This window comes from Spea bombifrons, chromosome 1, assembly GCF_027358695.1.
Source record: "Spea bombifrons isolate aSpeBom1 chromosome 1, aSpeBom1.2.pri, whole genome shotgun sequence".
Classification (NCBI taxonomy): Eukaryota; Metazoa; Chordata; class Amphibia; order Anura; family Pelobatidae; genus Spea; species Spea bombifrons.
The window spans coordinates 121032835-121177013 of record NC_071087.1 but is presented as its reverse complement, the minus strand read 5'-3'; the positions used below and the strand labels follow the sequence as shown (position 1 = coordinate 121177013).

General features: G+C 38.6%; 1 protein-coding gene and 1 pseudogene across 1 annotated transcript; both read right to left on the bottom strand.

Moving 5' to 3' along the window:
• Positions 1-44449: 44449 nt before the first annotated feature.
• Positions 44450-46685, bottom strand: LOC128471578 (uncharacterized; annotated as a pseudogene).
• Positions 46686-57897: 11212 nt separating this feature from the next.
• On the bottom strand, positions 57898-143837 carry GALNT9 (polypeptide N-acetylgalactosaminyltransferase 9). Its single transcript, XM_053471510.1, has 11 exons — positions 143096-143837; positions 126024-126204; positions 106633-106799; positions 105421-105595; positions 100366-100563; positions 95886-96003; positions 68682-68867; positions 68181-68318; positions 64076-64171; positions 59472-59639; positions 57898-58495 (listed from the first exon to the last, which is right to left on the bottom strand). Exons 1-11 carry the CDS (start codon positions 143334-143336, stop codon positions 58349-58351), a joined length of 1815 nt encoding a protein of 604 aa, XP_053327485.1. The 5' UTR covers positions 143337-143837; the 3' UTR covers positions 57898-58348.
• Positions 143838-144179: the final 342 nt, after the last annotated feature.

Genomic DNA, 144179 nt, shown 5'->3' with positions numbered 1-144179 from the left:
ATGCCTCCTGATCGAGGCATTCCAGCGACACCATTTAAGTTTAGGAGGCGATCGTTGATCGCCTCCTAAACGCTTTTAAAACGGGCGTCCGCCGCCATACAATGTATGGCGGCTGTTGACGCCCCGGGGAGGGGCCAGACATGGCCCCCGATGCCGATCTCGGCCTTGCTGAATGCCTCGACATCGAGGCATTGCAGCAAGGCCGTTTAAGCGAAGAAAGTGATCCTTGATCACTTTCTAAGCTTATTTAACTTTTTGACGGTTCAGGACCGTCAAAGGTCATTTAGTGACCTTCTTGTCATGACGGTCCTGAACCGGCAAAGGTCGCGAAGGGGTTAAAATGCCAGATTCTTGTGATGTTAAAGAATGAGACAAATATAAATCATGTCAGAACTTTTCCCACCTTTAATGTGACCTATAATGTGGACAATTCAATTGCAAACAAACTGAAATCTTTGAGGGGAAAAAAACAAAACAAAAAACCTCACAATAACCTGGTGTCATGACCTGGGTCCATACAGGCGACTAATGACCCAGAGCACCCAAAGATTGTGTTCAGGAGTTATTGCGCAGTAGCGGAGTCAGACAGGGCCTGGTGCAGGGCGACTGCACTCTCCCAAGTGGGCATCTAGGGTTGAGCAGCCACATACCAGCACCCTGACATAGCAGCGGATGTTGTCCAGAACAAAACAAAGAGATGTCCTGCAGGCACCCTGGAGCAGGCATGAGACATAGCACTAGAATCATGTACAGGAAGCTGCAGGCTGGGAGTACGGAAGGCTAAGCAGAGTACATAGCGGAAACATATCAAGCAAGGAGGACAGAGCAAGGAACAGGGAGACCGAGCAAGGAGCATAGGAAGACCGGACATACCTGGTATAACAAAGGACAGGGAACAAGGCAAGGAGCCAGAATCCTCGGAAGCTTCTCCTTTAAGCAAGGATAGGACATCTTAACTGGGACATGGGGAGAGGAGAGAGGAACCGAAATCCTCAGATGATTCAGGGAAGGAGGGTAAAGGCACATAAGAGACAGACAAACATGAATACAGGAACTAGCCTAAGATAACAATTGGAGATTCCGTCACATCATATGGCCATAGTATGCTTAGCCCACCACTACGCCAAAGTACTCCAATATTTGGTGGGTCCTAACGCTAAACCCTGCCTACTGAATCACTAATAAGCTGAAACCAAACATTGAATCTTAACACAAAACCAAGGACATACCTTTAGACTGCAGACTGAGGCAAACATAACAAACGGGTGGGACACACCTTATAAAGGAAACAGAGCTAAAGCAAAGAGCATAACTAGAATCCAGGAATCAGAGGTTCAGGACAGAACATATGGAAATGCAGGAACGGATCACAACAAACCATGGGAACTGAGGCAAGGCAGGGAAAAACAGAGTCCTGGATGGACGCTGACACCTGGTTGCATAAGTGTGCACACCCTTAAACTAATACTTTGTTGAAGCACCTTTTTGATTTTATTACAACAATCTGTCTTTTGGGTAGGAGTCTATTAGCATGGCACATCTTGACATGGCAATATATGCCCTCTCTTCTTTGCAAAAGCGCTCCAAGTCAGATTGCGAGGCCATCTCCTGTGCACAGCCTTCTTCAGATCACCCAACAGATGTTCAATTGGATTCAGGTCTGGGCTCTGGCTGGGCCATTCCAAAACATTAATCTTCTTCTGGTGAAGCTATGCTTTTGTGGATTTAGATGTGTGCTTTGGGTCGTTGTCGTGCTGAAAGGTGAACTTCCTCTTCATCTTCAACTTCCTAATTTGGAACTGTTCACAATTCCCTTCACCCTGACTAAGGCCCTGGTTCCAGCTAAAGAAAAACAGCCCCAAAGCATGATGCCACAACCACCATGCTTCACTGTGGGTATGGTGTTCTTTTGGTGATGTGCAGTGTTGTTTTTGCGCCAAACATACCTTTTGCAATTATGGCCAAAAAGTTCAACCTTTGTTTCATCAGACCATAACGCATTTTCCCACGTGCTTTTGGGGGACTTAATGTTTGTTTTTGCACACTTCAGCTGTGCTTGGATGTTTTTCTTTGTAAGAAAAGGCTTCCGTCTTGCCACCCTACCCCATTAATATGAAGAATACGGGAGATTGTTGTCACATGTAGCACATGTTGCAGTAGGCTTCTCGTAAGCCTCCCTGACCAGTTTTCTTCTTGTCTTTTCATCAATTTTGGAGGCACATCCAGTTCTTGGTAATGTCTCTGTTGTGCCATAATTTCTTCACTTGATGATGACTGTCTTCACTGTGTTCCATGGTATATTTAATGCTTTGGAAATTCTTTTGTACTATTCTCCTGACTGATAACTTTTAACAATGAGATCCCTCTGATGCTTTGGAAGCTCCTTGCGGACCATGGCTTTTGCTCTGAGATGCAACTAAGCAAATGTCAGGTAAATCGTACTAGAACAGCTGAACTTTATTTATGATTAATCAGAGGCAGTTTAAATGATGGCAGGTGTGTAATAACTTCTATTTAACATGAGTTTGAATGTGGTTGGTTAATTCTGAACACAGTCCCAGCCCCAGTTATAAGAGGATGTGCACACTTATGTAACCAGGTTATTGTGAGTCCCCCCCACTCAAAGCATTCAGTTTGTTTTGCAATTGAATTGTTCATGTTATAGGTCACATTAAAGGTGGAAAAAGTTCTGACACAATTTATCTTTGTCTCATTCTTTAACATCACAAGAACTTGGCATTTTAAGAGGGCCGTGTAGACTTTTTATATCCACTGTATGTATATAAGAGTCCTCTTTATAAAAAAAGAGTTTGCATTACACGGAATGGTTGGGCAATAAAAAAACACATTTGCAACCCAGACTTGTTTATAATGGATTAGGTTGGTCTGGTCTTCAAATTATTCCTCTGTGTCAAATCCAATGTGCTTTGCTTCAGTGGTGTATCTTCTATTTGGCCAGGATTCAGAGGCCACCTCCAGGGGTCGACTATGTAGTAGGTAAACCTGGAAACGGATATAAATGTTCGTTTAACAGGTTATATAAAAAATTTTCTTGGTTTCCATGGGAGAGATTTTATTACAGGCTATCCTGACGCGGGGAGCTTTAGGGTGAATTGTACTAGCTTCAATTTATCTGCAGTTCTGGTGGTTCCTGCAGATAAGACAATTAATCAGTAAAATAGGACAAATGGAAATACCCAGGCTCTCGTCAATTGCTCCCTTTTGAGGAGGCATAGCACTCGGCTTTCTGGGTCAACTACTCTTTGTAAATTTGGGGATATTGCCTGTATCATGTATTGTACTGGTCTATCGCATTTCATGTGTCAACCGCAAATACAACAATTACTAAAAAGTTTATTTTAAAAAAGTGTACATACTTTAAGGGGCATCTCATGCACTTATAATCTAATGTTTCTTTGTTGAGCTTTCCCAGTTCCTTGCAAATACTGTTTAATCCCTTAAGGACCAAGCTGTTTTTTTTATTTTTTGTACCCTTCATGACCAAGGCTGTTTTTTTCCCAATCTGGTCATTCTGCCCCCATGTACTATTTGGGACAACTTTGAAGCCGGCCAATGCAATTTACCCCATCAAGCCATATGTGTTTTAAAACTAGACATCCCAAGGTATTTCAAATGCTGGTATTTTAACCCTTTCCATATACTATTTCTACTGCAACCCTTTGTCAAACTTTGTGGTAGCAATTTATTTTGTGTTTTTTTATCACACAAATTGTATGTCAGGTATGAATTTACAGCTCCTGGTAAATGTCACTGCCAAACAATACCTCATTATGTGTTTAGCAACATCTCCTGAGTACAATGATACCACCCATCCATGGGTTTGTCAGATTATTTGGAGGCTAAAAGCCCACGTTTGGGACATGCGCAATTCAGTTTTTCAACTTGGAATTTTGACATCTGGTCCTTCTGCCACCATGTCCTATTTGGGCCATCTTTGTAGCCGGCTTATTCAATTTACCCCATCAAATCATATATTTTTCAAACTAGATAGCCTAAGGTATTTCAAATGCTGATATTTTAATCCTTTCTCTACACAAATTCTACATCTAGCCTTTGCCTAAGTTTGTGGCAGTATTCATTTTTCTTTTTACACAAAATGTACTTCAGGTATGAATATTTGTTTAGCAACATTCCCTGGGTTGAGTGATAACATCCATGCATGGGTTTGTTGAGTTGTTTGGGAGGTAAAACACCACATTTGAGAAGTGCGCATTTTTCAACTTGGAACATTAACATTTGGTCTTTCATCCTCCATGTCTAATTTGGGACATCTTTAAAGCCAGCTAACTCAATTAACCCCAATCATTTCATATTTTTGAAAAACTAAACACCTCAGGGTATTTCAAATGCTGGTATTTTAAGACTTTTCTTGCAAGAATTGTACCACCAGTTTTTGCCAAAGTTTGTGATAGTAATATTTTGGTATTTTTTCACACAACTTGTGTGAAATCAGGTACGAATTTATAGCTCCTGGTATATGTCACTGTTAAGCAACATCCCAATATGTATCCTGCAGTGATACCACCCATGCATGGTTTTGTCGGGTTGTTTGGGAGGTAAACCGCCACATTTGGGAGATACGCATTTTTCCACTTGGAACTTTGCAATCTGGTTCTTCAAACCCCTTGTCCTATTTGAGACACCTTTGAAGCCAGCTAATTAAATTTACCCCATCAAACCATATTTTTTGGAAACAATTTTTTTCCATACAAATTGTACTTTAGGTATGAATTTACAGCTCTTGGTTTAAGTCACGGCCAAACAACACCCCAATATGTGTTCTGCAACATCTCTGTGATACAGAGTGATACCACCCATTCATGGGCTTGTCGAGTTGATAGGGGGCTAAAAGGACACACTTGGGATGTGGGCTTTTTGCATGTTGACATCTGGTCAGTCTGCGCCTATGCCCTATTTGGGACATATTTGATGTTCAATTTACTCCATCAAACCATACATTTTTCTTAAGTAGACACCACTTGGGTATTTGAAATGCTAGTATTTAACTCTTTCCAAGTCAGGATTTTTGCTAAGATACAGCACTAATTTTAGTACTTGTTCATAAAAAATAAACATTTTTCATTTCATTGCACCTTCCAGCATATACCAAACCCTCCCTCTCATTCTGTTCCTTTGAGGTACACAATGAACAAGTCTTTTCTCTCCACTCTCTCTTCAAATTGCAGTTATACATCGCCCTCTAGGTCCTACCTCACAGTTATTTGACCTCTTTTCTGCCTGGCTCCCTTTCTTCCTACAAGTGTACCATCTTAGTTGCTAAATCTTCCGTGTCACTGATACAACTACCACACTTCCTCTAACTTTTCTCTGTTCCTTATGTTTGTCCTCAGCCCATTCCCAGATTGCGAACAGGGCTCTCTCCACCTAATGTATCGGTTTGTCTTAGTTTGTCAATTCTAGTGTAGTCATACCTCTTGAATATATGTATTGTAAGAAGCGCTGTGTAAATTGTTGGTGCTATATAAAGAAAAGATAACAATAATAATAATAATGCCTCGAGCTATAAGACATCTGATTGTGTTTCGTTCCACATCTGTGTGTGAGCTGAAAATAATTAATCACATGACAAAACCAGATGGAACACAAAATGATAAATACACATTCTCGAGCATATCTACTATCACTCATGCTATTTGTCTGTTAACAGCTATTTACAATTGCTTAAGTGGTGAACCACAAATGCCTCTAAGATATTACATTATTTGAGATATTTTCTAATAATAATGTCCTGTAGCCATTCATGTAAAATGCCATCTGCTCTGACTGTTGATTGCTGTAGTCTAAGTAACTACAGTATTAGCGTAATGGGACCTAGCCCTGTCCAAATGTATCTTGGAACAGCACAAAGTAATTTGTTAATTAGTGATTATTTGACTCTTAACTGAATAGTCTAATGTCCCTGACACACCTACTATAGATAAATGCATATTAAACGCTATGAGCAATGTTCCCTCTAAGCTTGTGTCAGGACTCGGGTAAGCAGGTCAGGTAGGAGTCCAGTTCAGGCGATACCTGGGGCTCTGTCTGTACCCCACAATACCAGAGGGGAAGGTACAAATAGTCTAAGAGAAAACACACACGGCTGGATGTTTAGGAAACAGATTATATTGGAGTGTGCTGGCTGGTTGGGTAATACAAGCAGTACTTGTTTAAATAGAAGGTTCGAACAGGATACAGGCTGGCTGTAGATAATACATGGGTACAGGACCAGGATACAGAGCCACAGCAGGAGACTGGAGGGCAGAGCAGGTATTTAAAGGCAACAAGTAACAACATAACACCCTGGCTCAGCTGTCCAGAATAAATAGTAATGGGTGTTCCTGGGAAGGGTGGCCACTAGTGGCTGTAGATAGGCATAACAGTAAGTCTAGATATCACTTAGTCCAGGCTGGCAGGGTGGAATTCTGTCAGTACTCCCTCCTCAAGGAGCAGCCTCTGGGCACTCCTAGGACTTTTGAGAGGCAGTATCCAGATATGAGTACTCTTAACCCTAACACTTCTTCAAATACCTATAGGTCAACTTTACGTACAATAGTCCCATAAGAAGCCACCACACAATCTGGTAGCAGAGCATCTATAGCGCTGGCATGAGGTTCATCAAAACTAGATACTAGATGAACTGACAAGGACCCAGAAGTAAGTGCATTTTCCTTCTTTACTGTACCCGCACAAGGGACTATGAAGGTGCCAAGGACACAGTTCAATGTACAGTTGAGAAGTGTATCAGGAAATGGAATGTGTCAAAACTAGAGTGGAAGAAGGCAGAACTGACCTCTGATCCCAAAGATGTTGCTACTATTGTTTGAGCTCTTTTTCTGTCAATGTCTGTCCCATCAGATGCTAGAGAGGTTTTTGCGCTTTGGAGGCTACTTTTTTACTCAATTGCTTTTTCTTCATGTGTTGCTAAACACACTCACTGGCCACAGGGTAAACCTGTTCAATTGCTTGGGGGACATTTTCACGGCACATTTTTTGCCCCTTGTACCGATTCAGCATTGTTTAAATGTGACAGCCTAACTGAGTATTGTTGCTGACCACATCCATCCCTTTATAACCACAGTGTACCCATCTTCTGATGGCTACTTCCAGCAGGATAATGCAGCATGTCACAAAGCTCACATCATCTCAAACTGGTTTCTTGAACATGACAATGAGTTCACTGTACTCCAATGGCCTCCACAGTCACCAGATCTCAATCCAATAGAGCACCTTTGCTCTCATAATTGTTGTAATACTTCTACACTGCTTTGATAAGTGTTTAGTTAATAATTATTGGTGTTTTAATTAGAGCATTGGAGTTGAATGTATTGGGGTTTATTAATCATTAGTACCTTTGCTAGTATTCGGGTGTAGATCGTTAATTTGTGTATTGGTTGTTAGGATATGCTGTATCTCTTCCCAACTAGCTGTACATTTGGTTCCAGTAGCTCTGCTTTTGTCTTTTTCCTTTAGCTAGTTTTTGTCAGTTTAAGCAAGCAATACTGTAAGCATTTTTATCTGGTGAGTGCTTTGAGTGTAATTGAGTTGTGTATTTAGCTCCCAAGCAGATGGTGATGCCATTTTGGATAAAAAGCACACTCAGCAGCCATTTTGAATGGTCAGTGAACACAGCTTGATAGGTTTACAGTTATATCTCTTACTCTCTCTTACTGACGCTTTTTGTGTATTTTATATTTGCTGTTTGTGCTTGCCATTTTTAAACACAGCAGTTATTGTGAAACCTGTTGCGCCAATTCTTGTGCAAAGAATTTATAATTTATTCAAAACCACAACAACTGTGAGTTATTGCAAACTATCTAATTTAACCTTAGCCTTTTCACCAGTGGCTACAAAGCACTATACTGTAACCGAGTGGAATGGCGGTATTACTTTAGCAGGTGACTGGCTAGTTATAGTAGTTCAAATCTCTTAAGTTAAAGTACAATAATTTAATCACACATATTTGTATGGTAATGTGATTATTGTATAGTATTGTGGGTTGGTAAAAAAAGTAAAAACATAAATGTTATAGGTATGATGTATGACTACTTTGGAAGGAAAATACTCCATAACATATGTATCCTTCATGGCTATGAATGTTTCATATGTGATGAACTATTTTAGTACCAGTAGCCATACATCATACCGTTAACATTTACATTTTAACTTTAACAACCAACAATATTGTACAATAATCAAATTACTGATCAAATCAGACCCATGGATCAGGCCCCTATAATCCTCTACAATTTGGTTGAAATTTAGAAATATTTCCACAATGCAATTAATACACAAACATCTAACACATATCAGGTTTCTTTGTAACATGGTCCAGAGTTTGCAAATACAAATATGTTTAAATAAATTAAAAGTGGTTTTCGTGCCTGCCTGGAAATATTACTGCTGATGTCCATGGCTAAATGTTGGGCCTTCCAGGACTTGCTACACAACTGTACACATTGTCCATTCATCTCAGATAATTTAAGCATTATCAATATCTCCTGCAGTCAACATAGCACAACAAATTTGAGATATTGTCCAATTTTAGTTATTAGATGTAAACTGTCACTTTCAAAATTATGGTCAAATTAATTTGCAGCAGACCTATCAAACTGGAAAGTGTAATCAATTTATTTACAATCAATTTTATTTTATAAAAGTTAAAATGGTGCCATATTGATAGATGAAAGAAAAATGAGTAATGACATTGGACCAGTATTAGATACACTTTTCATTAATTTAAAAGTGTCACCAACTATGCTGAATGTAAAACTTTCAACACTTAATATAGCGTTAGGGTAATAACCAGTAACCAGTATATGCCAGGGCTTGACAAATTTGTTGGGAATCTAGGCGCCAGGTAAAAAAGTTAGGAGCCAGGATTTTTTTTAACTAACAGTTGGTCAGGAGTGATCTGATCATCATCAGCCCACTTACTAAACTCACAGCATTTGACCTGGAAGCACCCTGGACTTTCAGGTCAGTGCTGTTATTTATTTATTTTTTTTAACTCTTTTGATGCTGATGTTCCATTGGAGCATAGCATATTTAGTCCACACATAACCCCTGCAATGCCACGAATGTGTCACACATGTCACACATTGAAGGGGTTAACGCTGCACTGTCGCTCTCAGGGAGCGATCAGGCAGCAGGGGGGTGTTGAGGCTGCTCTCCACACTCATGTGGAGACCGAAGAAGCCTCTCCCCTGTCCCTGAAGCTGCCTCTGGCAGCTGGGACACAATTGCTGGTCTATAGACCAGCCATTGCAGGGAGGGGAGTTTTTGATGACTGCTGTAGGCTTCCATGCCTACAGGAATCATCCAAGGGCTTGTGGGGGCTTGTTTTTGCTGTTGCTGGTCTGCCTGGGCTTCCAGGCAGACCACCAGCAGCAGAGCCCCTTACAAAACGGGAATTAACCCCTAAATGCCGCGATCGCGGCATTGAAGGGGTTAACGCTGCACTGTCGCTCTCATGGAGCGATCAGGCAGCTGGGGGGTGTTGGGTCAGGTCCCCACACTTGTGTGGGGACCCAATAAACACACAACCCACTTCCCTGAAGCTGCCTGTGGCAGCTGAAAACACGATTGCTGGTTTTGCAGCAGCCGCGTTTTCAGCCTACAGGCTCACTCCGTGGGAGTGATCTCAGGCTCAGGGGCGGGCTCTGAGTGGCTGTGCTGTCTGCCCAGACTCCTGGACAGACAGCAGCAACAGCGCCCCCGTGTGGCGACTCAGCCTCTTACATCCACAATTTTACCTGGATGTAAGAGGCTGACAAAACCTAGGCGCCAGGACAAGATTCTCTGTCGCCATGGCGACCTGGCGCCTGGGATTTGTCGAGCCCTGGTATATGCAATGTATATCTTTGTCCTTTGTATTCTTTTTTTGCTTCTCATTTACCAGAACAGGCTTATTGTAGCCCATCATCATGTGACACAAATAAAAAAGAATGATAGACTACTTGCCATGTCTGTGAAGGATTTTAAAAGTTTGTACTCTTTTTGTATGTAATATTTGTTCTTGTAATTCCTTAAGTGGTCTATATTTTTTTTTCTATAAATTGATTTTAAATAGGTAGCACACTAAGAGAACTTGAAATGGATGTTCCCAAACGTCCATGTCTCAGGAGCGCATTAAAGGGGAGTGCCGCAGGTCCATGGCACCAAGGCACATGATAAACGTGCCTCCTGGTGGAGTTATGTAACGTTACGTGACCCCGTATTAGTAGGGCAGTTATTGCACGGGTTCAAGGTATCACACAAGGTAATGCAGAGGAGGAGGGGGTGGGAGAACTGCTAAGCTATACAAATGATGGGAGTGGGAGAGAATGACTGTGTGTAAGTGCATGGTGTTAAACAGTGTGTGTGTCTTTGTAAGTGTATGGTGTTAGAGTGTGTGTATGTATGTTTATGTGTGTATAGTGTTAGAATGTGTATGCTGCTCTATGGCAGTAGAGTGTTCAAGTGTTAGTATATGGTGCAAGCATGTGCTGTTAGCATGTATGTGTGAGTATTACTGTATGGTGTTAGCATGAGTGTGTGTCAACATACAGTGTTAAAGCGTACGTGTGTGTCAGATATGAGGCTAGAGTGTCATGTATGAGGCTATAGTTAATGACATGAAGGAAAAGAAAAAGAGGGATAATGTGTGTATGTATGTTTATGGGATAGAGTGAGTGGGTGTTAGAGCAAGTTTATGTGTTAGTATGTGTGCGTGTTTTAGTGACAGAGGGTGGGGTGAAGAAATCCTGAAACAAGCAGCTATTGACCCTTGCCTCACTCCTTCTTTTGCTCATCCCTCACTCTTTTCAAGTGTATATTCTTTAATAGTCCATGGAAAAAAATAACGGTGATAATTTTGCTTTAGTAAAGTACAATTGTTTGACCCTGTTGCAAAAATATATTATGAAGTGAAGCCTGCTAAATATAACAGCATTTTATAAGATTTTTATTTTTGGGAGCCCTTTTTTTATGTTTTACAATATTCTGTCATGTGATTAAAACACTAGGCTCCAAACACTGGCTTCTTTGTCATTCACCATTTTAAAAAGTATTTAAAAACAAGCAAATAAAACATTTTTTTTCTTAAAACGAAAAGAGCTGTATTTCCCAGTCATGTATAATATTAAAAAAAGCTGCCATAGCATTTTAGTCCCAGGACATTATATTTCATTCTTCTTTTATCAAGAGATCATACCGAACTTGATGAAAAAAAATGATGATTGCTTTGCCGGAAGAAAAGCACATTTTTAATTTATTTCTTGCTGGGAACAAATGTAACAGATGCATTGCATTAAAATGCTTGGAGCTCTGCAGGGGACTAAGGAGGCAACATGACTGTTCAGATGTATTGTGAGATAATGAATCAATTCATCATATCCCTCATAAACATGTACATAAAAAATGAACAGGACAAGGCTGATTTACAGTAAAGATCTCTAGACTCTTGCTGCCGCCTTCACAGGATGTTGATATCCATAATACTAAACTTGATTGAACTGTCAATGTCCCTAGTAGAGCTGGACATAGTTTCACCCATCTTCGAAAATGAGTGAAAAGTAGACTTGTGCATTCAGAATCATATGAATTGCAAATTTAACAAAATTTGACGATTTTGTCAATTCATGCAAATTTCTGAAAGCCAGGCCAGAGCCCAAGAAATGGAAGAAAATTAAGCAAAAAGCTCAGTATTTTTGTCCAAAATCCCCATGCTCTTTCACTCCCACTCTCTTACACTCTCTAAATGTCTCCCTACCTTCTCTGCCAACTACTTACACATCTCTCAGGCCCACTTTCGCATCTTGCATCTTCCTTTTCTTCTTGTTCTTCTCTGTCTTCTCTTCCTTCTTCATCAGCATCTCCACAGATATGATATCCTGGTGAACTTCAGCCAAAATGGTGGAGCATCTGGTGATGCCCTCTCCCCCAATTTGAGGGTCGGGGTAGAGGACGAGACTGAAAGCTCCACCAGTTTGACCTAAGATAACCCTGTGAGTGTTGGCCAAAATGGCAAAGTTTCCGGTGACAACCTCTCCCCTTCATTGGAGGATCAGGGTAGAGGATGGCACCCAATAGCGCCACCATTTTGCCCTAAGATTACCTTGTATGACCTTCCGCCAAAATGGTGAAGCTTCTGGTGATATCCTCTGCCCTGATTGGAGGGTAGGGGTTAGAGGACATCACCGAAAGCGCTGTCATTTTGGCGGGAGGTTATGTCCGCAGAAATGCAGACGTGGAAAGAAGAGACAAAAAAAACAAGAGAGAAAAGTGAAGATAGAACAGAGGAGAAACAAGAAGATGCGAGGCATGGAAGTGGAGCTGCAAGACACAGAAGTAGTCGGCAGAGACCATGAGAGAGAGTGATGCCACAACATTTTGGGAATGTCAATTTCAAGTATGCATCTAAGTTAGGGACCCTCTATTACACTTTCAGACAAACTGTGTAACAATTACTGTGGTGTCCCCAAAGAATGAACATTTTTAAATATTATTTGCTGGATTTGCTACTTAGAAAAAAGCAGACAAATAGGAAAGTGACACTGATGTTTTCTAAACTGTGATGTTGATATTAGGAAATTAATCCTCATCCATAGAGAGTACACTATGTGCACAATTATTAGGCAAGTGAGTATTTTTACCATATCATAATTTTTATGCATATTTTCCAACTCCAAGCTGGATAAATTTGAATGTTTATTTTGATTTAAGCATATCAGGAGATCTGTATTTTTGTAATGAAGACACCCTATGACAAGGTGTGCATATTTATTAGGCAGCTTCATTTTCTCTGGTAAAATGGGCAGAAAAAGAGACTTAGCTGACACTGAAAAATCAAACATTTTAAAATGTCTTAAAGAGGGATACAACACTCTTGAAATTGCTAAGGTATTGGAGTGTGATCACAGACCCATCAAACATTTCTTGCAAATAGTCAACAGGGTTGCAAGAAACGTTTTGAGAATAAAAGATACAAATTAACTGCTAGAGATTTGAAAATTAAACATGAAGATACCAGGAACTTATTATCCGCCAGTGCTGTCATATTCCAGAACGGCAACCAACCTGGAGTGTCCAGAAGTACAAGGTATTCAGTGCTCAGAAACATAGCCACGCTACGGAAGGCTGAGACCCGACCACCACTTAACAAGACACATAAGTTGAAACGTCAAGACAGGGCCAAGAAATATCTGAAGACAAATTTTTCAAAGGTGTTATGGACTGATCAGATGAGAGTGACTCTTGACGGTCCAGATGAATAGTCCCGTGGCTGGTTTAGTAACGGGCACAATGCTCCACTTCAACTCAGGCGCCAGCAAGGTGGAGGAGGGGTACCGGTATTATCAAAGATGAGCTAGTTTGACCTTTTCGTGTTGAAGATGGACTTAGCTCCCAAACCTACTGCCAGTTTTTAGAAGACTCTTTCTTCAAGCAGAGGTACAGGAAGAAGTTTGCATGTTTCAAGAAGACCATGATTTTTATGCACGACAATGCTCCATCGCATGGATTGTAGTACTTGAGAATGGCAGGTTTACGCTGAAGGAAAACAGTACACCTCTCTGAACATGTCACAAATGTTTTTTTCTGTGGAAATTTTGAGTTTGTTTAGTATTCTCACTTTAATAGATGGACATAAAAGATGGGAAAATAATACTTATTTCAAACCAATGAATACCTTCCACCCTCCTTGGTATGGAAGCAATTGATACAATGATATCTTAAAATCAGTTACATTCAGTTCTATAATATTTGCAGCATAAGGTAAGAATCGTTTATAGATTATTTTGGGACAAGTCTGATTTCAAGTATGCATAATGCTAAAATTGTATATACCATAAGGCAAGATACTTTTCAGAATGCAACAGTCTGCTACATGCAGATACTCTTTATGGCACAAGGGAAGAAGAAACAAATTTGTACACTTTATGAAAAATCAGGTCAAGTACGTTCATATGTACATTGTACGTACCTTTCTTTAAAAACAGAAACTGAGTGATTATTACTTTTACCATTTTTACTATTAAATTTAGTCCAGCTGCCCCAACCACTTCTGATTCCAGAAGTGTTAGTATTAGGCATTTGTCAGCAGAAAGCATCTTGGGACAAATGAGTTAATTTTTTTTTAGAGCAAATCAATATTATATGCTTTTATGAAAGAAATTACCAAAATCAGTCTTGCTCAGAGGCTGGTAGTTAAAGTAACATGAGCCAAGAGGCTGGAGCAAGAACCAGTCTAAAAAGTTGTCCCTTATCCAAAGTTTGATGAAATACAGGGAAAACAATGCAGAATTTCCCCCTTTTTACTTGTATATGTATTTGAAAACAGTCGCCATGACTTCCAAGGATGAATTGCTCAACGTCCATTAATTGTCTAGGGTCTACACTAAAGTGGGAGTCATAGAGAGCTCTGGCTTCAACTCACTGACTTCATTGTTCATTATAAAAGTGCATGCATGGTAGCTTTCTTCTGTAAGAAGTGTTGAACTGGCCCTAAATATAATGCATATGGAGGGAAGTTTCAAGAATTGCCACCAAATAAGCTATGAATTATACAGGCCAGACGTATTGCAGAAGAACTGCTCTGGGTTGGACCTTCTAATGTATATGTCACGGACCGGGTACACAGGTAGGGAAGGAGCCCAGGTGCAGGGGATACTAAAGACGAGCGGAAAGAAACGAACCACAGACTGATTATGATAATATGGATTGTATTGCAGAAGATAGTATAAACATATACAGATAGTAAGTCTCTTGGTTAGAAGCCCGCTCTTGGGGCACACGGATAGTAGCCGTCTGGATGGGGCACACACGGCAGGAAGCCCTCTGGATGGGGCACACACGGCAGGAAGCCCTCTGGATGGGGGACACACACACACACACGACTAGAAGCCCTCTGGATGGGGCACACACACACGGCTAGAAGCCCTCTGGATGGGGCACACACACGGCTAGAAGCCCTCTGGATGGGGCACACACAACAGGTAAGCCCACTTGCAGGGCAATCAGCTGTGGAGTCCACTTGTGGGTTGCTGGCCGTAACTCAGGAACAGATCAGGAACCAAACAGGAGCGGATCAGGAACCAAACAGGAGCAGATCAGGAACCAAACAGGAGCAGATCAGGAACCAAACAGGAGCAGATCAGGAACCAAACAGGAGCAGATCAGGAACCAAACAGGAGCAGATCAGGAACCAAACAGGAGCAGATCAGGAACCAAACAGGAGCAGATCAGGAACCAAACAGGCAGTCCTAAAACATCAATGTCAAGGCCGAAACTGAAGGGCTGGGCAGGTTTATAAAGGGTGTGTTATCCAGGAAATAAGGTGCACCTGGACATGTCAATCAGGTCTGAGTGTTGCAGAGTGACAAGGGCGGCCACTAGTGGTTGGCAAAGAAAGTGAGCAGCACAGAGTTTGAAGAATTCCAGACAGTGAAGAGTTAAACGTTACAGTATAATGATGTTGCCCAGGGATCCACATCTCTACTGCAAACTATCCTGTCAATTCCCACTTTAGTGAAGAAATTTCCTATATGAGATTATCTTGCTTACAAGGAGGGCAAAAATGAGAGCAATCGTGATACACTATATGGACATAAGTATTGGGACACACCTCTTAATTGCTGAATTCAGGGGAAGTCAGTTCATGAAATTTCATCCCTGCTAGATATTCCATGGTCAACTGTAAGTGGTATTATTGGAAAGTGGAATTTTTTAGGAACAGCAGTAACTGAAGAGTTCCAAACTTACGCTGACACTAATATCAGCACAAAAACTGTGCTGTGGGAGCTTCGTGAAATGGGTTTCTATGCCTGATCAGCCAAGTAAAATGCCCAGTGTTGGATTGATTGGTGTAAAGCATGCTCCTCTGGACTCTGTTCTGTGGAGTGATGAATCACACTTCTTTGTTTGGCAAGTCTCGGTTTGGTGGCTGTCAAGAGAACGTTGTCTGTCTGACTGCCTTGTGCCGACTGTAAAGTTTGGAAGAGGGATAATGGTATGGGGCTGTTTTTCAGGGCTCCTTACTTCCAGTTTGGTGTGGAAGAACTTGACTGGGCAGCACAGAGCCCTCACCTTAACCCCATCCAACACCTTTGAGATTAACTTCTCGTGCAACATCGGTGCCTGACCTCACAGATGCTCTACTGCATAAATGGGCAAAATCCCCACAGAAAAATCCAAAATCTTGTGAAAAGCCTCCCCAGATGAGTGGACGCTGCAAGGGGGGGGGGACTACATATTATTATGTAATTAGGATGCAATGTTATGAAATTATCTGTTGGTGTTATGGTCAGGTGTCCTAATACTTTTGTCCATGTAGTATATATGAGGCTATGGCTTTCGAAGTAGCGAACAACCAAAACTAATTTCCAAATCCTAGCACCTCATTACATTACATTTTATTTGTGCCAGCAGGTTTCCCAACAACTGAGATATGAAGAGTGAAAATTAACAATAATATTTAAACTGACAATATACAAAATTGATAACATAAACACAAAGTACGATATTTGGGTACAGGGGTAACTGTTGCTGTTGCAAGCTTATAATGTGTCAGGAGGTTAAGGGGGAGCATGAAACAGAAGGAGAGGAACTAATTGCATGAGAATGAAAGTGGATTCAAGGCAGCCATCCCTGGACTTTTAGATTCTTCCCTTTCTTAAATGAACCTGGCCAAAACATCTGGCAGACCCTTGCACTTGCTAAGCCTGCAAGCACTGTGCCAGCAAACCCAAGGCACGTTGTCATTGGTGGGAAAAAGATTATTATAGAATAAATGGTGTGTAAGAAAATTTTAATTAAATTTAAGGGAAATAGTTTAAATAATTAGCTTTACTTACAGTTCTCAGGAAATAGGGTCTTAGTTATAATTATGATTTTCTTTACAGACATTTTTCTATAGGATATTTTAGTATTTCGCTGGATTATTTCAGGTGTCTGAGAGTGTTAAGGAATCCATTTTCTCTTGTTTGAGGGATATATGGAACAACTGCATATGAGACACTCCAATTACCCAGCACTCCTGTTGAGCAATGAATGCAATTACCCACTTCATGGTAGAGAGACAAGGAACGTAGTACGCTAGTGGATTTATCCATCACTGCAGGGGTTTTGCAATGCAGTAGGGCATCTCTGTAACAAGTATCCCTGAATAAGTCTAAATATCCAAAAAACTTTCATCAGTATTTCTGACAGTAATCCAGGCTAAGCATGTGGTTGTTTACTGGCACTCAGGGAGTTAATGGACCACAGAATTTAGAACAAAACCAGTCCATGTTCCGATTTTTCACAACCAGCACTAATTTTAACAACTCTACTTCAATTTATCTCTCAACAAAATCAATACACCAAACTCTCCCATGCGCTTGTCTTAAAAATTGCTCTCGCCCGTGACCGGAATTAATTGGGGTGATTGTTACATTCCAAGCCTTTTTTCTCGGACATGGTACAGCACACTGAAAGGTTTTGTTCAGAGTCAGGTTATGGGTCACCCATTATAAAAGATGCAGTTTCATTTGTGTTTATTGACATCAACATTTACACTTCTGTTGGAGGAATCTCTGACAGTTCTAACAGGACAGGAGCCTTGGAATCCAAAATGTAAATGAGAACACTGAATGTCTTTCTTTCTTAAAATGAAACAAATAATCCACTGTGTCTCATGGTATCTAGAAGCTTAAGGCACTTACTAAAACATTGATTTTTTTTTCATTCTTATCCAGTAGCCGATGGAAATTACTTTAGGAATTTCAATGGAGATATTTCGCAGAGTCTCCCCTCTTTCCTCTGTTGGACTGTTAATGTCTACACAGGGTGATCCGAGCATTGTCCTTTGAAATAGGATTTCTTGGCTGACTGTTCAGCTCCCTTATGATTAGAGTAATGAGTGGCTTTATGGGAAGGAGTGCTTTCTACAAAAGGTCAGTGGGCATCAGATATCCAGTATTGTCATGGATTAAATATATGATAAGTTACAAGCAAAATATTTCATGCAGCTTTTGGGAATTAAGTCACACAGAGACACACTCTAAGTGTATTTAAGGCTTTCCGCCTGCAGTTATTCTGTATCAAAAATAATTTTACTAAGACCACTGCTGCCGTAGACCTTTTTTCGAAGCAGAGATTGACAAGCTTTTTCACTCCAATTGTTTCAGGCTGTTTCTTCTTTCATCTACAGTTTGCCAAAAAGCCATCCTATGCACAAATATATCTGATGCAACAGGTGAAGACACCTTGACTGCAAGACAATTTTAAAAATAATTCAATAATCTTCCATATTCCACACATGTTTTAACAAAACCAACACTTGTCACACACATACTGTACACCCTATGTACACTCAACACAAGCAGTGTAAAATCTTAACACATTCTATACACACATCACTCACACTCCATGTAAGTGGCCAGGAGATGTCCACCTATTACTGTTGTAAAAAACTGAGAGGATAATTGTGTTTTCTATCACAAGCAATTTTATAATCACTAGACTTCAGTGTCATTGCTTTTCTTTAGGACACTGTACAGTCACCATTACAGTAATATTCTGAACTGTCAAGAGTTTAGATTTAAAAAACAGACATTTTACTCGTGTTGATTAATCCTTATCCATTTTATATTCTAATTCTCTTATTTTACATTCTGGAATAACTTCTTTGGTATTAACATTTAAATCATTTTTCATCAATCTGTGTTTACAGTAATGCTCTGGTGTTTGACTATTACTGAGTTCTTCTTCATCACCATCATCATTATTATTATTATTAAATGATCTCAGCCTTTGTATTAAACCAAAATAATCTTCAGCATCGGATTTCTGAATCAGCACCATCTCTGGTGGTTTGTTGCTTTCTTCAGTTGCTTTGTCATTTTTCAATTTTGGCTTTATTATAGCTTGATGCAACTGTAATATTTTCATTCCCTGCTTTGAATTGAATGTTGTTCACTAATAGCAGCAAATTCATGTGTGGTTCTCTCTTTGGTCACCATTTTCTGGTTTCATTTTGTAGAAAGGGTTCAGTTCAAATAAGTATATATTCATAACTTGCCTCTAAATGAAGGCAGTCAAGCTAGCAGTAGACCTTCTGATTGGTGCTCAGTTGTGAATTGTGGGTTGTTTTTGGTTTTATATATGAACTCTTCTGTTTCAATATCTTTTTGTATCTATTAAGAACAAAATGTAATATTTTCTCTGTTGCTGGATGACCCATATCTTCATGCAGGAACAATTTTTTTCTGTGCTTTTCTGGTAGGACCAATTGTTCTTTTGCTACATATTTTCTATATCAAAAACTGTCTTCAATAAATAAATAATTTATTTGTAGCGCTAATTAAATGCTGTTACGCCTTCACAAGCTATATCTTGTTGTTCAAGTCTCAGTTCCTCATAACTTATATTGGCCATAATGCTATTCTTTCCATTTTCATACTCTGCTTAGCACATTTAGTACATTAACCAATTTTCGTCATTTTGATATCTGCTCTCCTTCCTGTAATTCCAGTAACTATGTCTTTTAGAATTTAGTTTATTCCATTCTCACTACATTTATCAATATCAAATGGCAATCTTGACAGGGCACCAGAATTGTTATTTATTTTAAAAGGTCTGTATTTACTATCAAAGGGAAAATCTGCTAACCTTCCCACCTTGCATATACGACATATTATGAGAAGATTGTTGTAAAGACAGTAAAATTAGATGTGTGATACAGGTAAATAGCAAGATTTATCTCTTACAACCCACTAAATTTTTATTTTCTTTAATGTAATGATAACCTTTTTCAGCTATGACCAGGGTACTTCATCTTTAAACAGTAACAGTTAGTTTTCCTTCCTGTTTTTGGTATTAAACCACACAACATCACATCAAGAGAGGCATCTATGTGTAGGATAAATGGTGATCTGAAGTGAGGATAAGACGATGCAGGTGCACTTGTTAGAATTGCGATGTGACCTACTATATCTTGATGCTGTTGAGTGTAATGAATATGAGGATTCAATAGTAATTAGTTTTGGCTTACTGATGTATCATGGATTGCAAGCTTTTGAGACTATCTTGGTCTCTTCTTCATATGCCTAAGGATTTCCATCTCCAACAGCCTTAAGGTAATTAGCATTCATTTTGATACAAGTTTACAACTGGTATTAAAAAGTGCAAAAAGTTTCAGGAACTTACTCCTGAAATGTTTTCAGAACCATAAGACATCATCAACATAGGGTGAGGAACAGTCATCATAATATCCTTCTAAAATCTCTTTCATAAACTCTTGGAATGAAGCAGAGGCATTTACACCCATTAATTTAAACTCCAAGCTGTAATAAAAGCAGCTTGGAGTTCCTATAAATGTCGTGTGATATACTTTTTCATAGACTTGCGCACGACAAGCAAATTCGATTCATACTAAATTTTTGTTTCGTTTTTTTGTTTTCTGGGCAACAAAGTTTTGTTTACTGGCCTTTAGCTTTGATGAAATTCTGGAGCATTTTTTATTCAGGAATGACATTTGAGGGGTGTTCCCAAAGAGGAAGGTCCCTGACACCTTCTGGAATCACCTTTCCACTGGTTTTCCACTGCTGGACCACCAGAAACAGCAGCACTGCATCAATACACACATACACACATCCAGCAGCATGCTATGGGACTGAATTTCTCCATAAATTGGACCACTTTGATTAATTGACCTCTCAGAGTAAGGATGGTGACATGACAGCAGCAGCAGTAGTAGTAACAGGGCATTGGGAGTAGATAGGCACTGGCACAAATCAAGCCCCACTATACAGGACCCAACAGAGACAGAGAATGGTACAGCACAGGCACTGGCAGAAAGACCGACCCCCCTCTTATATTAGAAAGAAGAATTGGTCCACCAAGTAAGGAAGGGTATTGAGGTACAGGACATGGCACAAGCTAGGCCAGGTACTGGCAGACAGACACATTCAGCCACAAAACTGACCCCCCATGTTAGAAAAAAAATAAGAATTGATTCTCCAGAGTAAGGAAGGTGGGAGAGGAGCAGCCGCAGCAGTAGTAGGACACTGAATCTGGGCAGGCAGACAGGCACTAGTAGATGATGTAGCCCCTTGGAGCATGACTAAATTTCCCCAATATTGGACTAAGCATTTAACTAAGTTTGTACTTCTTTGTGTTATTTGTGGTTTGTGTTACTTAGTCCTCATCGTATATTTGAGTACGATGTCAAATTTAATGTTACAGGCTACTTTTTAGATAAAAGGCAAACTGCTTAATTTACCATGATCCTTTAAAAAAGAGAGATCTGCAAAACACCAGCAGGCTAGATAACAGTGAGATTGTTTTGGTTTTGAACTCAGTTGTGTTTTTATAAAAAGAGCTGCATAAAAAAGGACAGCCATCTATAATGAGCGCTGCTAAACCATTTTTACATGAACAAAACCAATAACTTTAAAGTAGCTGTCAATAGTTGGATGCCCCTTGCCACCAGCTTGGGAAAACCTAAAAACACAAGTCAAATGTTGTGAAGATCACACACAACAAAGTCACAGACATTTGAACTGAAGCTGTGCAATCTACAAAATACAGCATGCCACATCAGTCATGGATTCTGTGTCCCTGGCAGAAGAAAACACCAGCATGTCACTGAACACAAACCTTTCATATGCTCCAGGCAAGTTTCAGACATCCTGTTCAGAAGAGTCAAACATCATAAGGTCTGATTATTCATCTTGTAACAATGAAGTTCTCGCTGAGTCCCATCCAGATCAAATTAGAACTGGTGTTGAGCATTGCAGATACATACAGACACATATAAATATAGATAGATTGCCGCTGGCTTTTCTCATCCACCTACTATTAAAATATTAAAAAATGATCATTTATACTTCATGAACTTGGTAGTAAGTAAAAGTTTAGAACTAAGCCTTAGATTTAGTGAATCTTATGCTTCAGTAGCTGTAGGGAAAGAAAAGTATTTTATTTGCATTAATGCCGTTTACAATTGTGTGGCTCCATGCTACTTTGCATTGAAGTGATTACATTAATGAGATTCTGCCATTTTGTCTCTCCCTCCATTCTTAAGTGATCATTTTACGAAAAACAACATAAAAAATTAGCAGTTATGGGTTTATAATAGCAGTGATAAATATCACCAAGAGGACAATATATGGTAACCTAATTCAATTTAAGCAGCAAAAATACACACTGTGCCATAGGCCTATCTACAGATACACAGCCGGCCGTTGTAGTTGGAGAGAGCCGGGTTCCGTAGCAGAAGAGGTCAGAAGATGCATCTGACCTGTGGCATCGGCAGGTGGATGACCCTGGCGGCAGAGTGGGTAAAAATTATATATTGTTTACTATATAAATAAAGTATGTTTTCATATTGTGTGTTGTTTACTTCCTGGCTCATATGATATAAATGTTTCAGATTAACAGACATTATTTAATACGCAGGAATTAGGGGATTTTAAAAATTAGGCCCTTTGGTTTGAAGAAAATAGCTACTCTTGGGGATATTCCCACTTGGAATACCTTGATTACCAATGATTTCTCAAAGAGCAGCTTATTTTCCCCAAATAAGCTCCTTAATTACTATGCAGTAATAGCTCTGATGCTTGAAAATATTATGTTGAGTTAAATGTTTCCTATTCATACATTTTCTAAATATGGCTGTAGTACTGAAACTTAGTCCCCTTCCCTGTTCAATCGCTATTTGACACAGGCAAGGGAAAAGGAGACAAGAATAACCAAATCAACAGGACTCTAAGACTATATATATCACAAGTTATATTCATGGCTAGAAAATAATGCATCCAGAAATATATAAAAGCACTGGCAGCTATATGGCAGCTATGTAACAATTGATTGATCATGCCACATCAAATACCATACAACAACTACATGTTATGGGTAGCATAGTCTCGTTGTTGATCCATTTAGCCGTCCAGGGATCTGTAGTAGATCGTTTTTCCCCAAGCATTGCTGGAAACACATTTGTGTAGAGAAATTAATTCCTGTAAGCAAAGGTTCAGTCATGTACATTTTTCAGGGAACACTTAAACCGACTAGGTTTATATCCATGCAATCTAGGTATTGTTTCAGTGTGACACATTTCGTGTTCACTTGGTGATTGAATGTTCACATCTGTCAGTCAGCAACAAAGAGTATACCTGCACTTTCAGCATGTGTAAGCATTGGGTGTGCGCAATTACATGTTTCCTTTGAATTGTACCTCAGTACCATCTATGTCAAAGAAGCATATTAAGTTGGTTAGATTGCTGAGGTCAAAAGGGACAGCATAGGTAGTCCAGGGTGGCTTCACTATATTTAAGATGGAAACTTAACACACAAACCAATGGATTGGCTGATCCTTTTATTTATGTAGCTATTGAATATTTCCAGTTCTCCTTCATCAGATCTGGACCGGAAAAACAAATCATTGCATCCTACCAGATTGAAAGAGGCTAACTCTTTACTCCTTGACTAGTTGAACCACTAAAGCCTGCAAGATAATTTCCATAATTACAGTGGGCTGCAATGTATTAAAATAAACAAGGGGACAAACGATGCTATGGATACATCATCAGTTAGCCAAACTTATCTTTTTATCCATGATCCCAGGATTCTGCAGTGATTGAAACAGAAAAAAACTAAATCTCACGTGGTGAAGTAAATGTAAAATAAATGTAAATGAGTAAAATACTCCCCAGATGTCTGCTGCTTCCTCAGGGTGTGAACACCAAACAACGAACCATGGAGCGCATGTACATAAGGGAGGAAAAAACAAAACTATAATGGTGCAAACACTATACTAGTTCATATTGCACCATTATTGTTTTTTTCTTTCTTATGTACATGCGCTCCATGGTTCGTTGTTCTGCAGTGATTGTCAGATGCCCCAAATATAAACAACTTTCTATTTCTTGTACTGTCAGCTTAGGGCAATTGGACGTGTTTTACAACTTTCTATAGTTCTAAAAAAGTGCGTTGCCATGACAATGATTCCAAGAATTCTAGACAAAGAGAGGTTGTCCCTTATTGGCGAAAAACTGCTTTTCTCTGAGATGTAGCTATTTAACAAAATATATTATTGAGACCTTAAAGCACCTTTGGCCTTCAGGTTCATGAGCAATTATGTTCCAGATTGTGCTAAATTCCTATTCTAAAAATTATATATTTTTGAACTTGTCTAAGAACTGAGACACTTGTTAAAAGTAAACTGCTATTGTAAGCAAATCTTACAGTTTGTTAAGATGAGCACAATTATTATTTGCCTTTTATATCTTTAAACCGTGAGCCTTTTAGCTGGATAAGCAGAGCCACATTATTAAAATTTTTTTGAGCTTGTCAAATTCATAGCATACATATGTCTAGTATGTAGTACCATTTACTTTAGAAATAAATTGAATTTAATAAGTCACTGAAAATCGATAGGTTTTTTTTTGCCTTGTAGCTGAAACTGCATTCAATTATTAGCCATCAATCAAAGAAGAAGAAATGACTAATATAGATCCTAGCTAGTTAAGCACAATTTTTATAAAAATAAAATAGCTACATTTTATTAACAACATTCCATGAGTTTGTTTAAAATCAGTGTCAGAGAAAATTAGTGTGTGTAGAATGTTTCTGACTGCTGTGCCAGCTTTTTTTCATTCAGGGGTACCCTCTATAACCCACTCACCTTTGGCTAGAGGAAGGAGGAGGACAGCAATGGGGTGGAGCAGGGGTGCCCAGGGGTCATTCCCTGGGGGGTAAAGGGGTTCCAGGGGGGGCAGCAGGGTGTGTCTTTTCCCATTACGGTTGTCAGGGGAACATAAGGGCGATGGGGTCTTCTGGGGGGTCTAGCCCCTAATCCTGAGTGGACATGCAAGGAGGTGATCTGGGTGGCTGTTCATGGAGAGCCAATGCAGGTGGGAGCCTCATGCAAGTTCAAGCATGAGTATTCTGGTTGTGGGAGAGCCCACAGCTTATCAAAATGATTAAAGCTTGCCAAGACAGTCTGCCTCAGGACAGTCTTGGTCTAAAGGGAACGTATAGATGGCCATGTAATGGTGGGCTGAGGTCATCCAAGGCGGATGTGTCCGTTTTTTTGGGGTTAGGAGGAGGAGTCTGTCTTTTCTGGTCCACAGGTGTTGTTGCCAGTTTTCACTGGTTATTCATTTAGGTTTGGGAAAGCTGGGGGTGGAGATGGTGCAGTTTGGTACACATTTGTTTTATATAGAGGCCGCCAAAGAAGAGGCGAGGCTGAGATTGGGTGACAAGGCAATTCAGCGGATCAGGTGGTGGGAACCAGCATGTTTTAGGAGGCTTGTTAGACCTCATAGGTTGTTGCATTAAATTGCCTATGGGTAGTTGGGGTGTTTCAGGGCTAATTGATGGTTGACTTGTGTTACTCCCTCCATTGCTAGTCTCCCTTTTCTTCTGTTTCAGGGCCGCGCTTTCGTAGTAGTTTGGCTTATCATTCTCATGTGTACTGTGCTTGATGGCTAACCCCAGTTGTCTGCAGCTGGGCTTCTCTATGGACCTAGCCCACATGAAATGGTTCGGGGTGTGGGGAATGTTGTAGAAAGGTGTGTTGTCAACAGTTACGAGGTACATTCGTTTGGGTGTAGCGCCTGCTATGTTGGTTGTTCTGCTGGGGGCAACAACATAAGGATCATACCTGAGCATGAGCTAGTCTGGAGGCCGAGGCAGGATGTTAGTCAGTTCTTGGAGTTGGTTTCCAGGGTGAAGTTAATTTGGTCAGGTATCTAGAGGGTTGATGCTGTGGTGAGACCATTGATGTTTAAAATTGGTGGGAGGTTCCTTGCAGGTGTGGAGTTTGAAACATTCGGTCTGGGTTGGACATCTGGTATGTCCTTACTGAAGTTGGTGTGTGATGTAGTATCTGGATAGCTTGGCAAGCTGTGTGTTATTTACATTTAGTAGTCATTCTACCTGTTAACGCACCTATGTTTATAATTACAGGTTTTGCAGAACAATGACTTAAATAACTTGGCTGTGGCCATTTCAACCCCAAAACCGCTTGTTGAGTCCTTTTTGTTATTTTAATCCAGCGGACGGGCCTAGTAAAATCCAGCCTACATCTGTGATGACATTACTGTCTAAAACACTAAGCCTGCATTGTGCACTCAACCTAGGTGTAGATGCTGCTCACATAAACACTCAGCATTCTCCCATCTTTTTAAAGGTGCTCCCTTTTAAGTTACATTAAGCTATAGAAAATAGTGCTGTTAATAAATATGTGCTTGTGATCCAGTGGCAAGAAAAAGTAAGTGAACCCTTTGGACCTTTGTTTCTACATTAATTTGTCATAAATGTGATCTGATCTACATCATAAGTCATAAAACAAACACAATGTGCTTAAGCTAATAACACACAAATAGCGATAATCTTTCTTGTCTTTATTGAACGCACTCATTAAACATTCAAAGTGCTGGTGGAAAAAGTAAGTGAACCTTCTTTGGGAGCAATAACCTCAAAAAGGCCATTCTGGTAGCTGCAGATCAGACCTGCATAGCATTCAGGAGTAATTTTATAGCATTCTTCCTCACAGAACTGCATAAGCTCAGCCGCATTCCTTGGATGTCTGATGTGAACGGCTCTCGAGAGGTCTTTCTACAGCATCTTTAATGGGTCATCTGCTGTGACTGGGACACTCCAAAAGGTGGATTTACTTTTATTGAAACCATTCCGTAGTAGATTTACTTTGATGGAGTAATATTTCAGCTGCATAATACAACTTCTACTGAGCTTCAGGAGTTGGACAGCCACCCTGACATTGTCCTATATGATACTTTGAGCTGGGAAAAGAGTAGCCACAGTACTAATTTTCTTCATTTATAAACAATTTGTCTAACTAAACTTTGTATGATTACTTTGTAGCCCTTTACAGCTTTATGCAAATCAACAGCTATTGATTATAGATCGTCTGAGATTTATTTTTTGTCAGGCATGGCTCATATGCAGAGCTGGTTCTAAATGTGTTTTTTTATGTCAAAGTAGCTCTCAAACACACCTTTAATCCCATTTCATTGATTGGACTCCAGGTTTGCTAACTCCTGACTCCAATTAGCCTTTGTTAAATTGAGTAACCTACTTTTTCAAACACATACTGTGATTGTATGAATGATTGAATATGGGCAGGAAAAGTACAAAAATGTGTGTGTTATTAACAATAACAATAGAAATAAATTAGAAAGGCTAATGTTTATGTCTCTTGGGTTCTGCTTAATTAATAACCGTTATTTTATGTGGGGCCACAATAACTTATTAGGGAAAGATCAGACACCCTACAAACTAATAGGTGACATTTATACACAAATGTTAAATTAAAGTGTTTTAATTAGTCAGTATTCAGTGATCAGTTTTTGATGCACCTAAATGTATTTACTGTCTAATAAATGGTGCATTCAACCTTTAAGTTGTACTCTAAGGTAGGAAGATAGTCAGACTGAATCAAGAATGAGCTCATCTAGATAGCAAGGTGACATTCACTGCAGTACTGTACTTGAATGTCCAAACAACTGCAGAAACAGAACAACACATAAATCATGAATCCTTACCTCTGACAGCACATTACTTAGTACAATGTTCAACCAATATTTTCTTATAGACATAGATTTAGTAATAAACTAGTGAAGAAGACAGATCCCTTTCACAGCTATGCTTTCAGCACAGTAATAAGACCACCTGGCTATTTTTTAGTTCACAGAACGTATCAGATTTCATCCTTTTTGTTTTGTGCTGTTTTCCAGGGCTCAGGTGTGTCATCAATCTCTGCATGAGGTAGCAGCATTTTGTCATACTCATTCCTCACCCAGGTCTGTCCCACTTCCACTCAAGTTGTGCACACTCCACTCCCTTCACCCCTTAAGCAGAGTGACATCATGATACCACCCACAAAATTTCCAAACTTGGGACATTTAAAGTTGATAAGTAGGCTGACTTTTTCAGCCCACTCTGATTCTTGTGATATTCTAACGGTGAGCACCTTGGTACTGCTCAATATTGAATTCTATATGGAAAGGCCTGAGGGAGAAACCTAACCAAGTTATTGGGATGCAAGTGTCTTCTGAATAACATTGTTGAGTAGCTTCTTAACCAGAACCAAAGACCACCAACATTTCACGTTTTATTTATATACTTTATATACTTAGTGGAATAGTATTCCAAATATCTAAGAACTGTTAACGGTTCTTGATGACTTGTATTTTTGCTGATACCTCTTTTTTAATTTAACTGCACTTGCCTGGATTACTACACAACCTTCATAAAATCCAATATTTTTCTACTGCTAAATGGGAAAGATGTGGAGGTTCACCTGTCTGGAAAGTTCAAACAGTAAAGATTTTTAAGCGAAGGTCAATCAAAAGATCGGCCCTGTGTGCATTTTGCAACACTAGATAAGGTAAGAATGCATATGTAAACTATGTACAGTTTCCCTTTAGAGATTGGCTTTCAGATTTAAGAAAGTACCTGCTAAATGGTTTAGTGCATTAATGAGATGAAGGTAGTGATGCCGAAACATCTGTAGGTAAGATATCGACTTAAGTTCTACTGCCCACACGAAAACACTTGATGTCCTGTTTTTATGCGTGTCGTTCTCACTCATAAGTGAATGATCATGGTATCAAAATTACAAAAATGGAGAACTGGTGTAAATATTGAATGTTGTTAAAACTTGCGATCCTAGGGTTGGTACAGTAAAATGCATCTTAATATAGAGTTTAGTCAAGATACCAAGTCATAAAAATCCAGGAATACACATCCAAAATTGACAGTGGGATACTGGGCCAGTGCCATTTTTTTTTGTTGAGCCAATACCTATAATTAATCCATACCTCCAATAATGTGGTTCACTGCTAAAGTGTTCATGATTTTGCAATCTGCCTTACCCCACAGTGTTAACACAGTCTACTGGCCAGTTTTAGACAGCATAAGTAATTTCTCATCAGATTTTATAAATATTAATTTTCTTACCGCCTTGTTCCATGGCAACCAAGCACTGAAGCCCACCATTTCATGTCAGAGGTTTTATTTCGTTCCATGAGCTACCAGAGCGAGCGTGGCATGCTTTGATGACTCGAGCTTTCAACTTGTAATTCACAGTTTATTATGAAAAGCATTAAATACATTCACTACAGATTGTACTGAAAAATATCATGACATTTTTGTTTCTATTTGCCCTATATTTGATATCACACTAAAAAAAATATATATTTTTTGATCCTTGCTTGAATCTCCTGGGATCAGAGTAGATCTTGAAATGTCTTTTACGTTGATGTGACATCCTGTGTGGATTGCAATGTGTTTTTAAGGAGCCTTCAGGACAAAGTGACATTAAAAGGACTCCTTTGTATTTTCACTTCAGAGGTTGGGAGACAGCTGAGAGATATCCTGCCAGACATGGGTTTAAATATTTAGTCTAGACTTTAAAATGTGAGTTTAAAAAAAACGAACCCTGCAAACAGCTACATAACATACCACCTACCATTTCAAATGGCCAGAGGGGCAGTTAGTGAAAACAGATGTACCTTTGTTCATACATTTATGCCAATCATTGCGATATTTTTATTTTAAGCGTATCGAAGCTGGAGATGTGCTGGAACAGATAATTACGCTATTATTAGTAAGGAAATATTAAAGGATAAGAAAAGTACAACTGATTTTAATTGTTTAAACAAAACCCCTTTTTGAAGAAAGATATAGAACTCAGTTTGTGGAAAAAGGTAATTTAATGAAAATTCATCCCTCAGTTTTATGCAGAGCATCACCATTGTCAGTGGGCTTATTCAACTACTTTTTGAGAAAAAAAAGACATAAAAAAAAGTTGTCAAGACAACAAGTGGGTAGTTCATATATGAGAATGGAAAGGGCCACTAGTAAGCTGCTGCTTCTTTGCCAATGCGTGACCCTGGATATAGCCACACATCTGGGCAGCCATATGGAAAATCATGTCTTGATTAAAGGTTCGTTTTAACCATACTGTAAAATATTGATCTAATATCCTTTGGTACATACTGTTATATTTGCAATCGCAAGGAAACTCTGGCACTACAAGGCCAGCGAGATAGAAACACCTGGCCACCTGCTACACTTATATGTTTATGTAGGACCTGTCATACCGCTGGGATGGTAGATCAGGTGAGTACGGGTTGCCGGTGGTTAGCTGCCTTCCAGGCATTTGCCCAGTGTGCCAGATGGCCAGTCTGGGCCTGTTGCCCAATATTTTACTGTAGATCTGTTAAATGGCATATATTATATCATCAATTCCTGTTAAAATACTATACACACAGTTAAAAAAAGAATAAGTTATTTCTAAATTGTCATAATACATTTCAAGACTGAACTGGTAGCTGCTCCGTTTATTGTGACATATTGTGGTCCATACAGCACTCGAGCCCACATAAGCATGAGGGCAAATGTTTTTATACGTATTTATAGGTCATGAAGCAGTGAACTTCTAGTCAAAACGCTTTTATTTAATGATGTGACTTTGTGTTCTGTTGATAGCTATTAAAATAACTGTGTAAGACATTACAAGAAGAATATATTTTTTTTTTGCACAAGTATCATTAAATACATTTTCGTTAAATATAACTTACTGTGACTTATGGGGTTCTAGAACACTGTCATACACCATGACCATTAATATACCCACCAAGCTGATCTTCTAGAAATGAGGGACATCAGGGAATGCAACTGTTAAAATTATTCTTTTCATTCGGGTCAAACAAAATACCATGTTGATTATTGGTAGTGCGTCAACCATTTAAAATTCAGCAGCAATAAAGAATAATGTACAATCTCTTTTCAAACAGCATTTTTAAATGAAAAAAAATCATAATTAATTTTCTAAGTATGTACCTGTACCTGCCTTTCCACTGATGAGGCAATGATCACCCATGTATTGTCTCACATAAATCTCATGTTTAATAGAAATATTATTTTAGGACATTTAGAGAAGGGGCGCGTTTTATACACGGATAGAAAATATCTTGACTTCTATACAGAGGTTTCCTGGAAATTATATCCTTGGTTTATAAGGTACACACTGTCTTAATAGGCATTTATTCTTATAAGAGGGGGCTAAAACTCATTCAGACTTATGGTTCCCAACTGAATTTCACTTTATGTTTTAAAGGGACACTTCAGCTATAATATGCTTTTTAATGTATATGACAACTGAGAGGTAACCCTTGACAATTAAAAAACATACAAACACATCATGCACTGAGGGAAAAAGAGAGGGAAACTCCCCCATTCATTTCAATTGTGATTCTCCAGTGAATATGAGAACATATTATTTCAAGTCCATATGAGACACGTTTCCCTGGCCACTCATAGGTCATAATTTCAATACTCAGAATGTATAGTTCAGAAATAGCACCATATGTGACTTATTAATAATAGGATATATTGTCTTGGAAGACTACTTGCTTCGCTCCTGTCAGTAAATCACCTATGCAATCTAAGTGTATCCGTAAAGCGCTGGCGCTCTCTGAAGGAAGGCTTTATTTATGACCCAAAATCCCACATCTCATAGCAAAAGAAGAGGAGTAGTCAATACTTAGCAGAAATGTTATTGTGGCAGAACAGACCTTGTCCCCTCTTCTCATCTCATAAACTTTCCTTGTCCTCTTCATGTCATTATATTACCTCCTCCCCGATCTTAATGAAGGACAAGCATTTGATGCAAACCATTTTTGTCCAGCCACCTATAAAACTGCTCAGTCACTTAACCTTTTGATACACCAGTATCCTCATAAAAATAATGATGCACTCTTTATTGTCCCATTAAAAAAATATTTTCACAGCTCATGGTGTTGAAGGAGGTTTGCTATTCAAATAGTACATCCTATTTTGCTGTGTTATATATTTTGGGTTCAATTAAATACCCAGGGACACCAGGACAACGTTTTGTCAAGTCAGACCAAGTCAGCATGGCATGCAGAAGGGCTAAAATACATCTGGCTCAGATAGATGTCCAAACATATAATCAACATAAAAGTCTACAGACAAAGAAACAATGCTAGAAGATAAACTGCCTGGCATGCTGGATTTTATTCTAGGGGCACATGTGATACTGTAATAAAAAATACCTAGCGGCCTAAATCTTCAAATCTGAGGTCATTACACTACAACTGATTTGTGAAATTAATTTAAAATAACATACTGCCACCTCCGTGTTTAATTGCCTTCTCAGTGGTTTGTTAATTCTTGATGTAGCTGTACAAAAATTGATGACCACATGTTGAGTTAGGCAACATGAAACGTATTGTTTTCTCACCCTGAAGATTATAAGACTAACTATACTGTTGCAGCTTGAGATTCCAGTTCTGCTTATTCATAAAGCTGATACACTTTCAGACAAGCTGTTTAACTCCTACATACGAAATGTCTTTGTATCAACCATCTGAGCAAGGGGAAATATTTCATTTTTTACCTTTAAGTTTAACATTTACAGTTGTGTGAAAAAGAACTCTTTGAATTGTATGATTTTTACAATCACCACATTAGCAGGTCTCAAATTGGGTAAATACAACCTCAGAAGAGCAACAATTAACATATTTAACTTTGTCAAGATTTATTGAACAAAAATAAAGCCAAAATGGAGAAGCTATGTGTGAAAAACTAAGTACACCCTTATTGTTTCCATAGGAAATAAGATTCTAACTAGCAGACAGGTGCTACTAATCAAAAGCTCTTGATGAAATGATCATCAGCAAGTGTGGCCACCTCAATAAAAGCCAACATTTTTGGCAGTTTGCTGGTGTGGAGCATTCAGGTGTGTGTTAACACAATGCCAAGAAGGAAATACATTAGCAATGATCTTAGAGAAGCAATTGTTGCTGCCCATCAATCTGGGAAAGGGTTATAAGGCAATTTCCAAACAATTTAAAGTCCATCATTCTACAGTGAGAGAGATTATTCAAAAGCGGAAAACATTCAAGACAGTTGCCAATCTTCCCACTAGTGGACACCCCAGCAAATTCATGCCAAACCCAGACCATTCGATGCTCAGAGAAACTGCAAAAAACCCAAGAGTTACATCTCAGACAGAAAGTTCATGACAGTACAATTGGAAAAAGACTGAACACGTATGGTTTGTTTGGAAGGGTTGCCAGGAGAAAGCTTCTTCTTAAAAAAAAAAATATGAGAATATGGCAAAACGGATTACGTTTGCAAAGTTGCATCTGAACAAACCATGCGGAATAATGTACTTTGTACAGATGAGACCATAGTTTTAGATATCTGGCGATAATGCAAAGCACAATTTTTTAGCGCTATGACACTGTGTAATATGTCAGGTGTTGTTCATTTGAGGACGTATTTACCTGATTTTTAGAAACTACTAAGGAACAGATGATTGCTAATATGCCCTGATATGTAAAACCATATAATTCAAAGCGGGTGTACTTTCTATTTCACACAACTGTAGATACAGAATGCTTGTGAATATGCTTTACTTTTTATTGCGTTATGCCAGACTTTTCTTGTATCTCTATCTTGCTAAACTGTGAAATGTTAATTTACACGGTCTGTGCCTAGCCTTCTTGTGATTAGTCTTTGTGCTCCTGTTCATCTCTCTTTACGTTTATTCTGCCAAGTCTGTCATATCATCCGCCAAATAGTCTCCCTAGTTGGTCCAACTAATGTGTAAACAATGGCTCTTTGCCCGAAAATGGTACTATTAGAATGTGCATTCACATTAGATACTGGTGTGTGGCAGAGTATTGGATATTGGTATGTAAAGCACTTTTGCTTGCTCCTGTTGCAAAGCATAAGATTCCAGATGTAGTGTTACAATTGTTATTCTCTAGATTTATTTGTACTCACTCTTCCTTAAATGTAATAATATCTCAGGGGCTTTCTAACTGTTTCTCAGGAGTAACCTATCAAGGTACTTGTTCCTCACCTTTATGTAGAACAACATTATTTTGAACCTATAATCATTCAGCAGCTAGGAGAATCCCATCCTCGTGGTTTACTTATTCTACACCGTTTTATCGTCTTCTAGAAGATGATTTTCTGTCTAACTCCCTCTCTCTAACTACCCTCTATATCCATCCAGGGACAGTAGATACAAGGCAGAACAAAAGTGCAATTACTTTAAAAGTCTTGTTTTAGAATACATTTAGGTATATTAAACAGCAACAAGAATTATGCAAATCTGGGTACACACAACACTGTAAATGTTGCTTCTTAAATGGCAGATGACGCTTACCATTATATTAACTGGTATCTCCAAAGTGCTTCTCTTCAGGAATATAGTTCTATGTCCCACTTTTTGCTTTTAGGAACTCAGAATGGTTGGTAAACATATAGCTACAGCACTAAAATTGAAAATGACTTGTATAGAAACATAAGATATCTTTAGTGGCACAAGTGCATTCTGGACCAAGCTAACGTATCCTAGTTGCCCTAATCTTCAGCCTCTTCTAGTTGTCTTGTGGGTTGCTATAACATAAGTTTTTTATGGTAGTGCCTTAATAAAACTTTCTCTCAAGCAGTTCTTTGCTGTTTTTTTTTACCTGATGGCGGATCAGTTAATGGAATCATGTTCAGGTAGAAACCTAGATGGTCAAAAAGATGAATTTATAATTATTGGCTCATTGGATTGGTAATTATTGAATCATTATTGAATTATTGAAGTACATCAATTAGAAAAAAACACAAACTATTTATTGCCTGGAATAAATTGTGCTTGACATATACCCATCAAACCTAATGCATAGCTAGGAAATACTTATAGTACTGTCACAAGTTTTAGGTAGGTGTGAAAATGTGCTGTAAAAATAGACATGTTAATTGTTTATTTTTATCTTTAACAAAATGCAAAGTGAGTGAACAGAAGAAATATCAAAATCAAATCAATATTTGGAGAGACCACCCTTTGCCTTAAAAATCTAGTATAATAACTACTAACATGCCTATTTTTGAAAACATTCTTATGTTACAGCATTTTTTTCACACCTGCCTAAAACTCTTGCACAGTACTATATATATATATATATATAACTAGTTTTGCAAATGCTCTGAAAAATACCCCTCGTCTTATATTCGAGGTCGTCTAATAATCAGACCTCAAATAGAGGTCTCACTACAAGACTAAGATCAAGATCCCCCGCAGTGCTGCAGGGGACCTGGATCCTCCTCTCTGGCAGTCGGTGCAATGCGTGCCGGTGCGATGCTGCTGGGGCTTCTATGACGGAGCCTCGGTGTGACATGACCTTCCAGTGTACCACATCGCACAGATGGATCCCCCTCAGTGCTGCAGGAGAGCTGGATCCTCCTCTCTGGCAGCCAGTAAACGTCTGCGCGATGCGCTTAGACAACCTCCGCTGCTACCCGACACTTCCGCCGGGGCTTCTATGACTGAGCACCGGTGTGACAGCGCCGACTGCCTTCCCTAGACACCAGGGAGTCTGGCGCACGGGAGACAAGGCTAGGGATGCATCGGTAAGTTTGGGGGGGGGCATATCTGGGGAGTGGCAAATAGGGGGTAAAGAGAATGTCAGGGGGTGGAGTGGCATATAGGGAGCAAAGTGGCATATAGCGGGAATAAGGCATATCTGGGGGCAGAGTAGCAAGCTGTGGGGCGGATGTGCACAACTGGAGGGCAGGTTGGCAAATAAAAGGAAATAAAAACAAAAAAAGATTTTTTGCAATCATAGTTTTTATTAAAACTGAAAAAATAGTTTACATGTGAATTAATATTTAATATTAAAACTTTTTTCCTATAGGGTAGTCTTATATTCAGGCTTTTTTTTCTAAATTCTAATTTTGGGGGGTCACCTTTGTGGTTTAAAAATATAATGGGAAAGAAAAGTAATTATCAGCTAATATGTATATTGTAATTATTAGTTAACAGAGTATGCAGTATTGCACAAGCAAGGCTATACATAAAATCACATATTTAAAAAAAACCTAGATAGAAGGTGTGGATGACCCTGTTTCCAAGATATAACAATAATATCATGATTAATTGTGGGTTTTCATTATGTAAGAAATCTTGTACAAACATGTCTAAGCTTTCTCATTCATAGATGTCCTTATCATTGTTTTATTTAAAGCTGTGGTCATCACTTGAAAGCACTTATGATATATTAGGAGTGGATTTTAGTGCCCTTGTATCCATTAATCCTATTTTATATTCATTTATTTTCCATTTGATTAGGAACTCCAATGACATTAATTTCATTTAGTGCTCATGTTCCTGTGAAGAGAGACAAAAATGGGGAACAAAAATACAACATTTTTGGCACTTTTACAAAATGAGGATTTTTTTACACTTGGTAAGTCCCACTTTGCTGCATTCTGTCTTGGAGACAGTGATGAATTGAGAGTCTTAAGCGGAAAAGATGCTAATGGTGTGGGTAGGAAAGCTGTGTTAGACACAAGTTAAATTAATGTTGTGGTCCATGAAAGATGCTGCTTCTAACCCCTGCAGTTCCAGATGGCATCACTTTGTTTAATTCCTTACGCACTTGGTTTGTGAAAGGAGGAGAGGACTTCTTAAAACCCTGGATTACAGAAATATAATATAGAATTAAGACCAGAGTCGAAAGGTTCCGACCCTAGAGAAAAGCAAGATGACACTTAGATGACAAGATCACTTAGATAACATTTAGGCAACATGTACTTCTGTACATATCTTGGACTAAAATTCAGCTGTGTTTTGCCTAAGGACGATGGAATTTGTAGCCTAACAACAGCTGGAGATCCACACCCTTTGTAATAGTTACCAGCAGCCCATAGATCATGCTATATAACCCACTGATAACTTTCAAGCATTTCAAAAAAGAGATCCATTAAGTTGTGCTTGATTTATTTGCATGTATCCTGCAATGCAGCTCTATTTTACATATGCACTAGAACATTCAGATTTCCTACAGAGAGAGTCATGAGCTCAACAAAGAGGGGCAGTTTGTTTCTCAAACAGGGTCTTTCCTACTAAAGAGGGACATTTCTGAGGAATGCCTGCAAAACAGAGATTGGGAGACATATGAGTCTTGCCCACTAATAATCAGGAATAATCGGGGAAAAGCTTCAGAAAAAAAGCTTGCAAGTAGCCTTTAAGACTCACTGTTTTACTTTCATTGCAACCAAAGGTATTAAAGCCATCAATCATCTCCTTCCCCCACGCCAAAACGAAATTGGGTTATTATAAAAATGTTGACACCCGTCTCTGCTTTTTCTTCATGGATGTGATTAAAAATACAATCCATTAAGCAGGCATTATTCCTAGGACAAACTTAAAATATATTGGGATTTCTTCTCTGTCTAGTTTCTATAAGACATTTTTGTAACGTTTAAAGCATTCATATTGTGGAGGTTGTATTGTATCATACAGCAATGGAGTCATTCCTAATTTAGCTATGATTTATAAATGCCCAATGAGAGTGACATGTGAAATACCTGTATACACCCATGGGCCTCTGTTAACTTTTGCCAACTTTGCGTTGTTCGTAAGCTTACAATGTAGAGGATGTAAATGATAGCATTTTTTGCATGCAGGTGTATAGGAGTCCATTCTATAGGGTTTCTCTTTCCCTGCCCCAAGCTATTTGCCTGTGCAGTAGTGCCCATGTGTGCACCCATTGCCAGCAGCTCCATTGCTGGCTGACACAGGACTTCCAGGGATTCTGAGGAGGCCCCTCAGAAATGGGAGCACTTTACTGGCAGTGATTGCTTGAAGCAGAAAAAAATTATTTGACTTAAACACATAAACACATTTTCTGCCATTTACACATGTTTCACACTTTATATGCGCAAAACATTCTCAGATTCTAGTAGGACATCAGGGGAAGAAAGTGATACAAAGGCATGTGAGCCCAAAGAAGGACCCTGCCTCTTAAGGAGGGACACCTGGGATTGTGTACTGGTTACCATAAATGGGAACTTCCCAGAGTGGGCTACCCAGGACTCTCCCTATTCTGGAAGAGTGATTTCATGTGGAGGCGGAGCTATCTGCACGATAGGTTGAGCTAGCCACACATGGAGGGAGAGCAAGCTGAGCAACGGATAGGGTTGGAAACACATGGAGGTATGGCTAGACCCAGATAGCCTTAAGTTACCTGAGAGTAGGGGAAATGGGCAGGAAAGTAGGTGTGAGGACAACTACCAATCGTCTGCCCAGAGAAAGATGAAAGTACTTCACCTGGAGACTCCTTTTCAAACGCGGAGAGTTCCCAAGTATTTTCATAACAGCTCGTGGTCGCTTACTTTAATTACATTGGAGCACCACAAATATCACTGCCTTTATGGATAATGGACTTGGTGTATGTCTATTAAAGTAGCACAGATGAATTTGTTCTCTTTATCCAAGTGGAGTGGTTACAGGCATTAATGCAAGCCTGTACTGGCCATCTGGCACACTGGGCAAATGCGCGGTGTGATGCTGGCCATAATCACGACATACTCACCAGGTCTGCCGATCCAGCTGGATATGCCCGACCACACACACACATGTTCAGCTGTCAGCCACAATGACGTCATCAGGTGGCCGCCAACCTTAAAATTCCACCACCAGTCCAGCCCTGCAATCGTTTATAAGGCCCTGCATATTATAGCGTGTAACTGATAGCCTTTATGGGAACATTTGTAACGACACCATAACATTATAGATTAGCTTTGTTATTAATACTTGGAAAGGCTCCCACAGGAAAATGAGGTTCTCTAGAATAATATCCTGAAATGTCCTGAAAATTATAGCTAATATAAACTTGTAGATTAGTATATTATTGCTTCTTTTGATTGGCAGATCATTGTAATTTTTATGTGGTAAAGTAACATTCTGCAAATGTACACAGAGCATCTGTCTGAGAGGCTCATGACTATATTCAGAAATATTAAGCCTACTCATCCAAATCCTAACACTACCAGATGTGTCTAAGTAGACGCCGAGGCTCTGGGGAATCTCTGTAAATTCCAAAACTAAAAGTGACACACCTAGATGAATTCATTTGCACATCATTAAACGGAACCCTTATCAGCTGTTTAACCATTGTAAAACATGTGACAATGAGGTGAATGGAGTGTGGTGAGAGGCCTGTATAAAAACACCCTGTCTGGCGTAAAACCTGGCTGCCATATGGTATCTTCTCTTAGATCTGCTCTTATGACTTTACTGTTGTGGACAACAAACCATAACGTGTGTGAACTCTTTGGTGTGAACACTCTATATTGATGTAATTTATCAAAAGAAATGTGATATAATGTGTTTGTTTACAGCAAAGGTGAAAGGGCCGGTTCTGTAGCTAAGAGCAGTTGTAAAATCAATACTGTATCAGCTGGGATGGCGGGATCGCTGGCAGCAAAAGCTGTTAGGCAATTATTACTTAGAAAAACAGAGCTTTCTGATCCATAGAATCTAAACTAATGAATGAAATCATACCAGGTGGCAAGGAAAAGGTTAATTTGCAGCTTAAAGCCATGTTTCAGTATTGGCACCCGCTCTCCCAATAAAACAAATAAAGATCAGTGGGTTGGATGACATAATCCAGTATGTTTGATAGTAAATCAAATTAGTGACCTTCAGTTCTCATGCTACAGTAATTGGTTCCCAAGCTATCCATACTCTCAACTGTGTATTCACAGTGATTTGAATTCTACTGCTCTAATAATTCCATTGAACATGCTCTCCTGTTCCATTGACTGAGTCTTTGAATACATTAATGTATTCAAACACACAATGTTTTGATTGAATATTTGACCTCTATAAATGTCATTGGCTAGTCTAAACGGCTTCGATAGGTCCTATGAGGATTTTCTTCAATTTTTTACATTCGCACACGTACAATCATAGATGTGAGTGTTCTGGCACCTAAAACCGTAGATTTGCCTGCAATACAGTCCTTCTTTGACCTTAGAATCCAAGATGGCTGCCTTCTTTCTATCGGTGCGAAGAACATTTAAGGCATAGCTGAAATTTTAATTGTTATCGTACTTGTTTCTAAGCAGGTGTGCGCATTTCAAAAGATAACTGTCCGTGTTTTGGTTGCTTCAGCAGCTGAGGATTAAGCTCTAAGCATCAGATCTTACTCTCAGAATTCTAAGGACATCTTGTCTCAGATAGATTGCTTATCTGACCGTCAGATATCTGTGGCACTTAACTGGTCTCCTAGACTTGAGAGAATGCTTGTAAATACGTATCAGAGCTCTTGAATTTTGGTGAAAGGGGTGTACAACAGAAGTAAAGATAATTAGGTATTGATTTTACAAGAGAGCAAAGAAGAGGAAGGAGGGGCCTGCTATACAGTTACATTATGGCAGCTGGATGAAGGGCACGTAGTGTGCCTCCTTTAAGCTTAGAAAAGGTCACTGCGTGTTGGTACGTTTCCAGATCACTCTCATCATCTGGAGATTCACAGAATGTCACTTCTTTTCAATTAATTCCGACAGTCAGCTATCTAAAGTCTGAATAAATGGAACACTTCTCTTCTTAACCCCTGCTCTACTAGAAAAACCTGCTTCGTACTGTGTTGTTAAGCACTAGTTCAATGTTTACAGAGGTAAATATTTGAGTTGAGTAAATGTGCTCATGTTATTGTCACCTATGTGTGTCTGCAGGTTATGAACTGCTCTGTGAGCCTTATAGTGGCCTGCCCTTAAAGGTCATGTTCACAACTGTTAAAAATGAGCAATCCTAGTAATGAATTTGGTGCTGTCATTGGGATCATGCAGTTGGTTTATGTGTTGAGATACCCAAATGTATCACTTTGCATTGGAATTGGTCCTTTTTTGGCTTTCTATATGGGAACCCCATTAAAAGCACACTGAACACCTTTGTGAAAATGTTTAGTATTTCCAAATCCTAAAAAGCTATATATGGATTTTCATAATCAGTTCCCTCGAGTCACCCTCAAAACTTGGTATATCAGCTTGAGTTGTGTTAGCATGTGTTGAGTGTGTAGGTGTGTGCAAATGTGAGTGTTTGTAAAAATGTATGCACACTGCGTATGTAAATTACTAGGGGAGAGGCAAGGGAAAGATGGGGAAACTATGCCAAATATAATAATAAATGAGAGTAGAGATAGGGAGAAAGGAAAGAAATAATTAAATGGAGGTGATATGGGGACAAAGGGGGGAGATAAAGAAGATAAATTGAGATGAAGAGGTAGTAAAAGATGAAAGATGAGGAGAAAGGAGAAAGATGGGGATAAAGGGGCAAAATAATAAGAAGTAGTATAACATATTTCCTCTGACACTTAATAAGAACGGAAAATACCGTATTTGCTCGATTATAAGACAACCCCCCAAAATCTAAATATTAATTTAGGAAAAAAACAAAAAGCCTGAATATAAGACTACCCTATAGGAAAAAAAGTTTTACTAGTAAATATTAATTCATGTAAACAATTTTTCATATTTAATAAAAGCTATGATTGAGAAAAATATATATTTTTTTATTTCCTTTTATTTGCCAACCTGCCCCCCCAGTTATGCACATCTACCCCCAGGGTTGCCACTCTGCCCCCAGAAATGCCTTATACCCCCTATTTGCCAGTCTGCCCCATGATGTGCCTTTTAACCCTCTATATGCCACTCTGCCTCCAGAAATGTCTTATACCCTCCTATATGCCACTCTGCCCCATGATATGCCTTTTAACCCCCTATATGCCAGAGTGGCATATAGGGGGTTAAAAGGCATATCATGGGGCAGAGCGGCATATAGGGGTTAAAAGGCATTCCTGGAGGTATATATATATATATATAACTTCTAACAGCAATCACACTCCTATCAAGCCAAGGCAGCCAGTACATGCTGGAACCTGGGGATGATAGGAGTGTGAGTACAGCCTCCCTATGCCATGCTACCACCCCCCCCTTACACATCCATGTTATCACACACTCATTCACAAACATTTAAATACTCATTCATTCCATTTATCACACATACTTGCTCAAAAACCCTCCCCCACCCCTTACCTGAACTGCAGATCTCTCACTCTAAGACTTCTGCAGGGGCCCGGCTGTGCAAGCAACTTCTCTGGCCCCGCCCCCAGAGGAAGGGGGGGAGGCAGAGTTATGTGACACTCTTCTAGCTTCCTGTTCTCCTGCCGCTGGTAGAAGAGAAGCTGCTCGAGACCAAAGCACCGGTAAGCAGCCTGGCCCCAGCGGAGGTCTGATTAGATGACGACCTCGATTATAAGACAAGGGGTATTTTTCAGAGCATTTGCTCTGAAAAAAACCTCGTCTTATAATCGAGCAAATACGGTAGATGGATGAATGATCAATGTACTAAACTTGATGGGTTTTTTCCGCTTCCTGAATTGTGTCAATTGGTACATGAGATCATATGTAATGTCCTTCTTTTGTTATAAAATTTAAAAAAGAGAGATATAATAGGAATGGTGGATTAAAAGAAAGGGGGAGAGTTAAAGAGAAAAGGGAGAGGTAGGGAGAAAAGGAAGAGAGAAAGAGGAGAGATAGAAAGGAGCGATAAAGAGAAAAGGGAGATATAGTGAGAAAGGGGATTAAAAAGAAGGGGAGAGATATAAAAAGGGGAGAGGAAGAGAAATGCGAACGATATAGAGATAGAGAGATAAATGGAAAGAGGATAGCTCAAGAGCAAAGGGAGAGCTGAGATAAAGAGAAATGGAAGAAAAAATGGGAGGATCAAGAGAAGACTGAGACTCTGCGAGGAGACCACTGTGGGTGCAATCTGGGGAGCCTTTAGTAAAGAGTTGCAGTACTGTCTATTTTATACAGTGAAACCTCAGCTCTCATATAACCTCAGTTATGTAAGATGAATCCTAAGAATGCATTAAGAAAGAATCACAAGATTAACAATTGCTTAAAATTGTCTGAAAATTAATAAGAGATCACAACGATTTTCTGCATTGGAACATTATTGGAACGGATAATCTTACACTGATATCAGTGACGTACTGATAATGAAGAGCAATATTACTTTTTAGTGTGAAAAATACAGGCCTTTCAATACATTGCAATCATAAAATTACATATATTTTTTAAACATTGAATTACTGTTTTTCTGCAGACAACCTGGCCCTTTTGAGGGTTACAGTTGAAGGACATTGCTGTTATTTTGCTACATTGTGTGATGTCCTAAAATCTATTGATTGATTTTTGTAGCCATGAATATGATCATTACTAGCAATTTTTTTAGTAACCCCCACAACTGATGCTCATCTGATGAAGGATGAGAAAGCACACTGTGTAGACACATTAAACACAAACAAATCTAGAGAGAAAATCCTTGCCACCTACAACAATCTAGCATTTTCCATTCTCAATATTTTTTACCGGTTGTGTCTGTGCTCTGAATGCATATAGTGCATCCTGATTGTCTGCAGTCTGTAGATTATTTAGATGAGCTGTTTAATTTTCATAGAACGGGATTTTGTATTCCAATTTATAGAATTCTAAAACAAAAATATCTGTGTTAAATGGGAACATACATGTTTGTGCTATGCCTCAAGCAAAATCAGAAGACATTTCAAATTAATAGTTAACCATTCCCTTTTCTGTTTCACTGTCTGCCTCTAGTTCTGTAGTTCTTTCTCTTCACTTGTTTTGTTCTCAATCTGCAAACCACTTGCTTTTCCGCAAGCAAACAAATCAGTGGTTTCCAATTTGGAATGAATTCCCCTGAGGTGTCAGAGACTACACTCAGCAAAGGGACAACCAGCTCCTTGTATAATCCATGAATCATCGTCGATCTGTGTCTCATAGCTTCCGTCTTACAAGCGTGTTTTAGAATGCCGCTGATGGCTGTTGGAAATAATTCTGCTTGGCACACAATGACATACCTTTCTTCAGCCAATATGTTTTGCCTGGCATCCGATGGCGCTGTTGTGAGAATATAATTACTAGACGCGAGCTCCTGTGCGTATGATATTATTTTCATTTATGGAAGGATGCTAGAAGGTACAGTTTAGAGGAAATTTTGATTATTATTGTCACCACACTATATAGTTAGGAATAATGTAATGTACACAGAGCTTTTTTTATCATTATTATTTTTAATAGGAGCCCTATGGTGTAAGGGAAAGGCAAGTTATTTAAAAATCCTTTGTATCTATGCCCTGATCTATTTAAAAAGCCTGTCTCCATAGCCCTGTGGGCAACAACTTGCTTACTTATGCTCGTCATCCCCACCATGTTATGGCCGCCAACCACAAATCTCCAGGGTTCTCTGTACTAGGGCATTCTCTCTAGCAGTTATCTCCAAAAGATTGGTGGTGGTGCTGATGATGTCTGACCAGTGGATCTGGAGAATCCTTCTGAGACAGCTGATTATGAAGGTCTGTACCTTCCTGATGGTTGTTTTTGTTATCCTTCAGGTTTAAGGTCCATACAGTAGGATTGACTTCACACTGGAATTGGGCAATCAAATCTTTGTTGCCAGAGACAGCTCTCTGGAGCTTCAGATTTTCTTGAGCTGTAAGAAGGTTATCTTGCTTTGCCAATCTTTGCCTGGACATCTACATCAGTGCCACCCAACTGCTTGATGATGCTGACCAGGTAGATGAAGGACTGCACTTTTTCCAGTGTGACTGGGTCTTGGCTGATAGATCTGCTGTTTGCTGTATGAAAGGAGTACAAAGTCATCGACAAAGTCCAGGTAATTGAGCTTGGTCCACAACATCCACTTCTGTGCTCACTGATGGATGTCTTCATAATCCAATCAATGGCTTGTCTGACTGGTTTGCACCTGGAAGCTGTCTGTGAGCTGTCCTTCATTGATCACTCTGCAGAACATTCCATCATATGAATTCTTGATCTGGGTGACCAGCTTGGCTGGGATGCCGTAGTTTAGTAGGAACTTCCAGAGGGTCTCTCGATCAATGCTGTCAAAAGCTGTCTCGATGTACAATGAAGAATTCCACTCCAAGGACTTCTCAACTATGATGTGGATCATTGCTATCTGGTCCATGCATGATCTGTTCTGCTAGAAGCCTGCCTGCTCATCTCATAGTTGTGGATTGAGGGCATCCTTCATTCCTGGTACTGACAGGAGTGTGATTCCTCTGTAGCTGGCATTGTGGCTGAGGTCCCCTTTCTTAGGAATCTTGATCAGGTACCTCTTCCTCAGGTCTTCCAGAATTTCTTCTTAAAGAGGGGTAGAGCATCTTCACTGAAGCATTTAGGTCTGCATTCAGGGCCTCTGCTGAAATGTCATGAGGTCCAGCCTCCTTCTCTTTCTTCCTCAGGGTGATGATCCTCTTGATCTCATCTCTGGTTGGCTTGCCACAGTTGCACGGGAGGTTCCTCATTGGCTGGATCTATGTCTGATAGATTTGGTGGTGCTGGCTTGTTCAGGAGTTCCTCAAAGTGTTCCGCCCATCCGTTCACCTTTTCTTCTATTCCTGTGGTGGTTTTTCCCTGCATGTCTTTGGTGGAGTCATTCTGGTTTGCTGATCTTTGCAGACAGTCACTTGGTGGTGTTGTACAGCTGTTTCATGTTGCTGCTGTTTCCTGCATGCTCTGCCAGTTCATTCACATAGTCTCTCTTGTGCTTCCTGATGTTCCACTTCACTACTCTGTGGGCTTCAGCATACTCTTTTTTTTTAGCCTTAGCCTAGAGACCAAAATGCAGGTAAGCATTCATGTTTGCTAACCTCTTCAAATACATACTTTAGTAGAAGGAAATGGCATTGCAAAATGTCTACCTACATTTACATCAGTTATATTGATCAGCCAATCCAACCGTCGCCTTGAAAGTAATAAAATATAATTATAATCATGATAATCATAAAATTAAGAAAAATTCATAAATTATCCCACTGTACCACAGGAGCCTCACCCACCTGAGCCTGGCAATTTGCCACTGAAAGAAACACAACTTAACAGTGTGGCCAGCAGTCCCTGAAGCTTTTTGCTTTGTCTTTGTGCTGTAAATAAATGGGTGCTGGTGTCATTATATGCCCAAATTAATTGCCGTGTAGTGCCTGGTTTCTGACGCTTTGTGTAATTTTCCTTTCTGGCACTTAAACGACTGGCCATCCTAACTACATTCTAATTATTCTGGACAACATAAGTAACAGAAACACAGTAAACATGACACATTTATAGTTTTTTCTTCTTAACTACCACATAATTATGTATTTTGTGAACAGTGAAAGTAGGGTAGGAGATGTTTCCATGACAATTCTACATATTTGTATTTTCTCTATGTCCATAAGAGAAATGTTATGGAATTTGTCCTGTGGATGCATGTTATTAGGGTGACCATATGGCTTCTTTTAACTGGGGAAACATTAGAAAACATTTAGTTCTGCAATAAAATCAGCCCTGCCATTTTTATAGACATTCCTGATTAAAGAATCCATCTGGTCACCCTGTACTGTATATTATAAACTCTTTGGCACACTAACTACCATGAGGCATGAAACAGTGATTTAAAGGCAAAATATGTACAACACTCAATTTTGTTGTAAATAGACACAGTTCTGAAGTCATCTGATTAGTTCTAATATCAGTAAATTCATGGGTCTAGATTAGTGATAGGGACCAAACATTCTGATAATAGATTGCCAAGCGGATACAGATAATAGTGTACTGTAGTTAAAAGAAACTTTGCAATAAATGGCAGGTGTGGATCTTTTTTTCCCTACCCATTCACCATTCAACCTCTTTTCCCGGCAAAGTTAACCGTCTTCCCCCATCTCTCTTACCTTAACACTTTCACGAGCACGACTCTTTGCCCATCTGGCTCCCAGCATCACATAACAGGCTCAGTACCAGGAGTGATACTGAAAGAAGTCAACTGGTTCAATGAGTTCTCTTATAAATCCTGGGCAGATGAAGTAAGCCATGTCTCTGGCTTTCCCGTTCCTGCAGCAGGTACATGCTTTCTAAGATGGCAGAGCATAATTGGAGTCCATTACCTACCAGCTGAACAGCTGCTTGAAAAAAAGGCATGTCTGTATATTTGTAATCATGTTTTTGCCCCTTACACTGTTCCTTCTCAGACCCTAAAACAGATCTTCTATGTTTTCTATGTTTATTTTGCCCTCTATTCCCTTATCAAGTGGAATTCAAAGGCCAGGCACCACATCCTGTGCACCTCACTTAATTTTACCTCTGCCAAACACATTGCCCATGTCAGTGCCATTCTTTGTTTCATGCAGTAAACTGCCTCTCTTGACTTCAGGTCAAATGTCTTTGTATTGTCTTTTTGCAGGGTAGACATTCCTGCTAGAATTTTCACCTATTGTTGACCTTATTTGCATGCGCCTACCCAGAATCCCTTTGTGGTTGTGGCAGCACCATGAGATTTCTGCGGGAAAAACAAGCCTTCTGGCTTGTCTGGTATCTGTAGATGAGTGTTTAATAATACTTCTACTACCCCCTTAATTTTAGTGGAAGGGTTTTCCATCACCTTTACCCACCATAACTTATGTAATGGTATTCCAAATGGATCACAATTAGAATGGTCAAGAGTATGGCAGCAGTTTAGTGTTAATAAATGTGACACAAAGGCAAAATATAATATGGGGCACTGTGTTGTCAGCAACAGAAGAGATAGACTTCTGAGCGTAATTATTTCCAAGGATGTAAAAGTAAGCAAATAAGTGAACAAAGCATCAGGAAAAAAGCAAGTACTGGGTTCTATAATTTGAAGTATTAGTAGCAGAAAAATGGAGGTGGTTGGGCTACTTTTCAGCTGCCCAGCTGTTAATACCACTAATATTCCTCTGCCTATGCCCCTTCCTTTGGGAACTGCTAATATTTTACCCCCAAGGAAAAAATGTCAATGTATTCTTTGATATCCAAGGCAATTTCCAATGATTTCTTAGTAATGACTCCGTTGGAATCAGTACAAACTGGTAATCCATTTCTTGAGCTCTACTTGCATTGTATAGCAACTAGCTATAGAGAGTATTTATATTTAACTGTGTAGTTCCTCTGTGAGGCTATGACAAAAAGGTAAGACTAGTTTAAAACACCATGTGGCCCAAAAATTTAGCAACAAATACAAGCAGCCCAGGGAGCAATTACCCCCCCCCCATCATCCCATCCCTGCAAATCCCATACAGAGCATTAAAGAAAATAGCAGAGGGCATTTGTGAAAGGGGAGAAAACATGATGCGGTCTATATGTAAGGATTGGCAACTGGAATCATTTATAAAAGTCCCCACTTAAACAATGTCCTGTGTTAGGTGGTCTCATATAATTCGTTTTTGGGTTGGACCCCTTAAAGTCTAGCTGCTTCCCATCCACTTGCAATACAAGGAGTCTGGAACATCTGGTCTACCCCTTGCATTAACACATGCTTTAGAATATGATAGGTCAGTTGTTCATCAAACCCGTTTCTATTTCTAACAGAACATCTCCCTGTTGTCAAAGTAACACTGTCTGCAGCTGTCTTATTGTGCCAATAAATGGGAAACCGGAAGATTATTAGGCATAAGGTTTGTAAACATCTTCCTCTGGCTTTTTCATTTCCAACTGCAGACACCAGTCTTTTTTACTCATCTGATTATATTTTTTTCTTTACAATTCAGATAGGGGAATGAGATATAAAGAATGTGCATGGAATGAGTAGTGGAATGTAACACTGCTGTGAATACTAAACCTCATAATAATGAGAAGTGTATAGCAGTATGGGGGGAAAAAAATCGAGCCATAAAATCAGGCTAGATAAGCAGCATTCTAAGCAGCATCTGCTGTCCTCTGAAAATGATGGCTCATAGGGTCTTCAGGTGCTAAATATAAATAATACTGATAAATGATATAAGGACTATGTCCTGTCATCTTAACAGTAAGCATTCTAACAAAGTAGTGTTATTTCCTGTAAATGTGATACAATAGTGTACAGTATGTGAAGGAAATGTAAATGAGATCTGGGCATAGCCAGGATGTGAATTTATAGGATTATGGCATTCTGAGGGATCTAGGTTATGTACAGTTTTCCCAAAAGGAAAAACACCATAAACTTGCTATTAACTAATGAATGTATTAGATGCTGCATTAGAACAGTTGAGAAGTATTTTATGCCCTGAGGGACCCTGAAAATGCTGGAGGAGATTCTTTAATGTTGGTTACTGCCAATGGGCTCCTGCTAGGCAGACCAGCACTCCTGGTGCCTGAATGCATCACACCCGCCCTGACACAGCCCAGAATACCAGCCCCAGGGGATGAAGTCCACTGGGAAATCCCCCAGTAGGCCAGTCTGTCTCTAGCACCGCACGCTCTGCTTTGTGTGCCCAGGGCAGTCTCACCGCTCATCCCCCTATAGATACGCTACTGGTTACTCTAGTAACCTGTGCAAAGATCAAGTTAACAGCAGTTTTCAGGCATGATCAGGGCCGGCCCTACAATGGAGCCGACTGGGGCAATTGCCCCAGGCGGCACTTTAGAAGGGGCGGCACTTTGCCACCCCAAGCGTTTTTTTTTTGAAGCGGAGGAGAGAGAGGGGCGCCGAGTGGTTTTCACTTACCCGCTCGGCGCCCCTCTCTCTCTCCTCTGCGGCGAGTCTCCCTGTTCGGTCTCAGTGCCGGCTTGTAATTCAGAGCGCCGGAAGTGACGTGGCAGAGCAGGGAGACTCGCCGCAGGACTGTTTAAAGGTAAGTACCGGGGGTAGATAAGGCGGTTGGCGAAATTTAAAATGCCGCCCCCCCCCCGGCGTTCGCGGGGGGGTAGATAAGGCGGTCGGCAAAATTTAAAATGCCGCCTGTGACAAACCCTGTCTGATCTTCACTGTTATTATTATTATTATATTTATGTGTACCCTGTTTGAATGTGGCTGCAGCTCCAGCCTTCAAAGAGACGATCCTATAATCTGGCTGGGGCTCTTAATCAGCCAGCACAGCCCTGTCTGCCCAGACGGCACCCACACTACAGGGGGGATAACACAGGTGGGGGAACCCATTGTATCCCTTAATCCCCTCACCTGATACATCCCCTGTATACTGATGGGATTTGTGAGGGGATGTGGCTGATAGGATTGGGGGTTGGGTTTGGTGCACAGTGAATGGAGATTGTATATAAATTCTGTGTGTTTGTAATAAAGAGAGTTCTGTTTTAACCTCAAAGCATGAAGTTCTGTCTCATGATTGAGGGAAGTGCTGGTCTGTGACTGCTTTCTTCGGACAGCCACAGCGTGTCCGCTGACTGGGAGAGGGAAGGAGCTGACGGGCGGATGTGTCCAGTCTGGGGCACAGGACGATCCGTCACATTGGTGGCAAGCTGTGGGATCTACTCCTTCCAGACCAGAGCGGACCAAAGCAACTAGCCGCAGAACAAAGTTATACCCTGGCGAGGAAGAGCCAAACGGATCCACAGATGGAGTGGATTGAACAGTCACCGGGATGCGGGGTGACTTGGAGGGGAGTCGAGACCCTCGAATCGGAGACTCCAGTATGGGAGTTTGAGAGACGGACCCGAGCCCGGCTCGTGAGATGGAGAGCGGCCCTAGAAAAGTGGAGCGCCCACCAAGGTACACATCTGCCCACCCTAGAACAACGAATCAGGGACCAGGTGAATGGGAGGCTCTACTTGTTCGGGGGACCTGCGTCTCCAGGTGAGGTTGCAGAGCTAGAGAGGCTGGTCCGACAGGAGATTGGGCTCGAAGAGGAGTACCGAGCCATATACTGGGAAGCCCGAGGCCCGCAGCGAAAATCCAGAAAGCCCCATTCTCCGGAAGGGATGGATGTTGGCGGGCCTGGCCTGTTGTGGGAGGCATTCGAGGAAAGGGGTGTCTTTGGCAATGGCAACATGGACCGATGGTGGGACATTAGTGACAAGCGCCGGAGAGCCCTGCCGCCCACTGCAACAAGTGAACTCAGCCAAGACCTTGAGAGACTAGTAGACAGAGAATGGTGCCTCGAGGCAGAATACTTGGCGCTGTTCGAGGGGAGCTACGCCCTGCAGTGTGAGCCGACAGATGTCACAGAGCGAGCTCCGGAGGCCGCTCACTGTAATTGGCAAGCCTCCGGACTTGAAGGTTCAGCCACTCTACCCCTGGTATTGCAGCCAGAGCCCGAAGAGGTGAAAGTGGGCAATCACTTTTGGGAGGAAGTCTTCCGGGCGATTATGGACCGCATGCAGTCGCCGGAATTTGAGGCAGCGGTCTATGGGTTTCCACTAGAGGCGGCAGAAGCGCCGACAACAGGGCATAGAGAAGCTGTTCTCTGCCCAGCACCATGCGCCCCTCCTACTCCGGCTGAAGCGCCGGCAGCGGGGCAGAGTGCCACTGGCCTCTGCCCGCCCCACAGTGAAATGTCTCTGCCTGCTAGCAGGGACCCACCAGGGCAGTGCGACGCGATCCTCTGCCCAGCACCGCAAAATGCCAGACCGGCAGAAGAGCCGGCCACGGGGCAGAGTGCTGCTGGCCTCTGCTCACCCCCCAGCACAGTGTTTCCGCCGGCTAACGAGGACCAACCAGAAGTGCTGGCACCAGGAGAGAGAGTCGCTGACCTCTGTCCTGCACCAGCAATCCTCGCTCTGGCTGAAACGCCGGCAACAGGGCAGAGGGACGCTGTTCTCTGCCCAGCACCATGCGCCCCTCCTACTCCGGCTGAAGCGCCGGCACCGGGGCAGAGTGCCGCTGGCCTCTGCTCGTCCCACAGTGAAAGGTCCCTGCCTGCTAGCAGGGACCCACCAGGGCAGTGCGACGCGATCCTCTGCCCAGCACCGCAAAATGACAGACCGGCAGAAGAGCCGGCCATGGGGCAGAGTACTGCTGGCCTCTGCTCATCCCCCAGCACAGTGTTCCCGCCGGCTAATGAGGACCAACCAGAAGTGCTGGCACCCGGAGAGAGAGTCGCTGACCTCTGTCCTGTACCAGCAATCCTCGCTCTGGCTGAAACGCTGGCAACAGGGCAGAGTGCTGCTGGCCTCTGCCCGCCCCACAGCGAAGGGTCCCCACCTGCTAGCAGGGAACCACCAGCGGAAGAGCTGGCCACAGGGCAGAGTGACGCTGTTCTCTGCCCAGCACCGTTCCCTGCACCAGCAGAAGCACTGGCAACTGGGCAGAGAGTCGCTGACCTCTGCCCTCCACAGCTTACACCCCCATTATCTGGCTCTCCCCAGCACGAGCATCTGGGAGGGGGCACAGGCGGCGACCCTCCCCAGCGGCTGTCACCAAGTATGGGAGGAAGGGCAACCGGCACTCCTCCCAAGCGGCATGGTCCAGTGGGCAAAACGAGCCCCAGCTCGGAGAGCCAGGTAGGGGTAAGTGAAACTGCTGCTGCTTTGGAGTGGGCTCTTGTTGTTTGGGTGGGGGAATGTGGAGCTGACTCGGGACAAGCCCGTAGTCAGGGTAACCATGGGAGGGTTCCATCAGGTTGGGAGGGAGCCGAGTCTGGGCTGAGGGCCCAGAGGGGAAAGGAAGCCCTGGAGAAAGGTCTCCCATGCCTGCAGAGGAGACTAAAGAGGGCTGCCCACTGGAGAGGCTTCTGGGCTGGCCTCTTACCCTTTGACTACGGGCCAGGCCTAGGAGCCTGGGTGACTGACATGGGGCTGCCAGGGTGCCCCAGAGGCCGCACGCCCGCTCTCCCTACCCCGCAGGACTAGAGACAGTAGAGGCCCGGTCATCCCCAAGCCGATCCGTTAGGGATCTGGCTGTGTCTGCCGGACGTTTGCACAAGAGGGGAGTAATGTGACAAACCCTGTCTGATCTTCACTGTTATTATTATTATTATATTTATGTGTACCCTGTTTGAATGTGGCTGCAGCTCCAGCCTTCAAAGAGACGATCCTATAATCTGGCTGGGGCTCTTAATCAGCCAGCACAGCCCTGTCTGCCCAGACGGCACCCACACTACAGGGGGGATAACACAGGTGGGGGAACCCATTGTATCCCTTAATCCCCTCACCTGATACATCCCCTGTATACTGATGGGATTTGTGAGGGGATGTGGCTGATAGGATTGGGGGTTGGGTTTGGTGCACAGTGAATGGAGATTGTATATAAATTCTGTGTGTTTGTAATAAAGAGAGTTCTGTTTTAACCTCAAAGCATGAAGTTCTGTCTCATGATTGAGGGAAGTGCTGGTCTGTGACTGCTTTCTTCGGACAGCCACAGCGTGTCCGCTGACTGGGAGAGGGAAGGAGCTGACGGGCGGATGTGTCCAGTCTGGGGCACAGGACGATCCGTCACACCGCCCCCCCCGGCGTTCGCGGGGGGGGGGCGGCGGCATTTTAAACTTCGCCCCAGGCGGCGTTAAGTCTTCAGCCGGCCCTGGGCATGATAATACAACTACAAAACACTTTACAGATACCCTGTGCCATGACTACAGATCCAGGTTTTACATTTTAGATTTAATAAAGATTTAATAAAGGTTGATACTTTCCAAATATTTTCTTGGAATACAGGTTTTTGTAACAGAGGTGGGATTAACAAATGGTAACCTAGTGTTGACATCAACCCAGTAATTAACCTTTTATGTGTAGACTTGTGTTTTTGGATTTGTACAAATTGCAAACTTAACAAAATTTGCTGATTTTGTCAATTTGTGCATATCTCTAAAAACTAGGCCTGAACTCCCACGACACTGACGAAAACAAAGCAAAAAAAAACTACAAATTTTCCCCACAGGCTCTTTCACTCCTGCTTTATCACACTCTGAATGTCTTACATCTTCTTGTTCTTTTTTCTTTGTATGCATCTCCACCAACATAACCTCCCTGGAAAACCTCCACCAAAATAGCAGAGCTTCCTGTAGGATCGGGGAGAGGACATCACCAAAAGCGCCGTCATTTTGCTCTACGATAACCTTGTGTGAACTTCCATCAAAATGGCAGAGCTTCTGGTGACGTCCTGTACCCCAATTAGAGGATTGGGGGGGGAAGACGTCATCGGATGCTCTGACATTTTGACGGAACTTTGCTGGGAAGTTATGTCTGCAGAGATGTAGACAAAGAAAGAGAAGAAAGGAGAGAAAATAGAACAGACGAGAAAGTAAAACAAGAAGATGGAGTAACTGTGGGTGCCGGACAACGAATTTCATTCTCAAATTTAAAATGACCCCGATGTACAAATGGACAGGTAACAGAATTTGTGCCCATTTGCACATGTCTAGTTTGGTAAATATGCTTCTGGTTAGTTTCCTTCACCGTTTCAACTTGCCAGCATCTAATGTTATGGAAGACCTATTAGATTCTTATTACAGCTAGCTAGGGATAGTGTGACGATTTCGAATGGGTATTAGGCTATGGAGTTGCAAAAAATGGCAATTTCTCAATATGGGTAGCAAATCTGGGGAAACGTTAACGTTGCGCTGATTTACTTCTTAATTACCTTAACACCACCTGTTTTTTTAAAAGTACATCACTCCTGATTGCTTTACCCAAATGCCCTAAAGGTTAATTATTGACAGGAGGGCAAGTGCACCCTCTTATCCCCAGCCTGCAGATGCCTATGTCACCCAGATATTGCCAGCTACAAGTATACCTAGAATTAGCACTTGTCATCTACAAGGCTGTGTGATACATCAGTAAATCATATATATATGACATGGTACAGTGTGATTAGTTAGAACTGTAATTATTGCGTGATCAACTCCCATTATCCTCAGATGACTGTGGACTGAGAGAGACAGATGTTGCAAATTTACTTAAGTTCACTGTCCTTTGATTTTGTTTGTGCCAACTTATAATGGTGTTGTAATGTGCAATTATACCCAAATGATGGAAGACTAGCTTAGATAAACAGCCCTTGTGTAATGAAAGTAATGAACTAATATTTATTATGAACTTGGTTATGGCCCTCTGCAGTTCTGTTATTTGTCGAGCTGATATATGAACAAACGAAAGATGATGCATGAGGGTTTATTTATTGACTTCCCACACTGACAGTATAATGTATCAAAAAAAGTTTAACTATAAAACTGCTGCTGATAGCAATTACAAACACGGAATATATATATATATATGATCTAACAGAGAAACATCCAAGACTGCATTGGTTTGAAGACAATTATAAAAGTACTTAAGGTTGGCTCACTCCTCTAATCTGTTCCTAAAATGTATTATTTTATTTCTAACATTATTCTAAAACAGTTTTGAATTACTTGATTAAATTTGTATATAACATGTGAGGAAAGGTTTTTTTCATGACTACTAAAATTGTCATTAAAATGATAATTTCTGTATTAACCCTGCTGAGATTAGTGTAGAGTTCACTCTTGCCAATTAAAAATTGAGCATTTGTGATTTGATAAATTCACTTAAGGTGGCTTGGTGGGTATCTTTCTTTAAACTTTTGGCAAAACTGTTAGAACGACAATAGTTTCAGATATCTAAGGAGAACTTGATGGGGTCAATTTAGCCCACAGAGATCGACACTACTTATAATCAGGCTTGTAGCATATTGATAAATACATATTTTTTTCCACCCTTTATACATTTTCTCTTGTGGGTGTCATAATGTGACTTATTGCAAAAATAATTATACAATGGCACACTCACTTTCCCCCCCATATTGGCGCCTTCATAAATCCGTCCAATATCTGTAACCGGCAGGGAATAGGCAGAACCGGCAGCTGGGGAGCCACAATGCAGAGCCTAGACACGAACCAGGATAGGTGGACACAGACACAGGTAGAGTAGTCAAAAACGAGACCGAGGTCAAGGGCAGGAGCAGGCAGGATAACCGAGAAGCTGAGCCAAGGTCAAGGACAGAAGCAGGCAGGGTAAACTGGAACAAGCCAAGGTCAAAACTGTAGAGTCACAAATAACAGAGTACTAACAAAGAAACTCTTTGACAGACAATGAGTGGTCAGCTAAGGTGTCTTTAAATAGCCCCAGGTAATTGCTGGGGTATGGAGAAAATAGGTTAGTATCTCTTTAATTTGCAGGCTGCGCATGCGCAGTTTGCACCAGGTTGTAATGTGGCGTGTACTTGCTGGTGCCCATCTTGGGGATGGCTCGGCAAGACACGGATCCTCTTCGGCGACGACGGTGGGTAGTAGGAGAAACTGCTACGTCCGTAGCAGATGCAGGTAAGTTGGTTACAATATCTTTATGTAGACAGCATGAGGTGGTCACTCAGATATGAAGTGTTGAACCCTCATGTATTGGTATGTCATATGTTTTTGTAAACTACTTCAAAGTAGAATTGTAGGTGTTTAGTAAATTCACATGGTTAGTAATAATAGTAGCAAGTAGTAGGGGAACAGGCAGCTCCTTTTTTAGCGGTGGGCTGCCAACTCAACTTAAACCTGATGGCTGACACTTTATTCATGGGTGTGACTAATAAAAATCACGAATCCACCAGATCACTGAACTAACATGGCTACTGATGGAATTACAAGATTTTGTTGTGCCCTCTGTGGTTGGCTATAACAAATTGCTTAGTGTACTCATTACAAGACTGCACATTCCCATATGCCTTAAAAAGACCAGACAACTTTCCATAGAATTTAAGGGCTATATAAACGCCTTCAGAAAGCATTTGGAATTTTTTAGGAACCATAAGGGAATTCATCTATAGAGAGCAATATAAAATCACACAGAAAGTTAGGAGCTAGCAGTAAAACTTTAAGAGCCATGGCTACATGGCTCCTGGGATTTGTCCAGCACTGGTTAACACTGACATTCTAGCACCTTTTTATCGCAAAATGCTGCAGCTTTGTCGGACTGGCTTATTTATTATTACCGATAAAATACAACAGCAGACACAAACAATGGGAGACATTTTATTATTGTGAAGTGTTTCAGGAATGGAAATTGTGATTTAAGTAATTTTCTCCTTGTAAAACATCATTTCCAGCAGGTTTCATGTATGTCCAAAACACAAGCAACCAAGCTGGTGCACTGGCGTTATACCCCTCTGCCCGGATAATGAAGAATATGCTTTTTCTGATGAAAGAGAGGGTACAATAATCTCCATTGGACAGGTGCTTAAAGGCAAGTGACATTCTAAAGTAAAAGAAGATGTTAAAGGGTGTATAAATGTAGCCACAGAAAAAGTTAATATTCATGAAGCTAAAAGAACCATGAATTCTAGAAACATAAAATCATTTTGAATCATTGTTTCAAAGATGGTGCATAACCAGAGGCAATAAGAAACATTCTTTCAAGGATCAGAAAATTGGTATATCTGTTGGGACAGACTGCAATGCACTTCTTAAAATACTGTAAAGTATAGTTGTTTAAAGCTGTAAAGCCATTTGATAAGAAGCTAGCAATGTGAAACTCTCTATTCTGTTGTTTATGCATCTACGGAGATTTTCTTTAAACCTTACAAGTTTGATATATCTTAAGACTGTGTCACTTCGGGTGTTTTGGAGCTAGTGTGCTGCTATTATTGAGTAAAGTAATGGAATCCATTCTTTTGGAAGGTGTTATTAACGATTGGGTTGTTTGATCACTTACGACATAACATGCCATGCTGGTGGCAATGGCTAGTAACCAAGCAGCAGTAAAAGTATAGTAGATGCTTAAGACCATTGGAAATTCAGGGCTTACAACTTCTACATGTTGTATTTAGGGAAGAGGTACACATTTTCATTTTTGGAACTTTTTGTGTCAGAAGGATCAGTTTCAGAGATGTCATTTTCTATCAATCAGTTTGAAGGTGTACAATAAAGTAACACTGATGCATATTAAAACTGATTGACCAATGATCTTACAAAATATTAAATCCGGACTTTAAACACTTTGCATTTATAATTAATTCTAAATACAGGGGGGCAAGCCTAGTATGCATGACCCTTTGTTTCCAATGGATCCAATTACAGGGAATCAAATCCATAGCCTAGGTTGCCTTTTGGTTCGTCATCTAATGGTGGAACGCTAATTAAGTACTTAACGCACAATTATGTACTTAACGCACAATAAATATTCTCCCACCAGTGGTTTGCATCAAAAATAGTTGGTAAGTCCCCAATCTGTAATGCTGGCTACTTGTTGAATTCACACTTACAGTGAAAATAAATAACTTATTTTATACAAAGGCTCATGTAACACTTTATGCAAAAAAACAAAAAAAACAATGTAGAGTATTAGCTTTTGCCTAGCCCATTGGTGATTATTGCTAATTTACATCTGCATTATATTTACATATTAATTAGCACAAATAATCATACATGCTGATGGGAGGGATGCTTTGTTTTCTTGTATAGGAAGTACAATAAAAAGGCACATGATAATTCATTGTAGGAGTTGTGCACCAGTCTGTAACATGAAGTGTACCAGCAGAAAAGTAATTATTTCACCCATGTCATTCTTTAAACTTATAATACACTTCAATGTTTTCGAAACCTTCAGTATTTTTGATAGACTTTCCATAGAAGATCCATTGCAACCAGCGTACTTGGTGAAGGGTCCATTATCATGCTTTGTCCAGAGGTCCGCAAATACTATATGTCCTCTATTGCCACACTGATCCAAGAAGGCATCACTTTTTGTATATGTTGTGTCTAAGTGGGAATAAGCATCAATTTCGACCATGTTTTATCCAGTTTCTTATTATCCATTTCTGCCCTGAGCATCTTTGCACTACCAGCCGTAGTCCAAAATTAGCATCCTTGGACATCTCTACTTCCAGGCAGCGACCAGTGTCTCGGCTTACAATGGGGCTGTTCTGTATTATAGACAAAAACAGATGAAAACCCTTAATAATAAACCCTTAGCAGGCCAATTATAAAAAAGGTTGTCTGTTTTCAGTATGTCAAGATTTTGAAAGCATACAAGGTGGTGGTCTGCTTAATTCTCCCATAACCAAATACACCAATACAAAACGTGTTCTGAATTATGATAGATTTAGATATGTCCTAATTACCTTTTACTAAATACTATTTCCATCTGAAGAAGAGACCCCTGAAGACCCAAAAGCTTATATAACTTTACAGCTTTTTTCAATGTTGACCCAATAAAAGCAAAATCCATTCTTCTTATCCCAATTATTGGGGCAATTTAGTTTTTCTTAGTATCCAAAGGCCCATTTAAGCTTTTACCATATCAAATTTTAGTAACTCCTGAACTCTCTTTTTTTTTCAGGGACAAGTCTTCTTTGAATCCACTGATTTTTTTATCCTGTGGTTTTTGTTTTCAAAACTGAGAGCGAGTAGCATGTGTTGGAGGGAATCACACTGCTCTTCAAAAATCATACCACAATTATAAATAACAATGAAGGTAAAAATAAAGAGTTCCTTAAAATAGAACCTTTTCTGGGAACACACTAGATAAGCAAAATTGAAACAATGAGCTCAACACATAAAGCAGTTAGTGTACAATTTGCAAAGTAATAATTTCACCATTAATCATTGTGCATGTAAGAAAATACAATACTTCAAAGTACATGTACATGAAATGTAGCCTACCTTTATAAATAGCCACCAATTTTGTGCTATATATATATATATATATATATATATAGTTTCACTGCAGATTGCCATGGCAAAATCTCACTGCATTTTAGATTTACCACATACAGGGAGGGGGTCTGATATATTTATTCATCAGGACCACATATTTTATAGGCTTGTAATGGCAATATTGATTGGGAGATTAGATTGATAATAGAATGGCTGAACAATTCTAATTAAAAGGTTTCTTACCTGTGTGAAATCCCAGAGCTTCTGAGTAGGCCTTGGAATGTCATCGCACTTCCTTAGGGTTGGAGTTCTTCCTTTGCCATCGTCAATCAGACACTTTGTATCAGGTAAAAAGGCTGTGGAACCCAGGGGGCCAAGTTGCAGCAGGCCTTCCATGCTATAACGTACCAGCTGCTCAAAAGCAAGCAGAAAAAGAACATAAGTGCCTGGTGGCAGCAATGGATATATTTCAATGTCATAACTGTACCACTCAACATGCTGGATGACTACCAACGTCTTCTTTCAGCTGTTTTTTTTTATTGATGTACCATATATAACCAAGGTTTCGAGCACAATGATGTATCTGTATGATAATTTCTGTCCATTCCTGGCACCCACTGTGAATTTCTGATCTCCCTGGTGGGGAGGTTGTACAGTAAGGTGATACCCCCTGCCAGTTTCATTTAAAGCATTTATGCAGAATCACTAAGAGTTTGGGAGAAAAAAGATAAGGGTGCTAATTGCAGTGGGACATTACAAAAAGGAATTGTTAAAGGGGCACCTAGGCCCTATATAAAACATGTACTCGGATGAAAGCACTTAACAGAATAATTTTATGAAAATGGATCATAGATTGGATTGGTTAACCCAGCTCACAGATGAACCCATGTCAGTTTAAGAATGTTAAGCATAATTTGTTAAATAATTTATTTTCAAAATTAAATTGAGATATCATCTTTTTATAGCTTGAGTTATGTTGAGGATGATTTTTAATTTAATTATGTTTAAAGAAGATTGTGTGTGATAGTATTGTATATTTTGATTATTGGATTCTTGAAATTAAATTCTATGCTTATAATTCTCTTATGTTGTCAGCATATCCTGCCTTCAGTAATCATCAAGAAAAGTGTCCCAAACAGAAATATACAACAAAGGCACTGTATACTTGCCACTTCTAAAGTGATACCCACAGGCATTTTTAGAAATAAAATGATCAGATGGCACTCAGAAGTCTCCTGCCACCATGAATTTCAGAGACAGACGTCTTCCTGAGAGGACAGTATGGCCACAAAGCATCTTTGGAGGGGGATTTAAATAAATTAAGGATAGGAATGCCATTAACATAGACAGGAATTACCATAGGAACATTTCATGACCGTTATAAGGTGTAGGCCAGAGACGAAAGAAACCAACATGTACCCTATGGAGCTCTATGATGGCTGAGTTGCAGCATTGAGCATTTCAGCATGGAAACAGCTGAAAAAGTACTTGTTGGATATGCATGATGCAGGTCTGTTCCAAGCCCCTGTTATTCCATTGACAAGCCGGGTTATAATATTTACAGTGTTCACTGCTAAGAGGCAGAATGAATGTGTTATGTGATACATTATTAAGATAACAATAGTATGGAAGCTATCTAAAGCAAGCAATGAATTACATCTTGATATTATTACATAATATCAAATACAATCAGAGAATAGATGAATATTTTGCTACTTTTATTCACATTGGACTTAAAAGTGTAGCCCCACTTAGACAAAATATTAATTCCACCCAAGTATGTTAAGCAAATAAACCTTAGCAAATCCATCATGTTATTCTCTCTCTTTTTAATCACTTAAAAGCACAAACTTTAAAGATTTTCTTTCATCTTCTATAACCTATTAATGGTTGCTTTTGTGCCACATAACAATTAGGTGTTCCCAGGCAAACTTTAACATGATTAAATAATGATTTTTAGTTTGAACATTTATTAGTTCTGCAAATGCCGTTTCTAATGTTGCATGTTAAGTTCATGGTAGGGGAAACACCTCTCTTTAGGGACTCAAGTGAAAACCCTACGAGAATAAATTGGGTCAGATATATGATTTAAAGCACAGGAGTACCCAGTATTCACCAATCCTATAGAACCTCAATTCTGAGCCGGGCAGAGAATAAAATCATTTTCACCTTAAAGCCAATTGGTTTCACAAAATTTTCCATTGAAATACATATTACTGTATTAGATCTTAATAAAAATATTTTTACAAATTCCCAACAGGACATTAACCAAATTGAAGTGGATTCTCTTTTCTAAAATCTAATTATATAATTTATGGAAATGTTGACATGTAGTGTTGTGCTAACAAAGTAAAAGTGAACAAACTTATTTGGGACAAAAAGATTTATTCAGTGCAAGCAGTGAACTCAAAAGAAAGAGTGAAGGATGAAAGTAAAATCCAATTACAGAAAATGTCTCCCCACGCAAGTCTGTCAGAGAAGTGAGCCTGTCATTGTCTGCCTTTCGGTAATCAGAATCTTGACTCCTACGCATACACTTCAGTGTGTCACTAGTGCCAGCCACTTAAAGCAAACTCTAGAGCATTGTAATTGATCTGTCCAAGGCTCTAGAGGTTTTGCTGGGCAGTTCTAGCAAAGCAATGTGATTGACCTCGTTTACCAAAATCAATTCTTTCTAACAGTTTATTCAGACTTTATATTTCCATGAACCAGTGCAGTAATACCACCTATGCACCCAACCCTATTTGGGGCGGGCAGAGGAGCAGCCCCTCACTGGCCAGTAGACGTTAGGGTCACATACTTACTGATACTGCAACTCCAGCTGGTCTACAGGCTAGATATGTGCCAATATATGCTGCATCAGTATAAAAACGTAATGTGCGGCTGTGTATAACCAGCCAGTAATTTCACATACGCCATTTGTCAGCCACTGGTCCTGCCAGTGCTGCGTAGACATTCCCAGTCAGGCGCTGGGGGCAGGTACCTTTCAGCCCTTGGGGCAAACCTAGCCATGTTACCCAGTAATTCGGTGGGATTTGAAACACAATAATCAATCATCCTTATTTGTATTTCATTACCTTAGAAATCCCTTGTAACATCAGTTTAAATGTTAGATGCTATTACACAGTTCACTTTGTTCCCTTTATAGTAAATTAGCCGTCTTAGCACCAGGCTTTCCCAGCAGCTGCCTGGGACACATGAATTATAACAGTGACAGATAATGGAGTATTCTTCTTTGGGAGACAAATGTGAAGTAGGGGCAGTCCTCGCTTCACTATGGCAAATCTCCCTATTGGGACCAAAATCCCTGTGCTCCTTTTTCCTCTCCTAAGGTTCCTCCTTTCCAAAATGTTGTGTATGACCCCTTCAGCATACCAAGACATTTTGGACAGTGCTATGCTTCCAATTTAGTGGGAACAGTTTGGGGAAGGCCCTCTTCTATTCCAGAATGATTGTGACCAGTGCACAAAGCAATGTCCATAAAGAGATGGTTGGATGAGTTTGGTGTGAAAGACTGGCCCAGACAGAGCCCTGACCTTAACCCCATCCAACACCTTTTGGGATGAACTGGAATGAAGATTGCAAGCCAGGCTTTCTCGTCTAACATTAGTGCCTGACCTCACAAATGCTCTACTGGATTAATGGGCAACAATTCCTACAAAAACACTTCCAAATCTTGTGGAAAGCCTTCCAGAAGAGTATAAGCTGATATAGCTGCAAAGAGGCCACCAACTGCATATTAATGTCTATGTATTTAGAATGCAATGTCAGGTGTCCCAATACTTTTGTCCATACAGTGTATTTGACCTTTGGCATTAGCCTTTGAAGGGCCAGAAGAAGCATAGTTCTTTAACAATATTTTCCATTGTGTATACCGGTATTTATTGGCTGTGATCTTTAAGAAGAAATACTGTTGCAGAGAAGAAGGCATTCACATATAGCTATTATGAAAACAAAGTGTTTAGCTGAGCGTTATCTTAAATTTATAGGGCAGCGCTGCTGTTGGTAATAGGAAAATTTATGCTTAGTTAAATATACCTATACAGACAGGAAATGCTATTAAGATATGCCTGAACAATAAACAAGGGAAAAAGAGTATTTTTTACTGTCGCAAGAAAGCCCAAGTCAATGTTTTTCATACTTTAATTACATAAATATATGTATTTTTTCATTACTTCTGGCATAAAATATAATCTTTTTTATTAAGTAGTGAACCTGCACTTTAAGTCTTTATAAAGACAAACATGTACAAGGCAAATGAGGACATGTTTAATTAAAGGACGTTAACTTACTCCTTGCCAACTGGGACAAATCATTATTATTATCTTTTATTTATATAGAGCCAAGAATTTACGCAGCACGTCTTACAATACATATATTCAAGGGGTATGACAAGACTGTCATGGTGGGAATCTGAAATGCAAACGACTCTGGCAGCTAACTTGTTAAATGAATGTGGAAAATAGTTTCTGAAATTTGAAAGTCATACCAAAAAAAAATACTTGAACTTGGGCACTATAAAGCCATAAAAACTAGTGATGTTGCAATATTTCTAGCCCCCCCCCCCGAAATTGCTACATGCAAAGTGTTAGGTGCAAAGTAGGTGTAGGCATTGTGCCTATTATGCTCTTTGCAACGTATTTACCTTTCACGCAGCCCTTGACCTAATGTAAGTATAGACCTATTGAGCAGCGGGACAACGGGGTGCTGACCCCCTCCGGTTTTGCCGCCTCTCTTGACCTGCCACCCTCGGCTGCCAAGGTAGAATATGTCACCGCTCTTGGGTACCTTTATAATTCACCCTAAAAAGAGCCCCAACCTCATTACATCAGCTGTGACATGCTTACCTGTGAGGACATGCCGTGACAGGGGTACAGAATGGCTTTGTTGTCATCTTCTGATCCTTGATCTAAACAGTAACCAGTTGCTTTGCTGTTTCGAAGCTGGAAATAAAACAACAGATCAGCTATAATATGCTCTTATTGGATCTACAAGACTAGCACTTGTGCACCAAGTAGCACCTGTTCTCACAGCACACTTGAAATACAAGTGTGTAGATTCTGCTTTTACATTATACAAGTCATATAAATATGAAACACACATAAACATAGGTTATTTTCCGTCATTGCTTTTTATATATATATATATATATATATTAAGCTTATTTCATTTGAGCATTATTGCTCTTAACACAAATCCAGTAATTCCTCAGGTTCTGATGAAGAAATTCCGATAAAAACTGCCTCTCTGGCGCTAACAGGGTTGTGAGTACAAAAGCTAGAAGGCTAATTTGTCATGGTATGTTTTAATTCAGGAATGTGAGTTAATCTTTTGACAGATGTGAGGTTCAATTACTTTAGTTTGCTCCGTCCTCTAAATCCCATTTTCTTTTATGCGGAGAGGTGTGAATTGGTCAGAAACTGATGAATGATCATCCAAAAAATTGCAAATCAAGCAGATTTACGTCCATTAAACTAAATGCAATAATGTTATATGGATTAATTTAGTTTTGTTCTTAAATCCCCTATGATGGATATTGCACATTAACCATCCCACAATTATTAGTTATATTCTATGTCCATAGGACACCTACCGATTGTGTTTACAGGCACACAAGCCATCTAATGGATTACAGTCTGAGTTTGTGTTTTCCCAGCAAATCCAAATTATCTGAAGTAAATGGTCAGTGTATCCAATGACTGCTTGAGCTCCTGATTGAAATGGTGTGAAACGTTTTTAGATGAGGAAGACCTTACTTAAAAGTACGTTTTGCAGAACTATTTCCTAAAAAGAGAAGAAACAATTATTAACTTACCTGCTGATGTGTTTTTTGGGCTACTCACTCTTTACATAAGAGAAGGCCTTCTTTCTTCTCAAGTTTTAAGAAAATAATTCTGCAAACTTTACATTTAATAAGTAAGGCCTGTTTATTTTTTTTTAAAGGGACAGTCTAATGTCCCATGCAACCTCACCAACAAAGAATACATATCAAAGTATGGTTTGCATTCTCCAACCAGTTAAAAATAAGGAGTTCAACCTTATGAGTTGGACTCGCTGTGGCCCAGTTTTCATGCCACTGATTGGCTCCCTTGCAGGAAAGTACTCTGTCTGAAATTAATGTGAGTACTTTCAGTGCATGGAGGTCTGTCTGGAGCTAAATCCACTAGGCAGCAGCCTGGACAGATTAGAGATCTAGGTTTTAGATACATTACACTACTTAAAGTTATAGGCAATTACAGGCAGCAGCACCAGGGGACAAGTATCTTTTTTCAATGACAAGGTCTTCAGAGTAGACCGCCAGTGCCTGCTGCACATAATGTCCTTTCACAGCCTGGAGACAGGCACAGAGAGAGGGCTGATCATATCATGTAGCAAAGTAAAATTACATAATAAAGATCCTTATACTACATGAGAAATCTAACTGACAGGCCTTCTCTGAGCCTTTAACTACATGATAACCCCTAACCTGCAGAACAGACAAGCCCTGGATAATAAGAGAAAGGGCTGCATGACTGGGCCTATATTTAACTAGAAGCGTGCTGGCCAGGTTTTAAGGGTCATGTAAGGGACATCCTATGGGGTCCCATATCCTCTTAGGGGTGGGGTTTTTTGGTGGCTATTTAGGGGACCCTTTTTCCCGCCACTGATCAGAAATTCTGTTAATCAGAGTGACAAACCAAAGTATTTCCCGCCCTCCCTCCCAAATTTTCTGTTCTAACTGTATGTGGTGTACGGCAGTATTTTGAGATAGGTATGCTGAATTTACGATTGGTTGTTATGCCAACATTCATGTTTAAATGGTTTTCTCCACGGGTTCAGTCCCTGGGGGAGCTTTCGAAGGGTAGGGTGTTCCGACCCAACGGTCTCCGTTTGGAATTTGGCGGGATATCCCTACAAGATGTTGTTTGGTTATGGTTTTATACATGTTATTAATGCATAACCTATCTCTTGTTTTATTAATATTTAATATATTTTCTTGAACTTGTCACAGTTAATAAAGCACTGTGGCCTTACACTTTTTCCAACGACCTCATGTCTCTTGTGTTTTTATTTCATGTCGTTTCCGCTGTATGTTAACATATATAGTGCCCGAGTCAAGCACCAGATTGCAGATAATAAGCTAAGGTAATTAGTTGGTAATTAGAGGTCCATCATATCTTAAATCCTAGCACTTACAAAACAGGCTTTGATCTTCCAAGCTATGTTTAAAAATCATTTAGCGCTCCTTTAAAAAAGTACCCGTTACAGCATCAACAGACTATAAATGTGCATGCAGAAGACCAACTTTGCTGTGTTGTTTGTGCAACAGTGCTGTGGAATTCACAAACATATCTGAGTATATTTGTGTTTAAGACCTATTAGGACCAATCAGGGAAAACCAGCCTCTGCTCAGTACAGCTTCTGAGGAATACAGCTCGAGTCCTGTTCTGTTACAGAGACATGTTAGACATGATTATGGGAGATTTTATCCAATGACAACGAGTCAATGCGGTTGTCTTAATTGGATTCTATGAAGATGTGAGCATAAATATGGACCAGAATACTCTACTGGACAAAGTTCAGAGAGTTGTTGGTAATTGTCCTGCTAAACAAAAGTGGAGTTCCTTAGGGGTTTTCCATTGGTCCATTGATATTCAGTGCCTTTATTAATGTTCTTGCTGTGTATATTGTGTGTTTGCAGGCAACACAAAAATATGCAAGGTAATACAATCTGAACAAGGAGATTTGATCAAATTGGAAGACTGGCAACCAAATGGCAGATGATATTTAATGTTGACAAATGTAAAGTTATGCATTTTGGGAAAATAAATAAATGTGTTAATTCTACCTTAAATGGGGTTGTGTTAGGGAAACCCTTAAATGAAAAAGACTTGGAAATAACTGTAGACAATATACTCTACAGTGTTCAGTGATAAGATATGGTGATAGTATATTGTCATGTATAAAAAGTGTTTTTCCTCTTTATAAGTCTATGGTAAGACAGCACCTTGCATATGCAGTGCAAATCCAAACACCTGCTCTTAATAAGGACATTATGGAATTTGAAAAAGTGCAGAAGCTGGCTATAAATTTAAGAGAAATGGGACACAATGGTTATTAAAAAAGGCTACAGAAGCTGGATTTGTTTTTATTAGAATAAATGAGTCCTTAAGGGGATGTGATAGCATTTTACAAATAGATACAGGGACAATAACAGGCACTCTCTGATGACCTGATCATTAATAGGACTGTGAATGAATAAGAAGCCATCCATTCCATTCATTGTGCTATCAAATGTAATAGATGCCTATCTATTAGCAAAAAATATAAAGTATGTAATTGGTCATAAGGAAAGGATGGTTATAGCTTCTTGATCCAGTGAGAAATACTTTAAGGAGTTAAGAAGCAATTAGAAATTGCTTTAATATATTTTTTGCCTCCTTCTGTATCAACGACAAAGTCTTTTTCAACCTAAGTTGCTATGTTACCAAGACTTCCTTCTGAAATTCAACAAAGACCATGTTTAATGGCATGGGTGTCTAAGAGCAACAACTATGCCAATCATGGGGCTTAATGATGATCCTTACACATTTTCTCTACTAAAGTTGCTGACTTTATTCTTTTGTGGGATCTTGAACATCAAGCTGCTGTCCACCATCTTACTACATTCTAGAAATATGTATCTACATATTATCAAATAGCAGAACTAACCACTTGAATAGCTCAGTGGTTCCCAATTCAGTTCATGAGGAATGCCAACACTCCTGGTTTCATATATATTTCCCTAATGGAATAGAATATTAGAATATTGTAATTACTAAATCCTGTCCTGAGTGCCTTGCAGACTGGTTTGGGAACCGCTGTTTTAGCATGTCTTACATTTTTGGCTTATAATATAGATTTACTAAATGAAGGATTAAACAAAGTTTAACATTGAAGGTTAAACACTTAAAGTTCTAAAAAATCTCCCACCTCTCCATAGGTTATTGTGTTATTGTACACTCTCATCTCTGGATACACATTCTCCAAGTACCATTTAAAGCTACGACATTGTAGTTTTTGTCGAAGAGCCAACCTTTCTGAGACATCACCAAAGTCCACTCCAGGGTTCTGTGAGAGTAAAGAATTAAGATCAGATTATACTATAAAAAAAAATACACAAAAAAAACAAGTGCACGTTTAGCATACTTTGCTGGTTGACAGGGATACTATCTTATTTTTGCAATGTGATAACACATGATATCAGGTCAAATTAACAGTAGTGCACAAGGAACATTAATAAGCTGAGTTCACTGGGGCAAATATGAGCAAATATGAGCTTTGTGATTCTAAATTGACTGAAATGATGTCAACTGGTTTTTAATTTTCAATTATTCAAATTTTTCACAATACTGCTGCCCTGAATTTGTGTAGTCCTCCTGTGCAGCATGTGGAATGGGTAGCACACAAACTTGTCAAACTTGTGTTACTCACTGTCATGGGTATATTCCATGCCATGTAGACGTGGGACTTGAACTCATCCATCCACACCTCAGCGGCTCGCAGGGCATTGCGTTTTGCATAGTAGTCAATGTCATTATTATAAGGCTTCTTTGTGCGTTCAATGTGGGCAACTCGGGAGCAAGGTAAGACTTCCATGCTTCCACCACACTGCCATACCTAGTTGATAAATAGACAATTACCTGAGTTTGTACGTAAAGAAATCTGAGAATACGTCAGGATATAATGGAATAAAATGCCCTATAGTATGAAAAAGAACCTATTTATACAAGACTTCCCAAGGTTCCCTAACCAATGTCCCTTAACCCCATTATCCTAAACCCACCACCTCACCCAGTCAAGGCCCCTTCCACTTAGCTACACTGGTTCCATGGGCTACAGAAAGAACACACAAACTTACACAAACTAGTGAAAGTTCTGCATGTGGGCTTTATATCACATAAACCATAAGTGTATTTATAGATGGGATTTAGAGGTGGTGACCCAAAAACAAAATTCCATCTGACACTTTAACGCAAATGACTTGTCCAGCACTAGCTTGCAGAGACGTTAGGGGAATTTCAAGTGCGATATAAACATATGTGTGAAGTGGTATGTAATCTTCTTTCGCGCTATAAAAAATGTAATCTAATGTGCAAAATGTTGTGGTGTCAGACCTGCTAGTGGAGAAGCCCTGGAGAGCTTAAATCCGTCCTAATCCACAGCAGGTTTAATGATGTAATTTAGATGCTGGCACCTCAGCAGACATGTATGTTTATGGGAGTTTTCTAAATGAGATGACCCCAAGACATTTCAGAATATTATCCTGAAAATAGGCAAACAGGTTCTGTATCATACCTAGTCTGTATAGTAACCTAGGGTTCTAAAACTGATCTTATTGTTAACCTTGACTAGTGACATCAGCCATGTCTAGACCACATGCAAAGTAAAATAGTTTATCTTGTGGTGGTATAGGCTTATATATGATAAGTTGCTTCCAGAAACAGATCAAATTCTACAATCATCTGGTTTCAGCTTTCTGCATCTCACAAATATTGACTCCAGTGATATCTAAAGATCATGTGTGCATTGCCTATTATTTATATACATGTTCCAGACTGAAAATGCAATCTAACCTCAGACAGGAAATAAAGTGCCTCTGTCCAAGTGAAAGACAATTTTCTTAGCAAATGTGAATGCTTCCACATTCTGTGGACTGTGTCACCTTCCTCTTGCCAATATGTTAAGTGTGCTCAAGCCCCAGATAGTTCTGCAATTCCCTCTGCGTATCGCAGTAACAGAACATTGAGGCAGGAGATATACAGCTCTACTGCCTAACATGAGCTTCGTCGAAAACAGATCAATCTACCAGAAGTGCAAATAGAGCAGATGTCTGCAGAGTTTATGAATGAGGTGGGGGGTTTTATGAAGTAGTAGTAGCGATGCCTTGAGCTGTAACTAAAGTTATCATCAAAAGAGCATTCAGCATATCCACCTGCAGCCTCGTCTGGCTTCTCTGTTGGAGACCTGCAGTGTATGGCAATTAATTCCAGGCCTCTCTTGCAACATAGAGAGATCAACACAAACTTGTTAAATTGATACATCAACATCAAAAGCAACACAATATTATAGGAGATCTAAACGTTTATTTGGGGGGACCATTTGGGTACATTGCACCTTGGTCTGAATGTTGCCAGCAAAGCCCCCTCTTGCACAATATATATTATCCACACGTGTCCACAGCAGGTGTCTTACATATGGTCGCCTTCCATGATCTTCCAGGTTAGGCAATGCATCTACAAGTGGAAATCTACAATCAATTTCACAGCTGGTCTTTAGGCCATGTAACAGGGTGTCTTGGATAAGCAGACAAATCAGTTTGTCTATCAAACCCACCTATGCTACTACAAATGACAACATGTAGGCCAGAAGCTTGGAAACCATACGGAATGTTGATGTCTACCTCTGCTCATTTTAGGAGACCCAGAACACATGCACCAAGGTCCGACTTTGAGAACCTATCCCAAAAGCTAAGCATCACTTTATTACAAAATGAATGGATTTCAGTACACGAACATTGAACTGCTTCACATGGAAAGCAGAATCGCTTCTTAATAAAATACTGAATATTCATCAATTCTTAATGAAATGCAGTGTGTCACTGTCGTCAAACTGGCTTTAAGCAGTAACTTGCAGACTGGGCTCAGCGTCCTTCATTTAGAAACCGTCGCTTATTGAATAAGAAATCAAGCCGGCAGCTACACAAGAGTCAGTAGTCAGACCGCACACCAAATGAGGCACTTGTGCATTAAATTGCTGCTTGGTAACACTTATGTCCGCAAATATCCCTGCACCAAAGAGAGGCTTTTAACATCCATTCACACACCTACACAGTCCCACAGGGCTGAGACGGAGATGACAGGTTGTAATGGGAGCTGGCATGGAATTCTGATTTAATTTGTCTAAAAATATTCATGACAAGAGCCACTCACCCTGCGTGCATGATATTAAGAGGCAGTTTAGCAGAGAGCTTATTACAATGACTATTTCTGGCAAGAGCTTGGTTCACTTAAGATATTCAGCTCAGACAACCAAGTGACATTAACCCCTCACATTCCCTAATTATACAATAGCTATGGACACAGCATTGGAAAAAAAAAGGAACGTAATCATATTGTAGCTACTAACACAGCATTAAAAATGTTGAACCAAAACAAACTTTATATAGTTAATGACCATCCCTTTTATTATTATTATTACCTTTTATTTATTAAACGCCAACAAATTACACAGCTCTGTACAATTTAATTTAACACGTACATAACACATATACATTAATGTATACAGACACATCAGAAACGTGAGCTTGCCATCTAGAGTTAAGGTCCCTTTACAAAAATGTCCTGTCAGCAATGGTAGGCTTACAATCTAAAGTACAAATATGGGTAACTGAAACAATCGTCCCCTGTATGATATTTTTATTTTGTAGAATTAAATTAGCCCTTTCGGTCCTTACTTAATTATTCCTTATGCTGTATTTATATGATTCCAACAAATCCAACTAGTAAGCAAGTGACAGAAATTTTACACTGTATTTTATATAATAAATACATACATTTTTAATATGTTTTGCATCCATAATAAAGGAAGTATTATAAGAAATAAACATGTTATGTCTGAAATATAAACATAATCTGTAACACATTAACATTGCTAATGGTATTTTTAAGGGTAGTATTAAATAAAATAAGTGGGCTTATTGAAATTTGTATACTGTCATTGACTAGGGAAAACACCTTTAACGTTATTTAAAGGGGAAAAATTTGCAATATAATTACCTTTACACATAAGAGAGTTTTATAAGACAATGACTAGGACAAACATATACCAGAGACCGACGTCTTTATCAAAGGACTGTCCCCTGAAAGCATTGGCATATGGCCACCTTAGATTATAGTTTGTAAAGTAGGTGATCACCAAAAGCTAGCTTTGTAGCCGTTGTGAGACTACAACTCTCATAAACCTTAGCTAGCATATAGCCTGCATACCGCTCTTCGGTTATGATATATCCTTGAGTACTTTCCTGCCGATGATCCTCTGGTATGCATGAAGCCTGTCCTCACAATCTGGAAGCCTCCACTGCACAGATTATGTTACAAGCAACATAATGTGTCATGTAATCACATAAAAGCAATTAACGCCACAATTGGCGTCCGATGCCCCATACTGAAGCCATTTGGTTGACATGCGGAGTGTCTGGCAACAAGGCAAGCTAGCCGCTGGGAAAGTGGCCTCAATGGCAGGATTTCCTGCACTCTCTGCACACCAGAGCTAAGGACAACCACACAAAACTTTGGGGAAGTTTTCATGCTCTTCTGCTGAAACTTATCACTATATAGTCAGCACATATTAATTAGGTACCCTATTTACAAACAATACATGGCATCATTTCAAAAGTGGCTGATCATTTCAGTAAATATGGAACCCATTATGGATACCCTGTGGATAACATTGAGAATTGTCTTCGCAGTTTTGTGTTGAGCCAGACTGCGTATCAGATACATTAAGCTCTTTTGCTACTGTGTGATGTGTGATATAGTGTCCCAAAATCAGCAATGAAGACTAGAATAAAGGGGTCTTTTCACCATAGCAACCAACTTTGCACCAGATTTTTTCTTATACATTTTTAAACTTTTCTTATACATATCCCTCACTCCCCTCACTTAATCACTTACAGTTTCTTTTTTCAGTGATTATAAATACTCCCAGTATTATAAACTTACTAGAGAAATACACATTTGCTGGGAAAAAAATGAACATGAATCTTTAATATTCACAGTTAAAAAAATAAAATAAAATGCACAGTTATACATTGGAAGGTTGCCATCCTACGGCAATGTTTACACACTTCCTCTGTGTTGAGTACTGAAAAGCCCTTAATTGTAATTGGCAGTTGAAAATTTCTGGTTTGGTTGGAAGAAAAGAGGAAAATTTAAGGAAGTATTTGATGAAGAATTATTATTTAAAACGGAAATCTTAATCAGGTTACAAATACACCAGATTTATGAGACCTTAGTATTGCAAATATACTAGGTTGTCATTGATTAGCACATGGATCAATCAAAGGATAGCCGTTGGAACTGTCTAGCGTTTAAGGCTGTTATCCCTATTATGATAGAACGGAGCTGCATCAGACAAATTGGTCCATTCACTTCCCAGGAAGAAGTGATTGGAAACACAGGACTGCAGTCTAGGATATTTGATGCAGAAAGCCCTGAGTTATGAAAGTTATTTATCACGCATCAATGCCCAATAACCCATAAGTGGCCCAGGGCTATGTGAGTTATAGCAGCCCAGTGTACAACTACAGTTTCCCGTTATACATTGACTGTGATGTGGTCTAACAATTTGTTTCACTATATAGCATTAGAGTGTATTCTCTTTCCAGAGCAGCACTGAATCATTTTACAGAGCAGGAGTCTTTGGGCTTCCCCAGACATGCTGTGAAGGTCTATACTCAACTTATTCCCAAAACATGTGTCTATACATTTCAGAGTTGTTAAAATACAAGTACAGATAAATTGGATCATTAAATGAAAGTAATACGAATCTCTGAATTCAGATATGACTTAAGATCTCAAATGGTATGATTCCATCACAAAGGACAGGGAGAGACTTCCACTGGCCTGGTGGCCCAGGTGTCTGGATTCCCACCAAGAACACACTGGCACGGTAGATAAGAGTGGCCGTTACTTTTCCGAGTGGAGGGGAGAATTAGCCTTCCAGAGTCCCATATCCTAACAGTTGTGTTATTGTCCAGTTATGGATATTTTATTCTTGAGCACCATTTAACGGTTGTTCAATGTATTTTTCATAGTTAAAAGAAAAGGTTTAAGCAGATCAATTATTTCACATTTACACAGCATGCGCACATCCTTTTTATAGCCTGTAAAGTCTTTATGGTTGCTTTCCAGTCATTGATCTTATACTGCTTCCTCGGTGTCGAGCAGATTAAAATAAAAGCTTGTGCGTCCTGACACAAACAGTTTTACACTGTTTCCTCTCAAATAATGAGTAATATAATGTATCAGTATCGTGTCTGCTTTACGAGTGTCAAAAGGAAATCATAAAATGGAAAGAAAATGTAAGACTGGGCCCATGAAAACCTGCATCAGAATTGTTATACTGTAATCTAAATAAATATATATACAAATAAATGCATACTACCTGCCCATTAAATATTGACTAGTGAGCAATTATTATACACAAGAGCCAAAGATGTTGCCAATAAGAATCTGTGTCTTAGTCCATATAGGGCCCCTAGGCACATGACCTTAAACCTCTCCCCTGCAAAAATAAACATACAAACGTTTGCACACACTTACTCACACTTACTCACACTTACTTCAGCTTACTTGTCAAGATCATTTAAATTGGGGGCCCTTAGACACTTGCTATCACTAGACAAGCTGCCTACATGAGAAACCAACACTGTTAAGGTAAGCCCTGTCTAGAGTAAGGAGACGCTAAAGAATATAAATGATGTCGCAAAGTGGAGACAGCTGCATTGGTTGTGTATTATGGTTAAACAGACATATATTTTTAAACATTTCCGGTACCCTACACACAGCTGTGCTTTTAAATTACAGTATTTATTGCAATTCTAATCTAGTCGACCATTACTTACATGTAACTATGGATGTTTTATTTGTATCAAAGGGTTGATATTTCAATAAGCAGAAATATCTCCCTGCAACAGATAACCAACATTATTAACCTTCTGACCTATTCAATTTTCATGGAAACACTATAAAAATCACTCTCCTCCAGTGTGAAAGATAGTGTCTACATAAAAAGGTCACATGATCAGTGTTAGGCTTCTCTCTCAATAATATTATATAGTACATTAACTGGTATTTATATAACTCAAAGGTTCATAGTATTTTGGGAGAATGTACATGTCCATCACATTAAATTATGCAATACAAATTTTGTGTTTGATTGAGAAATCATCATAAAAATAGCTTCCAGTCTTGGATATAGGTGCATGGGTGAACATTAAGGAATAAAAAGACACGTGTATGGGATGTGGTAGCCACTTTGGGAATAACATGTATAGATTAAATAATTTTCTTATTTAAATTCTGCCACCTTACATCTGCAAATGCCTTCTGCACTGCTGTGAAATCCCATGGAAATGCTATTCAGCAGGAAAGAAAGCCTGAGATTAAAATGTAGTCGGATCTATTCTTTTGCTAGTACAATGTGTAGGTCACAATATATTAGCCATGCTAACAGACATTCCCAACTGCATATCTGTGGGGAGAGAAACATTACAAAAAGAAAATTATAACTCTAAAAAGACAGATGTCTAATGTGATGGAATTCCTTTTTCTAGAAATATACATGCAACAAATGTTGTATGATGGACACAAAATGAGGAAGAAAACTACTGCGGAAGACTGCACCCCCTCCACCCCCCCGGGTTAAGCCCCTGGTTACACTGCGGCAACTGATATTTGAGTTTTAAATCAAGGTCCCAAAGGAGAAGACCAAATCGTAACCTAAAACTAGCCAAGAGGGTTGGAGGTGGTGGCGTAGTAGCAAAAGTCAAAACAAAGCCAATGTCTGATACACAAAAATCGAGCCTCTACAAATTCCCTTTACACTAAATCTGCATCTTAACGGCATCACTTTTAAGAATGTGAGCTTGTTTATTTGCTGTAGGTGAAACATACTTCCCCCGTCCCTTTATGAACCTGTTGGAGTTGGAGAACGGACAGCCCGATTAAATTAATCTTACCAATTCCACTATAATTTAAATATCATGGATTTGGTAATTCTACCATAGTATTCCAACATTTCCCCTTGATGGTTAGATGATATGTACATATTTAATTATAAAATTTAATAGTATCTAGTAAATGCAGCCACATGCCCTTTGTACATATTTATGTGTGATAGTGAAAACTATTAATATGAGTATGGTGCACAAATCTATGCAGGTTATAAGAATGGGAGCAAGCTTGTAGACAGGCATAGAGAATGAATGACATCACACCTGCTGTTCCTCTGTGTCCCCACTGGTAACATGTCACACTGGCTAAGGCTAAGGGATGACATATTATAATAATAGGAATGAAGTTTTAGACAGCAGCTAACCATGAATAACATAATGCCTGCTGGGCTGCTCTGCCTGTGATGGCATCGTGTCTCTTATGACTGTCACTGATATTGCAATGCAAATGACTAACGCATCAAAATCTCACTGGAATGACAATATTTTTCATGTACGGAGGTGAGTATTAACAAGACTTTATGTTAAAGTGTAGCTGTCTTGGAAGAGCACATAATTGCACTTAAATAAGTTAGATATTTCATGTATGTAGTATGATAGCTAGATTGCCTGCAGTTGTTCAAAGTTTTGGCACTAAAATAATTGTTTGATTTTAGTATTTTTCTGCATATTGGAGTCCATTTTCCATACATGCAATTTGCAGTAAAATGATATTCTGCATTTACTCTTTAGCATGGCTGCCTCTACAAAAAAAAAATAGGAGAAAGCAGGAAACCTACTTAAAATACACTTCCTACACATGCTTTGTAGCACTCCCATTCAAGTCAGGGAGTTGTGGCAGCCAATAACATGTATGGAAGATGAACATCTATGTTTAGCTATGATATATGGTAGTGATGATGCTACCTACAAAAAGCTGGAAGATACAGTGGACAGCATAAAAGCTGCCATCGAGAGCCATTTTGAATTCTCAATAACCACGTGGTTTAGTTTCTAAATTAGTTGGCTTTCTAATTTATATAGCATAATATAATATGGTTGGCAGTAAAGTCTGATATTTTTCATCTTAAACATTCATCCTAGAAAGTACTTCAGATCCTCACTTATGTAGGATACGCTTCCTGGTGACCTATTTTGACCAACATTAGTTAAACCCATCAGAATTAGCAGGTTAACATCTGTGATCCATAACACTGCTGGGTAGGTGTACAAGCATGTAATAAATTATTGCCTAATATGAAACACCAACACTGATGCCTGATAAACCTGGTGAGATTAGAACTTGGTGAATTGGTGAATAGTTCTGATAAGTGGGAGTACATAAGTAGTTGTAAATGTTTGAGCAGGGCCCTCCTCACCTGTTGTTTCAGTAAGTCAAATTATGTTATATACTACTTGGTTTGTCCTGTCTACCCACTGTACAGTGCTATGAAATTTGATGGTGAGATATAAAATAATAAATCATAATAAACTGTATAATAATGTGTTGTCCCAATAGGCTGGACTTTTCAGACACTAGAGGGTATAAAGATGCACAATGACCCAAACCGCTCTTGTGACATAATAGCAGCCTTAATACAAACGTGTGTGACTTACGGTGCTGCCACTTTTGTGCCCTTTTACGCACATTTTATTGCCTTTACAATGCCTTTACATTGCCCACCCCCCAGGTATCCGGGGATAGAAATCCTTATATGTAGACGTTTCCTGCTACACCGTGTACTTTCATACAATAGGAGCCTATTATGTGTGTGTTCTTTCAACCATTTATTTTAATTGATGAAATTAGATTGCATTGGACTATGCAAGAGTATTCTTTACTTTTGAAGCACGTTCAAAATAGAAACACTGGTTCTTTGGCTGACATTTAATTGCATGGATCATAATTTATTTTCACACACTTCTGGATCTGGATTTGTTTGTGGTCCGCAAGCCTTTTATTTAATGTAGTGTATGTTCGCAGACGGATCTCTATTTGTGTGCCCCTGTCTGCTTAATATTTTACAGCCCTTATTTACTGTAAAAGTGGGAAAGACATTGTTGCCCCAAGCAACACGTGTTACACGTAATATTCATTTTATATATTACTGAATTCCTGATTTACACTATTTTTTAGCTATTGTATGCTTTCATCTCTGTATTTTTGTGAATAACAAAGATGGTTATTGACATTTTATCCTAAGTGAAAATGGCATTGAAGTCTAAATCTTTTATTGGGCCAATATAGAATAAGATGTAGAGTTCCACAGGAATTTGGGATCTCTTCTCAGTTCTCTTCTTTAGATGAAATGTCAAACTAAGGAGTGAGGAGTCTTAAGTGTACACAATGTAAATAGAAATATATAGTGGTATAGATAATTAACATACGTTAATAACCCATAGTTAAATGTTGACCCATGAACAGAGGGAGACATTAGTGGATCCAGGAAAGATGCAAGCAGATAAAGGGTGTGAAAAGGACATAGTGTGACATGAAACCATGAATCTTGGTTTAATCCTCCTCTGCAGGAGTTGAAGATGGTTTTTACGATTGTGTGTATTAATATGAGGTTGCCCTTAATTATTATCACAGCTAGGTCTTATATAGTGTGTCAATGTGACTCATGACCAACAGTGTTCTATCCTGGTCAGCTATAGAGTGTCTTATGGTTAAGTGTCTTGTGCAGAGGTTGCTGGCTTTCACCCTAGTATTTTATATTGGAACATTGATTGAGTTGTATGAGATATACCATGTTGTTACAGTCGCAGGTGATGAATGATCCAATAATACTGTTTTGGCAATTTATACTATTTTTTTCCCACTTTCATGAATCCAAAATACGCTTATTTCTTGCACAGGGTTTCAATATACACTGTTATATAAATAAAGTGCTGCTTTATTACAGCAGAGGTTTGCTTAATGAGTCCTTGAATGCAACCCAGGATTTATGTTTGACTCAGATGAGCACAGGTGGCTGTTTAATTAGGACTGACACTGATTGATCCACCTGTGCTCATCAGAGAAGATCCTGAAAACAAGCACTGATGGGGATACTTTAGGATAGAAACTGCCTTGAGAGCACCGGATATGGATATGGATATGGATATGGATATGGATATGGATATGGATATGGATATGGATATGGATATGGATATGGATATGGATATGTTTACGTTTACGTTTACGTTTACTCATGCCTTCCTACTGGTAAGAAATGTTTTCACTTTGAGTTGTTTCCATGATTTAAAGTTGCTGGTTTTATTTATTAGTTTTATGGTTGCCAGAAACATCAGCTTGTGTACCAATGGAAGTTCACAAACCACAGCATATCATTCTCTATACAATAGCATAACGGAAACCCTCTTTACCAGCTCTTCCAATCCCTGAGCTGGGCATTACTGTGTGTAAGTATGCTAATGTGTATGTGTATGCTGCGGGATGTATGTGTAAGTATGTTAGCGTGCGTGAATATATGTTACTGTATGTGTGAAGGTATGTTAGTTTGTTACTGTGTGTTAATACATATTTTGTCTTCTTTTTAGTAACATACTTTTATAGGGTGGTTTTAATATGTGTGACTGGTATTGAAGTTAGAGTCCAACAATACTAGATTTGAAAAAAAAAGTTAAAATTTCAGTTGAACTATTGGAATTATAATATTTTCCCTATATCAAACAAGATGTCCAAATCGGGACAATTTAATATATTTTAGGTATTTTTACCATTGGCTCTAACCGTGTACAATTTCTATATGTATAAAACAGTTTTTTTCATATCAAATAATGTCTTACATTTATAAATATGGACTCAAAAGAAAGCACTACATGTATTAAAAAAACGATATATAATTTGTGTGAGTACATTAATGGAGTAAGAGGGACATTATGGGCGAACCAAGACATAGTAAAACACAAAAATGCTCTGGTCCTGTAGGGATAGGGGTGTGGGTCTATGTTTGATTATTTTGTCAATAACCTCAGCCAGATGTATATACTTAAGGATATCACACCAATCTAGGTTAACATGTATATAGAAACATAGAAACATAGAAACATAGAAAGTGACGGCAGATAAGAGCCAGAAGGCCCATCCAGTCTGCCCAACCTCTGAGTACTCTCCTTTAGTACTTGCCCTTATCCTATATCTAGCTTGGCATTATGCCTATCCCATGCTTGCTTAAATGACTTTACTGTATTAACATCTACCACTTCCACTGGGAGGCTATTCCATGCGTCCACTACCCTTTCCGTAAAGTAATATTTTCTGATGTTACCATTAAACCTTTGCCCCTCTAGTTTATGCTTGTGTCCTCTTGTTGTGGTTTTATTTCTCCTTTTAAATAAACTTTCTTCCTTTACTTTGTTGATTCCCTTTAAGTATTTAAATGTTTCTATCATATCCCCCCTGTCCCGTCTTTTTTCCAGGCTATATAGGTTAAGATCCTTTAACCTGTCCGGGTAAGGTTTATTTTGTAATTCATAAACCATTTTAGTAGCCCTTCTCTGCACTTTCTCCAACATATCTATATCCTTCTGGAGATATGGTCTCCAGTACTGTACACAATACTCCAAGTGAGGTCTCACCAGTGATCTGTACAGCGGCATGAGCACTTCCCTCTTTCTACTGCTAATACCTCTCGCTATACAACCAAGCATTCTGCTAGCATTACCTGCTGCTCTACTGCATTGTCTACCTACCTTTAAATCCTCAGAAATAATTACCCCTAAATCCCTTTCCTCACACGTTGAGGTTAGGACAGTACCAAATAGTCTATACTCTGCCCTTGGGTTTTTATGCCCCAGGTGCATTACTTTGCATTTATCCACGTTAAATGCCAATTGCCACAGCTCTGACCATTTTTCCAGCTTACCTAGATCGTTTGCCATTTGGCTTCTTCCTCCAGGAACATCAACCCTGTTGCAAATTTTTGTGTCGTCGGCAAATAAACATACCTTTCCATCAACACCATCTGCAATATCACTAATGAAAATATTAAAGAGAATGGGTCCAAGTACAGATCCCTGAGGTATCCCACTGGTAACAAGACCTTGTTCTGAATATACGCCATTGACTACAACCCTCTGTTTTCTGTCACTCAGCCACTCCTTAATCCATTCAACAACATTGGGATCTAAACCCAGAGATTGCAGTTTATTTATAAGTCTTCTATGTGGGACAGTGTCAAAGGCCTTACTGAAATCCAGATACGCAATGTCTACTGCACCACCTTGATCAATTACTTTAGTCACCCAATCAAAAAAATCAATAAGATTTGTTTGGCAAGATCTTCCTGAGGAAAACCCATGTTGTTTTTGATCTTGAAAGCCATGTGACTTCAGATGTTTAATCAGGTTTCATATAGCTGCCCAGACACAGAGCTATTTCTAGGGGCACTGTGACTGGTAAAGGAGGGGGTTAAAGGGTGTCCCTGCCCATTCCCACGTATGTCCCATCCAATCACTGTCACTTTTTTTTGGTTTTATAGTATTTGTAGGTCATATAGAATTTAAATTCTGCTTTGCCATCAATCGCATGCTAGCCAATTGATGTTGTACCACAATATAAACAATGAGGGAAAACGCATTTCAATGCATATTACTACTCAAGCTCATCAGTCCCGATGGTGTATCCCTTACGAAAAATTACTGCAGTTTTTCTGAAGTAATACTGCAGTTTTTTGGACATGAAAAAACTGCAATACTGCACTTTTACTGCAGTATTACTGCACATTTACTGCAGTTTTACTGCATTTGTACTTCACTGTACTGCAGTTTTACTGCACATTTACCGCACTTTTTTTTTATATTGCAAACCTACAGTTGTACTTCAATGCACTGCAGCTTTATTGCATTTGTACTTCCGTACAAAAATAACTGCAGTACAGTGAAGTACAAATGCAGTAAATGTGCAGTAATACTGCAGTAAAAGTGCAGTATTGCAGTTTTTTCATGTCCAAAAAATAGCAGTATTACTTCAGAAAAACTGCAGTAATTTTTTTGTAAGGGATGTAAGTGCAGTATTTGCAAATACCGTAAAAAAAGGTAAATAAGCCTGGTGTGGATAATTAGCTACAGCTGACCTGTAGCTAGCTAGGAGATTGGCAGACAAGATGTATTCCAAATCCAGCAAAAGATGCATGTGTTTAGTATAGATACAATAATATGTTCATCACATTCCTTAGAAGCTGTCTCTCCCGTGTTCTGTACTTCCTCTGTGTACTGTACCTGCACAAAACCCACAAATTGTAATTGAAAGTTAATTGTCGTTACCAGCTGAGATGCAACACATTCTGTTTAATTTCCAATTAGCCGGTTTGTGAAAAGATTTCCTTCTGCATACCGATTCGTTCTACCCCCATTTCCCATTTTCAATGCTGATTTTTAGCCAGCAACAATTTAATTAGCATATTTTAATTAAGTCTCTTAGATGCGGTGCAAATTGAGTAATCTGACTGGGGGAAAAAAAACTTTCATTTATTTGGATTTGCTGGTGGAGTGAGTTGATATTACTCGCATGCTACAGAAATGAGCTGCCACACTTACTTAGGACCTATTGCATTGTCATTTTAATTTTTCTTTAGTGCCTTTTAGTGCTCATAAAGGAACATTGAGAGCAGTGTGAAATGCAAACTATGATTTATTTATTCATATACAGTGTAGGTAATCACAGCACGTGTCCCAATGTAGTAATATAACTTCCCAAATACATTTCATCTGAGATACTTCAGAACTAAGGACTATGAGTGAATGAGCTGTGAAGAGGTTTCTTTTTACCATGACATTATTATTTTACAACCTACCTATAGACTGGAACTATCTGGCACATGTGCCACACTGGACCACAACCCTCTTGCCTAGGCAGGGAAAGTAATGGTGGCCAATCTTACAGAGTAAAGTTCCTCTTAGGAAATATAGTAATATCCTGCAGACCTTCTTCAAAATCATTGCTGCCCTGCTATCACTCAGAGTAACGCAGTTGTGCATATTCAAGTAGGACAGGATAGTCTTGTAGATCAGAGTGATTTACATTTCCATATAGCAGGCAGTAGATGAAAAATACATTTATCCTTTTTTTACATTGTCTTGGCATTCAAAGATTTAGCCACAAAACTACAGTGCTACAAAGCTTAAGACTTTGTTGTACTCATTCCTTGCATGTTTGGCCATAAGATACATTGTCGTGGAAGCAAACTACTCTACTTTAATTAGAACATTTGTGGATTTTTACGTATTGCTGACCAGCCCACATAAAATGCTGCCCTGCAGTATGTGGGATTTATAACTGACTAATTGGTTCCCTTCCATAATTCTATACGTCCCACATGCTGCAGGGCAGAACTTTATCTGGGCTGGTCAGCGATATGTGTCCTGGAAAAAATGACCGATGTGGTCAGCCTACACAGCAGTAACCATGGAGATGGCTGGTAAGTGCCAGCCTAAAGACAAACAACAGTAGGCACCCTCCTGTATTGAAATAGCAGCCTGATCTTACTCCTTTGAAATTCCAACTTGATCTTCCTCCTAATTCTCCTTAATGCGCTGCAATCCCCTCAAATCCATACACATTATCTAATAAACATTAGTGTTATTAGTTGCTTGAAGTGAGTAATGCTTACAGTAAATATTCAACAAGGTATACCTTAAAATTATTTAAGGCAGCTCAGGAAGCTTTACCCTTTCATTAAAACCGAGTCATCTCGTATGTGCGATTCTTGAGACATATTATTGTGACAAGTAAAGTCAATGGAAGGTAATATAAGCCACAGGGGCACAATGTTATATGGATTTCCAATACGAGCCAAACAAAGAAAAGCTTAAAGCCAACATACTGTCATCATCGTCCACCAAGGGCTGCGTTATTTATAACATTTCATTATTCTGCCATCCAATAGTCCCAGTGAGGCAGCTTCTTCTTACGTGACATCATTGGCATTATCTTACACGTTCAAGGTTGGGAAAATTAAGTGCCGAAGCAAGGTACGCAATCTGTAGGGAAATCATTGTCTCACGGCAATGAGTTTCTGAAGGTACAACACTCCAAAACACACACATCACCTATACTAAGTAATAGAATGTGACATTTAGAGCTATTTAATGCATGGAGGTCTCTGAGAAGAGAGCATTTCTTTGTACCAAAATTATGCTGTCTGACAGTTTTCTGCCACAGCGTAACAAAAATAAATAAATAAATAACAAACCACTCAAACTCAGGGAAATATATCTGAAAAATCTATTCCATGTAGTGCATAACAAAATAATGGGTATGTGTACCATAAATTGTACTAACAGCTAACTTTGCTTATGTACCAGTCATGACAACAATGTGGGGATTATTGTTTTCATCTTATTAAGAATTTAAATTGTTTCTGATGTGTTTAAAGGGACATTCCATTCATTTTATGCATTTTAATGCATATGAAAGATGAGCGACCACTTTAATTATGAGGTATCCCCCTTGCAAATGCATGGAGGGATACTGCAGCATATCCGTATATATACCGTATATTCCGGCGTATAAGACGACTGGGCGTACAAGACGACCCCCAACTTTTCCAATTCAAATATAGAGTTTGGGCTATACTCGCCGTATAAGACTACCCCTCTACCCAGCGTACAACAACCAGCCAATCACGGCAAGCCATGTACCTTACCGGTGATTGGCTGGTTGTTATACAGACTTATACTGCCCGTATATATACACATACGCCTGTCCATACATACACAGTTATACACTGCCCTCACCACACACCCCTGCCTTTACACACACACACACATATATATGTATACACATGTGTATATCTATATATACACACATGTATATATATATGTGTGTATATATATGTGTGTATACACATGTGTATACACGTGCATATGTGTGTATACACATACACATGTGTATATGTGTGTATACACATACACGTGTGTGTATATACATACACGTGTGTGTATATATGTGTGTATACACATACACATGTATGTATATATATATATATATATATATATATATATATATATACACATGTATGTATATACACACATATATATACACACCAGCTTACAAACACACAAATACACTGACCATCTCACACCAACATACATACACTGCACTCACACCCCTTTCTCCCCATCTCTTACCTTATCTTCTGTCTTCTTTCTTCCATCCAGTTGCGGGAGCGCGAGGTCTGGCACTTCAGACCTCGGCTTCCCTGCTCCCTCATCACTACGCGCCGGCAATTGATGCCGAGCACCGGGTCATGACGTCATCCCCGTGCTCGGCATCAATAGCCGGCGCGTAGTGATTAGAGAGTAGGGAAGCCGAGGTCTGAAGGGCCAGACCTCAAGCTACCTAATGTTGGTTTAGTTAGAGGGAGATCTCCCCACGATCTTGCACCTACCTCGGCACAGCCCTGAAGACCGGCCCAGGGGAGGCGGCTTCTCCGCTCGCCCCTCCCCTAGAGATTGGTGGCTTCGTGGGAACCTCCGGCTCGGTAAGTACCCGGTACTCGGTTAGTACCCGGCGTATAAGACGACCCCCGACTTTTGAGAAGATTTTCTGGGGTTAAAAAGTCGTCTTCTACGCCGGAATATAAGGTATTTACCTCTTCTACAAGCTACTTTTTGTCCTGCCAAACACATCCCCTTAAAACATTATATACGTACCACCAGTCAGCTCTATAAATTGGCTTGGGGAGTCGAGACCCCCCCCTATGCTCATGTGCGGTAAGTGCTTCTATTGATTTCAGTAGGAGCACTTCTTGACACTGATTAGCTGCTTTAGGCAGGCATTCAGTCATTTAACCATGCAGGAGGTGTTCTGCTGCAGCTGTGGAGCTGTAGCTTCTACTAAAAGATTTGTTTTAATTTTTCTTTAAAGAATACTAATAATATTATTAATGTACTTATATGCAGAACACGCCCTAATCTATATTTTCTCTCCTAACCGTTCCCCTCTCTTTTTACTTGCCTCACAGACTGTCTTTCGGTAATTGTATCATTGATGGCATCCCATTACCTAACGATCAACATCACCAAGACTTATGGTAATCCCGCCATCCTCTCTGTCCACAATTCCTGACATATCTCTAGCTGTTGAGAACTCCACTATCCAATCGACAAACTAAGTTCCCTGCCTTGGTGTCACACTTGATTATACTCCCTCACATTCAGTGCCTCACCACATCTTCCGAATTCACCCATTCCACACATAAGAAAAAACAAAAATATGAATCCACTCCCTTGTGATATCCCATCTGGACTATTGCAACTCCCTATTAACTGGTCCCCCCTCTCCTGCCTTTCACTGCTCCAATCCATCCTTAACACGGCAACTAGAATAATCTTTATCTGTCACCATTCGTTATCCCATACCCTTCAGAATCAAATTCAAGCTTCTGACCCTGACCTACAGAGCCCTAAATAACTCTACAGACCCCTATATATCTACCCTCCTATCCAAATACACTCCTAACTCTTCGTTCCTCTAATGACATGCATCTCTCTTCTACTGTCATTACCTCTTCTCACTCCATATTCAGGATTTCCCTCGTGCTGTACCCCTTCTGTGGAATTCCCTTCCCTGCTCAATTAGACTTTTTTCCTCTTACTCGTCTTTCAAAAGCTCTCTAAAAACCCACCTTTCTTCAGACCACTTTCAGCCATCATCCTAATCAAGCCATCTAAACGACCAACAACCTCTACAGATCATCTTGACTCGACCAACTCATCCCCATCCAAGCTGTCTTCTCCTATTGTTTCATTTCCTCCTCAACCGCCGACTAGATTGGAAGCTCGCAAGAGCAGAGTCCGCTTCTCCTTTTGTACCAGTTTGTTATTGTGTGTAACTTTAAATTATTCCATTGACTGTAAGAGTGCTGCTGAATCTGCTGTTGCTATCTCACTAAATGTACTTACAAATTACACAGTTGTACTTACAAATTCATTTAAAATGCATACTTTGTTTAAATGGCTGCCTGAAGTACAGGAGAATCTATTGTCATAGATCTCAGTGTAAAATATATATATATAATAATAAACAAAGGATTCAAACAGAGGATTGGACTCAACTGGATCAAGGCAAGATGAGCTCTTTTGCTTTGTGTATGTTAAAATATTTTATAAGGGGTCACTGGGGAAGAACATTTTGGAATATGAACTGAGTCAAAGATGACCGAGGCCTGTCAGTAATACAGAAGCAATGCATGAGGATTCTTGATCCGCTTAAGAGCCTGACCTTGTCAATGGTAAAACTAGAAAAGTTTCCATTCTGGTTAAATTCAAATAAAAAAAATATACAGAGATCAAGGAACGCTGCCAAGTGTTTCTCAGAAAACACTTTTGTGAATTGAACATTGCAAGAAAGATCAGATTTTCAATAGAGCAGCAAAACAAAAAAATATGAGAGTGTCAAATACTATATCAAAAGACACAAATACTGGTGCAATAAGGTAATGGGAAATGTTTTAGGCAGTGCTTGTTTAATATAGTAACTAAACACATCTATAACAAAACCAATATTGCTCCAGTGGTTTGATTTATTTATAAATGTAATACAAATATAACAAATCACTGATTCCTGAATGGAGATTGCATAGCTGATTTCTAATATAGGTTTGCAGGGGTTAAAACTATTTTTCCATATTCTATATTCTCCCCTTGTACCAAACATGCATGCCAAATGACCAATAAATATAAGGTAGAACAAGGATTGTCTATGCAAGTATTTAAATGTATATTTAATCAGGTATAAGGGTGTGTGACTGTAAACATGCTACGTTGTGTGAATTTATGTTGTGTTTATGCTCATATAAAGAGAATATGAGTTTGAAGGGCAGTTTCCTTTCACCAATTACACAAGACGTTATGAAAACCCTCCAGTAAGATTTGCCTGCAAAAAAGTTTGCTGGCCCTGTATAATGCATAGTTAAATCAGTAAGATTTCATCATCTCATACAGTGAACTATTTGTTATACGGAGTCAGCTCAACCCTATTTGCAGCATAAGCTCACTCGGATTCGCCATATAATGTGCATAGTGTAGCCAGTGAATTGGAACTTCAAACTCACCTGTAAAAAGCCAGTGTTATTGAATAAACTCAGAGAAAAAACTAGTCAATTAACATCTGTGAGGTTAAATGATTAAATGTATGCAGTTTAAATCAATGTAAGCTGTGAGTTCTGCATCTGTTGATATGAGGCAATAAATATATGGGCTGCGTGGAATGTGGAGATCAAAGTAAACAAGGGTAAAGTATGTGAACGAAAGGAGAGATTGCGCAATTTGTAAAGAAACATATACATATACATGTAGCACTAGCAGCATAAAAGGAAATCTGGTATTCATAGCATAAAACAAGTGTAAACAAATACAGACAAGGTTAAAAGAAATAATGCAGTGTTGATTGTCAGCCCCTGTACTTACTGTACAAAACAGTATTCATTCTATTCAGAGGTACAGAATAGGTATATATGAGCAGATGCTTGTATGAAAGCTGCATTATCCTAGCACTCTCAAGAGTGTGTGAGTGGGTGCAAGATGAAAGCTTTTAAGTCATAAACTATACAATAAGAAAGATGCTCTTCTTAGATATCCAACTTACTTATATCCTATCAAGTCTCAATCTCACAGAAAGTTTCACACACAACCTCACTCCGCAGATTCTCAGAGCAGGTTTTCAGCTTGTGGCAACTGTTTTGGTAAATGCAATCATTTGGGTAAAGATGTTGGAATGGACAGCTCCATCATAATGGAGCGAGAGGTCTTTTAGCTTACATTTGACCCAACCAAACCCTATGTCACGGTCTAGTAAGATCATTATTATTTATAAATTGAAATGCATTTTTCTGTTTTCTATGTGACCCTGAGATCAATTCATGCAATACAAGGGGTATATTCACTACAGGGTGAGTTCACTTTACTATACATTATGAAGGTTCAAACTCGGTGAGCTTTTGATGTAGGAAGAGCTTGGCTGGTCCTGTAAAATATATAGTTAAATCAGTGAAGTATCTATAAAGTCTCCTAACACATTATGTTATGCAGGACCAGCAAGAATATGTCAATGCTAGCCCTTCAAAATATTTTGTGAAGTCACAGCTCTCCTGCCAACTCTCCTTTCAGTGAACAAACCCCAACAATTGCATCAAACCTTTAAAACTGACAAAGGTTAGTTTAAGATGGAAAACTCATTACACAGAAGAGTAAAGGTAAGCGAACTCTGCACTCTACTGTGATGGCAAGAATTGAATATGAAACATATCACTTCAGATTTGTAAGTTAATTCTACAAAATAGCACCAAATTATCATAATTATTTTAATGCTTTTTTATAGATTTATTAGAATTCATTTTATTTTTTGGAAGAAATATATGAGGATTACATACTCAACAGAATCTGAAATCTATGTATCTGGCAAAATAACTTTTTCAGCTTTGTGATAGACTTAATATCAATAAAATGCACATTTTATACAATAATTCCTTAAGGTGTCCTAAAATATAAATTTAGCACCTGGCTATAAATTGATTATAGAGTAGTTTATAAACAATTTTATGAGAACAACATGAAGTAGACTTTTTTTTCTTATTTATGCACTCATTTTGCAGAAACAGGGAAACGTAAATTTAGTTTGTATTCGCGTACAAATGCAAACGCAAATATACGGTATAAGTGTATTGTTTTCTACATGGTGAGTATAAATTGCTGCTATGCAGTAGCCATGTGATTAAAAAGCTGCAATAGGAAAAATCGTATTACAGTTATGCTCGATATAACTGATAAACCTAGTTATTACATATATCTCTGTTTTGTTATTCTTGCGGTAGCTCTCATGTTCCCAGATGAGTTCCCAGTTATTACTTTGTTTTGCCAACTTCAAGAAGTAATCATTCCCAAACAGAAGTTGTATAACAGTTGTACAACAAGCGCTTAATTACTGAGCAGAAGAGGAAAATGTATTTGCTTAGTACCAGATAATTATAATGTGTTAAGTCAATGTTACTCGTCAATATATGAGTGCCATAGCTGAGTATCTTGAACTATGCCTTCTTAAACCAAATAAATTCTCCACGTGCCAAGTTAAAAGCAAAGTACTCAGGTATGGTGCAGACTCTTTAGTGTAGAGTTCCCACAGGACAATATTGACCCTGCCAAAATTGACTTGATGATGTGTTTCAATGACTATAGCAAACTGTTGATAGAGATGACCATAGCAATTACATGTGTTAATGATGAACTAGTCCTCTATGACATAAATATGTCAATACAATATGACATCTGTGTTATTATTAAAACCTATGCATCATTTAGCCTGGGAAAATCTATTCACCTACATTTCAGTCTGTTCTTAACACAACTAATAACTTTGTACCAATAATAAACCCCACCTGTATATCATACCTATCAAGTGCTTTAGGAAGGATAGTCCCCTTTTGGGACTAAAATCTCTTTTTTAGGGTGTATGCTGAATATAAATATATCACAGCGATCTATAGCACTTAGAGTTACATGAATGTGTATAGAAATGGCAGAAAATGTGTTTATAAATTGAATTATAAAAATTGAACACATTATTCTTCCTAAAAACATATTAGTTACATAAACATCTATCACAATGTTTTAGTGAATTCCTGTCCCCTAGCCACACTTTCTAAAGTAATAGTGACCCCATAATGGCCATTTCCCATAGGGATGTATGCTGAATTATACAATTTTAGGTGTGAATGAACATAAATCTAATTCTAAAAATTATCTTTATTGTATTTACAATAGAATACTAGTCATGTATACTAAACACAGGTCATTAACAAAATCCATCTTCTCCAGCCTTCAAGCGCTTGGAAAAAGAAATCTTAAAACAAAATCTAGTATTCCATGTAATGATGCTTCATTTATTTAAATTTTTTTGCATGTTTGCGGGAGACCCTACCGAGATGTTCAGTTATGGATAAATGTGCTGCATAAGGCTTTTACAATAAAAGGTAAGAAACTTCCGAGAAGTCATTAAAGCAAAGGGGCTTTGTCAGCTCTGCTTCTATCCATTTCTATACGTTTTAGGTCATTAACTATCATCATGCGCTGCACCCAGGGAGATGAGCACAAAATACACAAAGCTGTGAGACAAAAAAGCTTAGTCGAACTGGAATGTTGTTGACAAATGAAGAGTAGGAGCTTTAAGCTCTGGCAGAGTTTTTCTGCTGATGTTGCTTGTCTTTCTTGTCTGATGCTTTGTCTGTTTCATTTTCTAGGCTTCCTTGTTTGTTTTCTTGTCCTTGCTCACTCCTTAATCATTTTGATGTATTTACTCTCTAACATACTGTCTTTGCTGCCTTTGCTAAGTAAAGTTCAGACTTCTGCACATCACACTCCCAGATTCCTTCAATGACATTCCGTATTAGCTAGGACGTTCTTGACAAATCTAAATTGTTGGCGGAGACTCCAAAGTGCCTCTTTAAGAGTTTTTTAAGAAAACAAACTGCCAATATACCAAAGTTTAAAGCTTATATATCCAGGCGGACTTCATTTCACACTAAGCAACACATTTAAAAAGGAACTAAGAGAGTGAATCGTTTTAACAGTCAGGTCCTTCTTAATTTTTTACATAGAGAAGAAACTTCCTTGTCAACCAGAAGGTAGATTTGTGCCACTACCTGCCACTTCTAATCTCACGAATAGCCCCCTTGGAAATACTGACTAAATGTCTTGACAGACATAAAAACACATTTACCACACAGCCAACAAACTGGTTCGAAACGCACACAGAAACAAGCTGAAGATAGAAGAAACCTGAAATCCAATTTGTGAGAATTCCCATTGATATTTTTTTCTGTCACGCAGGATACTGATTTAGTCTGTATGTTTGTAATAAATAATATATTCAGGTTCTATTCACCAAGGGTTTAGTTTCAGTGGCATGGCAGTGAAATCAAGCTGCATAGTTTAACTTGACCAAGTTTTAGGTCAACTCAGTCAACTTGACAAGCAAATCACTGCTATGGAAAGCATGGCAACTCATCCTGTCACAGAAAGAGATGTTGGCAGTCAAGTTGAAAAAAGGATCCAAGTTGACAAAAGTAAGCAAGTTGACCCAGAATTCTATGAAACTCAAACATTGGCAAACATAGTGACCAACCTGAAAGACTTGCATAAATGACTAGTATGCTGCTATACATGAATACCTCAACTGATGTACCCAGCAGTCAAAATGAACCTATGTTGAACCAGCATACAGAAGCATTTTGATTGAGGACTGCCAATTCAACAGCAAGTTGACCTTTAGTGTATAGACAGGTTGCTCTTCAAGTTGGCCTAGCTGGGTAGTAGAATTCAGTCAATCTGGTTTACATAATTTAAATAACATTTTGACCCTTGACTAAGATGTGGAATATATATAAATATGATTTTTTTTCCTTGGACTCCATCATGTTACAATGTTTTGTTAAAGAATAAGCTGATTAGGAATGATATTGGAGAAACTGGAATTATAGTAACCATATACAAAAGTATAGTACCTTTCTAGTCCTAAATTTGCACTCTTTCTTTTTCATATGCTTTCTGCCTTTTCTTTACGACTGAGAGTCCTACACCTCTGTTTGGATCTAATTTAAGATTTGATTTATTTATTTGCAGAGGTCTTGATGAATGATGTGGTGATTGTGCTGTCTTTTGAGACATCAAGAAGAGACGTTCTGGGTGGAATATATATATATATATATATATATATATATATATATATATATATTCCATGTACCCACATTAAATCCAACCATTTTAACCATCATGCAGAATGCAACACAACTGCTTTGTTTTTTTTTTTGTTTTTTTTTAAAAACGTTCTTCAAAGTGCAAAGGAGTAATCATATGCTCACAGCTCTGTGTACTGCTGAAGCCAACGGTATCTTAATCATTTCATGATTCATTACCAGCCAAACAACTGCGGCTCCCAATCAATCAATAGCTTTGCACAGGGAATCGGGCCATATCTGGCACACACTCTCTCAATAGAACAAAGAGAGTGTGTTCTGTCATCCATCACTGGAGAGCCTCTGTATCAAAATTCAAATCTCATTCCACTGAAATATCTCTTGACAAAGGTTTTTATTTATTTATTTATTTAGTGAATGTCCTTCTTTAATATTTACTTTTTGCATTCAATCGGCTCTATATGTGCAGTACCTGTCAGGGCTAATTTATTGCTGAGATCATTCAATAACCAAAACATGACAGATGAATGTTTAAGAAAAAAAAAACTTGACATTTGCTCACACAAAGTCAAGATGCACTTAACCTTCAACTCTTCCAGAACGCAATAGGATTTGGTGCTTTAAAGTATAAGTAGGTCTATATAAATTGAATTTGGAAACACAAAGTCAACACAATGCTCTGGTTAGCTCTGTCTACCCTACCTCTCCTTCCAACAATCAAGTATTTTCCATGAAAGATAAAATTTGGTGTGGGCATCCAGTATATGATGACATATGCCAGTGCTCTAGTCTATATGGGCCTGTTGAGAAATAGGAACACACTAAGGTGGTTTGTGCCAGTTGACATCATTGAAATCTCTTCTGCTTTGCATCTGGTGCTGTAAACAGGATGCGGGGACCAGTGTGTGTAGAGTGCATGGATTGGTGGAAATCATTTCCTATGCATGCTACAAATTAATTTAATGACTTATTAAATCAGTTGGGTTAAGGTTGGTCAGAATAAAGTCATATTCTTATTTTCCTGCAAGACATGTTTATTACTAATTTTTTAAATATAAAAACAAAACATTTTGGTTCTTGACACCGCAAACTAAATATTTATAGGACATTTTTTTTTTAAATGTTTAAAAATATATCATTAAATAATGACCAAATATAATACCCAATTCAATACATATATTTTAAATTGCAATAAATTGTGTCAAATCTGCAATTTTTTTTCCGTTTTGGAAAGGCATTAAACCAGCAGCGATACTCAAGCATTCCCTGTTAAGTGCTGCTTCTAAAAAACATGATATAATATAAGAAAAGCGCTTTATGTCTTCTGTTTATCTGTTGTGCCTGTAAACACCAGATCTCATTTAACAAATCTGTTCTTTTCCTTTTTAGATTTAAGGCTGTAAACCAATATAGATCTGAATACAGGCAAGTGAAACAAATAGAAAACATGTATCTTAATTGAACATGCAAGAGCTTTGAAATTTTGGCTGGCATAGCAGGGATTGAATTGAAATTAAAGATTCTTCAACATGGGTGCAGACACCTGCAGTAACCACTTAGCTGATTCACTCTGTCTGCAGTGCGTTTACAATCATTTTTCTGGGACTGAACAGTCATATTCTTTTCAGGTCTCAAGAGAACTCTTTATTCCAACTATACCTTCACACTATAGAGATGAAACATTTCATACATTAAAAGAGGCCATTTTCCATAATAGTGTTTGCATGAAAAATCCCTATAGTTATTATATGGAACTGTTGCATTCAGTTAAGGATCGTTGAAGGCATTGTGCTGCTATATATCATGTAAGCAGATTAGAGGCCTTATAGGACGGAGTGACCAGACCTTTACAGGTGTGTTACAGATTTTCCATGAAGTCACGCTGCTATAATATATCTTATTTTGAAAGAACCTTTTGATCACAATTATGACATTTAATTCATGTATGATTCATGATAACACCAATTTTTTGTCTTTTTGCTTCAGGCCCATAGAAATTTAGAAACGCCTCTGATGTGAATAATCTTGACTTGGGGAGAATAAATCCCCCCCCCACACAAAGTTGATCTTTGATCTCTTTCATTAAAGATTCATTGAACAAACACACTACCTTCTCTTTTTCCAAAGAGAATACGGCAGAGTGTTTATGGACATTGTAACCTTATTGGTTCTTACATCTTGGTAATCACATCTGCGCTCCACGTTTTTTTTCCAGGAATTTTAATGGATTTATGTAGGCAGAGCCTACCTCCAGGGTCTGTTTCTGTAACGTATCGATTAGAGCCCACGGCCGGATGAAAAGAGCATCTTTTTTATGTTTGACTTAAAAGCCGCACTGTACAGTTTTATATATTTGTGTTCATTTATCACACGTAACAGAGTTTGTACTGTATCTTTAATCATCTCTCTGTGCTCAAATAGAATCATTTCACCTCCTGTGCTATTATTACCACAACTAAAAAATACAAAAAAAATAACGAGAAAAAAGGCAACAGGGAAATGTAAACAAAGAATGACTTTTCCATAAACCAAGTTGGATGTCGCCAGCTGCCAAATATGTGATTGTGTTAGCTGTACATTTATATGTTTGTAATGCTTTCTTTAATCTCTTTTTTAAAGTAATTCCCATAAAATAATTCCAGTCTTGCTGCTCTTTCCCCCTGCCAATTCCATTTTACTTATCATGCTGCTTTTCGGATTAAGAAAAGCTCTTTTCACTGTGCAGGCCAGCAGCACCAATCTATAAGGGACGTTGTCTTTCTACTCATGGCAATGATTTTGCCCATGGCATGGTAATTTATTTTATTGCTGTTAACAACCATTTCCCTAACGCAGCTGCTTAATTATTGCAAACTCTAAACTACACTTTTTAAGAACACTGGAAAAAAAAAGGAATGAATGAAAAGGCGAATACTAATTTACTTTGTACAAAACAAAGCGAGAATTTACTTTGTAAAGTTTCCAGGACACTGGTGGCAGCAAAAAGCCAAGTAATTCTGGAAACTAATGCCAGCATTGCTGGAAACAGAAACTATAGTTTTTATTACACTATACATTATTTAATATAGTACCATGGAGCAATATACAATGGTGACTATAATCTTTTTCATTGAATTTAGCCATTATGATGTTTTTTATGGTGAGCAATACTCTGTGCGCTAGTTATACGCAGCTGAATAATATCACCTGTTTAGAAGAAAAGGGATTTTAGCATTTGATACTTACTCTCATGCCCAGTTCAATATTTTCTCCCCCGTACACTTCCATGCCGGGATCTAGAAGTCCAATGTCTCCAAAATATGCTCTATCCACCACAAAAGAGCAGCCGATCATGGCTGGAGTCCTGGTGTTAACAGAAACATAGACATATCAATAGTATCTCTGTTTAAAGGAAAATAAAACTCGAAAAATCATATTTAAAAAAATATTATTCTTTGTATGAATACAGTTGCAGTCATTTAATATGAGAAAGTAATAAAAATGTGGTCCTGGTGAAAAGTTCAAAAGAGGTCTTATCGTCATAGCCAACAGTGAAAGGTTCAGAATTTCTTGCTATGGTGATGAGTCTTATTTACGCTTACTTTATTGACTTTAATATTATTTTCTCACCGGAATCCTGTTTTATCCAGAGGCAAGGACTCTTCTGCTCAATTTCATTAGTAATGGTATTTGGTGGAGTGTGTGTAAGTTAGTGATGTCTTTTAAAAAAAGATATCACATTAGAGGTTCAATAAAAAAAGTATACCTGATCCCCGATAACCTTCCTGTAAACTCCTGTTGTGGATCACTGCCAAGCTTTTAGCTGTTTCAACTAAAGCCTCATTGATCAAAGTTTCTATGAACAGAAACTTGTTTTGAAAGAAAGTTGTCGAACCTAGGTTAAACTGTCAGCACAGCTTGCAGTACGTCAACTGAGTTGGCCTAGAAAATAGTTTTTTGCAAATTCCATGATAAATCGATATTTTGCTTGCTTGGACTCTTTGTGGGCATGTAAGATGGCTATGATCAGCAACCTCACATTATATATATATATATATATATATATATATATATATATATATTCTCTCATATATCAAAAACACTATATATTATTTATGTACATGTCCATAAATTAATGTTTTAGATAATGCTTTCTTGCTTATGAGACATGGATACAGCTTTAGTTTCCCCATCCAGCACTATACATAACTGGAGTATATCAACTACTGAACCTTTCCAAGGTCATTGCCAGCTATTTTCTAAGTCACAGTGTCATTTATGTCCGGATACACTACATTGAAGGAACAGAAGGGACAGAAGTGTTTTATATCTGACTTCCTGTAAGATTTTTTTAACACATCTTCATTACGTCTCTGAATTCTAATGAGAAATGGCCTCTGATGTAATGGATGTCTGGCCTCCATGTGGTCCTCTGTCAATTCTGGACTAATTAATTCTAGTTTTCTGTTAGTTCAGTAATAAATCATGTTATTCCACTCAGTGGAATGATAGTTGGATCACCAAGACATGAAGGTCAGTACTTAACTATTCAAATGGAGCTCCAACTAGGGTATGGATAGGTAGTGAAGCATCTTACACATTAATGGCAAAGAAAAATACTTATTTTTCTTCTTGTTTCAAAGCTGATTTTTAGTCACATCAGAATTAGTGATATAGTGGTAAGTCATTTTATAAGCACTGGAAGGCCTATATAACTGGATGTGAGTGTAGCTAGAACCTGGAAAGGGTTGGAGTTGAATAACATTATTGTCACTCCCTACAATCCAGCGCCTCAATGTTCAGCAGAATATAGTATTCACAGGACATTAATGATCTAGTTGTGACCTGACTTTATGCAAAAGGCCCTTAATTGAGTTACTTTTGTTTTAGAAGACCAACCCTGTTCATTTAGTAGAATGGTTTAGAGCATCACTAGGCAACAAAACCAGGCACATAGTGTAATAAGCTTTTTTGTCCAAATGGAGACCCTCATGGAAAATTCATTGCATTATATTAGCAATGTAATAGTGTGCATTTGGAGCCTATTCTCTTAAATCATATGAAGCCCTCCATATAACAAGGTAGGCAGCAATGGCCTTGAATACCTGAATGTGATTGTATCAGTTGATCTGGTCGTCATTATTATTATAAACTAGTTATTTAAGCATGTGTTGCTGGTCGACCTTCTGATCCCATATAACGTAACAGTGTGTTTGCTGTATGAATGAGCCGAAATATCATTTATATTTGCATTTTTTGCTTTCAATAGAACTGAATAATCTTTTTATATAGAGAGTTGTATCAATCCGCTGCAATGACACCCAGAAGAATTATTAAGCAATCCAATTCACTAGTAGCATGATGGATGCTGATATAATTCTCTTCACAGATCATCAGATCATTTCAGATAAACCCAGAAATACTTAGTAAGTGCAGGGCTTTGATAGCTTCTCATGTTTGTAAAATATTTATTCACTGACTCTTCATAGAACTAGTAACAAGTGGTGTGGTGCTCTGTTTTAGGCACTTATGCAATAGAAAGCTATTAAGTGAAAAAGTAACAATGCAGTTACTACAGTATACCATTTGGGTTTATTTGCACTAAAAATCTGTGTCTAAGAGAAAATATAAGAAAACATATAATTGTAATGATGGTCAGGGAAGCTCTTACTTGCATCCCATCAGACAATCCCCCCCCCAATTAAAAAAATATTTAAGGAATTGTTGCCTCAGAGAAAAAAAAGGAGATTGAGCCGCAGCAGAGGCAGGGCAGGCACAGGCAGACAGACATATCCAACTATTTGGTACAAGACTGAATCCTTCCCCTCCAATATTCGCACAGGATTGTAAATGACCAAAATTTCCCCAATATTACATTCCCCTCACCATATTAGAAATAAACAAGAATTGATAAGAAAGAAAGAAAGAACAAGGATTGATCTCCCAGAGTAAGGCAGACGGGTTGATCCACAGCAGCAGAGGCAGGTTAGATTCACTTCCGTATCGCACAATTTGCACCTTGCAGTGCGCCCATCTCCCACACCCTTAAACTAAGGTGCTGTACACCAGGTGATGTAGTAGTGGTGTTAGCATTTTTTTGGGGTTGCAATGAGAGCACTAGTGATGATGGTGATCGTGGTGGTGGTGGTGGTAGTTGATGATCATATCCATTTCCACGTGTGCACAAGGCAGAGTAAGACCCATGTCTGCTAGAAGGATTGACCATCCCACTTGTCACTTTCCTCTAGCCCCAAAATAGATCTGCTGCTATCATGTGCTCATCTCTACTCTGGGGTGTTAGAAACATTTCAGTGATGGCAGTGCTTGTAGCGAGGGCACCAGTGGCAGTTGTGGTGGCATGTTAATTGTTTTATTCTGTACTTCACTATAGAAATCAATCTTCGCCTTTAATCCCACCAAGGCACCAGAACATGACACGTCTGTGAGTCCTTGGTAGTGCCAAAAATTGCATCTCACGTTGGAAGGTGAGGTTGAGAATATTTTACCACTACTGCAGTCAGGATGTTCGCTAGTACTCCTTCTGCTGCAGCATACGGCTGGTTGTATTTCTTACATGCCTCCCGCTGGATCTGTCTAACCAACGAAAACTGTAATCATTCTGTCTCACAGACATTTTCAATTGTAGTCGCCAGTAAAAATGGAAAAAAGTCCTGCCTAATTTGCCACCAATATTTTCTGATCCATTCTTTGTTTTGCCCAAAATGAAATTATTGTGATGGTAGTTTAAATGGGCAACTAAACCCCAATACAGGAACAGTATTTCAAGACCTAAAGCATAATGTGCACATTGCACAGACCCCTATTCTGCCTAATTTGTCACAAATATTTCTGGTTTATTGTTTTGTATTGCCCAAAGAGTTTTTGCTGGTAGTGTAAAGGTGCCACTGTTTGAAACCCAAACCAGGAACAGTATTTCAAGAACTAAATCGCACTGCACGCATTACACAGCCCCCTGACCTGGATACTTTGTCACCAATATTAATGAGTTATTGTCCAAAATTGTTGTTCAAAAAATAAAAGGTTAAGCTGCTAGTATAGGTGTATTAATAAGGCATAACTTAATAGGAAAATATTTAAATAATTGTCCCCTAAATTTATTTTTACATTGAAAACCAGCCCCCAAATAAATAAATCAATAACATAAAAAGGAAAAATAAACTTCTGCTGCAGTCCCAGTAAATCAATACAATGAACTATAGTTGTACAGCTTCTCCAATCCTCTTCACCCCAGTAAATTGTATGCACTACACTATTAACAATTGCAGTATGATAGATGAGCCTCAATCTAAGTGACTGTCTCACACTCCTAACTCCCATCAGTCAGTGGCTGCTACTGACAAGTTAAAATGGCATCATCGCACTTATATGTCTATGCTTCCCCTTGTAAATGCTGATTGCGTGAGTGAGAAAGTAAGGAAAAATACTCCACACGTTGTTATATCTATCAATCACAACCGTAATCATCAATGATACCATCCTCCGTTTTTTTTTGGTCTACACGCAGTGCCTTCCCACTGTACCTCACCAAAATGTGGCAAACAAATTAACCAATTTTAACAAAATTTCTGAAATGTTGTCATCCTCATTATTGAAGATTCATACAAACACAGGAAATTGGCAAATAAAGTTTATACAGATATGAATGCACATGATGGCCTAAATGATATTCTTGAAAATGTACAGAAAGACAATAGCATTTACTCACCTGATAGGCGCCGATTCATCTCCTTTTTCAAGCCAATCCTGAGGTGGGGTGATATACATGCACCATAAGCCCCAGTTATAGCCATGAGCAGCATTGGCGTACTGTTGTACTTCAAAAGTATTGTACTTTATATTGTCAATTGCGGGTAAAATTACTCGTTTGCGGTCTTCCTTGATTCGTGTTATTACTGGCTCAGCCCTGCATTCAAAATGAACAGCAAAAAAAAATATGTGAAGATGTGTATGCCTAACTCCACAGTGACATTAACATGATATTAAACTACTTATGTAAAAGCTGACCTTATCAATAATCCAGTACCGCATAACATAAATTCCACAATCACACATAGAGCTTAGTATACAAGTGTAACAATAGTGTAAAAACACCATAAAAAATCTTTTAAAGTCTTTTAAGAAAGAGGGGACAGAGGAATCATTTCTAGAATACAAAGTAAATACGAGAATTTGTAAAAAGCAATCAGGTTAGCTGAAATAAACATTGGAAAAAATGATTGCAAGAGAAAGCAAAACAAAAATCTCAAAATCTTTGTAAATATATTAACAGCAAAATGATGAAAACAGAAAATGTAGAACAGCTGAAAACCAAAGGAGGCTGGTTACAGAACATAAGATGAAAGCAGAGGTTCTCAGTTTATCCCCACCAGGAATTAGTGTTTTCAGAGACCATGCTATGACTATGAAGGTCAATGAATTTCCTGGACTAGATGGGATTCATCCTCAGGAACATAGGGAGCTCAATAATCGACAAACCTTTATATTTAATTTTTATAGATTCCGTTTTGACTGGAAATGTGCCAGTAGAGATTGAAGGACCTCAAATGGGATTCTTTTGTCCAAGGGGGTCTCATTCAGAGCCAGGAAATTATCGACCAGTAAACCTCATCCATAGTGCGAAAACGGTTTGAAGGAATGTCAAAAGATGAAATCCAGGACTTTGCTTTTAAAGTAACAATATTATTACACATAGTCAACATGGATTAATGTGCCATAGGACACGTCAAACTAACTTACTAGCTCTCAATGAAACGGTAAGTTTCAATATAGACCAAGGTAATGCACTGGATGTAATATGCCTAGATTTTGCAAAGGATTTTGATACCGAGCCGCACAATAGTTTACTAAGTAAAAAATTGAAAAAAATGTTTCTATGTGGATAGAGAGCTGATTGAAACTGCGGCTGGTTGTAAATGGCACGTTTTCCAGCTTGACAAAATTCTTAAGTGGAGTAACTCAGGGTTCTGTCCTTGGGCCGATTCTTTTTAATTTATTTATCAATGAATTGAAAGCAGGTACTGGAAGCAATTCCTAAATTTTTACAGATGACACAAAAATTGACAGATGTGTTTTAATAAAGATAAATGTAAAATTATGCACTCGAGTAAGAAGAAAATGCTAAATATACTCTTAATGACTGGGCAAGGTAAATCCTCTACTGAAAAGGATTTGGGTGTTCTTGTTGACAATAGACTGTGCAGCTGTGCACAATCTCAGGCAGCTGTTGCCAAGGCAAGCAAAATGTCATGTATTAAAAGGGAAAGATCAAAACATAATTTTACCTCTTTATAAATCACCTAGAATATGCAATGCAGCTTTGGGGGAACAGTAAAAAAAGACATACTAGAACAAGAAAGGGTTCAGAGAAGGGCAACTAAATGATGAAAGGAATGGAAGATTTCAGCTATGAAGAAGGCTGTCCAAATAAGGATTATTTTTCTCTCAGAAAAGATGTCTTCATAGGGATATGATAAACCTTTATAAATATATTCAAGGTCAATACACAAATCATTTTGAATATCTCTTTATACATTCGCGGGTATCCCTTAAAATTGGAAGTAAAGGGGCTTTCAGTCTTAAGTATAGAGAAGGTTTCTTTAGGGCGGTTGTGGAATCTGAAGTTATTTTGGCCAATTCAATCAATTTATTCAAAACATGTTTGGATGTTTTTCCTGATATGGAATGCATACAGGGTTATCACAAGTAAAAGTAGTTTATGTAATGTTGATTCAGGGTGAGTCTGACTAAAACAAGAAGGATTTTTTCCCTTTCAGGTGAGATTACTGTGTCAGTGGGTTTTTGTTCAACTAAAAAAAAACAACTAATATGGGTTTGTTAAATAGGTGAACTTGATGAACTACATGTTATATATATATATATATATATATATATATATATAATGCAAAAATGTTTATGTATCTCATACAGGAGAATACAAGAGGACACTAAGTATAGTGCAGTTATATAATAAATTTAATATCAAGAAAGTTTAAACACACTCACAAACAAAGTATTAAATGCAAAGATTAGTAAGGTGTTCAGTTCAAGTCCCATTGAGAATGCAAGTATGATCATGCTCTATCAATCCCGCTTTAGATGGCTGCAGATTATGTTGGTGCTCATATGTAATCATTTGATTGCGATGTAGTCTCACAGTTCAGGTAGCTCAACTAGGTCTATTCAGCTTCAACCTATGACACCCCCTTTCCTCCAAAGTTTAGGACATACTCAGCTGTGATCAAGTTTTTGGTGTCTACCACAGCACAGGACACCTTGGGTTTGAATGGATTCAAAGGAAGCATTGCAACAGGAACTACAGATCTGTTCTGTGTAGAACTGTAGTTAGAGGCAGGGTCAGTCACAGGGTTAGAGACAGGGTCAGTCACAGGGTGCAACTTTAATAGATAATAGTTGAGTCAAGCCGCCGTTCACTGCATGTGGGGTTCATGCGTGAGTATGTGGTCAGGAACAAATCAACATTTTGGTACACTGAAGTCTGTAGAAGAATGCCAAGTAACACCAACAGAATTGGGCATCTGATCAATTGAATATGTGCAGGAGTTCTGAAATTGAGGATTTTGGGAGAACTTCTTTGTCATGTGTTGACACAGTACACAACAGGTGTATACATAGTTTGGACGAACCAGGAGCTATTGACATAATGATTAGTCACGCCAATCAAAACACTTATTTCGATTGGTTGCTCGAAGGCTGCAGGAAACTGAAACTGGTGCCTCCTGAAAACAGTACCCCTGACCTCTTAAGCATCTCTTTTTTGCTATATTATTGTTATATATATTATATTATTGTTCTCAATCTGTCCTGCCTTACCTACAAAAATATATAGTTTTGTTATAGGATTATATTTACTGTATTTGCAATTGATATGCCATCCAGCCAGTAAGAGAAATAGGTTACTTTAGCATTCGGATCACATAATATTACATTACATATTTTTTTTATTTACATTTATACTGGAACCACTCGGCATACAAAAGAAAAGGTTAAAACCAACAAAGCACAAATTCTCAATAGTCATCATCCTCTTAGTCACCTGCATCTAAGACTAACGCCTAAATGAGATTGATTATACAAACCAAACTTGTATCTTAGGGTCATCTCCTTGTGAAGCCTGAAGTCTTTGTCTTTATGCAAAATAATGTGAAGCTCTATATTGCAGGGATCCATCATGCCTGCTCAATATATATGGATTTGCAATAAAAACCTACATTAGTAACCATAAAAGCAAGCCCGTTCTCATTAGCATTTCACAGCCCACTTGTTCACTGGGACATTTCAATTTCAGGAAGTGTAATAACTGCGATGGAATAATATATTCTGATTATTGTCCAAATACATACTTTTCAGAATTATCAGCCCAACTCCTGGAGGTTAACAGAGTCAAATTTTGCTTTAGGATCTATCTTTCCCCTTGTTATTATTTGCATTGGAACCATATATCCTCTTCATGGTTCTTATTAATATTTCAAAAGAAATATTTCTGGCATGGCAGAATCTGACTGACGAAACATTAAGCCATGCTCTAATGGGTGTAATAAGCTGTCAGTTCTAGGACATCCAAAGTAAGTAATTATCTTGTTCTCCGGCTGCTCGTTCAGCCAACAGGCAACTTCACGTTCCATAGAGAGAGAGTGAGAGGCTGATAGTGCTTCAGTCAGTTTAATTGTAATTGTTATGTAGACTGGGGCTTCAAAATCATGGCAAGGAATTCTTCCACAGAATAATGATATGCATAGGTCAGTGGCTATATTCATAATTCAGTACTGAAAATAAGGGTGAAAGCAGGTGAACAAAACCTACTGCGAAGCCTACATTGTAATAATTCACTTTGCCAATATCAAGGATTCACCATGTTCTGTAGAGTAATTTGCTACTCCATGGAAAAATGTCACAGGTTGTAGCATAACTAAATTAATTAAATTAATTAACATTAATTAACATAGTTTTTGCATTTTGTTTGGACTTTTTTTTTTACCTTACCTTTCCCAACCTACAAAGCTGCCAGGAAAAACTTAAGACACCTTTAACCATAGTACACATGCAATATGCAATACATATAGAACTGTAAAATGCAGGATTTGGGAAAAGTAGGAGATCAGCTTTAACAAGACTGCTTTGTATTTGGATACGAGTATCGATGGCACTCACGCAATTGTCAAGGAGGCTTTATTTTTAATGTTTCCTTTATATATGCCTCTTACACCAGAAAGGTCAAATGTGCAGCAATAATGAAGCTCCTAATCAAGACAAAATAGTTCTTTTTTATCTCCAGACAAACAGATGGTGGAACATATGTGCCGACCGTGAGGGATATGAACAGCTACCTAATACTCTACTCAATTAGTCTTCACACCTTTCATTAGAATTGATGCTAGCAAAGTACATTCTTCTATCAACTAAATGAACAAGGACAGAGCTGAAAACATTCATTCTTATTTTGTGTTGTCACACAGCTATTGTTGGTATTCATAGTTATATATCTAGGGGTGCAACCAATAAATCCATATCTCTTGCAAAAATGTTCTAGTTATTTCTGCGGAATTCTGTATCTTCTGTTGATTAGTAAACTGAATTAACTTGGTCTGCAATCATTTTTGATATGTTTCATAAGCACATAATCATATTTATGGTGGGGACACAGAATTGGCTGGGTATTATTTCCACATCTTTTGTAAGAAATATATATATATAGTATATACTATACACCTACTGGTATTACTCAGATAAAAAAAACACCTACCAGCCAGTGTTGAATTCCACATGGGCATCAAAAAATCCAACAATTGGAGCACTAGCCGCCTTCCACCCCTGAATCCGAGCGCGAATCAATCCTTCCCGTCTTGTATTACGTACAATTTTCACCAACCCTGGATACCTTTTATTAACGTACTGGTCCAAGTTAAATTTCAGTTCAACTATTAAAAGAAACAGAAAATAAGATGTTTTCTGAGCTATGTTAAATTACCCTGGCATGAAAGGAGGGAAAAATCTTAATGGGTTTTCAAAGTCATAGGTTTATGATTAATTTGAAGGGCACCTCACTGTCACTGTGACCTTGTTTCACCATTCAAATCAGAGAGAAGGAGCTCTGTGCTGGCTAAAGCAATGTGTTTATGCATATGTATGATGGTAAGTAAGCTTTCCAAAGCTTATAAATGTTCATGTGTATGAATACAGTCATAATAATACATCCTTGTCTGCAAGTTTAATCATGACAATGTAAGTGTTTGCCTATGTTTGCGCATGTCTGTCATTATAGGGGTTTCTGTTGCCTTTTAGCAGATTTTGCACAAGGCAGCCTAAGGCCAGCTTTGGGGGCTGAATTGTTCTTTATTTTCAACATATAAACACCAAATTGCAATCCCTCTGTGGCAGTTTACAGTAGCAGCGTCATATCCCAACTATACATTATTTCTAATGAATCTAGACATAGTTGTCCTGTATACCCTGACATTTAGCCTTTCCCACAGTTGGACGTAGGTCAAGCCAAACTATCTTTCTTGCCATTAGAGATCTGCAAATTACTCCTTTTTAACGAGATAACATTAATAAGTTGGTTAAGATCAAGGTAACTCCACTATAGTCTAAATTTCAACAATTAACCCATGCTGGATTTCTGTCAAAATTAATATTAATTCTGCACTTTCAGTCCTGGTAACAAGATGTGTCCAGATGCTGACAAATTCAAGTTAGGCATGCACGTATCCATAGTTTTCACCATTCACCTTATAGTTTACCTTTAGTGATTAGCTGTCTTATTTGAATATTTTAAAATGTAAGAACTAGTGTTTTGTGCTCATGTTCATCATTGGTGGGTCATCAAGTTTTGGGGTTTTTTTGCAGATCACATAAACATTTTTCAAAATATCTGCTCCTTCATTCTTATTTGATGCTAGAGGGACTATTTTGATACAAAAAGCCAATCATGTTGTTCACATTTGTAGCATCTTACCATTATCACTATTATCGTCCACCAGTACGATTTCCTTCAGCAGATGAGAAGGGGTATGGTTGACCACACTATGGACAGACCGTAGGATAACAGACAAAGCTTCATTCACAAAGATAAAGACCACTGCAATCTGTGGCAAGTTGTCTGGGTAGCTCATCTGTTTGCATCTGTATGGGGTATAATAAAGAATAAAGATGTCATTACCACTAGACTGTTAGCACAAGCCTGATGCAATCTCACATCTTGTTGAACATTGTCCTAGTCTCCTGAAGAAAGATTGTTTCATTACCATGGGTCTGAACATCTTTGCACTCAACTAAAAGAAATTGACAATACGTTACCAAACCATAATGTATTATGCTTTTATATCGGATTTCTTATGCCTTCATTAGTAGTAGAAAAGTACACTTGTCTAAGCATGAACATAAATTTAAAAAACCCTACAATAATTGTACAAGTATATTAATACTTATACACCCTTTATAACATCAGTAGTACAGTAAAGCAACATTTCTCATACTAATCTGTAAAACTAGAATTTATGGATTTCCAATAAAGTAACAGATTTTACTATATGGGGCCAACCTCCAGCATCGGCCCATCATGGTGCTTAGCTAAATCAATGAGGGGGCATGCTATGTCTCCCATCAACTCCCCTACAGCTCACTGTGAATACATCCAAAAGTGCAGCAACCTTGCAAATGTAGAAAAAAAAACACCCACAGAACTAGCCTCTAACACTTTTAATGCTTTTGGTGCAGGAAAGGTTAACATTATTGACCCTCAACTACAAATGGGATCAACATTTCAGATCTCCAGAAGAGAACAATAGAACCCAATCCTTTAGATTTATTTTTCTCCTCCTGACTCACGAGAGAGAGAAAAAGAAAAGATGGAACTTTAAAACTGTCAGACTTGGTTAAGCATTGCGGTAAGTCACACCTGGCCCGTAATGTGTTTGAAGAAGAAGAACCTTTCTTACACGACCGGTCACAAATCACATGGGTTTTAAAGATTAATTTCTAGGGTAGTTTTCCTCTCTGCTCAAATCGTTGCTTTGACAGAAATAGAACAATGTGTGAGGAGCTCATTAATAAAGGCATTATTTTTATTTTTGGTCCCAAAATGAAGAAAATGCCAGAAGCATTGTCACCTTTTTTAATTTACTTGTCATAGTCATTTTTATTCAATGTATCCTCTTTGACTATTAATGTCAATGAATTTATGGCGCCATAAAATACAACCTTGGTCACCCTTCTACGCCATCTAAACCACTCTCACACACAGGCAAGTTCAACTAAGGATTGCTTCCTATTATATTCAATTAAACTACTTGAGATCTGTGACTGATCTGCTGTGTTTTATCCGTAACAGGTATAGTACTTTTCCATTCCCTTTTCCACTGCTTTTCAAACAAATGAAAGCATTTCACTTGGGCTGCGTAAATACAAGGTTACAGCAAGTATCATTTGCAATGTCTTCAGAAAAATCCAATACAAAACAAGGTATCATTAAGTCGACAAGCAAGGAGAACGGCATCTTTTAAAAACAAATGTTACATTGTGGATCCAGGAGTGCAACTAGTAATAGATTGCACTTTAGTGAGTACATTTACTCGGGGCAGCGTTGCATGCAGCTAATTCAATAGGCTTTAATCATCCAATGTTATAGAAAACTATTTACATAAAACACAGAAATGTACACATAACAGCTACTGCGGCTAAATCATCTTAAAGAGTCTTCTTCCCTCTGCAGGTTTATGAATACTAGCATAAAATTTGTTTTATATATATTTAATTAGCTTATGCTTAACCTCCAAGTGTAAACATCAAATAAGGAGGATGTGAATGCCAGAAATTAGCTCACACCATTAACCCCTTAAGGACAATGGGCGGTCCCTAAACCCATTGAAAACAATGCATTTTGAGCCCGTACATGTACGGGCTTTGTCATTAAGGGGTTAAATATTCAGCACCCACGTCTTTCCCTAACATTACTTTAATTTCATATTGATACAACCCTAAATTGAGTAAGAATGCTGGGTCCGTGTGTTCACGCAGACATACTGTGCAGTTTGATTGGTGAAGAACTGCAAGGTTTAGGAATATGAAACATTTTGAATCAACAGATATCCCTAGCCACCCAAAACTTCTATCCCCGATAATTCTTTGTCCCCAGAAATGATTGGTACCTGAACTGCCGTTTGGATCGTACCCGGTTGTCGCTATACTTTAGGGGATGGTTAAAGTGCAACAGATGGAAATTGTAACTTTGGTCTCACAAACTAATCAACTCACTGATAAACTCCTCAATACATCCTTTACTCAAGGAAACTTTGTATTCACAAAAGTCCTTGATTGTTGATACTCCAGTGTCAATGCCTGATTCGTCATTCATTCGTCTTTCATTGATAATGCAGATAAGACAAACACTATGAATCCATGTATTCCCTTAAGCACTAGGTGTTTAGTTTCTTGCTTTTCTTCTGTCTAGCCTGGCACAAACTTGCCTTTCTTCCACCTTCTATTATTTGTAGAATTCAAACTACCATGTTTGTGAAAAGAGAAAGCATGTCCATTCCTCATTCTTCAATGTGACCCAAACTCGATGGCTTTATACCATCAGACCTGCAGTTGTCTGCCTCTTGAGCTGCTTTATCAGAGACATTAACAGCTATTACTATTCTCCGTGTAATGACTTGTCATTCTTGATGACCTTCCCTTCTAAAGAGCAACAGAGTTTCTGATTAATCATTTGCTGTTACTGTGCATAGCATTTTACCACACAAACATATTATGAGTTAAATTTCTGGTACAGAAAAAATAGATCTCAAATAACTGTTAGCAAGGTAAACGCTGATTTGTAGGAGGAGACCTGAATTTTAAATCATGCGATGCATGGATGGACGTGAACAATTTGTCCTACAGCTTTGTTGCATTTAATTGAACACAGAACATCACACAAGAAATATCAGACATTGAGAATGATTCTAGGACCAGCACATCAATCTATATCTATTTACAATCTCCCTATCTAGCTATATACAGAAAATGTGCCAAAACATTACACATAAAAACTGGTACTCTCATCTGTTGCAATATGGACAGTCGTCAGAGAGCTTGCAGAAAAGTTGCAGTTTCAACGCCACCACTTTACTGTGCAGGACCAGCACTGACACATTCTTCCTGTCTGAAGCCCTGTATAATGCGTAATGTGTAAGGATACTTTGAAAAAATCTCACTGATTATACAGGAGCAGCCAAGCTCTTCCAGTGGCTCTTCCTTGTTATGGATGGGCCTTCATGATATATTGTGAAGTCAAGGAGGTAAAAAGACTACTGCAGACTCAGTCTTTAGTGATTAAGCCAAATTGGGCTTAATTCAGACTTTTTCACCGCCGCATCTGAAGCTCATTAGGGCCTTTCTATTGCTTTATAAAATTCCTAAATGGTCTACAATGTATATCTAAAGATGAATCAATTTGAGTCACACTAATGCTCTGTACACATCATTGAATCTCATAGCAAACGTTATTTGCTATTGATTACAAAGTTGTTTTTTGGGCAGTTATGGAACTACTGAGCCTAAAAGTAAGGAAATATTATGAAAGCTGAGATTTTTCACAACTAGCATGTCTAATCACTTTTCTCTGCAGAAGTTGAACCAATTAAGAAATCAATCAGCAAGAGATAAGTTGTTTATTTGAATCCGTAAAACAGAATTACATAGGTACAAAACTCGGGGTTCTGGAAGACAATAGTTATATATATGCATATATGCAGGTATTTGGTTTTGGATCACATACAAATACATGACTAAACTGTACCATCAGATGTTGACAATCTTTTTTTTAAACGGAAAAGCCATCCCTTTAAATTTAAATTTTGATTTCTGCACAATCAATCCCCCTTCCCATGCATGTGCCTCACTGTCAGGGTCCAGCAGTAAGGATTCGCCGCAGCAACTCACCGGAATACCCGCTACCCGCGGGTACCGGGTCCAGCGCTGCGTACCCGCGGGTACGGGTTCAATCGCCGCGGCATCCATCTTCTTGTCTTCCTCCGGCGTGTGTTGCTAGGGGCGCGCGCGCGCCCTCTAGCTTAACTTTATTGTTCCCATTCTGGAACACTGAGTGCACGCTTGGAGACTGTCCCGCCCCTAGGGGCGGGGCGTAACCGAGCGGCAAGTTTAAAAACGAGCACTGAGCTTTGCTCAGTGCTCAGTTATTGTGCTTCCCATACGTACCTCCTGAGTGCTCTCTCTTTGCTGATTATTTCGTGTAACAGACCCGGCTTGCCTTGACTCCTCTACTTACCTACCCTTCGTGTACCAGAACCGGCTTGCCTTGACTCCTCTATTTATTGACCCTTCATGTACCAGACCCGGCTTGCCTACGTTTTTCCTTGTGGTTCCTCCTTGACCTTGGCGACTAAATGGCTCCTACACCTGTGTACCGATTTTTGGCTTCTCCTTGACTTAGTTTTTGGGACTGATTATCTAAATACCGTGCCTGTTTCTCCTGCATACTGGTCTCCGCTCCATTTCTGTCGCTGCTGTCCAGTATCCCTGATACTCACCTCCTACATCCCAGCTTCTACATTTGACTGAAACATCTCCTGATCACTATACTGCATGTGCATTATAGTCACTGCAGGCCAGCTCCAGCACTGGCTCGTGAAAGAAGAGGGGTGAACTGAGAACTCCCTTTGTGCATGTGCAGAATGTGCTCCCATATACTGCAATAGAAGTGCTTTCCTACTGCGGATTGGCTGCTTCAAGCTGTCAACAAAAAATGGTGTGAAAAAATGTTTGGAGGCTACAGCATGCTGCTGTACATGAGCTGTAGACAATGATTTTACACCAAAACGTACCACATTTTCTGACTGCTTAGAAAATCTGTTGCAGTGTCTCTAACAATAGATTCAGTGAAAGTTGGAAAGACCATGATCAAAAAAAGAAATGCTATGTAGCTTACAGCCCAAGGCTGTCACTAGTGATAGTGACAGATCTCCATAGAGAAATGTATACCATGAAGCTTGACTTTGGATCCTCAGTGGCATGTGATGATATTTCCTACTTTCACAGTTACATCAACATAACAAAGGAAGTTTATGTGAAAATATGGTCTTGGGTGACTGCAGATTGCTGGCATTAATCCTACATCATTGGCTTCATGCAAAGTGTCAGTCTAAAAAGTCAATCCAGTACAGCTTCAAGTATAAGGGAGCAGGCAACATAAGGACCTTGGCGTCATACAAATAGGTCTTTGTTATTTTAGTAATATTCTGTCTGAGTGGGACAGCAGTATTATTATCATTCATTTTAAAACAAAATATTTATGTGTAAACCTCTGATGGTAATAAGAATCGCAAATGAAATGCATTTACATATAATTTATATGTTATGGAAATGATCAGTTATTATCTTTTATCAATGATTGCTATCCTTTATTTATATAGTGCTGAAAGTCCACTGAGCTGTACAAATGGTGATACTGAAATTGACAATTAGAACCGGAACGGCTTTTAAAGAAATTACTTTGAACGTAATTAAAACAATGATCTTATGTTAAATAAAACTCATTTGCATTAACAAATGGATATTATTTTTGTGCTGGTGTTTTTATGCACATAGAGATAAGCATCTATATAAGTGTCCTTGCCCGTGAATTAACATTACAAAAAGTAAAACTTGACACAACCTCTACAGTTAATTAAAAAAAATGTACATTCATCTAATTTAATAGAGGTATATATTAAAATTCTTCATAGACGGTATCTAGTTCCGACTAAGTTAAACAAAATCAACAAGTCAAACTCGGATAGATGTTGGCGTTGTTCTTCCTCTCTGGGGACTCTTTTACATATATGGTGGGATTGCCCATATCTTCATAATTATAAAGAAAATACTGAGATATTATTAAATATAATGTTATATTCTCAGAGAAAACTAGAACCGTGGATGTTTCTTTTTCATATGGGCTTCCAAGACTTACAAGTCTCCCAGAGGAACTTAGTTACCCATGTTCTATTAGCGGTGAAAATCTGTATAGCCAGGGATTGGAAAAAACAAGGTTCGAGTGATTGGAAGAACGTTATCGACCAAATCCAATTCCAATATAGAATGGAAAAAGGGTACTTTCAGAAACAAAATAATATTAAAAAGTTTGATAAAATATGGGAACCATGGACATTGTATCTAAGAGATAAGAATTAAGTCTGGGGGAAGAGTAAATTCAATAATTTAAGATACCCTGTATGTATAATAGACGTATAATGATGACATATATTTATGCCCTGTGTAACTGTCTCTCCCGAGAAATGAATATGTGGATGAATGAGATGAACGATAGATTAAGAATGCAGCAGCCAGGTGAAGATGGCTACTGAGAGTTTCATATAAAGTATATGATATGAATATTTATTTATATCAAAAACGTATAACTTGATGTATGTTTTAAATTAAAATATGTAAATCATGATAAATGCATGAATTATAAATGTTACATTTGTTTAATTATTAAATAAAATACTATAAATAAAAAAAAAAAAAAAATAACACTTTATTTTTATTTTTTAGGTCTTCTCATTAAAACTGCCTATTAGTTGTGACCGACAAACACATTACCTTTACTGTTCTACCTTGTTCTAAATTGTTTCTGAGCAGCCTTGCAGAGGTTTTTTTTATGAAAAAAGACATGTATGACTGCATCATTTTCTCCCCAAAGCCCTTAATCTGGTATTAAAAACTTACAATAAAGGGTGATATTTAAAGAATGCGCATGGTCGTCTATAACGTAAAAACATAATGTTGTCGAACATAAATTGAGTCGTTGTTCTGCAAGAGCATCTAATGTGTACAAGAAATTCCAAAAACAAATTCTATATTGGTATAGTTTTTTTGACATATTAGCAGTAATTATTATGTTTTATGTATTTCTATGATTATGCCCAAATTATGAAAATGGTAATAAAGTAACAATTCCTTGCAAAAAAAAAAAAAAAAGTAAAACTTGAAACCTAGCCCTTTGAAAGATTTTGAACATTTTCACATTTTTAAATATTAAAAAGAGATACTGCTATAGCCACAATGTCGTCACAATGACTATATTTAAGAAACAACACATTGTTTTGTAAGAACAATAAACTTATTCTGTAATGATATATATATTGGACCATTACACCAACAGGGACTTTCATGACATTGCATAGACGTTAGTATGTGTTTGGTCCCCCCATTTGCAGCTATAACAGCTTCCACTCTTCTGGGAAGGCTTTACACAAGATTTTGGGGTGTTTCTGTGGGAATCTTTGCCCATTCATCCAGTAAAGCATGTGTGAGTTCAGGCACTGATGTTGGAAGAGAAGCCTGGCTCACAATCTCCATTCCCCTTCATCCCAAAGGTGTTGGATGGGGTTGAGGTCAGGGCTCTGAGCGGGACAGTCAAGTTCTTCCACCAAACTCACCCAACCATGTCTATGGAGCTTGCTTTGTGCACCGGGGCACAGTCATGCTAGAATAGAAAAGGAACTTCCTCAAACTGTTCCCACAAAGTTTGTCCAAAGTGTATCCTTCATTTTGGACTATATATATATATATATATATATATATATATATATATATATGTGTAATCGTGCCTTGTCACCATGGAAAATATCAGTGATGTTGAGCTGGGCTTAAAGTAAGGACCATTCGGAATGCACATGATTGGTCCCTGTCCAGCCCTGGGGTTACAATTCCCACAAGGACAAGTGTCCTCTGCTGCCCTCCCTGTCCCTCTGCTCCCGCAGCTTCTCCCCGCAACCCTTCAGAACTGTTCTTATCCTCTCAGCCTTCGCTGGCGCTTCCTTCACTGCGTTCTTAACTGTTACCTCCAGCGCCCCTTCAGCAACTCTCTGCTCTGATCAGAGTCACAGTGTTTATGTGGTGCTTCTATTTTTCTACTGCTAATTATTTTTTTACATATAAATTGATCACCATATTACTAGAGCAACACAGCAAGGAATAATTAAGGCAAGGCAGCCAAATATGCATTTTTTTTAAAAAAAAAATCATTGTATACATATTTTACTACATATTATGTATTGAAATAGCAAGAAATGTATTAAATGTGTAACTAAGGTCCAAATAAGGTTTGATCTTTTGACCGCAGTAGAAAATAGGCAGACTAGATGGGCCAAATGGTTGTTTTCATCCATAAAATTAGACTATAAGCTCGTCAGGACAGGGACCTCCTTTCCTAATTTGTTCACACGTAACATACCCCCTTCATAACACCTGACTATTGAGTTATTGTATTTCTACAGTTTATGCACCTCCTCTTTATTATACTGTAAAGTACTGTTACTATATATGTATATTTGTATTTAGTTAGCACTAATTCTTTATTTCAATGTGCTTTATTTAGGACTACATATGTACTAAATGTGCTTCATACATCTGTCTCTCCGCAGGCACAAATACTGTATATATATGAATGTGCGCACAGATATATATTTATGCAGATTTAAAACATATTTTTTCTTTCCTTGGAAAATCCTTTAGCTGGAAGCAGATTTAATACGCTGTTTCAGCCACGGATTAAGTAACACCTTCAGAGCTCTGTGCCAGCTTTCCCCTGCAGACAGAAATGCACACAGAATTAAAGCTGCTTCATCAATCTTTTAGGTGTCTAATACCAAATATGTTTTTCAAATGAACCTGTGGGTTTTCTGAAGTGTTATTGCCATCCTTTCTCGTTCACCAGTTTTCCTCTGTCAGACTCTTGATTCTGTAGAGGTTTTTTATCTTAGGAGTGTTGTGCTATAATATTATTTTGATATCAAGGAAGCGAACACCAGAAAACAAGCACTGTATGGATATTGATCTTCAAAATCTTGGTCAAGCTTTTAGATATAGCAACGCAGAAGGTCACATGTGGTAATAATGTCAAATACAGGGATGGGGTTTTAGTGCCCAAGGACCTAGGTGAACCATGTCTCCAGTGCCCCATTCATGTATTCATTTACTCCCTAACATGGGAGAACCTGGTGGTGGTACCCTCAGCGTCCTAGGCAGACACACTTTAGGTGCCTACATCGTGGGCCAGTCCTTGGAAAACCTGTGTTGTTAATTATGGACATACAATTAAATCTGCGTGGTGAGTATAATATCACACTACTTTGTATTATAGGGAATGTACTTAAAAAGTCACACAAAAGATTTAAAGTTAAACAAAAAAATCTGAGCTGAATAAATATGGAATTGTGGTCCCTGTAGCTTTTTGATGTCGTCATGAGGCCAGAAACTACGTGACGTGATTAATTTGCTAAAAGTTCAATAGCACCTCATACATATATAGGCTATATTCATATGCTTCACTCATTCCACGCTGCATTTGCATAAAATAGGTTAATTGCCCAAGCCTTGCAAACCCTAGGGGGTTATGTATAAAAAGTCATTCTGGAGCAAAGTTAGAAAATTGGTTTTATTACTATAGCTGCGGATTGGGCCACTTTCTTGGATGCTATGGTGATTTTTCAAACTTTGTACGTCAATGACTTTTCATACATAGTCTCTTTACAGCTTTATGAGTAGGATAGAATGGCAGCTCTATAAGCGGTGTATTTTGTATTCTTTTATGTTTCCTTTCAACACCTCTTGGTTTATTAACATTGTTACCTAAAGAGAATTATCTCATATTTCCTTTGCATAAGGTTTTACCATGGATATACAATGTGTTTACCCAAGATGCACTATTCAGTATGCTTTGTCAATAGCCTATAAATTTCCTCCTGCAGAACGGCTCCAATCATTTAAATGACGAGTAGTTCAATTACGCAGAGGTGAAATTCGGGGTGGAGAATATATTCATTCTATGACTGCAAATGTTTGAACTGGAATACATAGCTATGGGGTTAAAGCTGAATATCTTATTATACTCATACGATATGCACATGCACAAGGCAGGTATGATGGAATTTGTAATCCTGTAAAAGATTGATGGCTGCAGGTTGCCTAAAGGCTATTACAGCAATCACAGCTATGAAACAATTTTACTGGAAATGCAGAAATCTATTACTATCCAGATTATCCCCGAACCTAATTATTACACCTGTATTCATGTTAATCATGTTTATCCCCTTGGCCTTTCCTGCTATTTTTCTGTTATGTTGTATGTGGGATGTCCCATCTTGCTGCCAGATAATAAACTGCTACCCTGCCCTAATATATTTATTACAATACCTTTACAAAGAAGCTGAACCTAAATATCTGCCATGGGCCCCTAAGGTACACCTGTGCCTGTGGCAGCTTCACTTTTTCCCCAGTGTTACATATGGCCCTTCTACACGTAAAACATGCCAGCAAGGTCCAAGGAGGCTTGAGGACCCCTGGGATTTTTCTCTCAGTGCAACTACCTAAGCCTGAGCAGAATAAGCACATAAATGCATAAAACTAAGCTTTATTGGTTAAATAGCAATTGTTCTTCTGACCTGAATGGTAGCTTCAGGGAAGACATTTAATTGCCATTTGTGAAACAGGCATGTACATGTCTAACAATTTGTGAATGTTGATATTGATAACATTAATTAGTAAGTTCTTATTAAAATCCTCACAATCTGGAAATCAGTCCATTATAAATAAAGTGATTAGAGTCATCAGGGTACCGCTTTAATAATTGTCTCCTCTTTTAACTTATTGTAAGGGACTTTATACAGTTTCAGTTTCGCAGACCCTTGTGAAATGCACTTACTTTAATTATATCCAGTGAAAGGATTGGAAGTCCGTCTGAATTTTAATTAATGCTTCAGAGACCAAAATTCATATGTAATAAATAATCTATTAATAATTTTTCTGCAGCAGTAGATTTTTGTTGTTTTTTTGCTTTGCCTTACCAGTGTATCAACTTTTTGGGTCAAGTCTGGCTTTTAGACCCCACTAAGAATTATACATATATAAGGTATTACTATATTAATCTACCAAGCAAAACATTAAGCACAACTTTAGTTTAAAATATGTTAGGAAAAAATCAGAATATATAATGAAACTGAATGGAAGGAAGTAAAAAATCCAATTGAACTGCCTATGCTTCCACATTTGACAATTCTGGTGTGAGGGCTCTGTGCTTATCCTCAGATTTTTACCTGAAGGTTTGGTAAATGACCTCTACACTTTTGTTTACCTTTTCAAGATCAGTGTGTGATCTAAGAGCACAATTAAATAATCATGTGTGGATATAAGTACAGTATGTACATACTAACTTCCCTGACTGTATCTCCTAATGCTATTGTTCCTGACAGCTCCTGAAACAAATATCTCTCAAAAACCTAGGCAAACATTGTTGCTGAGTAGAGTCCGTGGACCAGTCTCAATTGAAGGGCTGTATTGACCAAACTGGAATTGTTGGAGAGCTGGCACCATTTGGCGCAGAAGGCATTACAGCAAGTGGCACCCCTGCCCCCACACAAGTGCACATATACATATCCCCACCCACCTCCCCGTGGTCCAATGCTTGGCTATATCATGCTATTAGTTATGTTATGTAGCCCTGCTGAGCACCCACTTGTCCAGTGTTGCATTGAGCTATCCCTACTTAAACAGATCAGCCTGTCCTACATGAAGAATTTGGACCAGACCCAAGAGCAATTGCCTCCCTGCCCCACAGGCTAAATCCTGTGGCAAACCGTAAGACTGTGTCAATAGGGCAAATGGTAGTAATTGCTCTATTATTCTAGTAAAGATCTGAACAAAGTATGTTCCCATGCACCTTCATTTAGGTCTCTTCTCTAGATAGTTGATAATCATATCTGCCCTGGTCTGGAAATTGAGCTCTACATAATTCACTGCCATTATTAATTTCAATTATCCTCTTTATACTATATTCATCACTCTCATGGTTTAACTACCAAACAACATTTTGGAATAAGGACATCTGTATTTTAGATAACTGCAGTGCCATTCATGGTGGAGTTACACAGTATGAGGCTTTGGTTCATAATTATGTTATGGTCCTTGCTAAAGGTAGAACCCCTTTCAACATGACAACAAATTCCACTATTAAAACAGATTTATTTTTACCAACGAACTAAGCCAAACAGTTTTTGGAGAGTAAGCCATCCATGAGTGTGGGGTTTTTTCTAGACCTTAGAAAAACTACCTCAGTGACCAACAACCATTGCTGGTATTTTTGGAGGAAAAGCTGGCAGCCCTACACCCAATTCTAGGTCAAAAATAATAAATGCCAGGGTTAGTATGTATAGTTAAATGTAGTTAAGTACACGTGGCTTTATGTGGATATATTCATTAGGTTAAGTTGAATAAAACAGTATATAGAGCCATTACATCATCAGTTGTATTAACTTTGTATTTATTTTTCTATTTAAATTCTTGGTATTTTGTGCCTATATATATATATATATATATATATATATATATATATATATATATATATATATACTATTTAGTATAACATTTTAAAATAACATTTTTATCTACCTATCTATCTATATCTATCCATGTGAATTGCTAAAATCTCTTTTTTCTTTTAAACCGAGAGCTTTGTATTCACAGTGAAGCTCAGCTATCTGCTACTTGCAGTGTCTCTGTAGGCCCCAGGGATCCATCACATTTCTTTATTTGGAACCTGCTAGCACTTTGATAACAGCACAAATCAGCACACTTGCACAACTCTAACAATCTTCCCGTAACAGTTTTTCTTTGAAGTATGTAACAAGCATTTAGGAGATTTTGGATGTGCCAAAAATGCTGCTGTAACTTAATCCTTTGGAAAATAATTTGACGTTTTAAAATGCAAATTTTCACAAGAGCAAACATTTTTTTAAAGACTGGTATAGACCAGAAAGTAAAAGTAGTCGCTTATCTATGCTTTTCTTGACACACAATTATTAATCTGTAAGCAAACATGGTACAGGAGTTTTCAATATTAACTAAGTCTTGAACAGTTTTATAAACTCTGATGTGGAAAATTAGGATGTTTCCTTAATGCCCCAATAGTTCATAGACTAAAATAAGTCCAAACAGACTCTAACCGCCCTCTTCATTCCTCTCCTGACCTTCGTCTCCCTTCTACCATCATTACTTCATCCCACTCCTGCATCCAGGATTTCACCCATGCTGTAGCTCTTTTCTGAAAAATTCCCTTCGCCATTCTGTCAGATTTTCTCCTATGTATGCAAATTTTGGACGCTCCCTGAAAACCCACCTCTTTTGAGAAGCGTCCAACCTTTCCTCATAACACTCTCAGCCAGCATCCTGTGTAAGCCATCTGAACAATCGACAACCTCGACAGCTCATCCTGACTCAACCAACATATCCTCATCCAAGCAGTCCTCTCCTATTGTTTCACTTCCTCCTCAACCAACTAGATTGTTACCTCTTATACTTTTGTACCAGTTTTTTATTGTTTGGGATTTTACCACCTAACTGTGGTATCCATGTGTAATTGCTTAAATACACTCATAGATGAACTGAAAGACTAACATCAAGTAATCAATATTTATAGAATGAATGACACCATTTCTAGCCAATTGGGAGTATATACATATAGATCTATATGTACATTATATATAAATATATATACTTGCAGGCCTTTCGGGGCTATATTTATCAAGGCAGAATTGGAGCAACTGCTAAATATGGTGGAGTCACTACAAAATAATTGATGATATGCTTCTGCTCCAAATTAAGCTGTTTCCCAAGAATTCCCTTCCTTTGTTTCTCTGGATCACTACAGGATCTTGCTGATGCAACATCTGGCACCTGCGGGTATTCATTGGATAATTATGTTTTCTGAACTCCTAGTTCTGCCCATTAGGGCAGTAACGCAACCTTCCCGATTTCGGACTCTGCTGATGCCTTTCCTCCATATGTTGTTTACACCTAGATAATGCCTGCAAACAGAAACTTAAAATCAATTCATTTGGGACTTTTCAATGTGAAAGCAATGGCTGAATAGAAGCAGACAGATGGACTGACATCTGCCAGAGCTTTAAACTCGCCACCATTTTTATGTGTAGTCTATTGCACACAACGATACAGAAACAGAAGGAAAGGATTAAAAAGAAGATAAGTGAATAAAATACAGTACCGCAAGAAACTATTCCCAGATGCAGCGGACAAATACAGCAGAAGTGTCCATTACTGTATTAGTAGACGTCCACTTGGCTTAAGAATGTAACAGCTTCATTCCATTAACGATGGATCTGTTTTTGTTTTTCATACCATATATTAACCTAAATGGGTAGGATTAAAAGCACTTACAATGCACGCACATTTCGTTCCCATTTAGTCTGTGAAATAACACTTGTGTTTTAGCACTACACATATCAACTAAAACCCAAAGCCCTTTGTCACTACATTCTATTAATTTTACAATATTCTACAATGTGCAGTTTCATGCAAAGAACATTATTGAGATCTTTAAAGGATATTACTGAACCTCAACATATACAGTGGTAAAGAAGAATAACATTTACGAGGTAGCGGTAGGAGACACTTTGCTTAGATGGGCATTGAATCAAGTACTACACTTATGGAGGGGACTGATGACAATAAATGTTTTTATTGATTTGAAATAAGAATGTTTGCTATGAATGCTTGCACGGAATTTACCCAGTGCTTTGTATATGAAAGTAAGTTATCAATTCCATAATTGCTTAAGATGGCTAGATATAGCAATTTCAAATAGGCTAAATGTGCCCCCCTCCAGGTTGTAAATGAATTACCAAGGACATGGTACTCAATCCATGATTTATAGTTCTTCAGCTGTTGGTGAACTAAAGATCTCCTTGTGCCCAGCCAGCCACTTTGCCCAACATTAAAGGACATACATTGCTTAGCTTGACATTAGCCTTAAGCAAATGCCAGCCTTCTTACTGTGCTTTACCTGGCTTTCTAATTGTGAGGTCTAATTGTTGCTCCTTCACATCCTACTCTTCACATTGTGAATTATATCTTGATTGTTATATACCAGGAGTCTCCAGCCCTGCCCATAATGAGAACTACTTTGTGTGACATTAAATGTAGCCATATTTAACAAACACATATCATGTCTTAGTTGCTATCCAGAAAATTGGTATTAAGTGGTTATGTTTTTCACAGATTAGCTTTTATTTTTATCATAATGGTGATGATGTGGCAAGTGAGCTTGTGTGGTTTGGCCAAAATATAGTACTAATGCCTCATGGATATTTATTTAATGTATATATTTACAGGTTTGTGTTGGAACTCTTATAATTAGTTGTTCTTTGTTTGATAAATAGATTTCTAGAGCCCAATGGAACTATATATGTGATCCTCCTCTGAATGCACTTACTAACAGACAAAGGACCTCATAGTGGCGCCCTCCATCAGCTCTCCCCCATAAGCAGCTTGGTAAGATCATCGTACATATGAATTAGAATATATAGATGCTAACAGCCTCAAATCAGCTAGGACTGTCCTGAAAACAGGTCTTCTATCCAAATGGACTCCTTTGCTCAGACGCTGTACATTTGTGTAAAAATGGAAGGACATGGAGCATTCTGTAGCTGTGATGTCCTTACAATAACCACATATTGTGGGCGAAATCACACTTAACGTCATGCACAGAACAATGGCCTTGTAAACCTGTCTTAAATGTGGTATTGTTTCTTGGATATATTATATGTTAGATATTATGCAAGAATAGACAAACCTAAAATTAAAAAAAACAGAAAAATGGATTTGAGGTTCCTCAATCTACTGCTTCCATCCTCATTGTTTATTATGAAAAGCTTGATCTTTTATGCCCTCTCAGTTTTCCCTATTACCAATGCATATGTTACAGACAGAAATGATATATTAATTATGCATGGAAGTTACTGTTATATAGGGACTATTATTTGTAGGGATGCTAAAAACCCACTGAGTGTATTATGAAATCAAATGTTGTGTAAGCTGTCATCATGCTGGCCCTTGCCAAAACAATAATAGCATATTTAAATGAAATATTGTGCTAAATATGAAGGAAAGGGGCAAGAAACCGAGTGAATGTGTCCTAATTTGTCTTTTTTAAAAGTGGTGTTACTGTAGTTAATAGATATTGCAGGGCATTTGTGGACAAGTGGACAATTTATACACAATCTTCTCACTGGGGTAACGTTTGGACCCAAGTGCTGTGCTTTGTCTCTCAAGCTGAATTTTAGTCACAAATTTTGTGCATTTTGCACAATTAGCAAAACAAAGGTTTTCAAGAACAGCCAGAGTTCTCTGTGGAGGTTGGAAAATTGTTTACTAAGCACGACAACCCAACAGTACATTTAGAATAACTGATAAAGTTATTAAAATAATGATATTGCAAATAGGTATATGCAGCATGACCAGGCTAGACAGCAAATGGAAGGGTTAAGTATATTAGCCGTGGGGAGCATGAGTATGCAGATTTTGCCCGAGGGGGGGTACAGGATAGTTAGAGGGGATATAAGGGCAAGTAGAGGGGCTATGGTGGTAGCCGTCCAGAAGTCGAATGTGATGACAGTAAGTTGGTAAAGGGGGCCTTCTGAGCTGGTGACCTGCAGCTAGGGTTGGCTAGGGTGTCTGGCTTAGCTTGATAAAAAGGCTGGGGTAATCCCCATATTATACGTAGCTGGGGGTATAGCTACATAGGGTTAATATTTGGCCTAATGCTTTGTATGATATTTAATTGACATATTCTTGAAGTATTCACAAGGAGCCTGTGATAAAGCTTAAAAGTTATAAACTACAAAAAAGAAAATCATGAAAAAACTCAGTTTGAGAGATTTCTAAAACGTCTTATATGTAACCCCTTGTATGCATTTTAAGAGTTGTTGTCTGGTGTTGGCCATATATGAATAAATGCAAAGTATCTATATGTATAAATCTGTTATCATTATTTACAAATATGCATTGAAATATTGTGGACTATCCCCAAAGGAACAAGGATGTTTTTAATTTAGCTCATCATCTGTTGCTATAACTAACACCTAAAAGTCGTTCACAGGCCATAATTACCAGCTGTTCATTTTACCAAATCCTTAAATCCTCCAACATATGTTAGTATATCCAATATCGGCATTCTCTAAGAGCTTATGGACTTTCCCGAATCAGTGACATACGGTAAGGCCAAATCAGAGCCATGTTAAAGTGAGACATTCATACTGGTCATGCAAACTCAGAAGTTGTATAGCTGTTATATTTGATAACGGCTCATGGGTGATTTGTGGCTTTAAATGTAATCAGAACCTGTTCGGTTGCAAATTTAATAACCTGTTCATTCAGTTCTTATTCAATTTAAAGTGCGCTGCTTAATTGACAACGAAGAATCCTTAATTTAAACAGTCAGTTTTGAGTCTGTTCAGTTAATGATACTTTTTTTCCACATTGCAATGGACACGCGACACAGCGTTATCATATGAAACCACGCTTATCGTATTCAAGTTTTCTGCAGAACAAGAATGTAACAATTAATAAGCCAGGATATATTGTGCTTGTGCAACAAGAGGGACCTGGGGTATGGTCATTTAGTTTTATGATTCTGTTTAATTTGGATTTTTCCAATCCCCAGCTTATTTTCCCACAGGCCAGACTTAATAATCAAGATCCATGCTCCGTGCTTCGTACTCTAATTAAGGACACTGCTTAATTAGAAAGCCTAGCTGGTGCCAAATAACTAAATCAATAACAAATCCAATGGAGGGAAAAGAGGCATAAGATAACTTTTTTTGTACAGAAATCAACTCTAAGCAATATTTAGTGAAGCCCATGTGAAGAAGCCCCCAGTGTTTTTTTATGTAACTTCTAATATATGGCATAGTCAGGGTTCTAAGAGCTACTGTGCTTTGAAAAACAAAAATGTTCTAATAATTAGATCTAAACGCTAGAGGGATTTGGAAATAAGCAACTTAACTCACAGCGCATATCCGTCCAGGCTACATACAAGCAGAAACATGCAGGGCAAGTGTTTAGGTAGGGAGCTGGGGAATGGATGACATTGTTAAAGGCTGTAGAAGTCTTGGGCTCTGCCAGCATTTTTTATTATAGTTAAGAACAGCAGTTTGTTTAGCGCAGTGGACTCCTTGACTGTTAGTTTTGCTACATCAACAAATATTCTGTAACCTAGGAACATGAAACCCGGCATTCAAATATTTGCAGAAGTCATCTTTGGTGCACAGACACAGAAAAGTATGTTTTTAATGTACACAAAACAAGTATAAAATATTGACTAAAATGGTATTCACCATTCTTTGTTGTCTAAATTCTGTGTTTTTTAACTAAAACTTCTACAACTAACCACGTCTCAGCTTTGAATAACCCACCGTACTTTTTCTTCTGCCTTCTTTCCTTCCCCAAATTTAAGCAAAAAAGGCGTGAAATAAATATGGAAATCGTCCAAGTACTTGTGACAGCGGCAAGACTGCATTTTGTTGGCTAAACTGCTTCGTTCATATAATAGCATCTCATCTTTTATTGAAATTTCTGTACTACTAAAACATTGTGACTTCTGTGACACATGTGCTACACTTAGCTCCATCGTCTCATGATTTAACAAAATAAGGATGAAACCAGTTAAGTCAGGTGAATGTTTCGTCAGCTCTGAATTCTTTGAATAAAATGAATGTTCATAACTTTTTAACCAAAACCATTACAAAAGAAAGTCGTGTCATCTCTGCAAATCCTGACAGTTGGAAGTGACTAGCATTAGACCTTTCAATAATCGAATTCTACAATTCACATTTTTGGAAATTTATATATTTTGGTACCTTTATTACCTTTAAAAAGCACCATTTTCATGTCACTTTCTGTTTCGCCTAGTATTATTTAACATGGAAATGAAGAACAAGGAAATGTTTTTTTTGGCAGATTCTGAAATAATGCTATGTATAAAACATTGGTTAAACTGACAATCTTTATCATCCAGAGCCTTGCTTGTATAATACTTAGAAAGTTAGCTCAACATAACTGTTCTTTTTCATTAATTATATGGTTTCACTAAAGTTGTCTACATTGCAGCATAATAGATAAGCAAAATAGATAATGTACGCCTGTATTTAATTGTGAGTCGGGTGCCAAAAGACACCATAGTTTTCCTAAGTTAATATTCACGGATGCAATAAGCTTTTAAATGTGCATCACCAATAAATCCAACACAATACACTGTTACCATTTTGTTTCCCTATTGTATTCGTATTCAATGCCAAAGCCTATTATAGAAGAGTATAGTATAGAAGTTGTAAGTAAGCCAATAAAGGTATTATCCAAATCTTGCAAGCAACTAGCCAATAAAGGTATCATTTTTTACCAAAATTCCTCTTTTTCTATCTACGGCAAAACATGGCAAACTTCTATACATTAAAGTCATAACGAGTCACAGTGTATTCCAAAGAATGAAGTTATGGCCCACATCATACTACCTACTTTTTAGGTCGATAGTCAGGAATCGACCTGTCCAAAGAGATCCTGTCACTGAGCTGTGCATTATAACCATATTCTTCATATTTAGTCTCTGATTCATGGCTGTCATCTCTCAAGGTTGCAGCCATTCCTCCTTGTCCAATCCCTCCTGGACCTTCCACAAGCCCCATCGGTTTAGCTAATCCTAAAAGAAAAAAAAAATATTAACAATATCACAACCTGTGTAATACTTACACATTTTAATATTAAACAACAAAAATACCCCTGTCTTTTTCAATGACTTAAGGCAAATTAAGTAAATTGTATCCAATGTCAGTATGTCATTCAAGTTATTTGGCTGTGTTCTTCCAGTGTGCTGATGTTTGCCTTTCCTATAACAAGATTCTAAAATGCAGGAGCGTGAAAATTTTGAAATGTGATAATTGTTTTTACGAAAGGTTGTGCTGCTTATCAAGGCTTTCAGAGGGTTTATTATTCTAATGGGAAACAGTGGAAAATCCACTCTGCTTAATGCTTTATCGCCAGCCCTGCAGGGCCAGTAATTAATGGATGTGTGCATGTGCTGGAAGCTTCCAAAGGTCTATCCTTTGTATAAGATCTCTGCTATCATCAGACAGGAGGAAGACTCCCTGCAGTGGTAGGGCTCGCTTTCCAACTTTCACTATATCTATTTTTTGGATAATTCATTCATGTTCATTCATCGTTATTTCTTTGTCTTTTGGACTGTGACTACTTATCTTAATTTTTATCTATAGTAGCCGATTCTATGAAATGTCTCATTTGCCCTACGTACACTCACTCTGTATGTATGTACTAAATAATACATGGTGTGTTAAGTCAAGGGCAACACACACAAGATTGGCAGTCACCAGCCACAGTCTCAAAGTACATTTTTTTAAATAGATACTCTAGTCCCCCATGTTTTATCTTTTTAATGGATGTTGAAATTTATCAGATGTAAACTTGAGCATTTGTTTTTGAGGAGCTAGAAATTGAGAAACCTATTTTTTCTGAGCATGCACAGTAGCATGTAAGCTCAACTGATATGTGTGAGCTCAATTTCTGAACTCTAAAATAAATGCACTTGCTGAATTGCACCTGAGTACATGAAATGATCATCAATGTGCATTTAGTAACACACACATTGCAGTGTCCCTTTATTTGTCATATGGTAAATCTAGTAAATCCACTATTCAGACATGCGCTGGTTGTCCTGTCACTGAGGGATTGTGTTATGTGTCAATAAATTGACCATTCCTACCAGGCAGCTGGTAAATGTGGAGCATATTTGTTTCCCGCAGCCATATTTCCATTCTATGAATTGTTGGTTTACGCACCAGAATTTGCATCTGCCTCCAAATCACTGCTCACAACCAAGCAAGTGATGGAACAACATCATCTCTTTAAAGCAGCAGGCAGGTTTAATGAGATTTTTTAAAAATCTATTCTGAGAATAAATATAGTATATTTCACAGTATAAGTGAATAATGCATATACAGTAGTAGCTATTTATTTCACGTGTGACACAGGAGCCTCTTGCAAGCAACTGCAGATAATCACCCCCTTCATTTTTTTGTATAACCTCTAGAACAGGAAAACTATTTTTGCAGAAGGGTTTTTAGAAATATTGTTACAATTGTTTGCTTGCATCAGGAAAATGGTCTCTTTGAGGTGTCCTTGAGATATATATATATATATATAGGGATTTTCAGATATTTTTCAGACATGGTTAGCCAACCCAAAAATAGTTACCCCTCATCTGACACATCATAAATTGTAGTTAACAGATACATAATCTCTAAAATAGGACAAAAGGATATTCCAAATGTTTAATGTGCCGCCACCTCATAGAGCTGCCCAGGACCAGTGGACCATCCTTAGGGTCTATAGGTACTTTCCTCAAAAGATGATCATCATGGATGGTTCTTTCTTAGTGAGGCCACGTTGAACTTCTATATCCAAGCCTTTCAATGTATTTGGTGTTACTTTAGTAAGGATGAGTGGGAGCTCCTACCTTAATTTTACTGGAATTTTAGTATCTGTTCTGCATATATTAAGCTCAAAAACCTGCTCCAATATATATATATTTTTCAAAACTTGACTGATGTTATAACTGCAATTTTCTGTTTATTTTCATGATCCCTACTATAAGTCTGCAGAGATCTGACACCATATTTACAACGGAGGAATGCTAGAGAAATAGAGAAAAATAGTTGGGGGCATATTCTGTCATATATCAGACTAGAGCACATACTACCAAATTATAGGGTGACAGCACTGCAGGGGCGGATTGGGGATAATGAAGTGGTCATACCTTGGAAATCTCTGGGTTTCACCTGGAGACTCTGGGTGAAGCACCACTCCTCTGAGCCTCCGGGTCAGTGAGAGGAAACTCTGGGTCATGGGAGTGGTGGTGCAGAATCACCCACTGACTTCAGTGGGACAACCTACCCGCATCCTGCAAGGGCGGTCTCCGTGTAGCCAGAGCGTTCCCAGGTATAGAGGCGGCCTGTCACCTTAAGGCTGGCGGCCGCCAAATGACATAAGTGTGGACTAAGGCTGGATATGAAAGGCTACATATTACGTTTTTATGCTTCCACAGCGTGAGGCAGTGCATATTGAACTGGTGGCCACACATTGAAGCGCCTAGATACATGGAGTGCTCTCGGCCAGCAGCCAACTGGGCATGTGCCAGATTTCCATTCCAGGACTGCAAGATCACACGTAAACCTAGGGTGCCACAGCTTATCAAAAAAAGACATATTTTAGGATATATATCTTAAGATAGCCAAGATAGAAACTGTTATTCAAGAGAAAAAACTAATTTCATTGCTTACCTATGAAAAAAATGTGTATGATTAAAGGAGAGATTATGCAACTATGTAAATAGAGATTTACTAAGTATAGCCACTGACAACAGCGGAACTATATATATTATAATATATGATACAGCAATGGATCTGCAGTGCTGATTTTTCTGATTCCTTTTATGGCAAGGGGTAAAGGATATTTTTGTAACTTAATAATTTAAGTTAAAAAAACATAAAATCCATTGAGTCCAACCCTGCTGTTGCTCCACATTCCACAGATTCATAGTTGTGCCTCAAAAAGGGGAAAAGTTTATTCCTGATCACAACATTTTAATCTGATTTCTCACTGGATCAAAATTCTATAACTAATTATGTCCTAATTAATCTTTATATCCCTGAATACTTATATTTGCTAAAACAATATCCATAAATTGAATGTGATAGCACAACCCTTGTGAGTAATAAGTTCTAAATTTTTTGGTCTTGCTGTTAAATTCAGCTGTTTAGATAAAAACTCCTCTCCTCAAGTCTCAGCGTAGGACCTCTTATTCTTTGTAAGTATGTGTATGATATCCAGTAAGTCTAATTTCTTCTAGTGTAAACACAATTTCTAGCCTTCCCTTACAAAAAAAATACTGCATTTTTTCTGAAGTAATACTGCAGTTTTTTGGACATGAAAAAACTGCAATACTGCACTTTTACTGCAGTATTACTGCACATTTACTGCAGTTTTACTGCATTTGTACTTCACTGTACTGCAGTTGTACTGCAGTTATTTTTGTACTGAAGTACAAATGAAATAAAGCTACAGTACTTTGAAGTACAACTGTAGGTTTGCAATATAAAAAAAAAGTGCAGTAAATGTGCAGTAATACTGCAGTAAAAGTGCAGTATTGCAGTTTTTTCATGTCCAAAATACTGCAGTATTACTTCAGAAAAAACTGCAGTAATTTTTCGTAAGGGTTTCTTCATAACTAAGCTATTCTATTCCCCTTATTATTTTGTTGGTCCAAATCTGTACCAGTTTGTTAGGCTCAATAATGTTCTTTTTAAAAACAGGTGCCCTGTATTGCACTTCAATTCATATCAAGAACTATATCTTACCACTGTCTTACCACTGACTTAGTAGTAAAATTAAATAAAATTACATTTCCTCCTTGTGACACAATAACCCTTTTCACATGACAATATTATACTGGCTTTTACTGCCACTACCTGACATTGAACACAGTTGCCAAATTTATTGTCAGGGTGTGTCCTTATAATCCAGATAGTGATTGATGTGTTTCAATCCTTGGCATGCATGAGGCTGTTCATCGGTAGGAAAGCAAAGGCTAAACTACACAGCCTGCAGATTAGTGCTTTGGCATTTTTTATCTTAGAAAACCATACCTGGTTGTATGTGGTTCTACATTATATGCAACCCAGGCCATATAGACAGTCTCAATCTCAGGGGTAATACACCTTGCTCTTCACTAGCAGCCGAAGTCACAAAAGTTACATGTGATTTAACACCCTGCTAGGATGTGTCATAATTTTTATAAAATACAACTTAACACCATACCTCGATTATTTTTGGGACTCTTTTGAAGCAATAACAATCTTTCTTTGCAATCATTTCATAGTGTTTGAATCAGCAATATACCATAGCCGGTAAAGAAATGAATACAGTAATTAATACTTGCTTACAATCGATCAAAGAAATCTGAGTTGTTTCCTGTTACCTTCTAGTTGTATCAATTTATGTCATTTATCTCCATTGGACTCGTTGAGTGCAAAATCTGTAGCACTACTTAAGTGTTTTGAAGTTAGCATTACAATTAATGAAGTGCAACTCCTCTACAATGATATGAATGTTATACCAGTTTCTTTGAAATCCTGGCGGTGTCCACCATACAGCTCTGTAAGTAGAGGAAGTCGAAGCAGCCTTGATTATTTAGGAAACTGGCAGCTTATCTTTTCTTGGCATGCTGCCTCTTTCCTTAACCCCAGCCCAGATGTGCCATAATCCTCTACAAATGCAAAAGATCCACTGTCTTATTGCTTCATTATGCCCTCTATTATTTAGTCGCAACTCATTCAGATAATCAGTACTGGCTAGACCAGCTATTTTTTTTCCCTTTTGCTTTCTTCTTACTCTGCAAAACCTTCCTAAGATAACACAATTGTTCTATTTCCCCTTCTTTTCTATTAAACGGGCTGTTTATCTATATGGCTATGGCCTAGAATTATTAAGGCTATGATCCATAAATTACATACATGAAGCCACCTGCTTGGTACATGCAGCTGCCCCCGAAGCTTACACTTTTGCGATGTGAGGCCACGCACTAAAGGACATGATCTGCCACACAAGCTGCATTAAAGCTCTATGGGAGGTCCCATCAGAATACTTAACTTCTCAAGGTAGGCTACCTTCATCTCTCCTTCATCTAGAGGAATGACTGTGTAAAGGGACAAGGCATGCAGCATGTAGACAGCCTTTGGTGGGTTGGTAGAAAGAAGTGTGCAGGGAGTAGGTGTAGGCAAACACGAAACTGATCTAAAGACCCAGAAAAGCAGGGCTTCGCTGAGAGACTTTGGATCAACCCTGGAGAGTTCCCAGTTATGGCCATAGCAGACAAGCCCACCAGGCATTATCCAATGGCTAGTTTGAGCCTGCATAGCACAACTGAACATCTAAACCACAACATTTGCTGATAGAAGCACCCTAGCTTTTATCACTAGGGTGTAAGCCAACGTCACAGACAGGGTGTCAAGAAAAAAATGTCTAATGTATCACACTTATTTAACTATGGGTCACATCTACAGTATGACAGCAATACCTTCCGTCTTGCCTATCCTTTCCTTCCCCCTCTCATTCCTTTTCTGCTTCTTCTATCTAAAACCCATCACTCTAGCTCTGTTTAATATATTATTTCTACTTATTTCTCCCACTATTTCTGCCCTGTCTTGCTTTCATTTTTGTTCTCCCCAAATGTTCTTACGAAGAATATTTACCACCTGTACAGTATAACTCAGTCATTCTTTGTATATTAGTATTCATGCCTGTGCCAGACAAAAAGTGTGGGGGGAACTATTTTCCTGTTACACTATAAAGTATGTTATAGTCGATGCTTTATATGGATGATTTGTGGGCATTTCTGATTATACACATATATTAAGCGATAACAAAGATACAGAACACATAGATTTTTCCATCTAGCTGTACCTCTCATTTTAATCGATATAGCCCATAACATTTTAATAAAAATTACCCAATTTTTCATTTCAATCCAGAAAATAAACATAAGTAAAGGTATATATATATATAGATATATATATATATATATATATCTATATATATATATACATACATACCTCATACCACCAACATTTCATGTGTCCAAACACATATCAGTATTTCCAAAACAATTATGCAGACTAAAAAATAAAAAGCATAAGCTATAGGTACATTTAAGAAATCAATATTTAATTATGCTTAAAAGCTGCTAGTTCTCCTTTATGGTTAGTGGTGGTTATGCACCCAATTACAAAGGGTGCATCAAATGATGTCTATCTTCAGTCATCTCCACCTCCTGAAAACTGTTGATGGTGACTGGGGTTCTTGGGCAGGAGAAAAAAAAATAAAACTCAAGGACATATTGGTGAATTGACATTAAGCAGCAAGATGCATGACCACTTCCTTACACATCATACGAAGGACTGCGCTCTTAAACCTGAGCTTCTGCTTGAGCTGGCACTGTTTTCCAGAAAGGAAAGACATAATCAATTGTTATAGCCTCCTGAACATGATATCTCTCTGGCAGCACCTGGTACACCATTAGGAGGATAGTTAATTTCTTGTAGTCGCTGATTATATTCAAGGCTAAGCTGCAGATGTGTGTTCAGAGCTATCTCACATCCATCATACCCTTCTAAGAACTGGTCTATTGTTTGTATGATAATATCCCTGACCCTCCCCCATGGAGATAAAGCCTCCTGGGGATTCCTGCCAGTGTATTGATTAAAGTATATCGTGTGTAATCAGTATCTGAATGATACTGCTGAATATGAAAAATATAAACCAGTGTCAGCAATACCATCTAGCTTCTTTCTTTTCTTTTTTTTTTAACTAAGGATACCTGATTGATAATTTACACTAGTCAAACATGATCCTGGCTTAACCAGCAACATTCATTTGCTAGGATAATCCTCTCCCAAATCTCTTATTCCACTCCACGTCCAAACACACAGAAAATCATTATTTATCTTCTGTGTATTAAATAGACAAATATCAACTGTAGTAAATTCTGCAGTTTAAAGTCCTTCAAATAAACATCTGTCATTTTCCCTATACCCTACATGTTACAGTTCTGTATAATAAATGAACCTATGTAATAATGCTTATAGGTTATGATAAGCATTGTAGCTATATACAGGAGCTACCTAAAGTTTATAGTGTCGCAGAAAGGTATTGTTTATGTTACTGTTCTTGGGATCTGCCTGTTTACTTATAGCTGCAATATTGTTAAGATATTGACATTGGTTATTCCTGATTGGCTTGTAATGGTGGGTTAGAAGAAGGGAGATAACTTCAGCATGGGAAATGATATACAATGGGCAATTGTCCCAGCGTCACTGGTGGCAAAGGGGTCCCCACTTCTGCATGCATACAGTACTTCTTGTGCTGGGTAATGTGGGAGCCCAGATGTGGACCCACTTGGTGCACGGGACCCTCTGCTGCAGATATATTTACAGAGACCATTTTCCTGCCTCCTATCATGTGACATGATCATCTGTAAGGAGCGTAATTTTGAGGTATATGATGCAAGTTGGAGCTATGTGGCTCTCTGCTTGTAAACAAAAGGCAACTATGGTTACTATGTGAGGATCTCCAGCCAGCAGCCTGCAGCTACAGGAAGAGAGATACTCTGCAGGTAGGAGCCTGGGGTTTGTATAGCAGTCACTGGTTATGCAGATACTGTATGTGGGTATGTGTATTTATGTGAAGATAGCTCTGTAGGAAAGCATATTGTATTTCTTATTTCTGTAAGTAAAATTGCTATGTTGTGCCCTACTTGTTATGTCTTGTATGTCCATTGTACAGCATTGCTGAATATGATGCTGCTACATAAAACAATAAAAAATAATATGTCTATGTGCGTTTATTCATACATGTACGCTATGCCTTTGTGTGCATATCAGTGTAGTAACACTAGGGCAGACGCAGCTTCCATGCCATATGTAAAGATTTATTTTTAGAGTGTCTTCTTCATGGCTGCTTGGTTACTTAGCTGTCATAAAGCTTTGTGGGGAAAAACTTGCTTGTATGATGCCCCCCCCCAACTTTGTCTGTGTCCCTTTCCTATGCTCGTGCCTAAGTCCAGGCTAAATTATGTGAATAAAAAAGTATGTGTGTGTGTGTGTGTATAGACATATATGTGCATATTTATATGTTTGTATATAAATAATTATAATTATTCTGGAGGGGGCCCCTTGCAACAGTGTTGCCCCAGCTACTCACTTCACCGTGATGGTGGGTCTTCCACAGCAGACATGTACTGTTAATTAAATTTCCTTGATTAATTGATCTTCAGCAAGTGTTACCACCTTTATAAAAGCTGACGTTTTAGCAGTTTGCTGGTCTGGAGCATTTAGGTGTGTATTAACACAATGCCAAGCAGGAAAGACATTACCAATGATCTTAGAAAAGCTATTTTTGCTGCCCATCAATCTAGGAAGGGTTATAAGGCAATTTCCAAACAATTTAACGACCAATATTCTACAGTGAGAAAGATTATTCAAAAGTTGAAAACAGTCAAGACAGCCAGTCTTCCCAGAAGTGGACATCCCAGCAAATTCACCTCAAGGTCAGACTGTCCAATCCTCAGAGAAATTGTAAAACAAAACAACAAGAGTAACATCTCAGACCTCAGTTGGCATGTTAAATGCTAAAGTTCATAACTACAGCCAAATGTGAGGCCATCGGTCCGACAGCTAAAGCTTGGTCAAGCAACAGGACAATTATCCTAAGCACACCAGCAAATCTACAACAGAATGGCTGAAAAAGAAAAGAATCAAGGTGGTGCGATGGCCCAGTACATGTCCAGACCTCAACCTGATTGAAATGCTGTGGCAGGACCTTAAGAGAGCTGTGCATAAGCAAATGCTCGCAAACCTCAATGAACTGAAGCAATGTTGTAAGGAAGAGTGGCCCAGAATTCCTCCAAAATGATGAGAGACAATGGTTAACTCAAGTTGCTGATAAAGTTGGTCCTACAAGCTATTGAATTATGGGGTGTGCTTAGTTGTTCACACATGGCTTCTCCATTTTGGCTTTATTTTTGCTGAATAAATCATGGTGTAATATGTCATATGTTGTTGTTTATCTGAGGTTGTGTTTACCTAATTTCTAGATCTCCTAAGGAACAGATGGTTGTTATTATGTCTTGATATGTAAAACCATACAATTTTAAAAGGGTGCACCTTCTGTTTCACATGACTGTGTGTGATATAGAGATGTTTTAGTCCCTACACATGGCACTTGTGAAATAAAAATTGTAATTTCATACAGGGATATTATATTTTGGCATGATCAAATCTGATACATTTGTCCAATCTGGCTTGATTCCAAAATTACCTAGAAAACTGTTGCATCATTTGATACTACACCTTATTGAGATCACACCAAGGAAAAGAATGTTTATTTTTATAAAAGGCCTTGGTTCTAATGCACCAAGGAGGTTTCCACCAATGCAATTAAGTGATAGTACTGAGTACAGCTAGCTGCTTTTAGCCTTTTCATTAAAGGAGGCCTATGTGCTATTTACACGTATAAACTATAAACACATTGGGTCATAGGAATGGAACATAGCCGACATAACATTAAAAGCATTAATTAGATTGTAAAATGTCAGCATTCATCATAAATGACCTTGAGGTTAAGTAGATGATTTTTTCCATAATACACATAATTAATTTTCTTTATCATAGATCTAGTACTCTTTCCTGCCCTTTAAATTTGAGCTCAACATAAGACTACAAAATGGATGCAGGTAATTACTTTTCCACTGTTCCTTCTATCATGGCTCTATGTCCTAACTTTTGGCATAAGATCTACATATTATTTAGGTAACACTTAATAAGAAAACCAATGTGTAGATTCCTACTATGATCCAGAAAGAGGTCTCTTTTATTTAGATACTTCCTACTAATATAGTCAGACATTGAGTGAAGGCTCTGGTTTTTCCACACTAAACTTGTCAAACCATATATTTATGGACCTTGCTTTGTACAGACCTACTTTACAGGAGGCACTATACGTTCTGTATTCACAGTGCTCTATAGTAAAAAAAAGCATTCCCTTTACTAAAAGGTATACATCTGCTTACATATTTTTATATCCTTATATCTAAACCTTTATATCCAAACCTATATGTAGGCAGATGTATACCTTTAAGAAAAGTGAACACTTTTTTTGACCTCTGGTCTTCCTCTGTTGACAAGTTCAGATCTGTCTCTATTTGGCTATATATTCATAGAGTACCTGGAGGACTCCCTTTGTCTTATACCTGAAGCTTTATATCTCTTAAGCATGGATCTACAAGGCTCAATAAAATGTACAAGATACACAACGGTGGTTAGACATAATTGTTTTCCATTGTATGGTTTAAACATACTATGCAAAATATTTTCTTTTTGGTTGTTTGAACCTTTGACCACCTTACAAGTACATTAATCTTAATTTAAAGAGATAAGTATACATCCTATTTGCGCAACCTCACTTTATATGTTTTTCAGAAGTGGAGTTGTTGCCTATTCCTGCACCGAAATCCTTTTTAGGGAATTTAATGCTTCCATTATGCTCCTCCCAATCCAGGTTTCATTATTTTGTTGCACCCAAGCATCAAAGTCCAACCAAGCAGTTAATTCTAATATAAATGCCATGTAATGCTTGTGATCACGTATTAGCAAGTAGCAGAAGCTCCAGCACTTTTATACTATGAGAAGGTTCCCTAGAGATTGTAATTTGGACCAGCATGCGATATTTAATGTTTTCTTAATGATCTGGAAAGCACAATTCCACTATTCTTTCCCCCTTTTTCTTTACTTTTTTTTTGCTGATCAAACTAAACATAATTATAGTTCTAATTATATATACAGTATGTTTGTATTAGAGGACTGCATTGGGAGGCGCAAAAAACTTGCGGGCGCGGGCGGTCTTGCTGGGGCTGCGGGCGGGAGCGCGGCGGTCAGGCACTGTACCTGCGGCTCCCGGTAATCCCGCGCAGTCCCGCAAGGCTGCCTTCTCGCTGCTCCCTTACAGTGTCTCCTGTCTTGCTCCGCCCAGGAACTAAACGGAGTCACGTTATGTGACGTCACTTCCCGTGACTCCGCCTAGTTCCTGAGTGGAGCAAGAGAAGAGACGCTGTGAGGGAGCAACTCGAGGGCAGGCTTGGGGGACTGTGCGGGAAATCTGCAGTTCAGGTAAGGAGGATTGGTTACAAATGTGGCGGGAGTGGAACACCCACATTGCGGGAGCGGGCGGGATTGGGCAAAAAAATCAGCGGGAGCGGGATTGAAAAAGCGCAGGGCTCTAGTATGTATAGTATGTATATATATATATATATATATATATACAGTATACAGTATATATACAATACATACAGTAGAAGTTGCTTAATGTGTCAAGGGGCTGTAAATTCAAAGTTTTTAAAGCTACAACACAAATGATATATCTAATTAGAAGCAAACCGAAGAACATAATACATTCAAAATGCAAGGCTACATTTTTAATTTATTCCTCCCTAATACCAGTTTTTGGGCCTTGCACAACTTAAACACCTAGGTTGGTGCTTAGACTGTATTAGGTAAGTAAAAAGTCAGCGTCAGTTTAAACCTGATGCTTAGCTAAATCTGACTCGGCAGGAGCAGAATCAGACCGGAAACCAAGTTAAGCCATCACTTTTCTGGCACTGGGTCTTTACAGTACACCTCTTGCTTGTACCATAATCTTGAGATTACGCAAGACAATCACACCGCAATAATTTTCTTATATGGAGTCACGTACTAAAAGTGAAGAAATGAAATCAGCAGGAAGGTTGGTTTTACCATTTTGCACAAAAACTGCCCTTAAAAGATAACCTTCCCAGTGCAGAGAATTGCCATTCACTGAAGACTCTACTGAAGTAGTTAAGATCCGAGCTCTGCTTCAAGCATCACATGGGCCAGTGATTTTATACGTTCCAGCCTTTCATCTCCGTATATTTTACTGTGCTACTGGTAAATTTTGAAGCCTTTGAAATAATTACCAATAATAATGAGGACGGGAAAAAAAAGGCTAGCAGCAAACACTCATGAATTTTATCAAATTGCATTTTGTTTAGATATTTGTGTATATTACTGGAAAGAGACTGTGACAAAAGGGGGAGAAGGAGGCAATTATGGTAAATTATGCCTCTGACCTTACAATTGCTTTTGGCATAAAAGGTTGCGCTCTGGATGGGAAACAGAACATTTTTCAGTTTCATCAATGGGTTATTAGGAGCGGTCAGCAGGAAAAAAAAGAGGAGGGAAAGGACAATTATATGGTGGTGGAAATTTTAATAAAGTCAGTATCCAAAACTATCCAGGCGGCTAGCCACATCCGGTCATCCTGTCAATTCACAGCTAAATTACATCTGTGGGGGATTCCTACTTGTACATTTACTGAAAATTATAAGTGACTATGTTGGCTGAACAGCCTGTGTGGGTGTTAAAAGGGGTTTTTTGTTATATGTGTCCTTTTGAACTATTTTCTTTGGACTCAATGCAGAAGCGGGATGAATTTCCTTTTAGTGCAAAGCTGCTATTAAGGTAATTGTTCACTGCATGAATATGTTTCTTGACCATACTTCAGTTTATTGTTTAGTTTTATTCTATTGTATTTTTGAAGAAAATAATATGTTTCCCTCTTCTTGTTCTTCTGTATTGCGCAATTTTATCCCATTTTATGGATTTGCACAGCTTTTGCACTAAAATCTACAAGGATGTAGTTGGCAGAACCACTATATACAGTGTATGACACAAAGAATGGATAATGAAACTAAGGATATTGCATCTAGGAGTGTATGTCTAGTTCTGTCCTGGGATCGCAATCTCCTACAGATCAATTTTAATAGATTATAGACCAAGATGAAAGGTCCTGAAAATTCTGCGTGTGCATTCCAGGGAACCACTGGTATTGCTTTTGCTATGCATACATGTGTACTGGATGCTGGGAAAGACAATTCATCCATGATGAGTAACACACTACAGCGGCCGTGTCAAGAATAGAACACAATGATGTGATATTAGATGAACAAATATTTTCACAAATGCATTACTGTGGAAAGACATCACAGACTGTGAGACATATAACTGATTTAACTCTTTGGGTTCTGGTATGGTGACTGCACCTGCACAAAGCATTTCCTTCTGTTATTTAAATACTTCAGAATAAAAATAATACAGTATGACATGAAGAAAGTGTCTTCGATTTTAAAAAACAGCTTTTTTTTTAATTCTTCAGGAGCGGTAAGTTAAACACTGACCTGCCTACAAAACTACTACTCAGAAGGGGTGGTGGTTCCTTAAAGAAGTGTATTACCCCTGATTTTATTTCATTATATAACAACGTGGTTGTCAAAAATGTCACACTCATTGTTCTGAACTAATAACGCACTCTCGGGTTGATACTCCGGTATAAAGGGGAGTAACTCCCACTGCAACCGTTTGCACAGAATTTCATACAATAAAGACTCTGCGGTTCCAGTAATCAGGGACCTCAGATTCAACTGGAAGAGGAAAACATTGCAGCTTTTAAATAGCATCTATTATATTGTAATATAATGACATTATTTTAATTTAAATTAATAGCAGAAAGTGAGATAAAAATCACAGCAATAAGCATCTGGCAAAAAAACTGATGTTTTTCTATACTTGTTACCAAGACATACCTTATCACTCAAATGGTTCTGTTATCTATAAGTACATTTAGTATATATGTTTGTGTATGTATGTATGTATATATATATATATATATATATATATATATGTGTGTGTGTGTGTGTAAATAAATATATAGGCGTTCATGTGGAACATAACAGATGAGGCAAAGGACAAATGTACAAAGAACAATTTCGATATTGTATGTTAAGTCTCTAAACGGTGAGATCAAATGAAAGAGACATCTGTTTGTGAGACACATGGTTATCGACATGTTTATAGACATATTTAGGCAGCTTGAACCAGAATATGTATTATGTGACTTTTAGAACCATAAGCTTTCACCATAATCTTAAATGTACAACTAAACATGAAAGCAAAAAAGGCACAAGCCAGATGTAGAACTATATTTTTAACAAACTGGATATATAATTCAGTTCATCTTCCAATACTACTAATCAGCAATAGAATCTTTGAAAACATTGAACATTTTTTTTCTGGAGATATTGTTTGCTGCCTGTTTTTGACATTCGACAACTTAGAACTTTGAATAATTTGCTAACACCATTTTGTGCAGAATTAAAAAGACTTCCCACAGCCTAGGTGGTTTAAGCTCCAGTGATCTGGATGTAACTGTAATACTTTCAGGCAATGAGATAAATGGTTGGCAGAGATTCAGTCAAATACATCCTAAATCTATTGCTTCAAGCATTAATCCCATTGCCCTGTCCTGTCCAGAATACTAATGTTAAATCACCCTATTATTACATGCATTTGGGGTATTTCGTTTTAACGAGGTGCTACATAAAGGACACTACTGGCGCAATGATTTTGGTTGCTATGATGATTGCACTGCCTTTTCCACTGGAATTGTTTTCTTATACAAAAGTTCCATATGTAATCTCAAAGATGAGAACAATATTTTGTAAGGTGATATCCCATTTTACCCAATGTTAATGAGAAGTGAAAAACCTGTGCAACAATACATACAGTAACCTTAACAGAGTATTGGAGAAGACCTGCTTGGTATATCAAGAGATCATCCAGATCAATGATTCTTAACAGTTTTCCAACTAACCTATAACTATTGATTGGTTGTGCTTAGCAATTGTCCTAAAACGTAATATCTCCATTGACAAGATGCCCTGGCAGCAAGTGTTTCTTCCACAAAGTCTTTTTGGGTTCTGAACTAAGCACATACTGAAGTAGCCCCTGGCCATGTTAGCATTACCCCAATATACACCAAGACTCATGGTGTTTAATCATCCACTATCCTGGCTCTTTTCGAACAAAATTGTTTTTTTTGGATACTTGATGAGAAATCCCCTTTCTCACTAGAAAATAAATAAATAAGTCTAAGGTAGGGGACTGTATTAACCTTAACCTTTAGAGAAGAACAGGGTCAAAATGACCAATGCATTTTTAATGATGATGTCATTACATTTCTCATTAAGAAATCAGGACACCCGTTTAGGGATTTTTGGAATTCAGGAAATACTAGCAGCCCCCTCTTAACATTTTAACATAAACGATGTTTGGTGAGTTATTTCATTCTGTGCATTTTCCTAGAGCCAGAAACTGCATCAAGTAGCTATTTGTTCAACAGAATGCATGTTATGCGGAACCTGAGAATCCAAAGGCAAAATATTATATTGGGGCACTGTTCTGTCTGCAACAAAGAAAGCCAGCGACTCGAGGGTAGTTATTTCTGCGTAAGTAGGCAACACAATAAAGCATCAGAAAAAAGCAAACAAGGTGCTGGGATGCATAGCTAGAAGCATTAGTAGCAAAAAGAAGGAGGTGGTTCTGCCACTACACAGATCTCTGGTTAGACCATTACCTACAATATTGTATACATAATGTAAGGGACCTTTAATTTACTAAGAGAGTTGTAGGTATGTGGCACAGCTTCCTAGCAGAAGTGGTAGAGGCTAATACACCACGGGAATTTAAACATGCATAAAGCTATCCTGAATCTAAGACAATACATGACTGATTAATGTTTGAGTCTCTACATCAGGAAAATAGACAGAACAGATGAGCCAAATGCTTCTTCTCTGCTGTCAAATTCTATGTTTCTATGCAACCCAATACAGCTAGTTAAAGTGTGGGAAACACTGTTGCACATAGCTGGGTTTGACGCTATCTAGAAGTGAACGGAAATGTAGAGATCGGAAACGTATAGCATTTAGGGGAATACAAATAGGTGGTTTATAATCATATTGTAGCGCACTCATTTGTTGAAGTGTGACATTGTCAACATGCGCTTAGTGAAAATGTGATAACCAGCTGTGCGGTTTTCTATCAACTTATTTATGGAAGGCGTCAATACGCAGGTGAGAATATTTCCGCACATCTCAGATCCGCTGTACACAATGTATTTGGAACAAATGCGGGATGTGGTCATATTGATATCACAGGCAATTTGTCTTTTTCTGGAATAAGAAACAAAACGTGACCATGCACAACTAACAGCACTTAACAGAAAGCTGTGAATGAAGACCTGGAGAGCACATTACTATGGTTGTAAACTGTTTGCAGTCACCTTCACAGAATAAAATGATTGCTCACTGACCTAATGTCGTTTTTTAAAGCTTCATTCATAGCGTGACAAAAACTGCTTTTCTGCACTCCTTTATTGTAGTTTTACTGTGTTAAGCGAATGTGTATGCCTGGTAAAGACAGGTCGAAGATGGGTATTTGGTGAACTTCTTTCTTTCACTTATTATTAATATTACTGTTTTCCCTTGTACTTCAAGGCTTTCAGCCTGCATCGGCTTACTGTGTTAAATTAACTAGGCTCCTATGCTATCCTATACGAAATATATCAGTCCCCTAAATGAAGTAAAACAATTCCAACATTCGCAACACAAATATACAACAAAAATAAAAAGAATGGATACAATAAAAAACATCCATAAATTACAATTATTACAATATAGCAGTCTACACCACAAATATTATACTGTGATGAAGATTTAACTCTCTTGCATCCTATGTGGCCATAAACATATTTTCTAAATTGATCCGGATATAATGTGGGCATGAAACATTACATGTCTACAAGAATGAATCCAGGTAATTGTCAACCTCATACATAATTAGAGTAAGTAGAGAGCTACATATATTACCAAAGTGATGTCTTTCCAAAATAATGAGTATTTGTCTAAATCTATTTTTTATTTCAATGTGTGCTTGTGTATTGTATCTGTCTTACTATCTATCTATCTATCTATCTATCTATCTTGATGTATTAAAATCTTAAATGTTCCAGACTAAAACAAATATTTATATAAATATGATAACATATTGAGTCTTTACCATTTAGTTGGTTATAAACTACTTCTTCAAGGTGGTCAAGTCTCTGCAGAATGGACTCCCGATCCACCAAGGCCCCCACTTTGGTGTTTCTGCTCCTCACCCTGCGATCAGAACTTCTTACAATCTGCACCAGCTCCTGGGACCTGTCCTGGATCCTGCAGTATACCGAAAACAAGATGATCCCCACGAACACCAGTATGTTCACAGTCAGCAAAGTTTTGATTTTCCGTGCCACCGCCATGAAATCTGTGGAGACCCAGCATCAGGGCATCCCAACTGAAGTCAAGCATTTACACCAAGCAGAACAAGCACAGAGCGGCACCTACTGCAAGGACCAAACAGAAGAAGACAATAGGAATGAAGGCATTGGGAGATGACCCTCTAGCTCCACTGCCATTCAGAGTTACTGGAAACAGGCGTCAGCACAATAAACATCAGCCACGGAAGGTGAAAGAGGCATTTGCCTAAAAGCATATCTAATGGGTGATGGTTAGAACGTGGTCATAGTCCAGCGATGAAGGCTGTTCTGGATCAGTCCTTCAGCCCTTTGTGAACGGGAGATGTTCTTTCAGCACCACGCTCCTTCCCTAGCGCTCCAGCGGATCTGTGCTGCTTCAGAGCCGGGCAGATCAGGGAGCTGTCCCTTTCAGCACCACCTTCCGAGACTCGTTCCCGTGTATAGAACGATTGTCAATCACCGATCTCCCCGTCTCTTCTTGTAACAGAATAGATGCAGTGTGTTTGCTTTAGAGCACACTAAACAAATGAGTTAAATATATATATATATATATATATATATACATATACTGAGAGGTGGGACTTGACTAGGAAGCAGTGTTCTGGCTCTCCGTGTATTCGTTGGCAAATTCATTTGTGAGACTGTGTGTGTGTGTCTGGGAGTGTGCATGAGTGTGTGTGTGTGTGCCTTGTCCCAACACAAGGCGCCTGTGCAAAGTGACGTAGCCAAAGCAATACTCATCAACATTCACTGGCTAAACCCAGTGCTAAAGCCTGTTCGGGAGACTCTGTGATCACCTTTTCTGCTTCATTGTGAACGGTAAAACAGACATACAGCGATTTAAAT

Bases quoted from the DNA above. Each gene is read 5' to 3' on its own strand.
- GALNT9 (XM_053471510.1), bottom strand. From the start codon at position 143,336: ATGGCGGTGGCACGGAAAATCAAAACTTTGCTGACTGTGAACATACTG. The intron at 100,564-105,420 runs GTAGGTGTTTTT...TTTTGAATGCAG, and splicing joins GTGGAATTCAACACTGGCTG to GGCTGAGCCAGTAATAACAC. The intron at 96,004-100,365 runs GTGAGTAAATGC...TGTTAACACCAG, and splicing joins GATGAATCGGCGCCTATCAG to GACTCCAGCCATGATCGGCT.